At 38.1% G+C, this 144179-nt stretch overlaps 4 protein-coding genes and 1 long non-coding RNA gene across 8 annotated transcripts; 3 read left to right on the forward strand and 2 right to left on the reverse strand.

The window, feature by feature from the left end:
* The first annotated feature begins 14847 nt into the window (after positions 1–14847).
* On the forward strand, positions 14848–22773 carry LOC128615087 (uncharacterized). Its single transcript, XR_008387148.1, has 3 exons — positions 14848–17075; positions 19601–19692; positions 21953–22773. It is a non-coding gene; the product is annotated as an uncharacterized LOC128615087 (long non-coding RNA).
* A 1683-nt stretch (positions 22774–24456) lies between these two features.
* aldh1l1 (aldehyde dehydrogenase 1 family, member L1) lies at positions 24457–43144 on the forward strand. The gene is made up of 23 exons (XM_053636337.1): positions 24457–24584; positions 27784–27929; positions 28803–29037; positions 29164–29329; positions 30490–30591; positions 30733–30822; positions 31053–31190; positions 31817–31942; positions 33042–33133; positions 33275–33422; positions 33540–33659; positions 34217–34344; positions 34531–34681; positions 36014–36084; positions 36226–36331; positions 36501–36588; positions 39208–39301; positions 39529–39628; positions 39779–39877; positions 41131–41296; positions 42149–42254; positions 42345–42544; positions 42678–43144. Exons 2-23 carry the CDS (start codon positions 27803–27805, stop codon positions 42731–42733), a joined length of 2709 nt encoding a protein of 902 aa, XP_053492312.1. The 5' UTR covers positions 24457–24584; positions 27784–27802; the 3' UTR covers positions 42734–43144.
* A 4766-nt stretch (positions 43145–47910) lies between these two features.
* On the forward strand, positions 47911–57783 carry LOC128614748 (solute carrier family 41 member 1-like). Its single transcript, XM_053636338.1, has 10 exons — positions 47911–48946; positions 49080–49187; positions 49743–49814; positions 49954–50098; positions 50615–50761; positions 51900–52044; positions 53213–53292; positions 55712–55846; positions 55970–56118; positions 56665–57783. The coding sequence occupies exons 1-10, from the start codon at positions 48716–48718 to the stop codon at positions 56812–56814; spliced, it is 1362 nt and encodes a 453-aa protein (XP_053492313.1). The 5' UTR covers positions 47911–48715; the 3' UTR covers positions 56815–57783.
* A 2051-nt stretch (positions 57784–59834) lies between these two features.
* Positions 59835–81314, reverse strand: LOC128614992 (carbohydrate sulfotransferase 11-like). 4 transcript variants are annotated; one of them, XM_053636777.1, is made up of 3 exons: positions 79669–81314; positions 66800–66876; positions 59835–61759 (listed from the first exon to the last, which is right to left on the reverse strand). In XM_053636777.1, exons 1-3 carry the CDS (start codon positions 79760–79762, stop codon positions 60917–60919), a joined length of 1014 nt encoding a protein of 337 aa, XP_053492752.1. In that variant the 5' UTR covers positions 79763–81314; the 3' UTR covers positions 59835–60916. The 4 variants fall into 4 exon arrangements, with proteins under 4 accessions (XP_053492752.1, XP_053492755.1, XP_053492756.1 ...); XM_053636780.1 differs by lacking the exon at positions 79669–81314 and adding an exon at positions 65541–65566 and having other exon boundaries at positions 66800–66862; XM_053636781.1 differs by lacking the exon at positions 66800–66876 and having other exon boundaries at positions 79669–79730.
* Positions 81315–88211: 6897 nt separating this feature from the next.
* txnrd3 (thioredoxin reductase 3) lies at positions 88212–104642 on the reverse strand. The gene is made up of 16 exons (XM_053636358.1): positions 104249–104642; positions 102902–102962; positions 98151–98260; positions 96819–96926; positions 96147–96219; positions 95924–96043; positions 95277–95419; positions 94947–95062; positions 93143–93368; positions 92865–92957; positions 92683–92759; positions 91429–91585; positions 90738–90845; positions 90562–90657; positions 89926–90060; positions 88212–89808 (listed from the first exon to the last, which is right to left on the reverse strand). The coding sequence occupies exons 1-16, from the start codon at positions 104357–104359 to the stop codon at positions 89746–89748; spliced, it is 1797 nt and encodes a 598-aa protein (XP_053492333.1). The 5' UTR covers positions 104360–104642; the 3' UTR covers positions 88212–89745.
* Positions 104643–144179: the final 39537 nt, after the last annotated feature.

Here is a 144179-nt window from a genome sequence, read left to right on the forward strand (position 1 = left end):
ACCTCCAGCCCTCCTCTCTGTGTAGTAGATAGTGACCGGCCAAATGCATTAGGCCAACATGCAGGGTATTCCTGCCTCATCAAATTGTTCTGGGGAAATTAAACCAGTGCCACTGGAACACCCTTTTCAGATGGCTCACAAACGAAACTGTGTTCTCTAGGCTTGGGTCTTCCATGGCGATCAGGATCTCTGCCCATTGGCATGCTTGGCCAGTGAGCGAAGACAACATGAACCTCAGCCACTACCTCTCTTCAGGCTTAGAGTCCAACAAGCCTTCAAAATATATTGGGAACTACAGCAGGTAGCCTTCTGGAGGGAATTTAGTGCTGTTAAAAGGGCTTGGGGCATATATATGAGTCCACTGGGGAAAATGCACCCATTCCTGCTGCATCCATGGTGACGGCAAAGTATTCTGTCATGGAATGAAGGCTGAGATGGATGCAAGTTCTGTATTTTATTCGAATGGCAGGCAGACAAATTCAAAATGTGAATCAAAATATGGAATTAGTACACAGGCAGAGATCAGGCAACAGCAATGGTAGGGATAATCTAAAATACACAAACTAGAGAAAAGAACGAGATTGAGAAATGGAGAATAACAACACAGAACAGAACGTCTCGGAACAGACAGGCAGGTAAACACTGAACAATACTTTGTCCTGAACATTGAAACATGAGAGTTTAAATACAGAAACTAATCAAGGGGCAAACTGAAAGCAGGTGGGAGTAATCAGGAAACACGCTGGAGACAACCAATGACAGGACATGGGAGGAGACAAAACATGAATCAAAACAAAACACACGTGGCAACATAAACAAACCCATGATAGCTAGGGAGAATGCGTCGCAGTGCTGTGAGCTGTTACACGTGCCGTGCAGCGTTCAGCGGCAGGAGGAAATATGTGACAGGTGGCAGCATTGTGCTCTGGGGATGCTTTTCATCCTCAGAACCTGGGCTGATTGCCAAAGTTGAAAGGAGAATGGATGAAGCAAAATGCAAGAGAATATTATAGAACCTCTATAGAACCTGCCTCAGTCTGCTATAAAAAACTAAAGTTTGGGAGAAAGTTCACCTATCAGCAGTACAATAATCCCAAACACAAGGCCAAAGCAACATAGCAGTGGTTAAAAACAAAAGGCAGAATTTTCTACAGTGGCCAAGTCAAAATATAGATCTGTCTTATATATATATATATATATATATATATATATATATATATATATATATATATATACTCCGCAAAAAAAGAAACATTCTCTCACATTCTACTGCTTTTATTTCCAGCAAATTTCTTAACATGTAATATTGTATTAACGTGTAAATATTTGTATTAACATATTAAGATTCAACAACTGAGACATAAACTGAACAAGTTTCACACACAATTGACGAACAGTCAATATCAAAAGTAACAGTCAATATGTGGTGTCCACCAGCTGCTTTAAGTAGTACAGTGCATCTCATCCTCATGGACTGCCCCAGATTTGTCAGTTTTTGCTGTGAGATGTTACTCCACTCTTCCACCAAGGCATTTGCAAGTTCTCCATCACGTCTGGGGGGGACACATGGTTACATGTAATTTTCCACTGCAAGGACAATCAGCTGTCCTTCCTGTCTCCCTGTAGCACTGTCTTAGGCGTCTTACATTACAGACATTGCAGTTTACTGCTCTGGCCACATCTACAGTCCTCATGTCTCCCTGCAGCAGGTCTATGGCATGTTCACGCAGGTGAGCAGGAACCTTAGGCATCTTTCTTCTGGTGTTTTTCAGAGTCAGTAGAAAGGTCTCTTTAGTGTCCTAAGTTATTGTAACTGTGACTTTAATTGCCTACCGACTGTAAACTCTTAGTGTCTTAAGGACTGTTCCACAGGTACAGTAATTTTTATGGTTCATTGAATAAGCATGAAAAACGTTATTTAAACCCTTTCCAATAAAGATCTGTAAAGCTTATTTGGATTTTACAAAATAATCTTTAAAATACAGTGTCCTGAAAAAGGAATGTTTCTTTTTTTGCTGAGTAGAAGTGTGTGTGTGTGTGTGTGTGTGTGTGTGTGTGTGTGTGTGTGTGTGTGTGTGTGTAAGACAGGCAGTCTAACATTTTGTCTTGTGTAAGTAAGGAGAACAACACTAGTTCAGTTTCTGTTTCTCTGGAATCATTGGCCTCATTTTGGTTGAACTTTTCCATCCAATTTAGTGTTACTCTGTTTTGACTTATAGCACAAACTGCTGCTTACTCAGGACTTAATCAGATAAATAGGGCATAATGTGATATATCTGGCCATGTGGTTTCACGTACAAAAACAACCAGTCAGTTCTAAAAATGAATTAAACAGGGAGCTTTCAGATTTCTGTTCAAGTTGCACTGTGTTGTTTGTTTTTTTTTTTTTACCACACCAGGAAGGGAGGTCTAATAACAGACCATTAGCTAAACTGAGGATTGATGCAGGATTGTTCCATCAGGCAGGATGGTAGAGTTCAAGGTCTCTTTCGATATATATGAGAAAAGTTCTTTCACCTCATCGAGTAGCTATAACTCACCAGCCTTTATTCTGCTGTCATTTTTGCTGGACTTTCAGGAACAGTGACAGGAATGTACTGAAATGAGAGAGAGAGAGTGAGATGAGAAAAAAACAGAGTGTGCCCATATATTCTAGTACAGATGTTTTAGATGCTTAGGGCTCATTTAATCACACTTTACTTGTCTTTCTGACCCATCCACAGCAGTTGCTCTGTTCTGTTCCAGCCCTAATTTAAACAAACACCCACACCAATTCCAATGTTATACTGCATTACAACCTGACTCTTTTTACTCAAAAAGCTTATACACACTCACAAACACATGACACAGATGGCTTCTTGTGAAAGCAGTGGTCCATTCCTCCATCAGCTGTCTGATTGTGTGTTAGTTCTGCTGGCTGATGAATAGATTCTTTAAACCCCACTCAGTGCACGGCTGTTTATGTTTGGCTTTCCATGGAAACGCAGGATTCTGCATTTTGATTGGGAAGGAAGCTGCCATGTCTGGCATCACTAAGATATGTGTGAGGTCACATGTTTGAATTAGCATGTTCTCTCTATAAAACTGGAACTGCGAGCTGTCTGTGGGAGCAAATATATGTGTGCGTGTGTGTCTTTAAAGCACATTTACAAGCCCAATTAAGGGCATCTTGAAAGTATTTAACAGCTTTCCTTTGAGTTAATGAACAAGGTTTAAAACTATTCAAGATAAAAATGTTAAAAATACATATTTTAATTAATAATGAAACTATTTCGATAGTTTCGTGTTAAATTCACAAATTTAAGTAATTTTGATTTTTTTGTGTTAAATTCAAAACAGGCCAATGTGATGTAAAAATCATGGACTAAAAATGGTTATTAAAAGGCTGAAAATAGTAAAGCTGCAGGATGTAAGATTTGGGAATCTCTCTACTTGAATCATGCCATTGCGACCAACTTGTGGGAGAATATTTCATAATGTGGGTTCTCCACCGCATGGATTAATCTCAGAACTGTGAATGCCAACATACTGCAAAGTCAACTCACTTTCATACAGGATTCAAGACTACATGTCACGATGTGCATTAAGTAGTATGCCTAAATAGTAATGGCATCACTGGCATACTGACAAACTGTTTAGTATGGTAGTACATGATTTGACATGCGGCCCAGTTATTCACAGCTCTGAGGATATAATTATCTGCTGCTTTCTCAATATTACAGAAGCATTATAAGGAGAAAAAAAAAACATTTACTGTGCACATCAAGGTGTCTCTGCCAAAGTACCAGGTAAAAGAGCAAAACCTCCCAGACGCTATTGTCTTCCAGTACATGTGTAGACTTGTGGACGTACATACAATAAACAAAGCAAAAAAAAAAAAAAAAAGGTTTTCAGTTGACTCACTATTGTATTTTATTACTCAAGCCATATTCTTCATGGATTTTATTATCTAATCTGTGTATTTTGTTTTCCAGCATGTCAAACACAGTAGGCATGAAGCAGTTTTACCAAGGGCTAGCAGGCAGCTTGAATAACTCACTGTCGCCGGATATAACTGAGTAGGAAATACAAAAACAAACACGCCACGCTAGTCACTAGCTAAACGACTTCACAACTGGATAACAATTCCGCAACAAGGATGACAGCCATGTCATTCAATAGCTTCCCACCACATTAAAGTATATGTAAATGTCTTACCAAAACTCCATTAGTCCTGAAACATTTTCAGTCTCATGTGATAATATCAGACTCACTCTTGTTTGTTTCCTCTGTCATGCTATTACACTCTGTCTCCTGATTGGTTGGTGGCTCAATCTGTCACTGTGTATTCAGACTTATTTTGTGTCTAGAGTTAGGACTTTTAATGTATCTGAGCTGGCAGATAATGATGTGTGTAGGGTTATCACGAAACCCAGTAGCATCAGCATACCACACAATTTTGTGTTAATTCATAATTCAAATCTACAATTCAAACCAAATGCACAGAAATACCCAGATATAAATGAAAACAGACAAACCAAATGTTCCTCTGAATACTTCATTAATGAGAATGAATAACTGGCTGTTGGAAAAACTCAAGAACAATCATACAATTGGCAAGCAACTAATTCAATGTGCTACTTATTTCATCTATTGTTCCCTAGAGCAATGAAATCATGCAACTGGATATTGTCCTCAGAGTACTAAGAATGAACACAGCATTAGGAATCAATAACTGAATTTGAAAACAAACTCCAAAACAATCATAAACTTGGGAACATTAGCTCGCTTGCTACCAATCGCGGATAATTTTAGTATTTACACACAGCGGTTAGCACAATGCTAGCTTGCTTACTAGCAAACAGGAAATAAAGATTAAGATAAAGAATTTAGGTTAAATGAAGTGTCACTAACCTTTGTGTATTCTGCGAACGCAGTGAGATGTGTCATTTTAGAGAAAATAGTTGTAATTGCCACACATGCAACTTTACTTACAGTACTACCGTATTGATGATACTACCGTTTAAAAGATACAGTGGCATCTGCGGTATTTTGAAGCTTTAGTATCGCAATACTACTGTAGTACCGGTACACAGTGCAACCCTAGATGCACTATATGTGTACAAATTTCCCATAATTTTCATCTGACACACACACTGTGAATTGTTATTACAGGATGTCAGGGCAACACACAGCATCACAGGAACATTATATTATACTGTACTTTTTGTCCCCTGACTAAATTGAGAAAGCCCTTTTTTTGTCATGTAACACAATGTAACACAAAATCACTGTGCAAAAGAAATGAAATGAAAACCATTTATATTTATTTCAGATAAAGCAATAATTAATAATTGTGCTTTCACATGTATCTAGAGTGCATGAAAAATATATTACTGATCAGTACATCATTTTTCATTATTTCATAATTAACTCCTGCAATCTGGTGAAAATTTTATTTAAAAAAACAAAGAATTCAATATAAACCTAAAGATTATCTTAATATATAACACATGCATTTTAAACCATTTACTTAAAGTTTTTTCACCCTTTTAAAATTCTTTTTCTAATTGACTCATGTGCGTTCTGGTCTCCCTGGCTGCAGATGCTGCAGGCTCTCGCACATGTCAAACTGGATATCAGTATGATCTAATGGAGAAAGCATGCAGATACACATGAGAGAGCCAGAAGCAGCAACTTTCAGTTCATCTACTAAGCCTTTACACATTCAGGAATGTCAGAATTAGTTTACTGTGAACTAGTCTGAAAATGTCATATTTTTTCATGGAACGCCTTTTCCAGTGCAGAAAATCTGGAGAAGGCTTGGATTTGATGCCAGTGTCATCAGGCACCTGACTGGAGGCATAAAACCGTTTGCACTTCTGTTTAAAGTCGTTTAGTTTGGATCTTTATCATATAAATAAAAGCATTCTTGAAAACTCTATGTGGGGACCAGTCACAAAAAATCTCCTCACAACATGTGTCACATTAGTACTTGCAAAGAGCTAAAAGCCTGCATGCACACACACACACACACAAGCACACACGCACGCATGTGCACACACACACACACACACACAGTAACCTTTGAGAGTGCTAAACAAACTCAATTATATGTTAGGATAGTAAGTGCTTTGTGGGTTACTTTGTGCATGCGTGTGTGTATGTGTGTGTGTGTGTGTGTGTGTGTGTGTTTTGCAATGTTTTTACATCTTGGTGAAGACTAAATGTTCCAATGGATAGGAATAGCTGACAGTTTTGACCTTGTAGAGACATTTGCACAGTATGTTTGTCAAAGATTTGTCTGAAGGGCAGAAGGTCACTTAGCAAAACATATACTTTTTCAGGAAAATTGAAAACAACTAGACTTTCATGTGAACTTAATAAAATCAACATTTAGCATGCATGAAATCTAATAGGAGATATATATATATATATATATATATATATATATATATATATATATATATATATATATATACTACTGCAAGTGAAGTATATTAGAAGTATAACTGAAGTATATTATTATACAATGAAAGTTACTTGTGAAAGCAGTGTGCTCACTTCTAGTTTATTTACAAATTAAATAAACAAATTACAAAATAACACTATAAGATTTACATTTACATTTTAGCCAGGATAAGTACACAACACAATTAACTTTAGAATTTAATACAAATTTTGCACAATAGTTGTTCCTTTATAACACACTTTGAATGTATTCATTGTTAGTGTAGCTGGATGTACACTAACGTGTGCTGTAGCATAATATTAGTTCATAAAAGTTCAGTGTAGCTTTACTGAACTTTTTTCCACTAAAGTAGCAGACCATCAAGACAAGACAAAGACACAGACTAGGACTTTCTACACATCTTGACAACAGAGCATTTAACTTTACTGAGAAATTATTACCCCATGAAAAAGCAGCATTGACCACCGTGGTCTTGTCACAGATGATCAAAACATCAAAACTAAAACCACTTGTGCTGTGGCCAAGACCCAGAAAAAGGCCATGTTTATATGGTTATGCCCAGTTTCAAAACCAGTGCCATGTATGCGCCTGTATGTACAAATTTGAGACTAAATCAACAGAAACGAGTTAGTTCTGCACAAACCATTTCTGCAAATTCTTAGAATACTCTTCTTTCTTTTGCAGATGTTGTCTGGCCAAATAATGCAGTAGAAGGACTCCAGAAATGACAGTGTAAGAAACTATGTGTCTGTTTAAATGACTTCAACTGAAATATTGGGTACATGCAAAGCAGACTCTTGCCATCACACTTTCCTTACTCCCTTCCTGTTTTTCACACACACACACACACACACAAACTGAAGCAGATTGCTTCCTATTGAGGTTGGATGTAAATCTTGCCTCTGGGTCTCTCAGACAGCCCAACAGGAGGAAACGAAATTGAACACAAACATTAAGCTCCTCTTTTTGCTTCTTAAATGCTTCCTGAGCAAGTGAGCTAGAGAGCGAGGGAGAGAGAGAGAGATAGATAGAGAGAGAGAGAGAGAGAGAGAGAGAGACAGAGAGAGAGAGAGGGAGAGATTTTATGTTACAGCTGGGGTGTGATGTGGTTAGTGTCAGTTATCAATTGTTCTTATATTTTATATCTGTGTCTTATGTAGAATCAGTCAATTTGCTAGTGTGTGTGTGCGTGTCTGTGTGTTCCCATTAGGGATGTTACGTGAACCAATACTTCGGTACCAAGTTAGTACCAACAGTCTTAAAACGTGACTGTACTTGTTTTTTTGCAGTAGAATAGGTACCGTTGGTAATGAAGTTACCAAGGTTGCAATTCCTCTGGAACTGATGGGGGCAGCAAATACGCACAAGTGTTTTAGTCGATCCACAAGTGGTGAAGAAGAAGAAGAACGCCTACAAACACACGGGAAAAACTACAGAAGATGGCGACAGGTTTAGCTCCGCCCCGACTCATTGAGAGGAAAGGTGGTAGGAGTCGAATATGGAAATACTTCGCATTTGAGGCGGATAACAACAAACATATAATTGAGGCTCTGAAGCCGGTGTGCAACCGATGCTATCGTTCATTTCAAACAAAGCGAGGAAATACCTCGAATTTGGCGAAGCACCTGAAACACAGGTCCTATATTATGTTTGTTTGAGGCAGCTGGCATTGTGGCCGTGAATCCAGCTAACGTTATGCTCCATGTAATGTTTGCGATAGCCAGTTATTTGTTAATGACACTAACACATTCCAGTGTTATAAACTACCTCCTAATGGGCACCATGCATCACCATTCAGCCCGTGTCCTGTCAGCAAAATGTAGCCTTATGTCACAAATAATTATTCAAATGTTCATGCTTTTAATAAATCTTTTTGGCCTGCCACCATATCAGTGAATTTAAACTAATGCTTGCATTCAGAGTATAAGGTGCACACACGCTTTTAGGAGTGCACCTTATAGCTTGTAGCCTCCACTGTTTTATTAGTCATTGTCAGACAGTGTTTGATAAAATATGCCCCCCTCTCTCTTTTTTGCCAGTATTAGCCAGTCCTCCAGGAGAGTTTTAAATTTTATTTTATATATATATATATATATATATATATATATATATATATATATATATATATATATATAAACCACACCGTGGTATCGACTTTGGTATCGAGTATCGTGTACTTTTGGTTGTATCGGTACCGACTACTAGATTTTTGGTATCGTGAAATCCCTAGTTCCCACAAGTATAATATAACCCCAATTCTGAAAAAGTTGGGACAGCATGGAAAATGCAGAAAAAAACAAGCAAAAAGAGTCATTTGAAAATTCAGTTCACACTGTACTATATAACACATTATTAATACATTATTTGATGTCTTACTTTTGTGAATTGAATTTATTTTTGAAAATATACACTCATTTCAAATCTGATGACTGTTGACTGTTTACCACTGTGTAACACCACCTTTTCTTTTAATAACACTTATTAAGAGTTTCGGTGCTGAAGACACCAGTTGGTTAAGTTTAGCAAGTGGAAGTTTCCTCCATTCATCCATTATGCATTTCTCAGCTACGCAACTGTACAGGGCCACACATTGCCTTATTTTACGCTTCATAATGCGCCACACATTCTCAATCAGAGACAGGTCAGGACTGCAGGCAGGCCATGCTAGCACCCGCACTCTCTGCTTATGTGACCATGCGTTTGTAATCCGGGCAGAATGTGGTTTGGCGCTGTTCTGCTGGAAAATACAGGAATGTCCCTGAAAAAGACGACATCTGGATGGCAGCATATGTTGCTCCAAAATGTGTACATATCTTTCTGCATTAATGGAGCCCTCACAGATGTGCAAGTTACCTATGCCATGAATACTGACACCCCCCCCCCCCCCATACCATGACAGATGCTGGCTTTTGGACCTAACACTAGCTTGGATGGTCCTTTTACTCTTTGGCCTGGAGAACACCATGGCTGTTTTGTCCCAAAACTATTTGAAATGTTGACTCGATTCCACTGTGCTACTGTCCATCTCAGATGAGACCGAGCCCAGAGAAATTGGCATCGCTTCTGGACAGTGTTGATGTATGGCTTCTGCTTTGTATATTAAAGCCTGAACGTGCATCTGTGGATGCAGCGGCGAATGGTGTTGACTTACAAAGGTTTACCAAAGTATTCCCGAGCCCATGTCAGGATATCCATTACAGACTCATGACAGTTTTTAAGACAGTGATGTCAGGGAGATCACGCACATTCAGAAGTGGTTTTTGGCCTTGCCCTTTACGCACCGAGATTTGACCAGATTCCTTGAATCTTTTAATTACATTGTGCACTGCAGAAGGTGAAATGTCCAAAATCCTACCAATGTGTCTTTGGGGAATGTTGTTCTCAAAGTGTTGAATTATTCATTGACGCAACCGTTAGTAGATTGGCGAGCCTCGACCCATCCTTGCTCTTGAAGGACCAGGCCTTTTTGAAAGGCTCCTTATACTCTATGATTAGACAATTGCCTCACCTTTTTCATATCACCTTCTTATTTCAAGTTGATGCATCCCTATTAGTCCTAAATTGCCCCTGTCCCAACTTTTTTGGAATGTGTTGCATGCATCAATTTCAAATTAAACGTTTACTTTAAAAAAACAAACAAACTATGCAGTGGATTAGATAAAACATCAAATACATTGTCTTTATACTTTTTTTTGTTTAAATACAAGTCAAAGTACATCCTCTTTGTTTTTATTAACATTTTCCATACTGTCCCAACTTTTTCGGAATTGGGGTTGTATATAAAACAAATATCCTTTTTTTTTTTTTTGCAGCTGAGCAGGAACAGGATAAAACTGGCTTACATCCAACAAAATTAGCAACAAACCGTTATACCAATAAATGCACCACCATGCATGCACCTGTTAGGAAATATAGCCCATAATGTCTGATAGAACAGGCCAGGGGTTCTCACAATTTTCATGAGGAAATATTACAATGAGGAAGTAAACAAGAAAAACTAACTCTGTGGACCAAGAGAAATACAGACAGACAAAAAGAGACAAAAAAAAATCAACACAGCTCTGTGTGTGTGTCTGTGTGTGTGTGTGTGTGTGTGTGTGTGTGTGAGAGAGAGAGAGAGAGAGAGAGAGAGAGAGAGAGAGAGAGAGACTTTGTGTGTTTCGGGAACAAATGAGGCTCATATGTTAAGGATTTAGGGCCCAAGAGTGAAGGGTGTGTTATGCTTGTTGCTAGGCAAAGAAACACAGCCAGTGAATTTACACCAGCAGAACATGAGCCAGGAGTATTCCTTTTCTTTCAGATGAGAGTGAGAGAGATTGAGATATCTAGAGAGTGCGAGAGAGCGAGAGAGTGAGAGAGAGAGATAGAGACAGACTTGACTTTGACAGTCCTTTATTTTAATCATTCCTGATGTGTCCACCATTTTTCCATCAAATAAATAGCATTTTCAGATACCCACTTCAATAAAGAAATAGATAAAGGTAGATAAATACAGAAATATGAGATGAAAAGAACACCATAATATTTTTGTTTAAAAAGTCAATTAAAACCTTATTTGTACAATAAGTTTCTTAGAAAGGCATACTGTAAATATTGCCTAAAAAGCATTACGTTAAATAGTAAGTGCTTCTGTTAAAAGCTTAAGATTAATGATTCATTTTCAACACAACATAAAACCTCACCCAGCCCCCAAACCTTGCAGACATCCTGCAGTCTGTGTGTCATTTTAGAGTAAGCAAATTCAATTCTGAGTCTGGCCTTCAAAAGGGTGTTTAGCATCAGTTTCGAGTTCAGTGTTCCACAGCCTTTCATTTTCTTTTTCTGTGTGAGGCAGGTAGCTAGTTTGGCCTGGCCTGTTAAAAAATTGAGCACGCAGATCGTTTCTTTCTGTGCAATTGAGTATTTAGGACCACATCAGGTTCTCTGTAGTAGAGAGCGAGAGAGAGAGAGAGAGAGAGAGAGAGAGAGAGAGAGAGAAAGAGATTCTTATTTAGTGTTCTGTGGTACAGTGCCCTCCACTAATATTGGCTCCCTTGGTAAATATGAGCAAAGAAAGATGTGAAAAATTGTCTATATTGTTTAACCTTTTGATCTTTTGTTTAAAAAAGCACAAAATACTCTGTTAATTATCGGTGTGCAACAATTACTGACACCCTTTTAGTCAATACTTTGTGCTACCTCCCTTTGACAAGATAACAGCTCTGTGTCTTCTCCTATAATGCCTGATGAGGTTGGAGAATGAGGGACTAGGATGGCCATGGCAGGACCTTGATTTTGTGATCAGTAAACTATTTTTGTGTTGATTTTGATGTATGTTTTGGATCATTGTCCTGCTGGAAGATCCAACTATGACCCATTTTAAGGTTCCTGGAAGAGGCAGTCAGGTTTTCATTTAATATCTGTTGATATTTGATAGAGTCCATGATGCCATGTATCCTAACAAAAAGTCCAGGTGCTCTGGCAGAAAAACAGTCCCAAAACATTAAAGAGCCACCACCATATTTAACCGTGGGCATGAGGTACTTTTCCATATGGCTACCTCTCTGTGTGTGCCAAAACCACCTCTGGTGTTTATTGCCAAAAAGCTCTATTTGGTTTCATCTGACCATAGAACCCAATCCCATTTGAATTTCCAGTAGTGTCTGGCAAACTTGAAACTGATAGAAAACCTGTGGGGTGAACTGAAGAGGAGAGTCCACCAGCGTGGACCTCGAAATTTGAAAGATTTGGAGAGATTCTGTATGGAGGAATGGTCTCAGATCCCTTGCCATGTATTCTCCAACCTCATCAGGCATTATAGGAGAAGACTCAGATCTGTTATCTTGGCAAAGGGAGGTAGCACAAAGTATTGATTAAATGTTGTGCCAATATATTTAATGGTGCACACATATATTTAACAAAGATATATTTTTTTTGATAAACTTGTTGTGTTTGAATTGTATGATATCTATGAGAGCAGAGTATTTTTGTGAATTTTCTTAAGAAAATATTAAAAGTTTAAACAATAAAGACAATATTTTACAGCCTTCTTTGATCCTATATTAGTGCCAATATTAGTGGAGGACACTGTGTGTGTGTGTGTGTGTGTGTGTGTGTATGTGTCTGTGTGATGTGAACTATGTCCCCAAATGTAGACTCAGGTTATTAGAAAAGGCAAAATGGTTACATCAGCTATTCTGACTTTTTAAAGCGTAACCATCCTGTGTTCTGTTTCTCGCACTCTGAAACATACAGTCTTTTCCCTATGGCACAACCAGCATTTGGCAACCTGAATGACTCAGCATTGTGTATATAAGGGACTGGCTGTCTAAGAGAAATTGGGGACTAACAAGGAAGCTGTCCAGTTTCATATTATTACCAAAAAAATAAAGAAGAAATTCATGTCCATAATCATCTGACATCTCAGCACATTTTTTCTGCTCATAACCTGACACCTTGTGCTAGTTAAGGAAGAGAAAGTGTATGAAGAGCAAAAAAAAAATGTGCTACAAAATATTCACATTGAAGAAATTTTCACATTCTTTCTGCTTTATCACATTGATTATAATTCAGTTTGACACATACAGGAATCTAAATAATGATTTAAAACAAAGAAACAAAATTACAAATAAGATAATTAATAAATTGTAAAAGGTTCTATTACACCACGGCTGATGTCTCGCTCATATTAGTGATGAGTGTTGAATGGATCCCTGATACAAAACCCACAGCTGATCACAGGTCTGAAACTAATTCATTCTGAAGCTTCTTTTAAACACTTTAATAATTTTCTTTCACACTGAAGAGACGTATAAGTAACTAAAAAAGACTGACTGCTGTTAGATTATCTGTGAAATATTTTTATATCTTGTGGGAACATGTGGGATGGTGGCGTTAGTGCAGTGAAGGCAGAGAAATGCGCTTTTGATTCTGAGCATAGTGACTCCGGTCTTGCACAGTGCAGCTGATTATTCAGAATGAACACACCAATTTTGGAGCCCCTGTAGCCTTTACAGCCACAAAGGGTGTCTAAGATATTTTTTTGCTTGTTTGTTAAAATGTTTGTACAGTATAATGCAACTCATAATGCTTTCTTATCCGGATTCATTGACTAAATCAGAACTATCCAAAACAACACCCAAAGCTCACAGGAAGGTTTTCATAAGCTAGAGATAGTACAATTACTGAAATGACTTGTTATTTACAACCTGAATGTAAATGACATGCAAATATCCATGTGAAAATAGAAAACAGCTGTGTCTCAGTTGCATGTGTGTTTTAAGATTGAAACTTAACACTCCAGGATGATATGTGACATGACAGAAGTGCTTCATCACAGGGGAAAGGGGATGGAGAATCTTTAAATATAGCACTGACATCTGTGTGCGATTAGATTCATGCTCAAACACAGCACTCAAGCAGAGTTGAGAGTCACACCTTTTGTAGGGACAAATAAAATCGAATAATTATCTTGTCAAATTCAGACAGTAGCAGAGTAGGCAGAGAAACATGCCAAATGACAGCTAATACTGTAAATATAATACACGTTACATGTTAGTTTCGTTTTCAGTTATAAAGACCTCTACAGTGTTAATTTATGTTATGTGAATGTATGTGGTAAATGATATGCTGTTAAACCCAAAACCACACTCCATACAATGTCCAAATTTACTGTATGTCAAAATACTTTGCTGCCTCTATTTTTTTTTTACTTTGCTATTTAGTATGGTAATATGCAGTTCTTGGACATAGTCAGTCAAAACACAAAACATGAAAGAATTTAAGGGAACGAACACTTTTATAGCCTGTCTGTGGGCAGAGGTGGACAGACATTGACCAGAAGACTCTAAATAGACCTAGTGTGCTTGGTCCCCTCAGGGTATGAGTAATACTTGTAGACTGTGTTAAAGTTGGTGTTACAAAGATGTCCTTGCAGCTTCCCAGAATGATGCATTTTGCATTTATTCAAACAAACATCTAGGTCCAGACTGAACCACACTATGTTCAGCTCATCTTAATCTTGGCAATGAAATCTTAAGCTGACCAGAGAACAGGCCTGTTCAGTTTGTTGTGAAACACAGGGTTTTAATGTCATAACGGGTTTCAAACACTACTGTCAGCCAGATGGAATGAGGAAGCTACAAAACAGTGCTTGTGTAACACAACAAAACAGTATGCTAGATTAGAAATATGTAAAAAATTAGACATTAGAAAGAAAAAAGTGTTTAGAAGACAGTACATTTTTGAAATTCTTCAGCCTCACACACCAAATAGTTGAAATTAACCAACACATACAAGCAGGCACATGTTGGTCTTAATATCCCTGTGAGGACCTTCCATTGACATAATTATTAATGCAGGTAATTAATGTTAATGCTACACCTAAATCTAACCGTAATGTTATTTTTCTTCATGGGGACCAGGCAAATGTCCCCACAAGGCCAGAACTCCTATATTCCTATACTTATGAGGAAGTTTGGTCCCTGCCAAGATGTAAAAACATGCCCACACACATGCACACTTGTGTGCGTGTGCACACACGCTCACACGCTCACACACACACACACACACACACACACACACACACACACACACACACATACACACAAGCACACTGAGAGCAGAATGAGGCAGAATAAACTGGTTCTGTGGCTGAACATGTGGTGGAGTAACGATGGGTTTTATTTCAGTCTGTAGACGAGAGGCATCCAGAAGGTTACAGACATACTGGGAAGCACACTCAGAGGTTTGTGTAGAGAGTGTGTATGACTGTCCTGCTTTGGTCTTCCAAACCCTTTATGATTATAACCATCAAGCAGGAGTTACATTCTTTAATTCAACATGTATTTAAATTCCTTTAATTTTATTCACTAATGTTTATTTTGTTTTGTTGTTTCAATTCAGCCTTCACTAATATTCTCTCTCGCTCCTCTTTTCCTTTTCCCCTATAATTGATGTTAACCCTCTTACATAAGCCAGTTTGTTTGGTTTTGCTTCCAGGCTCTGATCTCAGATCGCTCCTAATGACTGTGGGTATTATTTTTATACCAGTAAAGACGTCAGGCTGCACCGCTGCCCCTGCCAACAGTGGGCCCTGTATCGGGTGATGCCTTACCGGCACCAACCAGTCATGGAAGGCACGGAGAGGAATCGAGTGTCAGGATGGAAACGTGCACTTAGTTTCCCTGTGCTCTATTTTTGGATTTTTGAACATTTTTAAAAAATGTTTTATGGAACCTGTGGAGTGACTTAGTATTTTTATCACTCAGCTGTGTGTAATAGGGAGGTGTGTGTGTGTGTGTGTGTGTGTGTATGTGTTAGCAGCAGACTACAAAGTGAAACCTTCTTATACAAGATAAATACTACATCACTGACATCATTAAAAACATATGACTTTACTAGATATTTCACTTAGCAACAGATACTCACATGAGACCTAGCAGGGTTAACATAAGGTGGAAATTACATAGTTTGTGTGTGTGTGTGTGTGTGTGTGTGTGTGTGTGTGCGTGCGTGCGTGCATGTGCGTGCGTGTGTGTGTGTGTGTCTTTCCTGGCATTGCTTTGAAAGATTCTTTCAAGTCAGAACCTCAATACTTCATAGCTGAATTCTGGTTTGGACGGCAGAAGGTTGGACCACAGTCAGCTGGTTGCTGATCGGATGTATCAGATTTGAGCTCCCAGTCAGATTTGAACTCTCTAGTTCAAACCAGATGCAGAAAGGCTGATAGTTATGAATGAGCATTTAGTATTTATGCATGAATTTAGAATTGAAACTTTTTTCCTTTCAGTTAACAAATAACCATTATAGCATGTATATGAACTTACAGTATTCTCTAGTCTTTCAGGTTACAAATCCTGAAATATGATTCTCTTCGTACTTTATATCTCTGCATGTTTAGCTTTCTGCACCTTCTTCAACTCCTTATGTATATGAGGGTCTGATAATATAAATGTAAATTAAGTAACATTATACTGAGTCCGAGTTGAATGGCTTCCTCACAGTCCACTAATCTCACACTTTGAGTAGTGTGGGAGGAGTGTGAGAGACTTAGTGCTGTTTGTATACCGGTAGCACCAGCATGTGGTCAGAAAGAGTAATACATACTTTCTCCCATACTTTCCTTCACCAGTGATAAGCTAATAGAACAACAACATTATGGATGTTCTCTCCTGCCATATTCAGGGCTGGATTGATAATGTTCAGATCTACAGCCCGTTACATATTACTTTTCTTTCTTTTCTTTCTTAACCATTTGCTTACCTAGTACTAACTCTGAGGGATGAACCATTTCATATATTGCTTCTTAGTCTAGAAATCCCAAATCCCATGAAACAGATGTAAATTAGGCGGCGTAAGTTAGTTTTAATATGTTTGTCTGCTGATGGTCAGCTGATATCAGAGCTGTCAATCAGTAACTCTTGGCAAGTTCAGAGCTATGGAAACCTGCCTCTAATATTTAGGACAGACACTGGGGAAATCAGTGCAAATTGTGACACAGATCTTTTTTTATTTATTCATTGCAATAATCAATTACACATTCCAAAGTTTGGTGAAGCTATGCCAAAATGGCTGGATTCTGATATGGACTTAGTGAGATAGTAAAGATGATGTGCGTCTCCAAACGATTAGCCCAATTACTGAGGTAAGCTTTTGCAATATGCTGTGCTACGTGGTTAATCTTTCTCTAGTCAGTGAAGGGTATAGATGCAGGGTAAAGTCCTTCAGAAATATTTGAATTAAAATGTCAAAGTCAATCAAAATACATTTCCTCACAGAAATATTGAATATGAGACACTACTAACACAAGGAATATGATTTCTGTTATATGACTTACTAAATAATATGCAGTAAGAAAGGGCCGCCTTAGTGTGGAGTGTATTTATACCTCTTTTTCAAAGAAAAAAAAATTAATTGTTGTTTCTCTTTACTTCTTTTAAGCGACAGAGATGGGATTGTTTTTTCTTTGCATTGAGACTATGAATAAGACAGTCAATTAAACAATGTACCTTTATTAATGTATCTTTATTAATGTACCTATTTAATGTAACTTTATTTTACAATGTTGTACAAAACGGACCCTCAATGAATTCCATAATGTCTTAAAAAAGAAAAGAAAGAAAGAAAGGAAGAAATTTTGGGTTTAACCTGCAATAAGACAACAATAGAAAAGAAGTGTAAGAAATATAGCAGAGATATTACAGATATGTCTAAATAAATGGCCAATTATTTGCCGAGCTATCTGGAAGCATGAGAACATATATGCCAGATAAAATATGCATTTGATTGGGATCAAATATTACAACTGAATGGATCCAAAAGCTGCTCAGAGAATATGAAAGAATTGTCAGGAGTTTTTAAGCAAAAGGGTGAGTAAAGTTTATTAAAGAATATTTATATCATATTCAGAAAGGGAAATGCAATGCATTTTAACATATGCTATTGCATCATTTTCTGTGCTTGTGACTACATTTGGTAGCTATTTCCCTGACCTATTTACCTGACCATCACCTCAAGTATGTACTATTTCCTAGTACATACTGTCCTGACAGACAGAAACACTAAATGTCTTGTTGCCCTAAATTGGTTTATTTTTTTTAATCGTTTTTCATTTGTCCTAGTGTAAAAGAGATCTATCTAAATATTACATGGGTGATTTAGTTTATACTGATATATATATATATATATATATATATATATATATATATATATATATATATATATATATATACACACACACACACACACACACACACACACTGTATGTACATACGTGTGTGTGTGTTTCACAGTGCATCATGAACCAGTTCTTGGGAACTATATTTTGACTCTCTCCCACAGCCCAGCACACACACACATACACATATCATGTATTCACGGTTTTAGGTGTGTTTGGAGCTAAAAAAAAAAATAAAAATCTGAATAGTCAAGACCCTGAGGACCAGTTTGGAAGATACTGACTTAGGGCTGTTTATGGTCATCAGAGGGGAAAAAACATTAAGTATTCTTTCTTCCTTATTATATGTGTGTTAACAGAGCAGGTTCATGACCTTTGTGCAGTTAGCACGTTCTCTCTCCCAAAACATTAACTGCATTATCTCTGATCCTAAACCTGGTTTATGATGGCAGTAATGGCAGTACCATCAAGCACTGGATAAATTTATTCAGGTCACCCTGGTGCACTGGCACAAAGATCTGTGTTGAGCAACTCAGTATAATTTTCTTCAAATATTATGCAATATCAGAATTTGTTCTGGATCTTCTCTTCTGTTATCACCAGAGCAAAGCAAATCCTGCAGCATTTTTACCTGTCTGACTTGAGCTATTGAGCAACTTACTGCAGATCACTCACCCTGACCCTGGAGTCACTGCATTCACTACATCGTCTGAGATTTGCTTATATTACACTTATAAGAACTCATATTTAAAATACAAAATATGTATGGAAAATTAACAAGGTAAGGAATAAAACACAATGGAGGATGCTGTTAAAGAGTACTAATGAACAATGGCATGGTGTGATGCCATTACAACCCCAAAGTTAATTATTTAACCCATAATGGTATCAACTCACATAAAACCTCACAATAACAACAATTCCCCGCATTTAAAATCTGTCTATGTGAACTAGCTGCTACTATAGAATTACTAGAATGGGAATGTTAATATAAATCTGTGATTTGAATTACAGCTAGAACTATTGTCAGAGCTGCTGAAAATTAATCAACACTTTCTGACCAATCAGTATTGAGAATCCAACAGCGTTATAAGTGGTGTAAGTGACAATATAAATGGTTACTATTGTCATAGTTTTATCATTACTGACATACCATCTAACAAAAGTACAACAGTAAAACTATTGTATTGTATTGTTTTGTCATGTTATACAGGACTGTAACAATAGATACCATAAAGGAGCAAAGTAAACATACTGTATATAGCTTCATAGTTAAATTCCCCATGAAATGGCTTATTAGCTGTGATTTGATTCTACAGTATATGGTGAAGTATTTCCTTCTGAAAGAGGAACTGCTTGTCTGGCTCACACACATCTTGACTGAGATACACCACAACTGGAGAATCTAAACAGGGCTGACAGTAGCTTAGCAGACTAGCTAAATATGGGGAAAAAAGAAGAGATTAATGAAAGCCTTTTATTTACCCTTACAGATGGAGATGTCCCAATGATGTATAAAGACGAAACATTATTCTTGCTCAGTCTAAAGAAGCAACATATTCCAGCACTGAACAGCCCCAAGTTGGTAAAACACTCCTCCAAGAAATGCCTGTCACATAATTGGAACCTCATGCAAATTCTTCCCTCTTCAAAATGAATAAACTCCAACCATTCTTTTCTCAACCAATTCATGGTGCAAAAAGGGAACAATGTGCAGGAAGGTACACAGCCAAAATGGCACAGACAAACCATATTTACTGCTAATGAGCTACTACTGCAGCTAATGCCTACTGCTGTAGATCAAAACCCATCTCCTGTTCTAGAGAGCATTTAATTGGAGGAACACAAGGTTTAGATTTGAATCATGAAAAACTTTAGCTTGTTTTCCTGGATGTGATGAACTATAAAATTAAAACAAGAATATCTCCAAAATATTTCAGCAAAATCATATTGGTGTTCACACCACCAGGGTTGAGGGTTTGATTCCTTCGATTTATGGCCTGCGTGTGAGGAGTTTGCATGTTCTCCCCATGCTTCAGGGGTTCCCTTTGGGTTCTCCAGTTTCCTCCCCAGTCTAAAAACATGTGTTGTAGGCTGATTGGCATCCGTATTGTGTGTATGGGTGTGTAAATTTGTGTGTGATTGTCCCCTACGATGGGATGGCACCTCATCCAAGGTGCCCCGAGTCCCCCTGTGTAAGATAAGCAGTACAGAAAATGGATGGAATGGTGTCCATAAAACTAAGGACAGGTTAAAAAAAAAAAAAGCTCTGAAATACCAACGTTAATTTCAGTGGCACTTTAAGATTTCAAGGTCTACTAACCCTATTTACATAAAGTACCACAGTAATACAGAAGTGTAACACAACAATTTTTATGAGGGACAGCAGCTAATAACTGGTCTAACAACCCTACAGAAAAATCTAGCTTGGTCTGACTAGCTACCAGCTACCAAACCACAGGTTGAGCAGGACAAGCTAGTAGACCATCTTTTCCAGCTGTTAAGTTATTCCCTCTTCCATCTTCCATGCTATCTGACTAAATTCATCAGTATTTGAGATTGACTTATCATTACATGTTAATAAAAATATTGTAAAACTTTACAGTGTAGCATTAGTAGGCTAGTGGTTTCCAGCTGACAGTGGTCTACAGGCTGAGTTAGACTAAGATGGATTATTATTAGGGATTTCCATTTCACTATAAAAATATACTAGCTCAACTGTAAATTGCCCAATCTGTCAACACATGCTCTGGCCCAGGAGAAGTAAGAGACATTGGAGTAGTAGAACTCAATGTCGACAAGGATGCCTGCTCCACCAAGTCTTGTCCCCCTTGTTACTAATGTGTATGCCTCAAGTACTCTTAAAATACACTTTGACCATGTTTGGATCAATGCCAAAATATCAGCAGTTTATTTGGTGGTAGCAAGGATATGTCCATCCAAATCCAACATTGAGCCACTTATTTTTGACATATTGCACTAACATGAATTTTCTACTGACAGACTGGCAAAAATCTTAGCCAGATCATAGCCAGAAACTAGGCCTTAAGTTCCTGAACATGAATCAGGGGTGTAACCTGGCCTGGGCACTCAGGGCTGTAGTATGGAATTAAATTTGTGCCAAAAGTATTGAACGTAACATTTCAAGAAAAGAACAAAAATATACAACGAGAAAGAAGAAAAACACTGAAACCGAAAACAGTGAACTCAGTGACAAAAATTTAACATGGTCTTCAAATAAACAGCATTGTTTGTTAACCATTTTCTAAGCTTTGTTTCACTAATCATAGTTTATGAATGCGCTGCCAGAGTTTTCTTTTGTACTTTCAAACTTGTTATTTACACGCAGCAAGTTTACATTCACCATTCTGGCAGAAACTTTTTGTGTGGGCGGGGCTTAACAGCAATTTACTCTCATTGGGTAGTGAGATTTGGATCGACAGCTCCCTGACCAGGAGTACCAGGAAGATACCAGGAAAACCAGGAAGACATTCTATCATGGATATCCCAGAGGCTACTCTGGACTATAGCTCCCATTACATTTACCTCTAATTATATCATTATTGGTGTTTGTTAACATACAAAATATATATTCAGTGATTAGATTTGTAGTTAAATTTAGACTGTATTAGTTTTAGCTCTCTGACCCTAATAAACTGGCAGTTGGAATTGCAGCCCAACTTTGATTAGACTGATAAAACATTTACATGTGTACATAAAGATTTTGTTGAGTGCAAACTCAAGAGAACATTACAGTGTGCTTATTGGACCAACATCACTTAAGTATATGGATGACATTTAATTTTACATTATCTTAAGATAGCACCTTTTTCTCTCTCTTTTAGGAGGTGATAGAGAAGTCTAAAGCAAGAGCTACCCCTTTATTCACTGATGCAGTAAATCTCAAGTTCCAGCTGTTGAACAGATGGGATATTCTTATTAGTTCATTCTTTTATTTATTTAACACAGGCAAATAATACAACCTAATCACACACACCTCTACACACATCAGACTGGTCTGTTATTATAAGCAGGTATTCTGCTGTTTATGAAGAGCATTAAAATTAATGGGGCTCATTAATACATTCCTTTTTTTTTCTTTCTTTTTTTTTTGCATCCAAATGCTGCACAGCCAACCATTGATCTACCTTGATGTATAAAAGTTATTTATGTATTTATTTATTTTATAACATTAACATTATACTTATTGGTTTTTGGCATCGAAAGAGCATAGTCATACATACAATAACATTTATAAACATTTATAAACACCACCCCACCCCACCCTCAATATTGAACATTCAGGGGAAAAATAAATAAATAATAAAAATAATTATATATAAGAGGTACATTATTTTTTTTTATAGGCGCTGTCATTTTATTTATCAATTTCACTCATTAATTTCAGCCTCATCACTTTTCAGGAATTGCATAAAAGTGCCCATCTTTCTGTCCCTGTAGGGGGTCGAATGAGTTTCTATGAAGATTGCCCATTCGAGGAAAAACTTATCTAGCCTCTTCCTGGATATATCCATCCATCCATCCATCCATCCATCCATCCATCTACTACCGCTTACTCCTTTTCAGGGTCACGGGGAACCTGGAGCCTATCCCATCTTCCTGGATATATCATATAATAAAATGCTTTGCTGAATGCAATTGTTTGCCTTGTTTATTTTACATTATTGTCCAAACTTCTTTCTTTGGATAAATTTAGCAGTTGCTTGCACTCATTGATATTCACTTGTTGTGCATGCTTATGTGAATGTCTTAACATAAGATGACATTAAGATGTGAGTAATTATGACCGTAGAAGCAAGAGAAAAATATTAATTAATACATACTGTAAATGTATTCTGTGTTATGGGAGCAATCCCCTTTTCCTTTAAAAGTGAACACAAAAAAAACTGATTAATGCTGTCTCTTCATCACTCCCCAGAAAAAAAATGCTGTTGTAAATGTAGTCAATGTAGTAATCAAAGCAAATAATGTGTTAATATTTACTGAAAGTTAATATTTGCTGCAAATATAGTCTCTGCTGCTGTCTGTCCCGCTTCATTCAATCAGGTTTGACAGACAGTGTAGATTTGTTTGGAACTACTGAGAGCTACATGAACCACGTGACTGCATTGCGGCGAGATCAAAGCATATCGCAACTCTCTTTTTCAATGGCGCTGACAGAAAAACGCACACACACAACAACAACAATAATAATAATAATAATAATAATAATAATAATTTAAATCTTAAATATAAATGACTGTCCAAACAAGAGAATGCCATTTAGGCATTTAATTAAACTAGGCATTTAATTAAACTTGCTGTGAAAGCTAGAATTAGCAGGTACATCTGACTAAGGATTGAGCAATAGAACATCTGAAAACAATACATTCTATATTTTAAAGCCTGCATTTAATTGCAAATGATCTGTTTTTCCTCTTTGGAACACCTGTGACATCCAACCCCCAGTACAACGCGTACATGTCAAATGGAGTATACTTTGAATTGCTATGCGTACGACGGTGCGTAAAAAACGAAGTATACCAGAGGCTTTACACTTAAAACGGCCTAAGGATACACGCAAATAATGACCCATTTGGCTTTCCATATAAAACGGCGTAACGATGCACGTGAATATTGACCCATCTGGCTTTCCATAACATACTGCTTATGGTGGCATACTTTATTCAAATCTTGTCAGTAGAGTTAGTGCGGGGGTTTAGTAGTGTCGTTCATGAACGATTCGTTCATTTTGAGCGAATCTTTAATATGAGTGATTCGTTCATTTTGGACCGCGCATGCGCAGCAACATACCCATAGTTTCTGTACAGGAAACAGAAATGATTAGTTCACCTCTTGAGTCTTCTGGTCTGAGTCGTTCGTTCATAACGTCACTGCCCCACTGCATTCAGCCTATGGGACGGTCACGTGATGACCGAACGACTTGAACCCGAAGACTCGAGAGGTGAACTAATCATTTCTGTTTCCGAGGAACAGACGTGACAAATGTGACGTGACAAAAGAAACAAGCCTCGGATCAGGAGGTGAAGTGAACTAACAGACTGCATAGCCTGAAGACTTAATGCCAAGCTATTAATTAATCATTTCTGTTTCTCATAATTCGGCCTTGGTTGCATTAGCCTAGTTTATTTTATAGTTTATTAAATACTCGATGTTTCGTGGACTTTAATACGTAACATTTTAATTATATTCTGATGAAATGAACGAAATGACTCGAAAAAAGATTCGTTCATTTTGCTGAACGAGATTCAAAGATCCGAGTCAGTAAAATGATCCGAACTTCCCATCACTAGTTTTTAGGACGTGGCTCTTCGCTCCGCCTCTCATTGGTCGCTGAGGAATTTACTCTAACCTGATTGGAAGTTCAGGATGTCTGAACAGCCGCAGAAATACATTTCAACCACTCCCATTGGATCGCTGTCTCACACGCGAGGAGGGTCTTCAAGACGTGTAAAGGTATGCACTTTTCTTCTGTAAAGTCAAGTTGTTGTTTTGCATAAAACCCTGCTAGATTCATTTATCCTAATCACCCTAGGGTATACTGCGCTAAATGCATCGTGGGTAACAGCGTTGGAGTTTGCAGGACACTTTATATGGAAACGTGGAGTTTACAATAGCTTTGACAGGTTTTCAAGCGAAACAGTCGATCAGTGATCATCAATAATAATAAAAGGCAGTGAAATTAATCGCCTTTTTCTTTCTTTTTTTTAACATAAGTAGTGCAGGAATTAAGTCCATGCACACAGGCAGTGACAGGCTTACTTACTTCACTCCTAAAATAACTCACTAACTCATTTGACAGTGATTGGGACGCTAATGCCAGACATCCAACCGCTTCATCAGGTCGTTTCCCTCAGAGATTCAGCGTGTAAAGAGCAAGCGTTGTAAAAAAGTCCTTTTAATCAGTCCACAGCGATATTTACATTGTTGCAGACCGCAGTGAAGTTGCTTTTATTCGGCAATAAACATCAGCTTGTTAAAAAATAACTGAAAAAATGTATACACCAGAAAGAAAATAAAAAAAACCTCGACATTATTAACAACATTAGAAGAGGTGTAAAAGTGATCTATCTGCGTTACCGGTGAATAAATGAAAGTCACATGCGACATTTCAACATAAAAGTCACGTAATTCGACTGTTGAAGAACACACAAGGAGAAATACAGTCCATGTCTAATTGTACGTGTGAAACTGTATAAGATTACCTCTAATTTGCGATATATCTTTAAAACAAACGTGACTGAGGCAACTTATTTCTGATTTATGTTGAAGGAAACACGAGCAGAAATATAATTAATGTGTAATTGAACATGTGAAACCTTTACCTCTCACTAATTAGTGAAAGTGGATTATATGGAAGATATGGCCTATAGAATATAGCAACCGCTAAATGTATAAGTCTTTTGCTTGTAATAAAACACACAGTGTTTGCAGGAAGGAAATGTAATTAAAAGCAATACAATGACAAGTCAATGATTTAACAAAGCAGCAAAAATATGACTTTAAATTTGACCGGCATATGTTAAAAAAAGATAATATTTGGTTAAGAAATTCTGACAGTTAAAGTCAGTTCAGTCAGTGTTCAGTTTACAGCTATTGAAACGCTAAACTTCCTGTGTTGCACATTTCTCCACATTCAAGGCGGTGTGTATAATGCTGTACTTTTTACCCTCTGTGTGTGTCTTTCGGTCCTCATTCCTAATCTGTCACTGACAGGTATTTCTTGTGGAACCTGAATCTATACCATGGGGTGAAATAAGGAGCCTCAGTCGCTCCTTTTTCTTTCCTTAAAACTGTACCCATTTGCTCTAGGGCAATAGTGCAAAATATCTTTCCATTCAATCCATTTTGACAAAATTGGTTAACGGTCTCACATGTTCAATTACACATGTATTATATTTCTCTTTATGCCTTCTTCAACAGAGGACTGAAATATATAGTCTCAATCTCTTTATTTGTGTTTCGAAAGCCTAGCCCTTCCTCTATAGGCCAGTAATGCAAAATAGCTCTATTACTGTAATTTGTGTGGCGTTGACATGTGACCTTTATGTAGAAATGTCTTTATAGTGCAAAAGCTCTTGTGGACCAGTAAAGCAGATTTATTATGTTTACACATCTTCTAATGTTGTCAATGATGGAAATCATTGCCTTGAAATTACTTCACAAAATGTAGAGGTTTTGCGATTTTCTTTCAAGAGTGTACATTTGAATAATTTTTTAACAAGCTGAACTTTTATGGCCGAATGTCAAATGCTGAGCGGTTTATGCAGTGTAATGAAACTGCATTCAAGCTGAACGCTAATGCTGCTACTCAGGCTTGCTGCCACTCAGTGGGTGTAACCGCAGAGCCTTCCGCCTACTGTGACGTCGTGTGCATACCCTCTATTGATTTGTATATCGATGCACTTGTAAGGATGGAAGAAAACTACAAAATTATGTCTTTCAGTTAATAAGACAGAGACAGGGTGTGTTATTGAAACTGGGTGGTATTTATGTCAGGGAGACTCAGGCACGGTACCAGTATTTTGTGTACAACCAACTCTGTAGGCGGTTACAACCTTACATTTGAGTGAGGATTTTCAGGATTTGATTTTCAGCTTGTTTGCCTCAAACCTCCTGGGTTCCAGGTTCCCCGTGACCCTGTAGGATATGCGGTATAGAAAATGGATGGATGGATGAATGGAAGATTCGATTTAGGATGTTGATTCCCACTATCCAATGTCACCCGAAAGAAAATTGGTTCCCTTTTGTGTCTGGTTGCTGCCAGTGAGAGATCTAAATCTAAATTTGCCTCCAGATTTCTGTAAAGCTGCTTTGTGTCAATGTATGTTGTTGAAAACACTAAAAAACAATAAAAGTGAAATCAGATCCAGGGTGTCATGACCACACATTTTGACCATGTGCTACTTTTTAAAATATGATATTAATACATTTTTATCCACCAATAACAGCCACATGGATTAAAATATTTCTTTTTGGGCTGTCAGAGGAAATGTAGCCTGTTCAGAATATTTGTGTATTCAAAGATAAAAATAAATCCAAATGTGAATGCTTAAGATCCCATGTTCTACTTTCACTTCCATAATATTAGTCGATTGAGAAATCCTTCTGAATAAATGACCCCTGTGTCACTTGATGTAGGGGGAAACCATTTTTCAGTTAAGAAAACAAAGCATTGCACAAGGCTTTACAAAAGCATGACACAAAAAGAGAATTGCAATGCATCAAATAATTATTTTTCCACATGAAGAGACTGTATACAGACGTAAATTTTATTTTTATTTTTTTATCTCAGTGTTGCAATACCTGTAACTGAAGTTCATATGCTAAGATTTCTATTGCTACAACATTGTGGGTGAGCCAAGAGATTGAACAAGAACTATTTAAGTATTGCTCCATCTCCCCTTTTACTTATTCTTTATAATTGAGAAATAAAGGGGTACTCGACCTAAATAGCTCCAATCTGGACCCCTATTGGTACCTCTGTATCAGCTGCAAATGTGACACTAAAGTGCAAAAAAAAGTGTGTAATTCAGAGCAGCAGTAAATATTTCTATATATCTTCACTGGTTTTTGCTCAATGTCAGCATTTGTGGTGTATAATCTTTGGTGCATAAATATCCTGTTCAGTTCCTGATTCTGTATCTTTACTTAGGGTTGAGTTTGGGTTCAGGATGAAGATCGCTGTAATTGGCCAGAGCCTTTTTGGACAAGAAGTGTATAAAGAGCTGAGGAAGGAGGGCCACACTATTGTTGGGGTGTTTACCATACCTGACAAAGATGGCAAGGCTGACCCACTAGGTGAGGCTTTAATTCCTCTCTATTCTTGTTCTCATGGTGTGTGCAGGAGTTTAAAACCTGTGCATTTGGACCCCCTGCCCTGCACACAGTTGTTTTAACCAGGCAGTTAATTATTAAGCCCTTTAGGAGCTGGAGCAGGTGTGCTGGGAATAGGTAACATTTCAAAATGCAGGACAAAGGGGGCTGCAGAACTGAGAACTGCAGAATTATATAGTATAATTAAGTGGTTTGGAGGACTGAGAACTTTCCTTAACATACAGTTCTGTTGAAGATCCACAGATGCTCAAAGTCCCACTTTGGACATAATCGACAGTGTGACCTTCTCCCAGCACACTTCACTGAAATAAGAAAACACTGTGTGTACTGGGGTTACGCATGTTTTGGAGTGTATCCTAGCATTTCAGTCACATGACAAATATGGTGGTTACCCTCTTTGGGACTGAATTTCTGGCTTCACTACACAATTTTGAAGGACAAATACCCTTTGTCATTAGAGGGAGGGTAAACTGATAACTAAAAATTTAGTTAGCTGTTAACTTTTGCTAATGTTAACAACACTTGCTGCTGAGATAAGCTTCCCAGGTGTCCTATAATGTAGCTAGCTAGCTAAAGTAGCTACGACACAGCATGACAGGGAGGATTCGCAGCACTTCTGCATGTTATACTGCATGTAGTGAAGTGTGTTAGAGCAGCCGATTATGAGTATAAATGAAAATGAACCATCCTCAAAATGGCAAGGATTAATCAGTGTGACGTCACAGTGAAATTAAAGGATATTGTGTTTCTCTCCAATCTGATAGTATACTTCTGCAGTGAAATAAACTTTTCAACCTCATACATGAACTAAAATGGGTTGAATGTGGAATACCTCAGGTGCTGAAGCAGAGAAAGATGGCGTGGCAGTGTTCAAGTTTCCACGCTGGCGGGTAAAGGGCAAAGCCATTGACGAGGTGGTGGCACAGTATAAGGCTGTTGAAGCTGAACTCAACGTACTGCCGTTCTGCTCTCAGTTCATCCCGATGGAGGTGATAGACCACCCAAAGCACGGCTCCATCATCTACCACCCCTCACTGCTGCCCCGCCATAGAGGGGCCTCCGCCATTAACTGGTCTGTGTGTGTGATTAGTTAACATGCTCAGTGGCAAATAGCATTGTAAATTTTATCCTCTATGCTTATTGTACATGTATAGGCCATTTCGTCAATATCCAAAAGTCATTATTGCATTGTCTATAGGACTCTCATCCATGGTGACAAAAAGGGCGGGTTTACAGTGTTTTGGGCTGATGATGGACTAGACACTGGGCCAATCCTTTTGCAGAAAGAGTGTGATGTAGAGCCTGATGACACAGTGAATACCATCTATAAGCGCTTCCTGTTTCCAGAGGGAGTCAAAGGGACGGTGAGGATCAGTGCTGGAAATTACTGCAACTATAGTGCCTTTGAATAATATTGGCACCCTTGGTAAATATGAGCTGTGAAAAATTGTCTTTATTGTAAAAAAAAAAAAAAAAAACTCATGAAACTTAATGTTTTGGGGCTGTTTTTCTGCTAGATGACCTGTACATTTTGTTAGGATACATGGCATCATGGACTCTATAAAATATAAACAGATATTAAATGAAAACCTGACTGCCTCTGCCAGAAAGCTTAAAATGGGCCATGGTTGGATCTTCCAGCAGGACAATGATCCAAAACATACATCAAAATCAACACAAAAATGGTTTACTGACCACAAAATCAAGGTCTTGTCATGGCCATCCCAGTCTCCTGACTTGAAACCCATAGAAAACCTGTGGGATGGACTGAAGAGGAGAGTCCACCAGCGTGGACCTCGAAATTTGAAGGATCTGGAAAGATCCTGTATGGAAGAATGATCTCAGATCCCTTGCCATGTATTCTCCAACCTCATCAGGCATTATAGGAGAAGACTCAGAGCTGTTATCTTGACAAAAGGAGGTAGCACAAAGTATTGACTAAAAAGGGTGTTTAATAATTGTTGCACACCTATATTTAACAAGCAAGTGTTTGATATCCATGAGAGCAGAGTATTGTTAATTTTTTTTAACAAAAAGTTACACAATAGACAGTTTTTTCACAGCCTTCTTTGCTCATATTTACGAAGGGTGGCAATATTATTGGAGGGCAGTGTTCATTTTAAATCATGAACTCAATATGGGTGGATGATTAAATGTCTTAGTGATATTCATAATGTCTTCCTAATTTAAGACATGTATCACAGTGTATAGTTTTGCCAAGCTTTCGCTAGCAGTATGGCTACAAAGTAGTGAAGCCAGAAGAATACTTTTATGAGGAAAACAAGCCAAATAAGACGATGATAAATTCACTGACTACTTAATGTATATCCTCCTATCAGTAACATACTTTATTATGCTCATCCATACCACTCACTCTTGATGTGTCCTAATAGAATGTGCCCTCAAATGCTGTCTGTCCTAGCACCAGACATTTGCACTGACATATGTTCTTGCTCTTGTGTTCCTCTTCGTTTGTGCCGATGATACCTTTTTGTGACTGAGATTCTGTGTGTGTATGTTTAAGGTGGAGGCAGTGAAGTTAATTGCAGAAGGTAAAGCTCCTAAAATTAAACAACCAGAGGAAGGAGCTACATATGAGTGCATTCAGAAAAAGGACAATGCAAAGGTGGGCAATCATAGTTATGTTTGGTGTCAGTTTTAGTTTCTTTTTAAAAGATTCAGAACATATTTAGTACCCACAACTCAACAGTTACACTAATTCAGAGTGCTTGTGTTGAACAAAGGTGTACTGTGCATTTGTGTGTAGATTGACTGGAACCAGCCTGCAGAAGCCATTCATAACTGGATCAGAGGAAATGATAAGGTTCCTGGAGCCTGGGCAGAGGTTGATGGAAAGGTTTGTTATGTCACACACATTTTATGCTTTTATTAAGCCACACTTTAGTAGTAATATACCAGAAACGTCTTTGAGCATGGCTTTGTCCGCCATGTGTAAAATAAAAAATACAGCATGATAGAAAATGCTGTTAAATAAACATACCACCCACACACTGCCAAAAAATCTAATATTTGCATTCTGTTAAAATATGCTGTGTAATGTCTCTACTCTCTTCCCTCCCCTTACAGAACGTGACGTTCTATGGTTCAACATTAGTGGATAATGGTTCCACAGCTAAAGGGCAACATTTAGAGATCCCCGGAGCGAGTCGGCCAGGTCTGGTCAGCAAGAACGGCTTGATTCTGTTTGGCAACGATGGCAAGGCGGTGAGAACACACTGAGTAATGCAAGGAGAATTTAAAGTAGTATAGTCTGTTCATAATGATTAAAAGCATAGCTATTCACACTTTTAATGCATTCATCTATGAAGACTATTTTCTTTTTCTTTTTTTTTTTTTTTATAAAGGCAATTTGCACAAAAGGAAATGTTTGGAAAATCAAACACAAGTATGTTTCAGTTATACAAGTATCCAAGCCTTTGCATGCAACCTCAGCCAAAAAAGGACAACATGCTCATTTTTCATAAAGCAGTGCTGAATGCAGTTATCTCAGCTCACCAATTCGTAATAAATACACACTCAGCTCCTCTTGACCATATTGGCTGACCGCAGGGAATCACTAAATGAGCTGGACTTTATTCCGGCTTCAGCTGAAAAAGCTGTTTGTTTTTAGCTCACAATCACCCAGTGAGGGAGAGAGAATGAATAGTTGGAAAACAGGAGACGAGGACAAAGAGAGAAATAAAGGAACAATTGAATGAGAGAGTGAGGGGCAGTACAGAAGATGGAGTTAAAGCACATGCGTTACGCATTACACATTAAGTGCTACCCCAAGGTTTGCATAGTTGAGCACACAGTATGTATGTGGTTGTGTGTATTTGTGTGTTTTATAGTTACTGGTGAAGAACCTGCAGTTTGATGATGGGAAGATGATTGCAGCTGCTCAGTATTTCAAGGCTGCATCCAGCAGTGCAGTGGAGCTCACAGAGGAGGAGAAGAGCTTTGCTGAGCAGATGAGGGTGAGACACTGAAGCACCGTTCACTACTCAGACGTTCACTCTGCAGCTAATGAATTAGAAGCCTCATGTTTCATCTGTGCAAAGCAAAAAGACTGGCATTTCAGTCTGAAGAGCTGATTAAATAGATTGTGCTACTGTATACAATGCTGTGAAAAAGTATTTGCTCCCATCATGATTTCTTCTGTTTTTGCATATATATTATACTAAATCGTTTTCGATCTTCTAGCGAGATACAACATAAAACAAAGGCAACCTGAGTAAACACTAAAACAATAGGGTTTTTATTTATTTATTTTACTGAAGCAAAATAAGTTATCCAACATCTATCACCAATGTGAAAAGCTAATTGCCCCTTAAACTTAAAATCTGGTTGTGCCACCTTTAGCAGCAATAACTGCAACCAAATGCTTCTGATAACTGGAGATCAGTCTTTCACTTACTTCTAGGACTAGGACTTACTCCTATGCTTTGGATCATTGTCTTGCTGCGCCAGAGTTTCAACTTATGGATTGAAGACTGGACATTCTCCTTTAGGATTTTCTGGTAGAGAGCAGAATTGATGTCTCCCTCAATTATTGCAAGTTACCCAGGCCCTGAAGCAGCAAAGCATCCCCACACCATTACACCCCCACCACCATGCTTGGTGTTTTGTTTTGTTTTTTTTGTTTTTTGCTTCAATAAATTACATTTATCATTTAAAAACTGTATTTTGTGTTTACTCAGGATGCCTTTGTTTTATCTTAGATTTTGTTTTAGTTTCTGAAACAATTTAATATGAGACACAAAAACAGAAGCAATCAAATACTTTTACACAGAACTGTATGCTAACATCAGCTTCATGTATTGTCATCAGTGATACACTATCTCTTTACACTTTTATTTTAACATGAACTTTAATCAGTAATCTGTGTTATCTGTTCTCGTATCAGAATAGATATATGATAGAGGTATGATACCTTGCTGCTACTTGGATAAAATATATCCTCATTAACCAACATGGGCCTGCAACACACAGTTTGTAGTGAAGTACAGTTGTGATTATATAAGAGGGTGGAGCAAAAAGTCTGTGTGTGTGTGTGGGGTATGTTTTTTCATCCAGGTGGTCTGGAAGAGCATTTTGACTAATGTTGAGATGATTGATGACTCCACTGACTTCTTTAAGTCTGGTGCTGCCTCAATGGATGTTGTCAGGTAAACACATTTTGGGGCTTGTTTAAGTGGAGCATGCAAATTCTGACACAAATTGTTGTTGTTGTTCTCTAATATCTTCTTGTCCATTTTCTCCGTATAAACTCTTTTCTATCTGTATATTTATCTGTTATTCTCCTGCAGACTGGTGGAGGAGGTGAAGTTGAGGGCGAGCCAGCTGCAGCTACAGAACGAGGATGTTTACATGGCCACAACCTTTCAGGAGTTCATCCAGATGTGCGTGAGGAAGCTGAGAGGAGAGGATGCTGAGGAAGAACTAGCTGTAGACTATGTGAGGGTTTAACATCACTGTAGAGTTTAAACACTTAAAAGCAATTCTTCCCATTTCATGCAAGATTTCCATGAAAGCCACACTCTAAACACTTCTATTTCAACTATTATGTTGCAGGTGGAGATGAATATCAACAACATGACTATCCGAATGCCCCACCAACTCTTTATAAATGGAGAGTTTGTGGAGGCTGAAGGAGGAAAAACCTATAAGACCATTAATCCTACAACTGCAGAGGTAGTGTGAAGATGTTCTGTGGGTTATTAAAGGTCCATAGCAGAAGAGATGAGCGAGCTGCTATGTAGTTTGTGCACCGCTCTATTACCTGTGAATAGGACTTCTTCATAAAAGCTCTATTGGGATTATTCATAATGCTCAATATTCAAGTCTTACTTTTTTGTAATAAGTGGCCTTTCAGCCGCCGTTTAGCTCTTTTTAAATTGATATGATGTGGATGGATATGAAACATCTCAATCCCCTGTACTCCCATTTAGCACATCCTTTATTTCTCTTAAATCTGGTTCTTATTAGAATTTTTCAATCTTCACTACCGACTCCTTCTTCCGACACATTGTCAAAGCACATATTTAATAACCGCTCTCTCTCTCTCTCTCTTATTCTCTGTTTCTCTCTCTCTCTCTCTCTCTTTTTCTCTCTCTCTCTATTATTCTCTGTTTCTCTCTCTCTCTTATTCTCTGTCTGTCTGTCTCTCTCTCTCTCTTATTCTCTGTCTGTCTGTCTGTCTCTCTCTCTCTCTCTCTTATTCTGTCTCTCTCCTGCTTTATTCTCTGTAGCCGATCTGCGATGTATCTCTAGCTCAGATCTCAGATGTGGAGAAAGCTGTGGCAGCCGCTAAAGAGGCATTTGAGAATGGCGAGTGGGGCAAAATGAACCCAAGAGACAGGGGCAGACTCATCTACAAGTGAGAGAATACACAATTTAAATGAGGCTTTCTCTCTAGATCTAAAAATTCACAAATGCATCTCAATCTCAGTGTTAACTGCAAGCAATATGTTAGTTAATGTGAGCAAATACTGAAAGAGAGGATCAGCTTTTAATTTGTGTGTGTGTGTGTGTGTGTGTGTGTGTGTGTTATATTTTACTCCAGATTGGCAGATCTGATGGAACAGCATCAGGAGGAGTTGGCCACAATCGAAGCCATAGACTCAGGAGCTGTTTACACACTGGCCCTCAAAACCCACGTTGGAATGTCCATTCAGACGTTCAGATACTTTGCCGGCTGGTGTGACAAGATCCAGGTGTGTGTGTGTGTGTGTGTGTGTGTGTGTGTGTGTGTAAGAGCGTAACCATTTAAATCTTCTTGACTAAACAAAAAGTCAGTGGTTAAGACACTGCATTACTTATCGGAAGGTTGTGAGTTCAAATCCCAGCACTCCTAAGCTGTCACTGCTGGGCCTTTGAGCAAGCACTCTAAGACTTTTTAACCCTCAACTGCTCAGTTGTAAACAGGATAAATGTAAGTTGCTCTGGATAAGGGCGTCTGCCAAAATCCGTAAATGTAAATGCGTATGCAGAAAATAAATATTTCTTCATTTGGCAGCAGCTTACATATGAGACCGGATACAATCACACAGCTGAGCAGTAGACAGTTAAGTATGTTGCTTTCTGATAATATGTTCAGAAACTTAATCACTGAACCACTCCTGTAAGGCATTTCAGAAAAGACTCTGTTTATCTCCATAATTGCCTATAAGCAGAGAGTGTATTGTTATGTCAGTGTTTAATATCTAAAAATGTGTTATTTTGTTAAAACAGTAGCTCTGCCACTAGTACTGGCTGTAATCGAAATCAGTTTTATATTAATGTGCTTGTTCTAATACGTTATTGTTCCTATAGTAACTCAGTCATTCACAGGGACTTGTATGGTGGACGTTTCATATAATGTAAGACTAATAATAAACAGGATAACAAATGAAATGCTTAATCATCAATTATAATGCTTTCTGTAAGAATACCTTTTATTTAACATGTAAAGATCGAGTGCTATTAAGGGGGGCGGGGGGGTATTAAGTTCTGGGGTTTTTCGATAACCTGACAATCTGCATTTTCTTTTTCTGTTTCATTAATTGTAAGAGAAACTGAAGAAGCAGTTATATATGGCTGTTCTAACCTGAGTGATAACAGAAACTAACTTGTTTTGCAGATGTTCCACAGCATTAAATGTAAACTAATAAAAAGTACAATGTCATTCTTTAATGAATAACAAAAATGGTAATCATTGGTAAGTTGCTGTGGTTTAAGGGGGGATCACTTCAGGAAGTGTTGTTATAGGAAAACGACTATAACTACGGTACAAAAAACTCTGCTTCAACACCACCACATTGTTGATTACTGTCCTACAACAGCACTACCTATTGTGTTTCATTTCCTACTTAAACAGTCAGCTGTTTACATACAGTATCTTATCATTTATGCTGTGAGCATAGAGTTGTCCTGTGTGCCAACAGGTTGGTGACTTTGTGTTACAGTTCTTGTTTCTCTCTGTACCTGCTGTGATTTTCTTGTTCGCAAATTTGACAGCTCTGTATAACACGTTAATGTGTGTAAACGTCTTGCTTATTCCTCTGTAGGGCTCGACAATTCCAATCAATCAAGCTCGACCCAATCGCAACCTCACCTTTACTAAGAAAGAGCCAATTGGGTAAAGCCTCTAACTCACTATTCCACATATGTGCTAATTTTGCTGCACTGAATGTAAAACATTATGGGAACCCATTTAGGAAGTACTTTAGCAATTCGATAGCTAAATAGTATGTCTGTATGTGTGTCTATGTGTGTTTAGTGTGTGTGGCATTGTAATTCCATGGAACTATCCTCTGATGATGCTGGCCTGGAAAACTGCAGCGTGTCTGGCAGCTGGAAACACTGTGGTGCTAAAACCTGCACAGGTGAGGAGATCGTGATGGCTGGCCTGTTGAATCAAACCTCTTTGAAGTCAGTTTCTTTAATTGTTCATAACAGCTGACGTATTACAAGACTGGTTAAAGCTGGGTCTTGCTTACTAGATGTGTGTGTGTGTGTGTGTGTGTGTGTGTGTGTGTGTGTGTTAAACACTAGGTGACCCCATTGACTGCTGTGAAGTTTGCAGAATTGACCGCAAGGGCAGGCTTCCCTAAAGGAGTCATCAACATCCTGCCTGGATCAGGTATGCTTTACGGTTGTCCTAGTCAGGGAGTGAATTTACATTATTCATTTGATATGCTCATATAAGAAAACACAGCCCAGGTCAAATAAATTGACACCCTAGAAATGAAACTATTCAAAACTGAAACTATTGAAATGTTTTTTTATGGCGTTCAGATTTCAAAAAGACACGCCTCATCATTGGCTCATAAAAAAACTAAACCAACGTCAATGCTGCTTCTGCCCTTGGGAATTTACAGCCTTGGGCAAAGACACCTGGTTGAGCTAAAGGATTTTATAAGCATCTTTAAATCATAAGCTGTTACATAATACAACTTTTATCCTGATTATATCCACTATTCATAATTATATCCACTGACTCAAACTCTTTCCTGCAGACCTAATTTCAGGCCAGTTGGAGTGAGTTTATCAGTATATCAGGCATGTTTGATTTTATTTGACCAAACTGTGGGAAGTACCTGGTGATTAATGCTGGTCTATGAGATTTTATATTTATATATATATGTGTGTGTGTGTTACTGTGCATCTGGAAAGTATTCACAGCGCTTCACTTTTTCCACATTTTGTTATGTTACAGCCTTATTCCAAAATTGATTAAATTCATTATTTTCTTCAAAATTCTTGGCAAATTTATTGAAAATAAAAAACAAAAAAAAGCACATGTACATCAGTATTCACAGCCTTTGCCATGACACTCAAAATTGAGCTCAGGTGCATCCTGTTTCCTCTGATCATCCTTGAGATGTTTCTACAACTTGATTGGAGTCCACCTGTGGTAAATTCAGTCGATTGGGCATGATTTGGAAAGGCATACACCTGTCTATGTAAGGTCCCACAGTTAACAATGCATGTCAGAGCACAAACAAAGCCACGAAGTCCAAGGAACTGTCTGGAGACCTCCGAGACAGGATTGTATCTAGGCACAGATGTGGGGAAGGGTACAGAAACATTTCTGCAGCATTGAAGGTCCCAATGAGCGCAGTGGCCTCCATCATCCGTAAATGGAAGAAGTTTGGAAGCTGCAGGACTCTTCCTAGGGCTGGCTGCATGGCCAAACTGAGCGATCGGGGGAGAAAGGCCTTAGTCAGGGAGGTGACCAAAAACCCGATAGTCACTCTGACAGAGCTCCAGCGTGTCTCTGTGGAGAGAGGAGAACGTTCCAGAAGAACAACCATCTCTGCAGCACTCCACCAATCAGGCCTGTATGGTAGAGTGGCCAGATGGAAGCCACTCCTCATTAATAGGCACATGACAGCCCACCTGGAGTTTGCCAAAAGGCACCTGAAGGACTCTCAGACCATGATCAAACAAAGATTGAACTCTTTGGCCTGAATGGCAAGCATCATGTCTGGAGGAAACCAGGCACCACTCATCACCTGGCCAATGCCATCCCTACAGTGAAGCATGGTGGTGGCAGCATTATGCTGTGGGGATGTTTTTTTGTTTGACAGGAACTGGGAGACTAGTCAGGATCGAGGGAAAGATGAACGCAGCAATGTACAGAGACATCCTTAATGAAAACCTGCTCCAGAGTGCTCTGGACCTCAGACTGGGGCGAAGGTTCATCTTCCAACAGGACAACGACCCTAAGCACACAGCCAAGATAACAAAGGAGTGACTACAGGACAACTCTGTGAAAGTCCTTGAGTGACCCAGCCAGAGCCCAGACTTAAACCGATTGAACATCTCTGGAGAGATCTGAAAATGGCTGTGCACTGACGCTCCCCACCCCACCTGATGGAGCTTGAGAGGTCCTGCAAAGAAGAATGGGAGAAACTGCCCAAAAATAGGTGTGCCAAGCTTGTAGCATCATACTCAAAAGACTTGAGGCTGTAATTGGTGCCAAAGGTGCTTCAACAAAGTATTGAGCAAAGGCTGTGAATACTTATGTACATGTGCTTTTTTTGTTTTTTATTTTTAATAAATTTGCAAAGATTTCAAACAAACTTCTTTCACATTGTCATTATGGGGTATTGTTTATACAATTTTGAGGAAAATATTGAATGTAATCCATTTTGGAATAAGGCTGTAACATAACAAAATGTGCAAAAAGTGAAGCGCTGTGAATACTTTCCAGATGCACTTTATATATATATATATATATATATATAATAATATAGTGGACAAGCATTCATGGCAACAGAGTAACTCCTCAATGGATGACATATTAACTGAGGAGGCAGGAGTTTGAGTGCCTGTACTGTGCACATCTGTGCAACGCCTCACCCCACCCACAACCTCACCCACATGATTTGATTATTTCTTTTTTGCAAGTCATGTTTGTTTTTGCTATCACTGAGCAGTGCTCATGTTTTTCATAAGCACAGTGTGCTTAGTTTGGTAACTTGAGTGTGCTTAAGTTGGGTAATTTATAACCCTTAGTTGTTAGCAGTAGTTTCACAATTTTTCACTCAGTTAAAAAAATTTACATGATGCCCAGTCTTTTCAGAAGTTGTTAAGATTATATAGAAGATTTTACCAAATCTTCATAAGATTAGGATTCTATGTTAGAGACGATTGGGTGCCCCTGTTTTATTGTAGATTGTATGACTTAATGTCTTTCTAAAATTGCTGAATGCAAAGTATATTATCCCTCTCAACATGTGCATGCATGTTTCAGGCGCTCTTGTTGGTCAGCGTTTGTCAGACCACCCTGACGTGCGAAAACTGGGCTTCACCGGTTCCACTGAGATCGGCAAACAGATCATGAAGAGGTCAGTGAACTCCGACCCTCAGCTATAGACAACACAGTTCACAATTCAGAGTTTATGAGTTCATAGTTGCTAAGTGTGTGTGTGTGTGTGTGTGTGTGTGTGTGTGTGTGTGTGTGTGTGTGTGTATATATATATATATATATATATATATATATATATATATATATATATATATATATATATATATATATTGTGTGTGTGTGTGTGTGTATGTGTGTGTGTTGCAGCTGTGCGATCAGTAACGTGAAGAAGGTCTCTCTGGAGCTGGGGGGTAAATCCCCTCTGATCATTTTCAGTGACTGTGACCTGGACAAAGCAGTCAGAATGGTCAGTCAGTGCCTCTCTGCGCACTACACCTATGAAATAAATATTTCTGTGTTATAAAAGTGGTTATAATGAATTATATTATGTGGTGAAGTCCTGTTCAGAATGCACTTTAAGAACAAAAGTTTTAACACTGTCACTTGGACTGTACAGGGGATGAGTTCAGTGTTCTTCAACAAGGGGGAGAACTGCATTGCTGCAGGCAGACTGTTTATAGAAGAATCCCTGCATGATACATTTGTCCAAAGAGTGGTAAGATAGAAGTGAACATTTTCCCTAACATTTAACATGTATTATACAACTGATATTATACCATCAGCTCCAGAATTATTGGCACAATTGGTAAAAATGGCAACCAAAAAAAATGCTACTTTATTTGTATTATATATATATATTATATGTACACACACACTCTCCTGGGCAAAAAAATAATAATGGGCCAAGCTCAAAATGGCAAAATATTAAGCTTTTAATGGTCTTAACAACAAATGCTTGGTCAGAAAATTAGCAAGAATTCCATTCAATTAAATTTTATTTTTATAGCACTTTTTACAATAGACATTGTCTCAAAGCAGCTTTACAGAAATATCAACACGGTATACAGATATTAAAAGTGCGAATTTATCCCAACTGAGCAAGCCGGTGGCGACGGTGGCAAGGAAAAACTCCCTAAGATGTTAAGAGGAAGAAACCTTGAGAGGAACCAGACTCGGAAGGGAACCTATCCTCATCTGGGTAACAACGGATAGTGTGAAAAAGTTCATTATGGATTTAAATAAAGTCTGTTTGGCCTTAGAAGCAGCCATAGTCCCAGCAATCTGGAATTGGAGTAGATGAGAGCTCCATCCAGACGTAGGACAATTAAACAGCTAGAAACGGGGAAATTCACTTATATAATCTTCTTGTAAGCAAAGGTCAAATCATGATAATAATTAAAATGTTTGATTTCTGGGTGTACAAAATTAAATAAAAGTAAAAATACAATAAATAAATAAAAAGCTGTCTGCAAGTTTTCCCTCAAAACTTAAACATTTAAAGAAATCAAAGGAAAAAACTATCCCATACTAAGTTACTTTATCTATTTGTTTAATTCTTGCACATTTTCTAACCAGTGATTTGTTGTTAAGACCATTAAAAGCTGTAACTGATTAGGCATATGTCGCAGAATATTTTATATATAAAATATAAAATATTTATATGTTTTTGGCTGTTGAACAGAATTCAACTCTGATGAGTTGCCCAGGCTGCCAGGCATACTATATTGCCATATATACATTTTGAAGTGTGTTATACATGTTTTATTCATGCTTGAAATCACCTATCAAATTGCCCCTAAAGCTATCAGATTTCCTTTAGGGCTTTGATTTCATTAGCTAAAACAGTATAAATTTGGAGCAGTGCAGAAGTTAAGACTTCTCACTGTCTTATAAGGTCAGTGGTGCATGTTTCATATCGGTGGAAGCTTGTGATGGTTCTGACTGCAGCAGAGTTCTGTATGTTTGTAGGTTGAAGAGGTGAAGAAGATTAAGGTTGGTGACCCTCTGGACCGCTCCACTGATCACGGCCCCCAGAACCACAAAGCTCACTTGGACAAACTGGTGGAGTACTGTGAGAGAGGAGTCAAAGAAGGAGCTACACTTGTGTGTGGGGGGAAACAAGTCAACCGGCCAGGTGAAGACAGTGTCTCTGTGTCTGTGTGACTCAGAATTATACTGATCACAGCCAAGTCAAAAACATATGAGAATTTTCCATTCATCCCAAAACTAGCAGAGTCATAACAAGACAGGGGGAATCTTTGTTTAACTTATATTAATGTGTACTGCATTTTAAATGTAATAGTGTCAGTAGTATGGTGGAACACAGCAGACCCAGGATATGAAAAGAACACGTTTTTATATGGGCTCATGCTATTGGCACGTTGGAAAAAGTCAGTAACTTTTATTTATTTATTTATTTATTTAAGACCGTATTAAAAAAAAATATTAAAAATATATTTGCTGATTTCTGGACTGTGATAAACACAGATAATATAATATCCTATCAGCCCCTGGACCTCTTTCACATCCTTTTTTGGTCTTGGGTCACAGGCAGTCCACAATCATATCTTCTTCAAAATTGAAGCCCAAATCCTGTACGTCCATCTTTTCTGTGTGAGAGCGGCTTGTCTCAAGGACTACAGGACTGCTCTAACATGCTGTGTATACCTCTACCAAGCTGTACTTTCATCTAAATAGCATATATACAGCAGGGTGTTTCATTAGTCATTGAAACATAACTGGCAGCCCAAACAGCCTGAATAGAAGAGTGACATAAGTGATGTACGGAGATTTGTTTCTTGTACATTGGAGAAATCCATAAATTTTATACATATATTCTTATGTCAATTTATGTCCAAGTCCAGCCGAGGTCTTCAGGTCACACAGAAGAGATCAGCTCACACTGGTCTTTAGATTGACTTTGAAAACTACTGCGTGTTTGGCAGTTAAAGGGTAAAGAAATCTTTTGACATTCCTCTTCCCTCAGGGTTTTTCTTTGAGCCCACCATGTTCACTGATGTGAAGGACCATATGTACATCGCTATTGAGGAGTCGTTCGGCCCTGTCATGATCATCTCCAAATTTCAGGATGGGTAAATACTATTCATAAACTTCCATCTTTACACTGCTGCTGACTTGATCTCTACTAAATCATTCTCTCTCTCTCTCTCTCTCTCTCACAGTGATATAGATGGGGTGCTGCAGAGAGCCAATGCTACAGACTATGGTTTGGCATCAGGAGTGTTCACGAGGGACATCAGTAAGGCTCTGTATGTAAGTGAGAAGCTTCAAGCTGGAACCGTGTTTGTCAACACCTACAACAAGACCGATGTGGCAGCTCCTTTCGGTGGTTTCAAGCAGTCTGGTTTCGGCAAAGATCTGGGTAAGATAGACATGTATGTGTGTGTGTGCACGCGTGTGTGCGCTCATGCATTTGTGATAATTAACGAATAAGTATGTCCTTCTAACGGTACAAAATTACAGTTTCTGTGTTTCTGTTTTTTCTTTCCAAACAGGTCAAGAGGCTCTCAATGAATATTTGAAGACGAAAGCTGTGACAATTGAGTACTGATTTGTCTAGATGAAACATCAGTAAATTGTAACAGTGAACTTAGTAAAATTCTAATAATTTTTTGTCAGAAATATGTTTTAAACTAAACAGTGTTTATGATGAGACTTAAGATGAAATACATAGCTATTTAAAGAATATTACACCTTTTGTTTTGAATAAGCCTTTTATATTTTCCCTTTATTTTTCACTCATTGTAATACTGATTGAGACATGATTTAATGTTTTAAAAGATATTCTTAAGAGAACAGTGAAAACACTGGAAGAGAAGGGCATTCACATATTTATATTGCAAGAATTGTTATTCATATTCAATAGATTTTATAATTTATAATTACCATTGCCATTTGTAAATGCATTGATGTTTTTCAGTCATAGGCCAAACAGAAATAAATTGAATCTAATATTTTCTCACTTGAATGTTCATATGGTTATTTTTAAGATCGTTGGTATTACTCGTACAATCAGCCATTTTCACTGTATCATCTACTTGAACAGGTATTTCCTTGGATTGGATTCTACCTCACTCGTGAGACTGCCAAATGATTAAATGTAAATGTACTACAAGAGAAAAAATGGCATCTAAAATGAAAGCAATATTAATAAAACCTCACTCAAACAGTCAACGTCAACATTTTTGGTCTTAAGCAAAATGCAAAAATTTATATAAAAAATAAATAACAAATGTAGTGTTTTGAGCTTATGCATAAGGGATGGCTTTAGCCAATATTAAGTATATAGGGAGTGCAAGAAAGAAAAAAAAAAAAAAGGTTGAGTTTTTAAGTAATGAATCCTCATAACTAACATATTTTTCTGCAAAACGTTTTTATGTTTGTAATAATGAGCATACCCTATAATTAAATTGGTGAACCCTTTCTTAGAGAGAATGTATGGCTCTTAGGAAGGCTTCTTTCATGCAACAAAACAAAAAGCCAAAGATCTTGTGAAAAACTTGTTTAAGTGGTGTCATACTGTAATTCTGAAACTTGAGGATCCTGACAATTAACTATGCAATTCTGAAACGTTGTACCTTTCAACTTCTCATCTTCTTCCTGAATGTGCAATGGAGCAGTATGTGCAGAGTCTAATTTTAACAGTCCTAGATTTTATTTGGTCTTCAATAAAATATGATTTTGGGGGTGCCAATAATTTTGACACAATGTCTTTAAGAGAAAATGACAGTGTTTATTTATTAACTTTATTCCAATATTAATGATTTTATTAGAGGAAGTAGAGGAAGCATAGATTCCTTCTCTAATTGGTTAAAGAACTAATGCAGTGTTGTTTTGAACTTGCACATAAGGGATGGCTTTAGGCTTCTGTCGAGCCACACATGATTTTATGGAGATGCCAGTGGTCCTGACCCTTTCTGCTCTCCGGACCTGCCTGATCCATCTTGTTACCCTACCTCTGGATGGAGCTCTCATCACCTGGAGGCTACATTCTGCCACTGAGGATGACCCCAAGCAGTGCAGCCTGGAGATTTCTAAGGATGGTACCACTTGAAGTACCATGGAAATGGTTTTGTTCCGTTGTTACCCAGATGAGGACGGGTTCCCTTCTGAGTCTGGTTCCTCTCAAGGTTTCTTCCTCACATCATCTTAGGGACTTTTTCCTTGCCACTGTAAAGCTGCTTTGAAACAATGTCCATTGTTAAAAGCACTATACAAATAAAATTGAATTGAAAATTGAATTGAGTAGGGGAAAATACATTAATGTTCTGTAATTTTTAATTTGTAAAAGTATTGCACTAAATGTTATTTTCTCTTGAAGAGTGCCTATAATTCTTGGTGTTATCTTGTTAATAATTGTTTATGTTGATGTCCGTAAGCGCTCGTATATAAATCATGCCAAAAAGATTACTGACCAATGGGTGTGGAAATGGACAGGACATGTGCAAAGTTTTTCCCAGTGCATCACAGGGCTGCTGTCCAATTCACATGGGCAGAACACTCAGGGCACTATTATTGCCCAAACTTCATGAATGGATTATAGGATTCTGACATTACTGAATAAGATATTAGTGGAAGCTAAAGAAAAGCCGTGCAATTCTGTAAGCTATATGATCAAGCTCTGTGCATGGTTCTAAACTTTAGAAGAATCATGGAATGATGGCATCCATCTACCTGAATACTTCAACAACCTGAACTAAGGACACAGCTGGTTTGAAGGCTTTAAGGCTGTTGGCATAGTGGATATGAAAAATATGCTGATGTGAAGATGGGCCTAATGACTGCAGAGTCTTCTTCAGTCATTTTCCAGCAGGTGCTGGTTCCTTTCTTGCTTGCTGGATTAGGAACAGTCACTGCTGGAATGGTGCTGTATGAAATACAGGTTAGTGCTGACATTGTATATGTGCTTATTCATACATGTTTCATTTTTGATAAACTGTTATAACATTCAATGAAATGCATATTTGTGGAAAAAACTGAAAACAATGCTTAGTTTAGCTATGTCAATGTTCAGCAGCACTAGATGTCATGATCACCCTGACATGTGGCCCAGCCTGCTGTTTTGTTTGTTTAGATTACAAAATGTAGGCCAGTTGTCCATCTCTATTAACATTAATTCCATTCATCACAATTGGTCTTTGTTTAAAAAACTGCAGCATATAACTGATAAGACACAATCATGCTCTGCTCATATAGCTGGTCTGACCAGATACCAAAACACAGGCTAACAAGATAGTACATAATCCTGTTTAGCTGGTAACTACTACCAAATTCTATTTTTATGAAAATAACACAACATTACGCCAATTAGGAAATCGTAAACATTTGTTGATCAATTTAGTCAAATAATGAGGAAGCTGGAAAATAACTTACCAGCTAGTAAAGATGGGTTATCAGTTTGACCAACTTGGTCTGTATTTTGGCAGCTGATTTTTTCTGCAGGGTTGGCTTATAGGCATTGGTGCTGAAATGTGGTGTTGAAATTACTTCATTTTTATAGTAAACAGTGAAATATTGGGAATTATTGAAATATTTTTCCCCAGCCATGTAAAACATGCTATAACAGTCATTTCCAAACTGTAGGAATCTAAAACAAACTTTGCTTGAACTAGCTAGCTAATTTAGTCTTTAATTTAAATAGAACTGTGTTAACTGTTTTATGAATTCATTTTCTACTGATGTATTTTAAGTTACATTTATAGAGTAGCTTGAATACATGATGCTAGAAGTTTGCTAACATTATCTGATCAACTGAACTAGCTTGCTAACCAGCTATCTCTAGAATGGTTGATCTGCATGTTTTATGTTATAACTAAACTCTAAACTCCAAATCTTTTTTTTTGTGTGCCAGTTTTCCCCACATTATTCCTAATATTGCCAGAAAGATAGATAGATAGATAGATAGATAGATAGATAGATAGATAGATAGAAAGATCACTTTATTAATCTCAGAGGGAATTTCACCTATTACAGCAACACAGAGAGTTAGAATACGAAATGTAATTTAAATAACACAAAATAAGAATATAAATATATATAAATAAAAATACAGTGCAATGTGGTAGTGCAGTGGGGTGTAATCATTGTAAATATAAGCAGCAGACTGTTGTGGAATTAAAGTGGCAGTACAGTGTAAACACTGTCAACAGTGTAAACGTTGTAAACCGCGATAAACTGTATAGGGATAAACAATATTGTATAGTGTGAATATAAGAAAGGCAAATGAATAGAAGTAAAGTGGCAGTGCTTATGGATATGAATTGTGGATGGTGGTAAAGTTCAACTATTGTCAATTGAGCTTATTCTAAGTCTGGCTCAGTTCAAAATAGTGTCCCAGCACAGTGCTGAGCTGTTTTACAGTGTGATTGCTGTTGGTACAAATGACGTCCTGTACCACTACTTTGTAAAGCGGAGCTGAGTGAGTCTTCTACTAAATGAGCTCTGCTGTTTAACCAGTAGGTCATGGAGGGGATGCTGTTTATTGTCCAGAGTGGCTGTGAGTTTATTGAGTGTCCTCTTTTCCACAACCATCTCAAAACCGTCCAGAGAGAAGCCCAAGACCGAGCCAGCCACCTCCCCAGCATACTGCTGCAAAGAAGACTGCACTGGCTACCACAGACTGGTAGAAGATCTCTAACATCTTGCTGCAAAAATTAAAGGACCTGAGCTTCCTCAGAAAGTAGAGTTTGCTCATCCCATCCATTACTGTAGACAGGAACGTATGAGAGCTAGTTCTCAAGCTGACATCATAACACTTGGTAGTTACACTTTTTATCATTTGTGTTGACTCTATGCCTCAGAATTATGGATAAATCTTAGAAACAGATATTCTGAGGGTTTCTAAAGAATGTGATTATTTTTCAAGACATTATTAACCAATATTTGATTAAAAAAAAAAACAGATCTGGTGCAAATGAATAAAATATTTACAGACACACAAATGAAAAGTGTCACTAGTCTGAATGTATTCATGTGTACAAGACTAAAATATCTGAGATATAAGAAAAACAAATAGCTACTTAGAGTACTGTGTATACTGGAGTAGGGATGGGGGAAAGAATGGCCTACCCAGGTACATCAATGTTGTAATAGGTGTCTTAATACATATAACATCCTGATTATAATAGAATCACTTAAGACAGATTAACTGCAACTGCATTTAGTTTGAATTTTGGAGATACATGCTTTCTCTACAATGAAAAGAAACTGTTTAGACAATCCCTTATCTCAGCATGGGTCATGTCTGCAGAGGGGGAGTTATTGGCCCATATACCTCATACCTCATGACTCAGTCACATATTTGCTGACTCACAGGCTGTCCTCTGGTTGTCCTCTGATTTTAAGAGACAGAGGACAACAATTTGCACAAAATGAAGTCTATTAAATGTGGCCAGGGGAAGTACTGATTAAAGGGCACAGGATACGAAATGAGAATTGAGATAATCATGAATTTGTATGTGCATTTAGTTTTACACATGTATTCAGTGGAAAGAAGAGAAGAGGGAAGGACAAGAAGACAATTAAATTCATTTAAAAGAGAGGAGGGGCAGAGGCTCTTAATAGACTGAGCAGGGAAAAAATGAGAAAGAAGAAAGTGTTATATCAGGCTGGAATTAGCCTGTTTCTCTCCCATTCACTCCTGAGAGAGAGAGAGAGAGAGAGAGAGAGAGAGAGAGAGAGAAAGACGGAGAGGGGGAGAGAGTCACTTGCCTCTGGAGGACCAAACCATCCAGCACTCTTGTACCTGCGTCACTTTAGGACTCATGACTATCCCACAGATCAGACAGCACTGATCAGAGGATACCCACTCTGTAGAGACAAGGACCTTAGATGACTACACTGTGCTTGAGGAGGAGCCTGATTTAAAATCTGCAGGATTGTGAGCTCCCTGCACCTGGTGTCTGTGTGTGAGAGATGATGAGGGGGGACCTGCTGCTGCAGAATGTGACTGCCGAGCAACAGAGAACACAATCGTCAGAGAAGAAGCTGTTTGCCTTCTGGGTCTCTCTTTCTCAGCGCACCAGAATGCTCTTTAGACTTGGACAACGCAGTGGCTTCCACAGGAGTCCGTCTGTAGCGGGGCTGCTAAGGAGTGAAGTGTGAGAGAGAGAGACAGAGTGTGTGTGTGTGTGTGAGAGAGAGAGAGAGCTTTATTTTTAAGTTTAGACCTGTGTATTTGTATGCGTAGAGATGACCCCTCCAGATCAAGACCAAATCTGCCCTTCAAATACAATGACATTGAAACAGGGAGTGATGGAAAATGGCTGAGCACCAGGACAGTAATAAATAAAATAAAAAAGAGTAAAGGACAAGGCATCAACAAGTGGATCTCATCTCATCTTCAGCTTGTAGATTGCTTTCTTTTGAAAATATATTTGTTTTGAGGTCCTCAGTGATCTTGCTGATCATTGAAAATATGCCACCAGCAAAAGACAATGTTTCTTTCTCCTGTTATGACACCACAGCGCTCCATGTTTCATTCGTCTAGAATCTTATCTCCTAAAGCTTGGATTGAATTGAAGGACACAGTATTATGCAATATATACTCTGTGTCAGCCTCGGGAGAAGCTGTGTCTCGGAATTTATAATGGTTTTTGTGCACCTGGAGCTGGACTTGACATTTATAGGACAGAAGCTGCGAGGGTTCCCCTGTAAGCTGACATGTTCAGCCAGTGGCTGCCTTCCAGAGAGTTCCACACGTATCACTGCTCATGTACTGCTGCTGTACCGTCGGGCTGCAGGAATGATCATGAATACAGTACAAGTATATGTGTCTGTGTGTGTGTCTGTGTGTGTGTGTGTGTGTGTGTTTGTGTGTGTGTCCAGGTGCAGAGAGGTGCACGAGTTAACTATACGTTAAAACGTTTTGTTCCTTTTTACGTCTGTGTGTGTTTCAGCACTGGGAAATGCTTCAAGAAATCTCTGAAGTGTTTATCTTGGTTCCTGCACTAGTGGGCTTAAAGGGAAATCTGGAGATGACGTTAGCATCCAGACTATCCACAGCAGTGAGTACAGACACATACACAGCACCAGAAAAATATCACTGGTTTAATAAACATACAAACAAATACAATGCAAAGTGAACTTAGCAAGTGAAACATATCTTGAATATAGTCCAATTTATGTAGTATTTCCTAATAAAAGATTGCAATAAACCTAATGTATGATTATTAAAGCAATTTCTAGACATTTGTACTAATTTCAAAGGAAATTCAAAGCCTGAAATCTGTAACATGTCTAAAAGCTTAAACAATATTATGTTTATTATGATGTCATAATAAATGAAATCATAAAGATATTCAAGATATTTTACTTCCTAAGATATATTTATATATTTTTTGATAAATAAACAAACAAATAAATGCTGTTTTATGCCTTTTATGCTAAAAACAATGGAATTATTTCTGTTTGAGAAATGTTATGTTCTGAAGTCAGTTTACAACCCAAGCTGGAATTCAACACAGATGGGCATGATAAGTATTTTATATTTGATGGTATATGAAAACATTACATAAATGAACTTCTATTTCCTGTTTCATTTTTATTTCCTCTTCATCCAGGCCAACACCGGCCAGCTAGACAGTCCCAGGCAATGGACATTGATGGTGTACACCAATCTAGCTTTAGTCCAGGTCTTTCTCTATGAACACTCATGCATACACAAATACAAACACGTGCTCATTTTCGGACCCTGCCTGTAACTGATATCCCCCATCCTCTCTCTCTCTCTCTCTCTCTCTCTCTCTCTCTCTCTCTCTCTCTCTCTGGCAGGTGCAGGCCACAGTGGTGGGTTTTCTGGCCACGCTGGCTGCAATAGGTTTGGGGGGCCTGATTAAGGGCAGTATAGACCTTCATCAGGCTGCTGTACTGTCTGCTAGCAGTGTGACCACAGCCTTCATCTCTGCGCTCACTCTGGGTCAGCTCATAGCTTGTTTTAATCTTGTTTCATTGCCTCTGTGTAAACAATGTTCAGTTTTCCTTCATGTATCTGGAATAAGAGACAGGTACAGAGATCAGAGTTTTTACTCAGTCAGCTTAGCAGTGACTCGTGTGAAAACCTTGTATGTCATACTTTATATAGAACATTGATTCAGTTAAAGGGGCATGGTGGCTCAGTGGTTAGTGGTTCAATTTCCACCTCTGCTCTGAGTTTGCATGTTCTCCCTGTGCATTTGGGGTTTCCTTTAGCTACTCTGGTTTCCTCCCCCAGTCCAAAGACGTGCTGTAGCCTGATTGGCATATCTGAATTGTCCGTAGTGTGTGAATGAGTGTGTGTGCGATTGTGCCCTGTGATGGGTTGGCACCCTGTCCAGAGTGTCCCCTACCTAGTGCCCTGAGTTCCCTGGGATACGCTCCAGGCTCCCCGTGATCCTGTGAACAATAAGCTTTACAGAAGATGGATGGATCAATTCAGTTACTTTTCTGTGTATAGGGTTGCTGATGGTGGGGGTGATCGTTGGATCTCGAAAGATGGGCATTAACCCTGATAATGTTGCAACCCCCATAGCTGCTAGCCTTGGTGACCTCATCACCCTCTCACTGCTGGCAGGGTTCGGCAGCTTCTTCTTCCAGTTTAGAGGTATCTGCTTACTCACCTATTGTTCTCCAGGGGCATCACTTGGCTGCTGGATCAAAAAGAATATGCATTTCTCCATGTTTTATCTACAATGCATCATAGCATCACTGAGTCATCCATAAAGCAAAATGACCAACGTCCTGATATCTAAGAATGTTATAGACATACCTGCCACACAATCAGGCAGCCAGTGTGGAGAAATGTGTTGCATTGCTAGCAAAGGTCTGTAGCATTGAAAAGCAAACCAGGCTCTTTAAACTAATTTAGCTTACAAAAAAAGGTTATCCCCTCAATCAGTTTACAGTTTCATCTGGTAGCCCAGCCATGTTCCATAACTGCAAGGGTTCATAGTTTCATAGTTTCTGACAAAGCTATTGGTGCTAGTTGTGGTTTTGTTGTCTTACTAATAAATATTAATGCAGGCTTGGATCCTGACTTTGACTCATAATTTGTTTTAGGACTTTAACTGGGCATCTTAGCTTGATTTACATAATAAAACCAACCATGCACATTCAGTTTCCTATAAAAATAGACATCATTGACTGGTGTATGTTTTAAAAATGTGTGGGTATGTAGTGTCAGAATTGATATTATCCAATTTTGCCACACTTGAGTTTTGGTGAATTGTCTTCCCTAAGATATTCAGAAGGTTAAAGCTTTAAAATGCTTTAAAATAACTGAACCCATTATAAACTCCCAGGACCATCCACATGCTCAGATGTGCCTTCCTTGCTGTCTTACTACATATTTTTCTGTTAGTTTGCTATAATTACTGAATAATTAGTAGTAGTGAATAATTAAATAACAGAGTATGACTTCAAGGGATTAAGATGATAAATCTAGAAGTGTTTTACTAACTGTTGCAGTTTTCCTGCTAATTTACCACTAGATGACAGCAGAGGATGACAATAATATTGCAGGTTAGCCTGTATGATCCATTCTATTACAATACACTGTTTAACAGTGAAGTTTTATGGGGTTTTGGAAACTTTCACAACTGTGTTTACATTACAGGGAAGTAGGACAGGGTTACACAGCTTTAGGATTATAAAACCCACTGTATTCCTCTGTATGTTAACTGCCTACTGTATGTCTATGTCTATGTAACTGGCAATATCCTATTCCTGTTCCCGTGTTTCAGAGAAGTGGTATTTACTTCTCCTGATATGCACTGTGTTCCTCTTGCTCATCCCTGTCTGGGTGATCATGGCTTGCCGCAGTCCACCAATCAGAGAGGTTCTGAAGTCAGGCTGGCAACCTGTTATCATTGCTATGCTAATCAGCAGGTAACAATTCAAGAATAATAATCTCTATTTTCCCAACAAAGGGGCTCATTTATCAAGCTGCATACAAATGAATTTATTCATAAATCATTCAAATTACAAGTAAAATTACAAAGAAATTTGACATTCATGAATTTCCGGCTAGTTTGAAAAATTTGTATCCTACCAGAGCTCCTGAATTTGTGCACATTTACGTACTTGTATAAGGAGACTCACTAATGTAAATGTGTATATATACTCACTGGGCACTTTATTAGGAACACTATAATAATAATACCTGGGTTGGGTTCCTCTTTGCTCTAAAAACAGCTTAAATTTTTTGTGGCATGGCTTCCACAAGATGTTGGGTTTCCAACATTCCTTTGAGATTCTGGTCCATGTTGACTTGATTGCATCATGCAATTCTTGCAGATTTTTCAAGTGCACTTTCATGCTGTGAATCTCCTGTTTTACCACATCCCAAACATGTTCTCTTGGATTCAGATCCGGTGAATGGGAAAGCCACTGAAGAACACTGAGCTCATTGTCATGTTCATGAAACAATTTTGAGACGACGTTTGCTTTGTGACATGGTGCATTATCATGCTGGAAGTAGCCATTAGAACATTGGTAATTGTGGCCATAAAGGGATGCACATGGTCAGCAACAATTCTGAAATGGATTGTTGCATACAAGCAGTGAGTGATTGGTATTAACAGGCCCAAAGTTTGCCAAGAAAACATTCCCCACACCATTACACCACCTCCACCAGGCTGGACTGTTGACACAAGGCAGGTTGGGTCCAGGGATTCATGTTGTTGTCGCCAAATTAATCCTATCATCAGCAGAAATCAAGATTCATCCGACCAAGCTGCATTTTCCCAGTCTTCAACTATCCAGTTTTGGTGAGCCTGTGCAGCCTCAGCTTTCTATTCTTGGCTGACAAAAGTGGAACTTGACATGGTCTTCTGCTGTTGTAGCCCATCTGCCTCAAGATTTACCGTGAACATTACATGAACTTTCAGGCCCGTATCTGCATGATTTTATGCATTGATTTCTGCCACACAATTGGCTGATTAGAGAATTGCCTGAATGAGTAAGTATACAGTGTCAGTATGAGAGACTTCTTGCTGAGAGTCACCAAGACAGTTGACAAAACAATAAAACTTCTGGTTCTCTGTTGTGTTCACAGTGCAGGAGGATTGATTCTGGATAAGACTGTAAGTGACCCTCGGTTTGAAGGCATGGCTGTCTTCACACCCATCATTAATGGTAGGTGCACCAGCCCTGGCTATTTTTTCCCATTAGCACTGCTTTGTAAACATCATTATATAGGAAAACAAGTGAAAAGTGCCCAAGCAGAGCCTGGTCAGTGTTAAAGGAAATACATTGATTGCTAACACCTATTATGTACAATACTACATAAAGACAACTATGAAAAACAATGAGGCTAGACTCCAAGTGATGCTTTATCTTTCTTCTTATTTAACTCAAACTGACATATTTTCAAACTGACTGTCCCTCAGTGGTGGAATGAACTTCCACCCTCAATCCGGACCACAAAACTGCTAAAGGCCCACCACTTCCATGAACCAAAAATGAACTGTAAAAGATGATCTGTTTGCTCAATACAGTTTACACTGTGTATACAGAGGCATCCTGAACATTCTGGAAACTTTCACAGGTTCGGGATGATTAGGTTGTTTTCTCTTCTGTTATTGTGTTAGGTTGGAAATCATGGTGACTACCAGTTGATGCTTCAGTGATTCTATCTCGATCATTTATATGATTTTCTCCCTCATTTCTGTTTCTCAGTCTTTACAGCTACAGAAACAATAACTACCATTTCTCCCCTGCACCCTAAACATTAAACCCTGCAAACTATCATACATTCTTTCCTTCTGTACTTCCATTATTACTAGTTTGCAATTGCCCTCACTCTAACAACTTTGAATATATTGCCATAATATTTTGTATTCCACTTAAGTCCATGTCATCTAACTGTCATAGTCTGGACTTTACCCCATTTTTCATTGGTCTGTCATCTCTTTTTCCTTTCAGTTCATTTTCCAACCTTCTCCTACTCATTCACTCAACCAAATACTACCATATTTAGACCACACTCAATTTCTTTTGTCATATTTTATCACTCTTTCCTCCCACTAAATCATGTAATTTCCTAACTAACCATGTTTCATTTTTTTATTTTTACTTTATCTGCTCTGCTTTTGTGATATAAATAATATTATAATAATGGCTCATATAATATAATGATATCTGCATGCATGAGTCTCTTTCTTTATCATCTCTCCACACTGCTTTTTTTTAGCAAGTGAAGATATACGATAAAAAATGATCTAATATTTCTCAATATGAGATTTCAGTCTTAGAATTCTTTTTCTATTGGCAGATAATTTTGCTTCCTTTTAGTAACAAATGTTTAAAAATAGCATCATTATCTGCTATGGGAATAAGACAATTTATGCTTTGTATGAGTACAAATAGCTAGGAATAATCTCAATTATCCTATATTTTAAAAAAAAACAACGGTCTAGTAAAGAGATATATTAGTTGAATTTGCCTATATTCAAACTATTTCTTACTTGCTAAGATATAATTTATTGTACTCCACTGTGCCCACCTCCTTCTCACATTTTTCACCATCTTTCTTCAAACCATTTCCTTTTACTCACTGATCTGGCTCATTGCATTGGCTTGATCCTCTGTCTTTTTTTTCTGGCTCTCACTTTCCATTTCTTTTATTTTACAGTACATTTCTCTTTCTCAATCACACACAGTATTTCTAATTTCTCATGCCAACTGAGGGCTTGTTAATTAGCAGAATAGTTTGATCGGGTATATTGGACCACACTGCAAAACATTACATCTTAGCAAGTGGAAATATCTTGAATATATTCAAATTTCTCTAGTATTTCTTATAGGACTATCCATCCATCCATCCATCCATTTTCTATACCACTTCTCCTACAGGGTCACGGGGAACCTGGGACCTATCCCAGGGAGCATGCGGCACAAGGCGGGGTACACCCTGGACAGGGTGCCAGTCCATCACAGGGCACAATCACATACACATTCATACACCCATTCATGCACTACAGACACTTTGGCATGCCAATCAGCCTACCATGCATGTCTTTGGACTGGGGGAGGAAACCCCGCAGCATGGGGAGAACATGCAAACTCCGCACACACACACAGGGCAGCAGCGGGAATTGAACCCCCAACCCCCAACGAGGTGTGAGGCGAACGTGCTGACCACTAAGCCACCGTGCGCCCCTTATAAGATTAAATCTGTTTCAAGCCATTGAAACTGGCAGATAATTTTGTTCATTTTAAGCATTTATTTCTAGAAAGAAGCAAAATTATATGCCAGTAGAATAAGAAAACTACAAGCTTGTAATGAGTAAAAATGACCGGTAATAGGTTTAATGATCACTTATATGGTTTATTTTTATCTTATAATAAGAAATTCTAGATAAATTTGATTATATTCAAGATATTTTCACTTGCTAAGATGACTTTTTTTTTGCAGTTCAATAAAAACAAATATGTCTTGGAATCAGAAGGATCTAGTGTCAGGTCAGACAACAGTACAGCTACTTTTCTATTCAACCCCTACCTCATTTAGAGTTTGTCTTGCATTAGATAATTATTGTTCCCGCTGTCTTAGGTGTAGGTGGAAACCTGGTGGGCATTCAGGCTAGCCGAATCTCCACCTACCTGCACTGCATCAGTGTTCCTGGAATCACATCCCAACACATTAAAACACACTGCCCTCATCCTGGCATGACTTTCTGCAACCCAGGTCAGAGGCCAATCAAATGCCAAGGGTTTGGAAACCTATAATCTTCTTATTTTCAAGTTATCAATCACAAATCAAAGTCAGGAAAGGGGATTATTAAAGGTGTGTCTCTGGGTCTGTGTTTAGCAGTGAACTCAAGATCTGCTAGAGTTCTTTTGCTGCTGGTGGTTCCAGGTCACCTGCTCTTCCTTTACACAGTCCAGCTGCTCCAGGGTGGACACACTGCCATGACGGCTGCTTTCGTCTGCTGCTACCTTTGTGCTGCACTACTGCAGGTCTGGGGCCACTGGAGCAAACAAACTTTTTTACACACACTCAGTTAAGGGTACCCTTTGATGAAAATTGCAATGGTTATTTGCTTTTCATCATTAAAAGAACAGTTCAATGAAATTTTAAATTTGTCTTCTCCATGATTAGTGTCTGAAGTTTGCTTCTTTTGTTTACACTTTAAGGCTAATGTTGCGAACTAGCTTATAGCTAATTTAGCATTTCAAAACAGCATGTATCAAAAATATTAATAATATTTCAATAATTAGATTTTCCTTTTGGAACAAACGTGGCTTTCAGTCAGATCTTCAAACTCTGAAGGGAGAGTTGAATGTTAGAAATGATTCTGAGGAAAGTGTAGTGTCCCTTTTTGATTTGTAGCCTATATGTAGTACATACTATACACAGTATAGTATCCTTTACCAGGAGTAATTATTATTATTACTGTTATTGTTACTAAGACCGGCTTATACCCAGCTTCAAATCTGAGCCATATACAAAACTTGAGATTTGTAGCACACAGATCTCCTTTGTCTCATTCCCTCTCACTGCAGGTAATAATACTGTTGTACATGGCAGATGTGTTGGTGTGGCTGATCTGGCGACATGGACTGGACCCTGATAATTACTCCATCCCCTACCTGACTGCACTGGGGGATCTGCTGGGCACCAGTCTTCTCGCCCTCACTTTCAGAGTAATCTGAGATCAGATCAGTTCCCTGGTTCTATGATATGTTTAAGTAGAAATTTCTAGGTGCTTCCCCTAAATACACCTAGATGAGTACAAATGGCACATGGCACATATATAGTCCGATGTTATAGGATGTGCGGTTTGTTTATGTATTTCCATACAAAATGAGGTTAAATGGCAGAGGTTAATGGCATTTATTAGGTAAACTATATAGGAATAGCTGCCTATCTGTATTCCCCCAACCCCCTAATAAATATTATTGTACACATTTACATAATATCTATGAAATAAATCTGTACTTAGGGGGTAGGGAATTGATTTTAGGGAATTGATTTTACAGTTAAGAATATCTGGCTGCAAAAAGTTTAAGAAATAATTAAAGCAGAATGTCTGTACTTTAACTTCAATTTCATGGTTTCCTTTAAATCCAGTGAGAAGAACAATCAGCAATGTCCAATTATTTACAGACGGCATTGTACTATTGTCATGTGCTGTGTTTTGTGGAAGCCATTAACTGCAAATGAATCACAAAAGTGACATAGTTCTTTCCCCACAGCAATGAAGGCAATAAATGCATCATATGGTGTTATTAACATGTCTTACACATAAACTAATACTAACAGGCTATGTTGTGAGCAAAATAGATGCTTTATTCCATGTTGTACCAGTTCTTAAATAGAAGATAGCACTATATTATTGTCAGGATGTAGCCTGATATTTTATGATTAAACAGTGAAACATTTTACATTATACAGATAGATATAAATGTTTGTAATGAATGTGGCCTTTAGTATTAATTTTGTGATTAAAAAAAAAAACGAGCTACTTCTGTGCACTATGATGTATTTATTAATTGTGCAAATTAAGTTGCCTGTCATATACTATGCAAAAGAAATTATATTGTTGCATATTTTATACTTAAATGTATTTGTCCTATATGCTGCAATGTCTTCCACAGTCTCAAAAGGCAAAGCCTTTCAGTGTAGCCATCCAATAAAAGCTGTATTAACAGTCTTATGTGTACTGGGATGGTATTCAAACTAATCATGCTTAGCTGGCTTTGTAATATCCTCCTAATCATAGCCAACAGCGGCACTGGTATGTTTTGCATTGCTGAACTTCAATTTTGGAATCTGCCTTGGGTCACAAATAGTTTGTACATAGCTGTATTTACAGTGAAGTCCCTTAAAACTCCTAAAAGATCCCAATTTTGCAATTGATACATTGATATTATCGTCTGTAACAAATACTGGTGGATCTGGAGCCTATTCGGAGAACACAGTATGCAAGGCAGAATACACCCTGTACAGGGCATCACACACTCGCACACCTAGGGTCGATTTAGAGTAGCCAATCCACCTACTGGCCTGTTTTTGGGAGGAGGGAGGAAAATTGAGTACACACATGTAAACGTTACCCAGTCAGTAACCAGAATTCGGGATTGAAACTCAGACCCTGGGACTGTGACGGTGACGCACCAACACTACCTGCTGCAACCTTCTGCATACCACAACCAACTCCTACACTGTGTGTGTGTGTGTGTGTGTGTATATGTGTGTGTATATATTTTATAAATTATATATATAACCCTGTCCAGGATGTACCCCGCCTTGTGCCCAATGCGCCCTGGGATAGGCTCCAGGTTCCCCGTGACCCTGAAAAGGAGTAAGCGCTAGAAGATGGTGGATGGAATATATATATATATATATATATACACACACACACACACACACACACACACACACACACACATATATACACACATATATACACACACAGTGGGGGAAATAAGTATTGGATGCATTGATTTTTTTCAGTAAATATATTTCCAATGAGGCTATTCGACATGAAATTTTCACCAGACATAAGTATTAAATCTGGAAATATAAATAATTCACAACATTAAAGTCCATAAATAAAGTTGTGTGTAATAAAGTGGAACGACAGGAAAAAAGTATTGAACACACTAAGAAGAAGCAGTTCTCCAAGGCAAGGAACCAGCCGAAATCCGTAAATAATTATACCTCTTATCTGTGCAAATTAATATCAGCTGGGTTAGTAAATTGATGGTCTATAAAAAGGGTTTGCGTTACCAAGGTGTCACACAAGAAACATCTCATGATGGGTAAAAGCAAAGAGCTCTCCAAAACCTTCGCAACCTTATTGTTGCGAAACATATTGATGGAATCGGATATGGACGCATTTCTGAACTTCTGAATCTTCCAGTAAGCACCACTGAGGCCATTATCCACAAGCAACATCATGCCGTCATCAACCGGCCATGCACAGGGGCTCCACACAAGATTTCTGACCAGGGAGTCAGAAGAATAGTCAGTAGAGTAGCCCAAGAGCCAAGGACCACTCGGAAAGAGCTCCAGAAACACTTGGAGGCAGTAGGTACCATCGTCACAGAGAAAACAATAGGCAATGCACTCCACTGCTCACGCTCATCCCGCAATACTCCATTACTAAAGAAAAGGAATGTCGAAGCTCGTTTAAAGTTCGCTACAACTCATTTGGACAAGTCTATGAAATACTGGGAGAGTGTAGTCTGGTCAGACGTGAAAAAAATTTAACTTTTTCGTTGTCATACTATACACCATGTTCGGAGAAGAAATGGCACTGCACATCACCCTAAAAACACTATAGGTGGACGCATCATGGTGTGGGGCTGTTTTTCATCACATGGTACTGGCAGACTTCCTATAATTGAAGGAACAATGGATGGAGCCCTTTACCAGAACATTCTTGCGAAGAATCTGCTGCCATCCACCAGGATGATGAGCATGAGACGTGGGTGGACCTTCCAGCGGGACAACGATCCAAAGCATACAGCAAAGGAAACTCTCAATTGGTTTCAGAGAAAAAAAAATCAAGGTGTTAGAATGGCCCAGTCAGTCACCTGACTCGAATCCCATTGAACAAGATTTAAAGACAATAATAATAATAATAATAATAATAATAATAATAATAATACCCGCAACCCTGGAAAGGAGTAAGTGGTTGAAGATGGATGGATGGATGGAATAATAATAATAATAATAATAATGTTTAGAAGATTCCCGCGGCTCTGCGTGTGCGGAGTTTGCATGTTCTCCCCGTGCTGCGGGGGTTTCCTCTGGGTACTCCGGTTTCCTCCCCCAGTCCAAAGACATGCATGGTAGGCTGATTGGCGTGTCTAAAGTGTCCGTAGTGTATGAATGTGTGTGTGATTGTGTGCCCTGCGATGGACTGGCACCCTGTCCGGGGTGTACCCTGCCTTGTGCCCGATGCTGCCTGGGATAGGCTCCAGGTATATATATATGTGTGTGTGTGTACATGATTACTGTTTACTGAACTAGAAATAATCTGCATAAAATATGTCTAAGTTTTTGATATGTAATATTTTTAGAAAGCACAGATATACACACACAAAAGGTTCAGTTCCAATAGAGGGCAAAGAGAGGTCAGATTTTCTGCTTTATTTGAGTTTATCTGTAATAACAGAGGTGTTGAATGTTGAGTCAAAACTATCTGAAGTGGAGGGATTCATAATAAATAACTGTCACTTTCATGCTTTGTATCATTGTAAATATGACATGTTTTTAATACTGTTCTGTCAAACAGTTACTGTTCTGCCTCACAGTTTCTGATTCTTTACAATCCTCATCCTCAAGGCACAAGCAGAAAGCAGTACGCTTTGTCCATGATGGCTAAGAGGGGTAACATGTTGAAGAATGCACACCTCCATCTCAAATGGTATGTTTCCATCAAGTTCTTCACTCTTCTCCACAGAGGACAGATACCTGGGAAGGAAAAGTCAGTATTCACTAGTTAATCAGAAGGAAAAGAGCAGGGGCTTCTCTGAGACATCCTCCTGATAGATGCCCAACATGAATTCCTTTTTATCTGCAACTCAAATGGCAGTTAAATTGAAAGACAAAAAAGGCTGAGCGAGAACTTCCAGATCGTCAAACTGAGATGTTCTTCGTGCAAATTGTTAATTGCAGTTCCACTGCATTCAGTGATAATAGTACCGTACAATAACCACTGAAACAGTTTCAATACTCACAGATGAACTTGTGCAGACAAAAATTAAAAACTTGTCTCAGAATATTAATAAAAGGCACCAGGCCTTATGTGAACTTCAGGTAGGCAGGCATAGAATAGTTAAAAAGCAGAAAGTCCATCTTGTACAGGTTGTACAGCTTTTTCTGATAGGCTGAGCTGATATCCTTAAAGTAGCTAGCCACCATGTCTGCCGTGGTGTGTGTGCTTGTGGCCGAGCTGGGAAACGTCACCTCGCTGTCTACACCGGCCAGTTTGAGCACATAGCTGGAGTCCTGCTGCAGCGTCTCGTACTTGCCTAGAATGTTGTAGTGTATGAGGCAGGGGTGACAGAGAGAGTGCACACGCTCCCAGTGCTCGTTGAAGGGCTCTTCATGCTGCGTGCCAGGGTCCACCAGGTAGCGCACAAACTCTGAGAATGAGACATCATCTCCACGCTCCAGTGCCTCGGGACTTGCCTCAGCACGGTGCCGCTGGATTATCTTGGTGCCGTAGCGCTTGTGAAAGGCTGTGTTGTAGCTGCGCGTGAACTTGTTGCGGTACGCTGACACAAGCCGCTCAAAGGGTTCACGCACAAACACAAACTTTAGGTAGGTGCGTAGACGCTGGTTGATTTCAGAGGTAGAGTACTCGGACAGAGTGCGCAGGGTGCCTGGGATGTGCGCCTCATTGGCGGGAATCTGAAGGGGGTCTCTCTGCGAATCACCTGTCAGGACCATCAGGACACGCTTCCAATTTGTGCAAGCGACTTTGGGGACGTAGCAGTAAAGCAGGCCATGGTGATCATCCACGATCAGGTGCTTGAGGTCCTCTGGGATCAGGACACGACGTTTGTTAGTATAAGAGTGGCACACATCCTCCAGGAGGTCACGCCGACTTTGATGCATCAGCTGAAGTGGAGACAATTCTGTCTGCAAGAGAGAGGGATAGATAATGTCTCCATAATCATGTCTGTAAAGATTTTTAGACATCCATGGAATTTGGAAAGCAATACCCTTGAAATAAATCTTGCCACCCCAGTAGTTCTAAAATCAAATCAAACACTATATGGCCAAAACTATGTGGACACTGGATCATTACACCCATATGTGGTTCTTCCCCTAACTGTTGCCACAAAGTTGGAAGCACAAAATTGTACAGGATGTCTTATTATGCAGTAGCTTTACAATTTCCCTACACTAAGTGAATGGGCCCAAACTGGTTCCACCATGACAGTGCCCCTGTGCACAAGGCAAGGTCCATAAAGACATGGTTTGCCAAGGTTGGTGTGGATGAACTCAAGTAGCCTGCACAAAGCCCTAACCTCATCCCCACTGAACACCTTTGGGATGAACTGGAATGCCAACTGCACCCCAGGCCTCATCACCCGACATCAGTGTCTGACCTCACTAATGATCTTGTGGCTGAAGGGGCAAATCTCCACATCCACGCTCTAAAATCTAGTGGAAAGCCTTCACAGAAGAGTGGAAATTATTATAACAGCAAAGGGGACTAAATCTGCAATGAGATGTTCAACAAGGACATATAGGTGCGGTGGTCAAGTGTCCACAAACTTTTGGGCATAGTGTATTTGTTATTACTAGTCTATAACTATAGAAACTATTACTCCTTTGCAACTTATGCACATTTAATTAATCATATGCCACTCATGGTGAGGTAAATCATTCAATGTATTTTGACCAAATCCTCTGAACATCAAAAACTATAAAGCAACAATGAATCCATACAGTAATGTCATTAAGTGGTCAGAAATATTAAAATAATGTATTTTAGGATAATATTAATAGTGAACAAAGCATCAAATTATTATCAGTTTAAATATGTGTATTTACCTTTCTGACAGTCATAATAAATATTGAATTTATAACTAGCTATAATCAGAGGTGGGTAGTAACACGCTACATTTACCTGAGTAACTTTTTGGAAAAAATAAAATGTACAGGTTTAACAGGCCATATTTATACGCTTACTCAAGTTCATTTTTAATCAAAAGAAATGTACTTTTACTTTGCTACATTCAGTGGCATTCATCTGTTACTGTTAAATATTAATGAATATATGTAGTTTTAATAATTAGCTTGTATCACGTATAATGAGGTCGCGAGTCTCACGATACGCTGCAGTGGTCTGAATGCGGACGCATCAACTGCTCAGATTTTTAGCAGCTCAGTCCTGGAAGATAATGGCCAAAGAGGGGGAAGAAGTGACTGAGGAAGAGCAGGAGGTGGTAGAGCTGGGTGTCCATTAATCGTAGGGCTGGCGGTTCGATTCCCGGCCCAAATGCCTACATATGCTGAAGTGTCCTTGGGCAAGACACTGAACCCCAAGTTGCTCCCAACGGGAGGCTAGCGCCTTGAATGGTAGCTCTGCTGTCATTGGTGTGTGTGTGTGTGTGTGTGTGTGTGTGTGTGTGTGCGAATGGGTGACTGAGAACCAGCGTAAAGTGCTTTGTAGAACCGCTAAGGTTAAAAGGCGCTATATAAGTGCGATTACACGCACACACACATTCAGTTGTTGGGGAAATGTTTGTTTTTTGGGGTGTGTGTGAGATTTGTGTTAAAAATGACAGATTCTGTGTTATTGTACCCATCAGAGGACTGGGACATGCTGCTTCATTTTGAACCCAGGTTTTACATCATAGAAACAGAACAGACAGACCTTCAAGGAGAGGTGTGACTTCCAGTTCTCCATGTAGTCTGAGATTCAGGATTTTCCCTTCATTTAAATCAGATCCGAAGTAACTAGTAACTTGCCACTGGAGTATTCTTCTCATTGTATACTGTACTTTATTACTCTTACTCATGTAATTGTTAACATCATTATTTTTACTGTTACTTGAGTAATTATAAGTAGTTTTACTTGTACTTAAGTAAAATTTTTGGCTGCTCTACCCACCTCTGCTTATAATTGAGATAATGTCCATTGTAAAAAGCGCTAGACAAATAAAATTGAATTGAATAATAAGAGTTTCTTCAGCTTTTTGGGCTTCAGCTATAATATTCATACCCCTGTAACCTCAACCGCATTTGTGTATTTCATCATTTCTCCATGACATCTCTTCAATCTGTGCTAAATCTCTTGCCAAATCATTCACAGTCAGTTTGATCATTTTGCATAGTATGACACACTTGTCAGGGGAATTTATGTGCATTGAGTGTTTGTATCAGATTGTTTAGCTCTAAATCTGTAGTAGCTCAGACGGCAGAGAAAGCCCTCTCTCTTTCAACATTGTGTCACAGTACTGGGCACCAATGTCTTCAAATTAAAGTCATGCGCTGAGTAATTTTCCGTGTTCCCGCCGAGTCAGATGTGTTTTTCCTTAGTACCAGATGTACACTAGGAGCACGTATTTACCTGTCTGTCCTAAGCAAAGACAGGAAAACTATCCTGAGGCTGTTATTTACTGTGCAGCTGTCTGTGTTGCAGTAAAGTGAAAACATTTCATAAGCTGAAATGTGGTGACAGCCTTAATTACTGGGAAATTCCTAGGTTAACAGCAAGCTCAACTTTTACCCAGTTATAACTTCACCACAGGTCTTTCTGTAGGAGACCAATCTATAAATTATACAAAATAACAGCAACAAAGTCAACCATGTGTATCATTATATCTGAGATATGCTTAATCGTTTAAAGTGGATGTATCCCCCCCCCCTCCCCACGAAGTTGATGAGTTTAAGGTCAAAACCGGTCATGTTTTCTCTTTTTCACTCTCACGCTCTTTCTTCCTGGTTATTTGGACCCTTACACACATATGCTATTTCAGTGACCCTTGCACACATCCATGCGTCTATTTTTTTTAGCCTCTCAACAGTGTGTGCTGTGATGTGAAAGAACCGTTCATTCCCGACATGAAGGTGGAGGGGAAAAAAAGTGGCTACGTGGAAAAAGCATTTCCCTCACGCGCCTTCTGGCCTGAACATACAGATGAGCTCGCTGTTGAAGGATGTTTATTAGCCATTAGTGAGAAACCTGAGAATGCAGCACAGCTCCCACCCAAATGAAGCGGTCCAGATAAAGAGAGAGGAGAGGAAGGAGCCAAGCGTTAGGAATTACATTAAAAACCAGAAAATTCATTGGCATGGTAGTTGGTTAATGAATGTTACTGATATAAAAATAACTTGCACTGAGGAAGAGGTTTTTTTCAGGTTTAGCGCAACGTATTATAAAGATGGCAAGCATGATAAAGGCTGAAATTAAAGCTGATTAAATCACTGAGTACAAAGGTTAGCACCCCTAATTTTATAATTTATGTATCAAAATATAGAATTCCAAAATACTTAAAATGAAATGTGAGCATATCCTAAACTTATAAACATATAAAACAACAGAAAATTTCTATTAAATATATGAAAAGAAAAGAAGGGACATGCTTAATGTCTCATTGCTATGAACTACACTTCTTTGTCGTTTTCAGTCCCTATAACTGGCATTACATTTACATTTGTAGCATTTAGCAGACGCCCTTATCCAGAGCGACTTACATTTATATATCTGAGCAGTTGAGGGTTAAGGGCCCTGCTCAAGGGCCCAACAGTGGTGGCTTGGCGGTGGGGTTTGCACTCATGACCTTCCGATCAGTAAAGTCATCTTAACCACTTAACCACAACATCTTAACCACTGAGCTACCACTGCCTATATGGCAAAACAAAAAGCACTTTAAGGGCAATAAGAACTCTTACACTGTTAACTGACCTTTTTAAGTTTTTTCCCCCTGGAAGCTAAACAAACAAACAAACAAACAAACAAAACAAAACAAAAAAATCATGTATTATGTCTGGCTTCCCTGTTACTAATAGGAAATTTAAATCAATTTCCTGAGCTGATTTTTTTTTTAACAGTCCATTTCAATGAATCAAACATCTGATTTGATGAATTCAATTTTGTCTGGAGCAATATAAAACCTCTATGTTTTGTTGAACATAATTCTTGCCCATGTATTTGTGTGTAAACTCATTCGTAGTGTGTACATATCATTTTAAGGGATTTGTTTACTCAACATTCTACCTGAACAGCATCCGAAGCTAAAAGTACATCCTTATCATTTTTACTGTGTATCTTTAGCGCACACACAAAAAAACTTTCCCACTTTGATCCATATTCATGAATTCACGATGCAAACTTTTATGATAAACAACAAAAAGAAGTGTGTGTTTACACATAGTCTACATTTTTAAACTGTCATTGGCTACAATAGCCTATTAGTCTTGCACGATTATAAACAAATTCTCGTAGTAACTTAACATTACAGTACTTTATAGAACTGGCCCTTGAGTTTGTGTTATTCAGAGGATTTCACGTAAAACATGACAGAAAATGTGTCGAACTAGTCAGCTTCTTTGTGATGACGTTTTTGGATCTTGGAATTGCCACATTTACTGATAGTTTCTCTAGACTCTATAGTTAAACATGGCAGATGAAATAAATAATTGACATTTAGTTTACTGACTAACTGTCTGTTCAACCTGTCCTGTGTGCATTTTTGGCTTATTTTGAAGTGGCTAGTCAACGCTTAGCCATCAAGTAGGCTGGCATGTACGTAGCACAAAAAGGAAGCCAAGCAGGTAGGCTAAAATTCAGGTAGAAATTTTAAGCAAATTACAAAAAAAATTTTTTTAAATGTTATGTTCTGTGTTACAAATTTTTTTGGGATTAAATTTTTATCATTCTTAAATGGATAACACTGAAATTACATGGACGTCCCAGAAAGTTTGGTTCGACTGATTCATTGAAAAGAATCAGTTCAAAATAACGATCCATCCCTGAGATGGACATTACTATTCCCTGTCTCTCTGTGTCTTTTGAATTAGTAAAGTGAATACATTTTCACTGACCCAATTTAGATAGCAGTACATTTAATGGCTTTGTTTTATTTCTCTTGGATTTAATAAGGCTCTCTCTGGAGGATGATAAAGCACCATGTCAGACAGCTTTGTTCTGTGATTGATACGCACAGGGTCAGTAGTATAAAGGGCTTGGAGTGGACTCCTCACAGACTTCCTGGGTCCTCTGGCCTGCCCACTGTCCTGTGCTGATGGCAAAGAAAGACAGAAAAACAAGACTTTATAAACAAATAGTACTGGTGCTAAAATAGACCAGACAGCAGAAGAAAGTAATGGTAGGAAAGGAAAGACTGAAACAAAAAGGAACCCACCCTCATTTAAAAGCGTTCATCCACAGAACAAATGAAAGGCTTACAAATGATATTAAGTTCTCTTCATCAAAAGCGATTCTGTTTCTCTCTTCGCACACTACAGACAATAACTGACTCTGTTTGAATGTGTCCTTGGTGAGTAATTCCACAGACTGACCATAGATCACTCAATCTCTGACCATCTGTGTGTGTCTCTCACAACTACAACCACACAGAAACACACATACGTACACACACACACGCTCACACACACACACACACACACACACACACACACACACACACACACACTGAAATGGTGAGATACCTCATAACACCTTGATGATGGAGAGAATGGAGTAATGGAAACACAAATACAGCTGTATGCAAAGGAGCAAAGTCTTATTCAAACAGATCTTGCAAACAAAATTTCTTTTTTATCATCTTAGCTGCCGAGAAAGGTTGACCCCTTTCACAACTTCCCCTTGTGACAGATATCACGATCAGCCATATCAGTCACACCTAACACACGCATTTGTATTACTGAAGAGAATGAGTTTGGGTCTGATATATTTGCTTTCTCTGGGTTCATTTGTGAACATGTGCAACAGCCCATAAATATTTGTACCTTGCATTTACAATGCCACAACTTTCCTATGCACCACAATCCAACTTTAACAATGAGTTTATGGAAAGCAGATGGTTTTAACCTTGAGGATCCGGTTACATCCTTTCTCAACTAAAATCCTGTAGCATATCTACAAAAATGAACCAATTAATGTGTCCATGTTGATTGATGTTGAGCAGCCATGTTTACATGATGTCATCATGCTGAGCTCTGAGTAGGAATACCAAGTTTTTTGTTGTAGTTTTCCTGGTTGGAGACTGGAAATGATGAGTTATGAGCTTTAGTTGAATACAGAATTAGACCCTGACCTACTGAACTAGCATGAGGATATGTTTTTTGATGGAGACTACAAAGCACTTCAGTAAGTCGCTCAGGATAAGGGCATCTGCTAAATTCTATAAATATAAATGTATTTGTAATTAAAAACCCAAGAATGGTTGGTAAAAACCTTTAAGTATCCAGTGCAAATATTCAGTTACATACAGTTTAGTTATAGTATACAGACAAATATTTTATCGTTACAAACGCCAAAGGTCCCCCCCCCCAGAAATTCTCATGTTAAAATAATTGAATACGAGGTCACTTTCCTACAATACATTTAATACAAGTGTCCATGAGGACTGATGCTGATTTGATTTGAAAATGATCCAATATTACATATCTGTGAGTGGCAAAAGTATGTGAACTTTTGCTTTCAGTATCTGGTGTGACCTTCTTGTGCAGCAATAACTGCAACTAAACATTTCCGGTAAGAGTTGATCAGTTCTGCACATCAGCTTGGAGGAATTTAAGCCCATTCCTCAGTACAGAACAGCTACAACTGTGGGATGTTGGTGGATTTCCTCACATGAACTGCTTGCTTCAGGTCCTTCCACAACATTTCTATTGAATTATGGTCAGGACTTCCAAAACATTAACTTTATTCTTCTTTAACCATTCTTTGGTAGCACGACTTGTGTTTTTAGGGTCATTGTCTTGCTGCATGACTCACTTTCTCTTGAGATTCACTTCATGGACAGATATCCTGACCTTTTCTTTTAGAATTTGCTGGTATAGTATCATTGTTCCATCAAATATGGCAAGTCATTCTGGCCCAGATGCAGCAAAACAGGCCAAACCCACGATATTACTACTAGCGTGTTTCATAAATGGGATAAAGTTCTCATGCTGGAATGCACTGTTTTCCTTTCTCCAAACATAACACTTCTCATTTAAACCAAAAAGTTCTATTTTGGTCTCATCCGTCCACAAAACATTTCTCCAAGCTTCTGGCTCATCCACATGATATTTAGCAAACTTCAGACAGGCAACAATGTTTTTTTTGGAGAACAGTGACCTTCTCCTTGCAACACTGCCATGCACACCATTGTTGTTCAGTGTTCTCCTGATGGTGGACTCATGAACCTGAACATTAACAACGTTTCAGGCTATATTTATGCAGATATATAGAAAATTCTAAAGAAAATTCACAACTTTCAAGCACCACTGTATTAAAGTTTTGATAGTAGCTGTTAACAGACTATTGTGAGTCATCATTTTTGCTAAAAACAAGGTGATTAGGAATTTTCAGGGGTTACTGTATAAGATTTACCTACACATACATGATTTACAGGCATCATTCAGTAGCTCTAAGTGTTTTAGAATGAGGCTATTAAGACCAAATAGGGAACTGAGGATAGATAAGAGACAAAAACAAGGTCTGTATTCATACAGACATCCAGGTGCTGACCTAATATTAGGGTTCTCATAGTTCAGAGACTTTAATCATACAGACCCAGTGTGACCTCAAGCAAAATCCTGACAGAAACAATATGTACTCTGGGAAAGTATGGCTTGCCTGGCCGCTGACTGTCTAGCATTTACTTTCAACTAGCGGCTTTTCAAAATGAAACACTGCCTACATTCCTTCCATACCAGCCTGTATTTGTGTCTGTGCCAGGTACTGTATGCTTACAGGGAGTATTTTATGGTGCAGAGAGTAGATTGAATTTTGATGGATTGAAGGGCAAATGGATTCCTTTCTATGCTTGGCACTGCCTCGACCCTGAATTCACCGCACTCACACTGAGCACACATACTACACTCATGAACTCAGCCGGAGGTCTCAGAGGCTAAAATGTTCATCACTGTCTTAGAAAAACTTTGCTGTGCTCAGTCAAATCTATGACAAAGTTTGACAAAACTGTACAATTAAAGGAAAAACCTGTCTTTAATCTTTTTAACTAACAGTTAATCTTTAGAATTATCGTAATCTTTAGAAGCTCTTTCTCTCTTGTGTTTAAGATCTTACAGCAAAACCTGACAGCTGTTCCTTATGTTGAAGAACACTGATTTTTTTTCCTCCTATTTAATGCCATTGTAACTTCACTAACAATGTCCACATATTTATAATGTTGAATGCTGTCTCTGAAATGTAAACAAAGTAATCGAATGTCAGTGAACCAAAAAAGCACAAGTTTCACGACAAAAATTCATTCGATGTAAGGTTTGTAGTAGAACGTTTGAAGTTTGTCGGATGAATAGACTGAAACTAGAGGGTATTGCAGCACCTACAGAGACTGCTCCTCAGTTCTTTACCACACATTTACCAGTCACATAAAACAGATTTTAAAAAAAAACAACTTCAGAGCATCTATTCTTTCAATAACATTCAATAAGGTTTCACAATTTGTCATTTTATCTTAATCAATCTAAATGAAACTCGCCATGTTGCAATATTTATAAGAATCTATGTATTTAAATTTATCTATGTATCTAAGCCTACGAGATCTACATTACTCCAATACCATGTATTTTTGTGTGTGTGGGAACACAGATGGTTTTAGATGTTTTTAAATATAAACATAAATAAATAATTTAAAAAAAGGTTTTAAAAACCACTAACCAATTTATCATCATCAAAAAAGATTGTGTGTCTATTAATTATGATCATGAATGAGTTCAGGCTTTCACAGAAAATGTTTTTCCCCTCATTTTTCTAAACGCTTTTTCAAAAATGTATTCGTGTACTCGTTGCTATATAAATCAGTTTACAGTACATGTAAGTACTGAATAATTCAAGGTAATGAATGAGTTTCTGGAAACTGGGTGAGTGTGAGAAAATGTGAAGCGGCCAAGAGAATGTCAAAGTTAGGAAAGTTGCTTAGGAGAAAAGTGGTCTCTCTTTGGTTCGTTCTCTCTCTCTCTCTCTCTGGTTCGTTCTCGTTCTCTCCCTCTCTCTCTCTCTCTGCTTATGTATGTGTCCACGCTCCAGTGAGACTTGGCAAAGTAGTACCGCACTTGTCTGTGAATACTGAACCCACTCACCCTGTCCACACCAATGATGGCCTGAAACACACAACGAGAAAAACTCTCAAGGTGTCATTTAAAAACTGCATTCACAGCTACAAATCAAAACACCACACCTTCTTATGTGACATAGCACCTGCACATACACTCACCTATATTGCAGACATAAAGGGATGCATGTGGTGAGCAATAATATGGATGTAGACTGACATTCAAACAATGCTCAATGGTTTTAAGAGGCCTAATCTGTGCCAAGAAAACATAACCCCTCACCATTACACCACTAGCAGCAGCATGAACTGTTGACACAAGGCAAGCTGGGTCCATGGATTCATGCCAAATACTGACCCTACTATCTGCAATGTTGTAGCAAAAATCGAGATTAATCAGACAATGCATTTTTACAATATTCAAGTGTTGATAGTGAGTCTGTGCCCACTGCAGCCTCAGATTCCTGTTCTTGGCTGACAGGAGTGGAACCCAGTCTCTTCTGCCCATCATGGTTGTAAAGAGTGGTTTTTTTTTTTCTTTTCTTTTTTTTTAAGTTACCATAGCTTTCTTGTCAGGTGAAACCAGTCTGGTCATTGTAATCTGACCTTTCTCATCCACAAGGCATCTCATCAATCGCAGAACTGCCACTCACTGGATGTTTTTGTTTCTTGCACCATTCTGTGTAAACCCTAGAGACTGTTGTGTGTGAAAATCCCAGATCAGCAGTTTCTGATCTGTTTATGATATACTCAAACCAGTCTGTCTGGGCAAAACCCATGCCACGATCAAAGTCACTGAGATCACGTTTTTCCCCATTCTGATGTTTGATGTGGACATAAACTGAAGCTCTTGTCTTGTGTATGATTCTATGCATTGAGCTGCTGCAACATGATTGACGTATTGGATAATTACATGAATGTGCAAGTATACAAATTTTCCTAATAGAGTGGCTGGTGAGTGTTAAGGGCTGATCCTTTTTATGTGATGTACACAGTCTGAAACAGTCTGAAAAAGCAGGCTCCACCCAAACATGTCTGAACATCTGGAAAGCATTATGATATCCTCATCAACAATCAAAGAGCACTACATTGCACAAAGCATAATTATAAAGGACCTAAAAGCTCATAATCAGAGCCTCTGAGTTTTGAGTTACAGACTAAGTTAAAGATTTCATCCATTAAAGCTTACAATACTGCACATGGTCTGATCTAATAGATTAAGAAAGAATAAGACGGAAAAATGGTGAGAGTGTTACATATACAGTTGAAATAAAAAGTCTACACACCCCTGTTAAAATGGCAGGTTTTTGTGATGTAAAAAAAAATTAAACCAACATAAATCATGTCAGAAATGTTTTCACCCTAAATGTGAAATTAAAGCGTGTAAACATTAAGTCAAAGATCATCAGAAACATAAGGGGTAAAAAACTTACAATAACCCGGTTGCATAAGTGTGCACACCCTTTATAACTGGGGATGTGGCCATGTTCAGAATGAACCAATCACGTTCAATCTCATGTTCAAAAGTAATTATCATACAGCTGTCATTAATTAAATTATTCTGATTAGCCCCAAATAAAGACCAGCTGTTTCTGTAGGATTTTCTTGACATCTGCTTGGTTTCATCTGACTGCTGAAGCCATGGTTTGCAAAGAGCTTATAAAGCATGTACGATATCTCACCTGTCAAAAGGTATCGATCAGGAGAGGGATATAAAAGAATATCAAAAACACTAGATGTACCATGGAACACCTTGAAGATCATCATCTGCAAATGGGGAAAATGGGGTACCACAGTGACATCACTAAGAACAGGAAGTCCCTCCAAAACTTACAAAAGAACAAGACAAAAGCTTACCAGGGAGGCTGGCAAGAGACCTACAGCAATATTAGTGCAGCTGCAGGAATATCTGACAAGTACTGATTACTCTTCACATACTGATTGTATTCTTCACATGTCTGGGCTTTGGGGCAGAGTGGCTAGACGGAAGCCCTTTCTCATAAAAACACACGCTCAACTACAGTGCCCTGCACTAATATCGGCACCCTTTGTAAATATGAGCAAAGAACGCTGTGAATAATTGTCTTTATTGTTTAACCTTTTGATCTTTTGTTAAAAAAAAAAAAATCACAAAAATACTCTGTTCTCATGGATATCAAACAAAACTCAGGTTTGTCAAAAAAAATATTTGATAAATATAGGAGTGCAACAATTATTGCCACCCTTATGAATTCATATGAGGAAAAATACAGTTGAAGTATATTCCCATTGATATTTTACATTCTTTAGTACACCTGGGTAACTAGGAACAGGAAATTGGCCAAAAAATCTCCAAGGATCACTGCTGGAGAATTGCAGAAGTTAGTTGCATCTTGGGGTCAAAAAGTCTTCAAAACTACAATCTGAAGTCACCTACATCACCACAAGTTGTTTGGAAGGGTTTCAAGAAAAAAGCCTCTACTCTCATCAAAAAACAAACTCAAGTGTCTTCAGCTTGCCAGACACTACTGGAACTTCAAATGGGATCGGGTTCTATGGTATAGCCAGAGTCCAGACCTGAATCCAATTAAAAATCTGTGGGATGACCTGAAGAACACTGTGCACAGGAGATGCCCTCACATTGTGATGGATCTAGAATGTTTTTGCACGAAGGAATGGAAAAATATTGCCAAATCAAGATGTGCCACGCTGATATACTCTTACTAAAAAAAGACATGGTGTAATAAAATATTTGTTTAGGGGCAATGAGGTTATTGTAAGTTTTTTATTCCTTTTTTCACTTTGTATACTCTGCAACTTCACATTAAAAGTAGGAAAATATTGGACATGATTTATCATGTCACAAAAACCTGACATTTTAACAGAGGTGTGTAGACTTTTTATATCCAGTGTACACCTCATTACTGCTGTGTTTACACTGCGGGTTAAAATATCAAAAATCCTTCATGGAACAGAGCAGAGTAGTGCACTTGGTCGGTCATTCATGAGGCGTGATATACCTGCAAATAGCATGTATAGCAGCACTGTATGACATTTCTGGGCTCAAGGCAATATAAAAGAGGAACAGGTCAGATGTGACTGAAATGAAAATGAGAAATAAAAAGCAAAACGCAGAAAAAAGAGGATGTAAAACCATAGACTTAACAACAGCCAATGTGAAATCAGTGAATGACAGAATAGCAACAGTGATGAATCCAAGATTAATGTTATTTTTAAATCCATCATACCTAATGAGTGAAGTAATCTCTATGTGGTTGATTATGGATGCAGGTTGGCTTGGAAAACGGATATAATTTGCAGATATGAGACTATTATAGCGTGGCTTTATGCCACATGAGAACAACAAAGTGTCTCTAGCCCATCACATTCTAACCATAATGTCAAATGAGGTAAAAGAGCAAATATGTGAACTCTTACTCAGAACAGGTCACTGTGTTAACACGCAACATCTACTCATAACCAGCTCACCATATTAGAGCATTTCAGTCTGTCACCTAAATCCATCACAGGCTTATACACCTTTCTGCACCACGCTTTTGACCGGTGACACTTTCTTGGGATCAGATCATTTGACTCTTTGGTGCCAAGTCGTCTGTGTCACTGTGAACCTTCACTGTGTACTGTTTTTCTCACACAAAGTGGAAGTTGCACATAACATCCATCTCTGAATCCTTTCACAAGTAGATTTTATACATCAGTGTCAGCCCTATATATAAATTTCCTGATCAAGCAGTATTCAGCGCTGCGGCAGAGGAACAAACTAGAACTTCTGACTCTGAATGGCAGCAGTGTGTGTACGAGACAGAACTGCTGCAGCATTATTTCCCTTGAGAATTTCACTTTAGCTGAAATAACATTCCTCTACATCTGTACATGGCAATTGATATAGGTTCATGTTTTAGTTGTTGTTAGAAATCTCTGCCATGTTCACTGAGCCCCAGCTTATTCACAGAGACAGAATTCTAGATTCAGCTTCACTGTGGCCTCACCCCCAACAACATCCTGCCTTGCCCTTGCCTCCCCCCCTTTACTTCTCTCTCTTGCTCACTCTCACTCTCTTCAGGGAGTTTGAGGAGGATAATATGGGTCCCTGTGCTAGCTATGAAGGGCGTTCTGTATGGAGACCTTGAAGGAATGAAGGACCTCTGCAGACGTGTACAGCTAGTGGAGGCCTGAGTGCTGCTCTATATCCAGTATGGGATACCAGGGAATTGTAAAAAAAAAAAAATCTCTGTATGTTAGTTTAATGTCCATTGCCAACAAAAAAACAAAGAAACGTAGTTTAAAAACATGCTTTATTTTCCTGTCTGATTCTAAAAATTCAGTCAAAGTCTCTTAAATGTATTTTACTGCCTTATATATAAAACCTGCATCCAAAAAAATGACATAATGCTGAAATAAAAAATAAATAAATAAATAAATAAATAAAAAGAGTTTTGTCAACATCTAACTAAAACACCAAGGAACAGTTCACAAGAAACAAAGAACAAATATTAAATCCATCTAAACAAAAGGTCTTTAGCACAACAGGAGTTGCATTAAAGCATTAGACATCACGAACTAATAATAACATTCCCCACCACACAGTGCCCTAGTTCAGTGAAAGGGGGAGGATGAAAAGGCCAGTCATGCTGGGACGGAGTTCAGCTCAGAAGCACTGAGATTACTCAAAGGTGCCTAAAAGCTGATGTGTATAGCCAGCATTTTATATTTCACAGAATGCATCATGCTATACATGTTATTATAAAAAATATTTTTATGCTAATTTCAGACGTTAGTCCAATTTATAATTTAATGGAGACAGGAAATAAGACCTACAGGGTAAAAAAAAAAAAAGAAGCCATATTAGCAAGTCAAACTACTGAATATAGTGAAATTTATCTAGTATTTCCTAGGATCAGATTGTAACAAACCAATTAGAACATTATTAAACCTATTTCTATACATTTTTACTAATTTCAATTTTTCCTCATTCTACTAGCAGATAATTTTTGCTTCTTTCTAGAAATTAGCAAAATTATCTAAACATGTTTAATAAACATATAGTTGGTTTATTTTAAGCTTATAACAGGAAATACTAGCTAAATTTGATCTATTCAAGATACAGTCCCTTGCTAACATGATATTTTATTTCTTCTTGCTAATGTGTACATTTTTTGCAGAATAGTTCATGCTTTACAAATTCCCAAAATCTCTCTCTCTCTCTCTCTCTCTCCATACTAGTGATGGAGTTTCCACACTAACCACCTTCCTGCATCCTCCCTACTATTCAACTCCCACCTAACAGTCTTCAGTGGGAGGCCTGGCTTTATAGCACAAAACAGAAGTTCTCATAGTTCTCTCCCATTACAGCTCCACAGTCAATCTTCATGTCATTTAGTTGAAGGTGTAGTCAGCTTGTGACAGTCTCAGTGCAATCTCTGACAGTGTAACCTGGTTAGATGAGGATTACCTCAAAAATGATGAAGACCAAATGGTGTAGTTGTATTATGAATTTTATTACTGACATGCTTAAAAAAACAAACAAACAAACAAACAAAACGGTTCGCCATTAACTGTCACCAATTTTAGTCAGTCATCTCCACCACTATGGAAACAGTGGGTTCAATAGTAGTGCAATGATAAAAAGTTTGAATTCCAACAATGCCACTGCAACAGTGGAGGCAATGGAAACAAAGAGAACTAGCTCTCATTCAAGCATGTTGAAGCGGTGCACAGGCAGACATTTAAAAAAGTGAGACAGCTTTGTGCATCTTGGGGGTAGCACATGTTGGCCTTTGCCCTCCCTGGCAGATGGATGTGGGGGGACAGAGGAGAATCAGCTACGGAGAAAACACTGTTGCTGTTGGCTATCTGCTGTCTATCTGATTACATTTTAGGGGAAGTACACCCACTTCCTTTGGAGTTTTGCTTAATTGTGGGAATGGTTTTTGAAAATTAATTTTAACCCATGTCTGTTAACCATGAGCCTCCATGCGTACATTGTAAAAATTCTAAACACTAAACTGTGGAATAGACAATCATTGAGGGTCTTTACATATACACTAATAATACAATCATTATTTGATTTTGGTTGCTCCAAAAATAATACAGTTATGTAATGGTCATGTTAACAGTTAAATGTTTTCATATGTAGCCATATATAGAGCATGACACCAATAAATTAAAAACATCATAATTGTAGCCCAATAAACAGGTTGTTCAGTGCATATATCCCGTTAATCTGATATCTTTTTTTTTCCACATCTGCAAGAAGAGTTGAATGGTGTACACTTGATTTAACAGTACACTCATGAATTTTTAACAAAGCAGATATTTCCCCAAAAAACTAACGAAATAAATATTTGCTTGTAACACAATATGGAAAAAAGAAAGAACTCAAAAACTTACATTCAGGTAAATATGAAATTAAAGGAAGAAATGGTTCCTCTGTTGTTCTTTCAGAGGCATTTCGTTTGCTGTCATGGTTTGGGTCCACTTGTCCCTTTAGAGGGAAGCGTCACTGCAATTAAATATAGCTATACTTTCTGATCACTGTTATCCTATGAGGAAAAATTTCTATCCTGATGGAAATGGTCTCTTCAAGGATTACAATGCCCCCATAGATATGACATGAGGGCTCACTGAATGGTTTGATAAGCATGAAAATTATATATAAAATACAGCTCGACCTGACTCAACTTATCAGCTGCTAAACTACCGGCCAAGCTGACAGGTGTTGGTTGACAAGATTGGCCAAGATGTTTGGGCCAAGTTAGAGCTGGAAGATCAGTTGGTGCTGGTTGCTTACGTGTGATTTATTTGATTTACTCACATACACTAGATCTAAGGATCCTGTATGTATTTTCTAGATCCTGTATTACTATACTAATAAAAAAAAACCTGAAAAAAAACCTGCCTTCGAAGTTGCCTTGGTAGTTCGTAATTCATAAACTATTTCCTGTTTATATATACACTATTTATCTACCAGTTTGATCAGCTCAGTCTGTCTTTCGGAAGCTCGTAGATAGTACTGTTTTGCAGACTGCAAATGCTCTTAGCTCAGATTTGCAATATATCTCTACTTTTATATTCCCCTTTCTAATCCTTTGGAGCTAAACCTCTGTTATGAAGAAATGTTATTGAAGACCACTACTAAAAGCAGATTTATCATACCCAACACCTTCACTCCTTCTTTCAGGCCCAGCCGGTCACATAGTGTCATGAGGTGTATGGGCTTGCCAAGTGGCTCAAAACATGGCATTAATAACAATAAAATTTCCATTGTGACACATAGGACATCAGAGATAAAGAAGTCCAATTGGGATGGAAAAGGTTTAGCAAAAAAAAAAAAGACGATTGACACTACAAAAAAGTCCAACAGCACATGAGCAACCTCCCAGATGTTCATCCCGGGTTGCGTTAATGACAGTACATGAATAAATTTGTCTTAAAATAGAAGGGTGGAGTGGCGAAAGAAAAACTCACAGGCCTTTTTGGATTTACAAAAGCAAGCAACAAGTGTTGAAGTGTCTGGCACCAGAACCATCAATTCACTGACAGCCAAGGTGGATCAAGATCAGGCTCAGTGATGGCAAAATCAAATCAATATTACAAATCTTCAATCCTGACAATGCAAATGGGTTAAATCCAGAAACTATTACAAACTATTTCAATTCATATTTAATGAAAGCATCTTAAAACCCCTCTGTCAGCTGGATCATAATGTTGACTCTACATGCACAACTGTCCTGCTGGCAAATCTGAACATTTTTAGCCGTCTGAAAGGTCTCATTGTGAGAAAGATGACTGTAGAAGGGTGAGGTTTGAGAGGAGGAAAACAGAGAAGAGTTGAGAGAGTTCGTACTTAAATAGAAGAATTACATTATATATTACATATATATGTATTAATGGGCGTATCAGTTAGCTCACATTCACAGAGCTTATCACACACACACACACACACACACACACACACACACACACACACACACACACATACACAAGCAAAACCAGGCTCATTAAACAGAGCTCCCGACCTCAGGAGTTTCCACATGGGAAATGTTCCACTGATGTGTTGGCAGTGTCTAGTTTTAATTCAGTCTATTTCATTCCATTGATCAGGGGAGAAAATGAATCTATACAACATATAACTCTGTGTATCTCAGATATGCAGCAACGTGCCAATAATGTGAGTAGAAGAAAAAAAAATCCAATAAATGTCCCGTTGGAGAAACAATAACTTTCCATGTTCTTACACTATTCTATATGAATTTTAATCTTAAGAATAATCATAATAAACATCCAGAATTTGGGGTACACAAGACACCGTCCACTCAACCAGAGTCTAATGCAAAAACAATGGCATCTTTAGTGAGAACTTGGATCATTTGGCCTCAGTATAATCGTGGCATCAACAGCTTCACTCAGGATATCATGAAGGTTTTAGTTGCTTTGTAAAGTTATTTTGTAAACCAAGTTAAATAAGAAAAGAAAAGAAAACCCTGCTGAAAAAAAAAACATCACAGATGTTTTGCACTACAAATACCATTAAAACCATTACCGTTATTAGTCCTTAATGGTATCCACTAGACATAACATGACACCAATAGAAGGCAGCAAATTACTAGTAGAGACCCATAGGGCCCATTATAGTTTCTATTAAAACCAATACAATTCCCATTATAACCATTAAAATCCATTACAAATTCTGTTAATGTTTCTATAGTTTTTTCAGCAGGGAAGAAAAGAAAACAGAACAGAAGAGACATTTAAGAGAGCAGATCAGCTCGGAAAAGCACTCACCTGGTTTCAAGTGACTCTGGAAATAAAATATGAGCATAATGAAGGACCCCAGGCACATCGCAAGCACCATGCGGTTGATTTTGGGTTTTCTCATGTTGTGATGTGTCTGGGACTTTGCGCTTGTCTCAGTGCGCCGCTGAGCTCCGCGAGTCGCACAGCAAACCCACACGGCTCTCCAGGAAAACCAACAGTCTCTTTTCACTCCAACAGTTCTTCATCACGGTGTGTGTTCATGTGTGTGTGTGTGTGTGTGTGTCCCGAACCGGTCTGGAGCAGTAACGGTCCGACTGTGAAAGCGCTGGAGGCAGGACAGCCGCTTCTCACTAAGCAGTTGAGAGCTAATCAGCTGTATTCTCTGAGGAAAGGGAAAAGTAGGAGTTGGCTAAAAGCTGACATGGCAGCCGGCGAGCTTCCGCTGGTCGCGTGCTCTAGTCGATTCATTTATTGCTTTTAGCTTTACATCAGTGTATTGAAGTCAGTGAGAAAATATGGCCGCCAGGCACCAGTGAGTGCTCAGATGTAAAGAGCACACAAAAGAGAGATAATGCATTTCCATTAGTATGCTACGCTCTATATAGGCTTAAGGAGTCTTGGTAGTGTATGAATTGTTAGGTTTATTGTACTCAGATAGTAATTGTGTACACATTTTATAGTCTAAAAGTCCACCTCGAAATCTTGTGGTAGCTTTTACTGGCTAGCAGCCTAGCCTTACCTACAACTCCATTTCAGTGACTGGAGTATGGACTGATTCTGCTATTAACGAACCTTTTGTGTGCCGCTGATACATTTACTTAGGCGGGGCCTCGGGCTTGCTTGGAGGCGGGGTCTCCATAACCGTCACATCACTATTAGTGATGGGAAGTTCGGATCATTTTACTGATGAGCGAATCTTTTGTCGAGTCATTTCGTTCGTTTCAGCAGAATATAATTAAATTGTTACATGTTAAATTCCCCAACACATCTAGTACTTAATAAACTATAAAATAAAATGTAGGCTAATGCAGCCAAGGCCGAATGATAAGAAACAGAAATGATTAATTAATAGCTTAGCATTAGGTCTTCAGGTTATGCAGTCTGTTAGTTCACCTCACCTCCAGATCTGAGTCCTTCACGTCACATTTGTCACGTCTGTTCAGCTCTCGAGTCTTCGAGAGAAATTAAGTCTTAAATGCAACTTTTCTGCAGATTTTAGGAAAAGAACTTCAGTAACTTATGATGGTGCAGAAAAACAAAACAAAACAAACAAACAAACAAACAAACAAAAAAAACAGACAAAAAACCTAAGACACTTAAAGTAATTTTTGGCCTGCCTCAGCCCACTACTAAACTTTACTTTGGAATATAATCATAAATACTTCAGAAAGCTTGTTATTTTTGAGTGAACTCATGTAACATCTCGTTCTAGAAATATAGTTTCGTATGATTCATCCATTATAGGTTATGAAAATGTTCACTCAACCCTTTTATGTGAATAAGTATTAAACCCCTAATAAATCATTTGGAATATTTCACAAGTCACAACAGGAAGTTGTAAAATAGCAGGGCAGGTGTAGTTTTGGGGTTCCACAGGCTTTGGTGATCCATAAGTGTGCCACAGAAGGGCATGAAATCAGCTATATAAAGAGCGTGCCATATAGACTTTTTATTTATTTTTATTTTTACATGGCTCACTTTTGGTAAAGATATAAGCTATGTTGTTGCTCTGGCTGTACAGATGTGAGCCATATGAAATGTTTTGATTTGGCTGGTATTTTCTGATTTGACTCCTGGTAGAGCTATGTGGCTCTTGACGTTCACATGTGGACCAGATTTGGGCCGTCATTCATTCCCGCATGTAGGCCAGAGGACATTTTAATCACAGTTTTCAACTGTTGTTACTATTAACAAGATAATTCTATCTTGTTCAGTATTTTTATTTAAGATTTGCCCCTTCCTCTTTTAGAATGGTAAATGGTCTGCACTCATATAGCACCTTTTAACCTTAGCAGTTCTACAAAGCGCTTTACACTGTTTCTAACCCATCCACACACTTTCACACTAAGGACAGGTGCTTGCCTGCCATCGGGAGCAACTTGGGGTTCAGTGTCTTACTCATGGACACTTCCGTACGTGGAGGCATGTGGGCTGAGGATCGAACCGCCAACCCTGCGTTTAGTGGATAACCCACTCTACGACCTGAGCCACAGCTGCCCCAAAGAAACCTTCCTTCATTAAAAAAAAAAATCATTTATAGTTAATTATTGACAACTGCAGATCACAGTCTGAACTAATTTATTAAGTTTTAACAAATTTATAACAAAAATGAAAATATGAAGGCTAAAGCAGAACCTCAAGTTCATTATGGAGTGGTATTTTGTGTGTAGGTTCTGTGTGTGTGTTTGTTTATTTCTAACATTTGCCCACTTCTGGTTCCAGGAGATTAGATCACCAAACCCAGCTGCCTCCTCCCTTTTCCTGGATCTCTTCAAACACAGCTTTCCCCCTCTCCCCTGTTTTCTCACACACACTCTAGATGCTGTAAATCTCAAGCTTATTTGGTCTAGTTACTTTTCTCTCTTACTCCAGTTCACACCACATGCTGATCATTCTACTCTCAAAGCCTTCCCAGTAGGACTTGTAGCTATGTAGTCATATCACAGTACTTGCGCCTTTAGAACCGTAAAAAAATAAAATAAATAAAGCTCTTCTGCCACCTAGTGGCAACCGAGAAACACGAGAATAACAACAAAAAGCTGAACGCACTAATATTATCCAATTTTAAAATGTACTGCACATTCTTGCTGTGTATGGGATTGTGCCCTGCGATGGACTGGCACCCTGTCAAGGGTGTACCCCGCCTTGTGCCCGATGCTCCCTGGGATAGGCTCCAGGTTCCCCGTGACCCTGAAAAGGAGTAAGTGGTAGAAGATGGATGGATGGATGGATGGTAATACAGGATGAAATGTTTGCTGAAGATGAATGAATAGAATGAATAGAAGGTGAATAGAATGAATAGAATATACCGTCATCCCTCTTCCCCACAAAATGCTTTTGGAAGAGAAACAGCAGTTTCCCAAATGAAACTTGAGTTCAATATCCAAAACCTGTCATGACAGTTGGAGTTAAAGAGAAGAAACAAGTTCACATAACTTAATGGGGCTAAAATGTTTTACAGTGTGTGCAGAAGATATCCCATTTTCGTCATGTGTCCATGTGGGTTTCATTCAGGCTCTCCAATTTCCTCCCAAACCCCCAAAACAGATGGATTCACAACTCTAAATAACCACAATTCCTTGTGCCCAGTGTTCCCAGGATAGGTTTAGGATCCACCACGAACATGACCAGAATAAGACACTGAAGATGAATGAAACCTTGCCGAATCTATTGTTTCCAAAATAGTTAAAGCCAGTCCTGCATGGATTGATGTAAATCTTGAGCATTTTACATGCTGAAAGTTGTACTGAAAGATTGAAGTCATACAGTGGGAATATAGTGGAAAACATATACATACAGGGGGCATGAGAGCAGGGCAGACCAATGTAAGAAACTAGTCTTTTTTTATGTTAGAATTTTATTAATTTTTTTAATGTATGCATATACAGTATGATTATGAATGCGATTTTGTCCCTCCTGAATAACTGTACTTTTCTCATGAGAAATTTATATGAATAATTACTAATGCTGAATACATAATATGTCAGGTGTATATAGTATATTATTTGGTAACATCAACATGCCCCAGAACAATGGTACTTTCTCTCAAAACAGGAATGATTCAAAGCAGACAGAAATCGGCCTATCAGATTTCTTGAATTAACTGGCACAATACTGTAACTGAAGCCTTTGTGTGTGTGTGTGTGTGTGTGTGTGTGTGTGTGTGTGTGTGTGTGTGTGTTTACACCAGCCAGAGTGCAAACAGGTAAGATTTCCAGTATCTAGTGAGATGTGAGTCACAGACATGTATGAAACATTATCAGACTTCCCTATTAGACTTCCTTACTGGATGACAGTGCTGTTCTGTTTCTTCTTCTTTCTTTTTTCTTTCTTTTTTTTTTTTTTAAAGGAACACTGTACTTGTAAATGTCTTATTGACTCATTGTCTAAATCCCTTCTAAAGGCTAATAAAACTGATAAAGGGCTGATAATAAAACACAATGAATGTTTTGTAATTTCATAGTTACTTGTAATTTGCAGAGACACTGCCAGTCTATATCAGCAGGTGGAGACAGATGATCAGACATGCTGCACTGGATGAGGATTGAGTGAAGGTTGTGGAAATCTGAGCCAACTCAAACCCTGTGAAAAAAAAAAAGTCAAATCTGTTCTATAGAGATGCAATATTGGGTAATAATATCACTCTGACTACTAATCAGTCTTTCATCACACATCCTGTTTAACATTCAAACTGCATTGTCATCTTTCAAATTCTCCAAATTGCAAACGTAAAAAAAAAAAAAAAAAAAAAAAAAAAACACCTCCACACTTTCAGTTGACTTTGGGTTGTGAATGAATAGTCTACTATGATGCCTAAAGCACACATACCAATTATCTTTGTTCAAAAAACAAAAAACCCTACATTGAGAAAATTATTATTATATGATTATTATAAACCCTTTTAGATTTCTTTGAATCTCGGAACTCAAACTGAACTACTCATAATGACAAAGCATACAACACACACACACACACACGAACACTCAGAAGAGTTGAGGGCAGGGCAGTATCAGTGAAGGGAGTTCGATAAGGTATGCATAATAGGAAATGTGACTAAAGCCAGCCAGCCACACAGACTGTGTCTATCAGCTGATTTTTGTGTACATATTTCACAATCAGAAGCTAAAATAACATTGTAAGACCGTTGTGAGACAGAGCTGGAAAGTTCAAATACAAATCAGTATATGTGTGTACGTGTGTACGTGTGTGTGTATGTATGTATGTATGTATGTATGTATGTATACGCACCCAACCGGTCAAAAGTTTAGACACACTCATTCTTTATTTTTATTTTTCCACATTTTAGATTAATAATAAAGTCATCAAAACTCTGGAGTAACACAAATGGAACTGTCTGAATTATGTTATTAAAAAAAACCCCAAAACCCCCAAAAATTATTTTAAAAAAACCCCCCAAAATATATGAAAATAATTGAATATTTTAGCATCTTCTAAGTGGACACCTTTTTTGCCTAGAATTTCCAGAAATGTATTCTTGGCATTTTCTCAACCGATTTCTTGAGGAATCTCCCTGAGATGCTTTTCAAACAGTATTAAAGGAGTTCACACGACGCTGGACTCTTATTGGCTACTTTTCAGAATATTTCGCTCCAAGTCATCCATTAAAAAAAAATGTAAATAAAAATCTTATTTTGTAAATAAAATGTTAGTTTTCTAATGAAAGAAATTAATACATTGGCACAATTATATTTTTGTCTATAACACCGATTTCAAACATTTAATCACACACCTTCAGATCAAAAGATTTTTAAGGTCATGAGAAACATTTCAGTCAAGTGTCTCCAAACTTTTGACTGGTAATGTGTGTGTGTGTATTTTATATATATATATATATATATATATATATATATATATATATATATATATATATATATATAGCATATATATAGCGAGAGAGAGAGAGAGAGAGAGAGAGAGAGAGAGAGAGAGTCATGTGGCAGCAGCACAATGCATAAAATCATGCAGATATAGGCCAAGAATTTCAGTTAATAATCTCATTAAACATCTCTGTGATTCATAAGCTGATGATGATCTCAGACACTGCTATGCTAGAGCTAGCGTGTACAATCTTAGATAGTCGAAAACCTTTCTCTGTTTTCCTCTGTTTGGGAGTGCAGGGTTGGGAGCAAGGGCTGCTGGTATGAATGAACTAGCAGGCTAAGGCCCTTTCAAAGCTAAAAAGACTCATGTGGCTTATAAGTCACAGTCATGCCAGGTGTGAAAAGAGTGAAAAGCTGCCTAGATTTCATGTGTATTTTTGGCTGTTCCAGTCTGCTTCACTGACACATACATAGCATGTCATTAGCAGTGACTGAAAAGGAGCATGTGAAATACAGTCTCGTGTAATGAAACATGAACAAAGTGGATTATTCAAATTCAAATTTTATTTGTCACACAAACACACACACACACACACTATATATATATATATATATATATATACAGTCACATATACATACAGCAAAACATATTGAAATGCTTCTTACAACTGTCCGTGACATAAAATAGAATTTACATAGACGAGAATGTACTTATATACAGTTATAAAAAGGGAAAGCATTTTTTTAAAGTATACAAATATAATGTAAAGATATAAAGATGGGTGACAGCAACAGCCTGACTATAATTGGGATCAAGTGCAGATATGTGCAGTTGTTTGTGCAATATAATGCGGTGCAACATTAAACTGAGGCATTTGTACTGAAATTGCCCACATCTATAATAAATATTTATAAATACAGGATAATACAGCCTGAAATGCTTGCAGATGATGAATGAATAGAAGATATATTGAGTGAATAGAATGAATAGAAGGTGTGTTATATACTGTCATATACTGTTATTCCCCACAAAATGCTTTTGGAAGAGAAACTAAAAGTAGATATTAGATAGAATAAAAGAAACCCAAAAAAGAACAGATGACAGAACTGTAAGCTTAGTTTTTCAGTTTTACCAAAAGGGTTTAATATGGAATATAGAGTATTATGGAAGTATTATGTAAAAAAAAACAAAAAAACAAAAACAAGAAACAAAAAAAACTAAACAAAACATCATAATAAAAATCATGAATGCTTCTGCCTAACTGCCTTTAAGTGTGTGTGCATGCGTGTAAGTAATAGTAAGCCCAGATCTTTATTATTATTATGCCATCGATGAGACCTTATGATATAATGCATCACTCAGCCTTAGTAGTTAAACTGTCAAGCAATTTGATAGATATTAGATTTTAGCCTCCCTTCTACTAATACACCCACCTTTACTGATAGGCAGGGATAAAATTGAGACCAGTAAAGCATCCTCACAAAGTCAAGGTTCCTCCATGTTCTTGTCCATGTGGGAATATTTAATGACCACACAGATGTAAAAAACAAAAAAAGAAAAAAAAAACAACCAAAAAAAAAACAAAAAACAAACAAACAAAAAAACAGAACACAAACACACAGACACACAAAAGCTTCACACCAGTCAAACCACGTCTGATCTTCAAGCCTGTAAGTACCCTCACAATTAACCCACTGAATAAGAGCAGATTAAAAGGAGGCAATATATTATTAGACTGCCAGGTCTTCTCTGATGTTTATCAATGAACACAGAAAATACTTCACAGGGACAGGTGTGGGCTGCTTTGTCACTGTCCTGGAATTGAAGTGTTTGGGATCTGTTAGTATAATTGGAGGTACATTAATATTCATTCACAGTACAAAAGGCTGTGCTGATGACGAGCATGCTTCCGTTAACAAAAGCCTGTAGGTCAGGGGTATTCAACTAAAAATTTGTAAAGTTTCAGCTACATAAAATTCCAGTTACATTTAATGGATATTGATGATTAGTTCATGGCTATAAATAAAAAACGTCAGTTTGAGGCGATTATGTTTTGTTTCACAGTAACGCTTCATGTTACTACATTTAACTAGTACCATGGACTATTAACTGACGAGGCACTCACTCTGAACTTGAAAATTTCTGGTGGAAATAAAATAAAAATAAAAATAAAATCTGGTCTTTGACAAGATGTCCTGCGATGCTGATCGTCAACTGCTAGTCGAGAAAGCTCGAATCAGCTTGGAGAATATTGTTTTCCATTAGTGAAGTCCATGCCTCAAAGAATTCAGGTCATAATAAAAGCCTGAGGGGGAGCAACAAAGTACTAATTATGATTTTTTTTGTTGTTGTTGATTACATAATTATTTCCCTCTTCATCTTCTTGGGGGGGGGGGGGGGGAATGCACCCTTAATTAAGATCATTTAATTTGTTTGAGGCATGTTTCATGAAGCCAGAATGTTCAGCTATTAAACAAAAATTGCTCAGAGTCATATCTGTGATTTGTTTATTTGCTATGAAGTGAAAGTTTAAAAATAAAATAAAAAATAAAAAAAAAGCTTGGTGAACATCCTCCAAGTGTGGGGAATTCCATCATTTACCTCCAGGGCTTGTATTTAAATATTTAAATCAATCACAAAGAATGTGAATCAGACCACAATTAGCCCCAAGTAAGTTCAGGTTTATTCAAGAGAGGAAGAATTGAGCTCTTATTTTAAAAAGACCTCAACACTGGTAGAAGCAGGAAGATTTCATAATTAACAGTTTGCCTGCTTCTGCTTTGCTGTGTAGAAACACAAATTTCCCAAGCCTATTTGCCTTCTGTTTCTCTTTTCTTCCAGCAGTGACACATTAGTAATTTCATATTAATAATTTTTGACAAGGTTTAAAAATAAATAAATAAATGTTAAAAATGGGACACTCCAAATGTCTGCCAGACCAGGACAGCTGGTTATGTTGGTTATACAATGTTAATGTGCTTTAAAAATAAAAGGTCAACGAAATCAAATAAGGTTCAGTGTACATAGCTTTATTAAAGTTCTTTCGATTATTCTGAAAACAATGATAACATGAAAAACACTGGTTTGTATATTTACCAGGCATTGTTGCTAGGTAACACATCAACAGGGTTCAATAAACATTTAATAAAGTCCACAGCAACCAGGGGGTCTATATATCAAAAACAGTGAGATCAAACTGATTAAAAAAAAAAGAAAAGAAAAAAAAAGGCATTTGGTTATGATCTGAACATCTTTTAAATAGAAAATGAATTAAATTCAGAAATTTAAGTGCATTTAAATCAAAACCAGGGATGAGAAATTAATGTACACAAATATTTTCATTTAATTATGTTTAATGGACACCTGATTAGTTTTGGCAAACTATATGCCGGTTTTGTTTTGAGACCAATTTGTTCGCTCACGACTGGCTGTTTAGTAAAAAGCTTCCAACTAGATATTGGACAGACATAAAAGGAAAAAGAACAAACCAACTAACTGTTAAACGATCGATGGACGGAATGTTGGTAATGATACAAGAACAAAATGTCCAAAAAAAAAAAAAAAAGATGACAATGTCCAACTTTAAAGTAAACAAAAATAATCATCTGGCCCTAGCTCCCAAAAATGTTGCAATGTTTAACAAACATGTTTAGCATTAATGGATATTAATGTCCTAAGCTATAGTGGATTAAATCATTAGAGTAATTCTCTCTGGCTTTTACATGTATTCATCACGTGTCCAGAGAGCCCGTTCTAACAGTCATGATTGTGCAGCACTGCAGTATTTTTGGGTAATCGATGGCTCCAAGTCCTACTTGTGAGCCTGGAGCTGAGGTTGCTGGACTAGAGTGTTTGTACAAGAAAGTGTGTTTACCTCTTAAATCTAAGCACAGACCATTATCAGTCTTAGCCCACCTGAGAATTCAGGTTAAGGGCCAAAACGTCACACAGCACTTGAGAGTGTGAGAGCAAAAGCGTGCGCCCTCCCCCTGAGTGCAATTCTGACTTAGGTTTGGAGGATTTGGAGCAGCAGAGTAACCCCGCTGTTTAACAGGCTGTCCTACAAGATTTTAGCTTCTCCAGCTTCTGTCCTCTGCAACAGGTTAAGCTCAGTCCTGAAAGACCACAGTCTGAGGACTTCCTTAAATGCAACCACTGAAAAAACACTCACTCCTAAGGAGGAACCCTAGACGCTCCAAGTGGTATCCAGCTGTTAAATTTAAAGAGTCACTACAAACCTAGACCCCCAAGGCCACAGTTAACCCATGTTTCTTTACTACAATTAAACCTGAGTGCACTCTAAGCTAGCTTGCACTTTTATACAATTCCATCTTTTATTGCTCTGTGGTGGACTGTCTATTTGGAGATTTGGTTTAACCTTGAGTGGAGCTCAAAAATCTACAAATCTAGTGGAAATGCTTGTTTTGAATGCAGAGGAGAAAAGCTGAGAAACTGCTTAAAGGATGGATTAGGCCAGTATAAACTAGTCTGAACCAGTTCATATGGTTTTAGGACAGCCTATTAAACGAGCAGGGTTTAACCTCAGCAACCAGACTGTTTGATGTCACCACCTGACCTCTTAGTCACTTCCATTGTGGTGAATATCTGGAAGAGAGAGGAGACGGTCATTAATACACAGTTTAATCTTAAAGGCCACATCACTGGGAGACGAAAGAAGCTGAAGCTATTAGATTTGAGCTTTATCATCAAACATGTACACACCTCAGCACAGGTAGGGTGTATTCCAATGGTGCTGTCTAACTGCTCCTTTGTGACTCCACACTTCATGGCAGCACCAAAGCCCTGAGTCACCTCTCCAGCGTTAGGGCCCAGGTAGTGAAAACCAATGACACGGTCCTACACACATGCATACATACAAAATCAGCACTTCTGCTGGTGCTTTATGGGCTCAAACTCAAACCGACAAACCTCAGAGGTTGTTGTTTTTTTGTTGTTTTTTTTTTGCATCTTACTTCCTACAAACAAACATCAGGGCAACTGATTTCACCATGGGTGTAGGAAGGCAGGAAATGAGTACAAGACCTGACATTTCTTTAAAATATAAAAACTGTATCCCTGTTTGACAAAAACAACAACAATAATAATAATAATAATAATAATAATAATAAAAAGCAAAAAACCCCGAGTAATAAGCAGAAAATAAGCTTAAGTAACTCCTTTTCTAAGCTGGATACAGTTGTGGTTTTCATTTGAACAGAGCCATGACATTTTTAGATCAAGAGCCTGCTTCAACCACACATGCCATGGTTTCACTGGCATCCCACTGAAAACTACTACTGCATGCATGAAAAAACAGAACAAAAAGGTCTAGGTGAAAAGGAAAACGTTACCACTCACATTGTCCAACTTGTTGCAAATGATCTTGGCATAGCACCTGTTGTTGTCCCTGCCAGGTATGGTGAACTCCAGAGGCCAAAACAGACTGTGAAAAATCTACACATGACAGAACATACTTTTAGTCACTTATATACTGTTTATAGTGAACAGTTTCCTTAATTTAAAAACACTCATACCTCCAGGTTTTCCTCTCCATGATGCTCTATGGCCTTTTCTTCAGAAAGACCACAACTGCCATACTCCAGAGGTGTGAACACAGTAGTAGGGACATTCACATAGTCACACTGCAAATATTTATAAAAAAAAAAAAAAAAAAAAAAAAAAAAAAAAAAAAAAACACAACAAAACCACACATTCATAAGTCCAAGTCATCCTATGAGAACATGCACTATTTAAAAAAAACAAACAAAAAAAACATGGAGAACATTTTTATACAAATACAGTTGGATAGTTAATCAGAATTTAAACAAAGTGTTTCATATTTAATGGAACATAATCAGCTATGAGATGTACACTTGGATAAAGTTCACTTTTTGGCCAAGGTTGTTTATTGACTGCTGCATTATATAACATTATAGCATTCATTTGGCTTATAGATTTATTTAGCATCTAATTATATGTATATTTAATAAGTAATAGTCCTGATCTCATTCAAGATTTCCATGCGAACAAATATACGCTTATAACATACTGTGAATTTAAAATAAAAACTCTTACTCTTAAAGTGATGCTAAAATAAAACTACTTTGTTCCTAAACTGACTGAACACTTTGATTTCAGTAATAGAACTGTGATCGACAATAAGGCATGCACAACATTAAATTACAAGTATCTTAATGCTCATAACAGACACGTGTGTATAAGCACCTTCACAGAGGAACCTGCAAACAGTCTACGAGCCAGCAGTTTTCCAGCCTGAATGGCCACAGGAGTCAGCTCCCACTTGCCCTCCAGGATGTCCCCGATAGCGTAGATGTGTGGAATGTTGGTCTGCTCTTCGTCATTCACTGGGATCTTCCCATTCCTAAAGAGATCACAGTCCCACCCCGCACAATGAGTTTCCAAAAGAAACACAGCACAGAACAGTGACTGTGCTGGAATTACTCACTAATCACATGGACACTGCTACACTGCTAATATCCAACAATATGATTAGAGAGAGAAAATAATATCAAGCTTCAAACTGCTAGTGGAACAAGTGTTGGGTGATTACTGCATCATAACGGAGTGTGTGAGTGTGTGCGCGCACGCATGAGGTGGTCAAAGACTACGTTCACGCACATCAAATTTCGTTTAAGGTTTACATTCAGGTTGCAGCAATATTCCGAATACAATGTTTATATCTGTACAGGCATTGGAATATTCTTGTATACACAGTTGTTGCAAGCATGCCCGAGTTTCCATTCCTAACACCTAGCTTACAGCTAAGAATCTGTTAGCACCCACAATTTCTTGCATGCTGAGCATGTGCATATATCTCCCATCAACTGATTTTCTGAATAAAGGTGTTTACATGCAACAAATTTCAGGATGAAACCAGGCATATTCCAGGGGTGTTAATCAACATTTTTGGATCGCAGCGTTTACACGACTCAATATTAATTCAAATATTCCAAAGTTCAGATTAATATCTTAATACTGATGTGCATTGTAAATGCAGTCATAGATTTTCAGAGTCATATGGCCTCATGTGCTACTCTAATCACCATGTTATGGAGTCACAGTGGGCTCCTTGTTGAAAGGAAAGACTATGTGTACGAGTCAGACACCTTCTGCTTTATAACTTGGACATCAAAGTGATTCCCATAACGTGTTTAATGACATGTGTGCATGATTAACCTTTCAGGAAATGGTGCATATTGTTAATCCCTGCCCAGTTTCAACAACCCTGCTTAGTCAGAACTTTTGTTCACATGCCTGGCAGGCTTTGCTCTCACATACCCAGCCAAAGTAGTAATACTGCTGAATCACGCTGACTGCTGCCAGAGTCAAGTGACCCACTTCTAAATGTTTTCCACAACCCACAAAGAACCAAGTAAACAAATCCTTGAATGAAAGGAGCGACCATAAGGACAAAGCATTTATGAGAAGGAAAGTCAGATAAACGAGGGAGGGACATACTTTGAGTTGACCTTCACCCCAGCCTTGTCTAGACCTATAGATCCTGTACAAGCATCACGACCCACAGCTATCAGTACCTAAGACAAAAGACAAGACTTTTTTAAATTTTCATAAACAGCAAAAAAAAGAAAAGAAAAAAAAAAGCAAATAGCAGTAAAGCAAGCGGCAGGATTCACACTCACAGTGTTGTACTCTCCTTCAATGATCTCATCAGTTTCTGTAGACTTGGCAGTCACTTTCAATCTGCCTGGAGTACCAGCCTCAATCTGCTCTACCTGACACACACACACACACACACCTTTATTTTAAACAGAAAGGGAAACAGAAATCCACACTCATACATAATCAGCTCATAAGAGCATGATGACAAAACATTTGCCTCGGTTCATTACATAATCATAGTGTTCACAATAACACGTTCCACCCATCCTGTTTTATTTCTTCACACACAAAAATATACCTTAATCGGGACAAACTGCCTGAGAAATTTGACCCCGTGTGTCTCCATGTGATCCCCTGCACGGTTGGCCATGTCCTGGTCAAAGCCTCTCAGCAGAATGGAGCGCACCATTATGGTGACATCAAGCCCCAGACCTGCCAGGAATCCTCCGCACTCCAGAGCCACGTACGATGCTCCGATCACCAGCGTTTTACCAGGACAGTAGGACAAGTAGAACAGATCATCACTGCAAGAGAGATTTATGCACAATCATACGAGTGAGTGAGCAAACGGGCACCCTGGGAATGAACACTACATACTACAGTTGGTCATTCATTATTAATAAATCATTAACTAATTAATGATCAGCAAGCTTCCTGCTTTGAAAAAGAACAGTATCCGCTAAACAGGAGCTTATGCAACATGAGCGGACATTCATTTTCTAAAATGACTAGCATGTCCATGAGAAATCACTACACTCTTAATACAGGCTTGAGTGATCTGCACAGAACCCTGACCTCAATCCCATTGAATATTTTTGGGATGAACCGGAATGCTGACTGTGCCGTGGGTTTCCTCACCCTTCATCAGTACCCAACCTCACTAATGTTCTTGTGGCTGAATGGACAAATCCTCACAGCCACATACAAAAATCAAGTGGAAAACATGCCCAGAAGACTGGAGATTATTATAATGGTAAAGGGGGGCTAAATGTACAATGGGATGTCTGAAAAGCACACACATGCACCATACACACACAGTCAAAAGTTTGGAGACACTTGACTGAAATGTTTCTCATGAGCTTAAAAACTATGATTAAATATTTGAAATCAGTGTTGTAGACAACAATATAATTGTGCCAACATAGTTTTGTAATGAAAGAAGTTAATGACATTTTATTTACAAAAAAAAGTTGTATGATTTGGAGCAAAATATTAGAGAAGCAGCCAATAAGTGTGCAGCGTAGGTGTGAACTCCTTTAATACTGTTCAAAAAGCACCTCAGGGAGATTCCTCAAGAAATCAGTTGAGAAAACGCCAAGAATACATTTCTGGAAATTCTAAGCAAAAAGGGCGTCTGCTTTGAAGATATTCAATTATTTTGGGGTTTTTTTTTTTAAATCACAACATAATTCCCATAGCTCCATTTGTGTTCTCCAGAGTTTTGATGTTTCTTATTAATCTAAAATGTGGAAAAATAAAAGTAAATAATGATTGTCTAAACTTTTGACTGGTTGGGTGTGTAATATTTTATATTACATTATAGTATACTACACACACACAGTTGTAATATCAGGTGTCCACATACTTTTTGCCCATATAGTGCATGTTAAACATTTACACTGGTTTCATTTCGCCAGCTGAAACTTGAATTCACAAGGTTCCAGACTGTTTGTGAGAGGCAACCATTCATTTCCTAGGTCAGTTCCAGTGACAACAAGAAACATGGTACACGTTATTGGAATTTAGATTTTAATTTCAACCAAAACATTAATAACATGGTATAGCAACAAATCCAAAAGATTAAGTCAGTAAACTTCACAGCTGTAGCTTGTGGTAACAACTTACTTATTACTAGTGAGAACGCAGTGTGAGAAGTCGATGTACATGTCCATACATAAAATGAATGAACATGAGCCAAGCACATTCCCTGACCACCGGCAAAAAGACTAAAGCTCCCGTATCCATCCCCCCTTCGAGGCCAGTGCAGTTTAACCAAGCTCCATGTTGAGATGTTTTGCATTAAGCTAGGCTCTCATGAGACAACAGCTTATGTGCGTGTGAGATCTTTCCTGTGCGTTTCTGGTCTTCAATAACACACTCACCTGGTGATGCAGTATTCTTTGTCTCCAGGGATGCCCAGGTAGCGCGGCCGCTCTCCTGTTGCCAGCACAAACTTGGCTGCAGTGTAGAACGTCTCTTTGCCTCGCTTGTTTGTGGCCTGAAGGGAAAGATCAGAGCTTCATGAACGTCATGAAAAAGCTGCCGTTATTAGTAAAAGTCTTAATTCTTAAGCAAAACCTACAACAGGAGGCCACTAGCCAGTTTACATAGTACAGAAGCAGGACAGAATTAGTCCGATCGATTTAACACAATCACTGTTTTAGCAGCTACGTTAGAAACACATCTGAGAATTTAATCAACAAGACACCAACCTTGATTTTGTGTGGCTCCACAAACTCTGCATAAGCATTCGTATATTCAACGCTCTTGTCACGTAAAGACACTCTGTAGCCCCAGTTCAAAGAGCCGATGTAGTTATTCACGGCAGTCTTCATCGTTTCCCAGTTATGACTTACTGCATGGAAGAAAGGGACAGATTTATCGACCACTAAATTAATTCAGCACGTTTTATTCAAGGCAGTAAAACTCCAACAAAAGGTGCTCAAGACAAAATCTAAGCCCAAACATGAGTCAAGACAATGCAGAAATCATTACAGCATAAACCCACATAACTAGCACAGTTCCTATTTACAGAGGACATTTCATCACAACTGACCACTTTGGAAACTACAGCTGAGCATTCGGCTTGTAAACAGCACAACACAACAGAATGTACTTCACCAATTTGAACAAAATACTACAGATACTGTAAAATAATTCATTTTAAGTTTAATAAATGTAATCAACATTTTAATGCTATGATCCTAGTTTGTTCATCCCTAAGCCTTCCCACAACAGTGATCAGTTATGCACTGAGGGGGATGACCAGAAAAAAAATAAATCTATTCGTACTTCGTCCCTGTTCTGAGAAAAACGTAGCTAAGCCACGTAGCACACAGCGTACAACAGCGGTTCTCACCTGCCTCACTGAACTCCCAACCAAATTTTCGGGCATCCTCCAGAGCAGTGTGCAGCAGGGCAGTCTGATGCATCAGCTTCTTAGGAATACAACCCACGTTCACACATGTGCCACCCAAACCTAGACACGATAGTCAGGCACTGTTATGCTTAAAGCCAAAAAATACTACATGTTATGTTTAGTATTTTGTCCCTCATATCATACAATATCCAGCATTACTTACCCCAAGTCGTGCCCAAAGGTGTGGGAACAACATAATCTAAAACCATGACCCTCTTCCCCAAGGCAGCTGCTTCCTATAGAACACAACAGAAGGAGACCAAATTACGATGTGAACGTATATTAGTAGGGTATACATGATAATAGGTTTGTTTAGTTTATACTTTATTGTACTTAAGAAAGGAAATTCATCAGTTTTTCTTTAACCTCACTTCTCATTACCAATCAGGTAAAATGCTGTAAACCTCTGGCCACCAAAAACGTTTGAGATTACACTAAAACCAAAGTGAATCTGGCACACGTGTCTAAATGTAGGTTAGAAGTGACTCAAACTCACAGCACGGTGAGAGATGAAGTTAGTGTGGAGCGGCGTTTACTGCGAACCGAGTCGCTCTAAAAGACTAATCAGTCACACAGCTTTACCGTCCCAAAAGCAACGAGCCAAAATAAAATCTAAATCTTTAGTGTCGGTTGGGTTGCATTTTTAAAACCTCTGAAACATGAATATAAGACATTTTATTAAGGCCTTATTTTTACATGAAGGAATTTAAGACATTGAGACTTAAGGACCTGCAGAAACCCTGATATTTACAGCTACTTCTTGCTCTTTAAAATATTAATAGACACTGCTCACTCTGCATTGTCATAATCAAAAATGATCATTTGTATCAGTCACCTTTGAGCAAGCCAGACCTCCAGAGCCACCCCCTATCACAATGAGGTCATAGTCATACGCCGTGCTCTCCGCTCCCAGCAGCTGCTGTAGGTGGCCATCTTTATATGCCTGTTACCATGATACAGAGAAATAATTATCATAGGCACAAAAAACAGTGATAAGAGGTAATCACAATAAGGGTACTCATCCATCATTCATTTCAATTACAAAGGACTTTTGTTCCCCATTACTTTAAAGCATCATATTGAAAGGGCACATATCTGCACTGTTGGCTGATTAAGCTGTTGGACCTACGACCAAGATAACAGGGAAAAAAAGGGGAGGGGGGGGGGGGAGTACCGTCTTGTCAGATTTGTAGATATTAATGACTACTACTGTCTACTGCCTGCCCAAGTCCTACTAAATGCACTGAGGTTATTTTACAATCTAATCTTTTTATCTGGAGTCCATTTAAAACCAAGTTATTCAACCTTCAACCCAGACTTTCACACTGAATACAAAAAGGGTTGCTACTGAACATGGTTAAGTGAACAGTGACAAATGAGGCTGCATAATTTAACTAACTGATGCACAGTTACAATTTATGAATGATAAAGTTGAGGTTTGGCTCTCTGTTGGGAAGCAGTCAGTTTAATTATGCACAACTTGCGAGTTAATTTGGAACTTTGGAAAGCTTCAAAAGTTGTGTTAAAGCTTCAAAAAGAGGTATTCCCTGCACCGTCGGATTCTGGGGTCTTCAACTGGCATTTTAAGTCTGGATGTGGACTCAGTAAAGCATTTCAGCAGATCAAACCTGGTGCTTGGAAAATACTGTAGCAGGGACAATTAATGTATGAACAACTGAACCGTCGTGGATTCCATATCTTGGCTTGATGTGGCCAATCATGCACATTTATGCCAATCATGTACCAAAAAGCAGTTTGAAAAAGCAAAGTTTTCACAGACTTTCATAATGGCTTTGAAAAATATATTTTTACATTTAATTTACCCTCTCTAGTCAGATTACTGAAGTGTCTTGCTAAAACAGAATGCTCGAGATGTTTCACATTCAAAACAGATGCCATATATTTTATATTTTTATATATATATATATATATATATATATATATATATATATATATATATATATATATACACACACATATACACACACACACCGAGCCAGAACACTCAATTTTCAGTTGAATTCCCTTGAGATCATATGCAATAAAAGCATAACTCATTCCTGATAAAAAGCAACAGAGAACTTGTGCATTACATCCTACAGAACCAGCACAAAATAACCATAGCAGCACTCCAGGGTAAGTGTTGGTTTTTGTTAGGAGCGATTACCTGCATGGTCTTGTCGCAGCCTCCTACATGTGTCTTGTTGACAAAGACATTGGGGACCGTTTTCTGTCCAGTCATCTCAGTCAGCACACCCTGGTAGCTGGAGCCATTCTCTGAAAAACATGCCAGTGCAGTGTAATACAGCTGCTCTTGTTTCACATGGAACATGAAGCGCTATTGTAACGTGCCAACTCTGGGTAAAGCTTCTAGTGACCGCATGTTTCATCTTCCCTTTATCTTCCCTTGTTGTTTGATAAAAACCTGTCTCATATGCAAGAGATCTTTTATTTGCACCCCTCGGGAAGGATGAGGTTGAGATAGGAAAAAGACACTGCTGAACAATAGGCTGACAGCTTAATAAGCTGCAAGTTTACACAATGCAAACAAGGAGCCTTGGGTGAATCGTACATTATTATACTCTTAGTTTCGCAGGTTTGTGAAGTCAGAAACACACAAAATCATCAGTGTGATTTTAAGCTGGTAAATAACCAATTAAATAGTAAAAATATATATAGCATATGAGGCCAACTATTTCATTGACACTACCTTGCTTGAATGATATTTACACTGCATCACATGCCTTTGTGTGGGAATATAAAGGAAAAGCACGGATGAATAAGACACGCAAGAACTGAAAACAGGATCACAGAAAGACAGTAGTCAGGAGGGGAGAAAGAGTAATAAATGATTTGAGAGTTTAAAGGCTCAAGGAGAGACAGGAACAGATAAGCACCGCCAGGCAGAGCAGTGGTGAATGACTCAGCAAGTTTTGCAAGGTGGCTGTAGTAGCTATTCTCAGATCTGACACTCCTTTATGTCACACTAGCACTGGAATTACAAACTGTAGTACATTGATAAAAACTGCTGTCAGGTTTGTGGACTACTGAGCACCAACTACACAAACCATATTTAAACATCTGCAGTGTTAGATTTCAATACAAACCTTAATGTGAGCACATGGTGTTACATAAGAGGAACACATCCCTTTGCTGCAGTGAAAGGGTTTCCAAATAACGTACAAAATACCACACACACGTCAGCAGAAGAGGAAAAAGCAAGAAATCAATTACAAGAGGGAGCCAAACAAACTTGACACAATAATTACATCCATTACCGAAATGGAAGTAGAAAGCAGCCTAAAATCACATTAGAACAAAGCTAAACAACGTTAGGAAGAGTAAACAGCACAAGGCAGTTTCCTGTGATGGCCTCATACGCAGAAATAAGACCAGCATATTTAGTAATCTTATTTAATGCACAGCAGTGCACAGGAGGCCATCCACCAAAAACCAGTGACTGGGTAGGAAAAAAAACAGTCACCGAAGCAACCAAGAGGCTGAGCATAACTCTGAAGGACGTAGAGATATCATATTATATGGGAAAAGCTGTTCAGGACAGCCATAGCCCAGACACTCTACTAGATTAGAAGATTAGAGAGAATTAAGGAGAAAAAAAAAAAAAAAAAACCCATATGAAATCAGACACATCCAAGGTTCTCTGGTCTGATTAGACTAAAACTGAACTTGGTAGAATCAGATTGTGGGAATACCATTCTTCAGCAGGGACTGGGAAACGGTTCCTCTCTCACTTGAGACTTAAGCCGCGTTTCCACAGCAGGAACTTTCCCCAGGAACTAGGGACTTTGAGGTACTCTCTTTCCACCGCCGGGACCAGGGTCTAAATTAAGTTCCGGGTAAAATATTTCCCCCTCAGAAAGTCCCTACTTGAGAGGTGGTACTTTTTCAAAAGATCAGGACCTGGGGGGGGACTTGGGCGCTGAACATGCTGATAGGTTGAATGCACGCAGCATTTTTTCCCCCAACCACCATTTTTAAAAGTCTGGTGCGGTGCATAAAGTAACACTTTATTGCGATTCGAATCAACACAATGGAATTTCTTAAAAAAAATATAGGACTGACAGACCGAGGACAAGGTTCAGGCCTTATTAAGTATTTGTGCCGAGGATGAAATACAGCGGGAACTGGAAACGGCGACCCGCAATGACAAAGTATACTTAAAAATATCAAGCATGTTAAGCAAGCTGGGTGTTGTTCACACAGGATAACAGTGCGGAGAGAAGCTCTTGCACACGTTCGTCTCAGTCAGCTCAGCAATAGCTGATAAAATCTGTTTGCTTACTTTAAATGTAGCATTATGAACTCTCTTCACTACCACTGCTCGTCTCTTTTCCAGCATTTTCTCAATGACCACATTAGCAAAGCAATACGTCATAATCAACAGCAGCACAGCTTGAATCTCCTCCATGCTTGTTGTTGCTGCAGTGTCGTTATCAGATTTCAAAAAATAGACTGTTTTAAAAACAAAACTTTATCCAAAGATATCAGAGCCTGCTACATGTTATGAGCTGAGCAAACATTTTACATTATTACATGATTAAAATCAGCTTATTTTGTGTCAGTTTGATTGTAGCATACTTTGAGGCATCATTTCCTCACCAAGGGCTTGTCGCACGCAGTCATACGTCACCAGACTAATTTGCCTAATCTTCATGGTACTTTAGACCACAATGGAAACATAGAAAACAAAAGGTCTGGAGGAGTCAAACGGTCCCTTGAAAAAAAGAAAAAAAAAAGTTCTTGGGACTAATTGTTCTGGGTAATTTAGGTGGAAACGTGGCTTATGGTGGAGATTCAGGGTTGAACACGACAATGACCCTAATCGTATTACAAAAGCTACACTGAAGTTGTTTAAACAACTAAAGTTGTTTTTTTGCCAAGATGAATGCATCCAGATATGTACAGCTGATAAAGACACATCCCAGAAGACACGCAGAACCACCCTTGGCTTCCACTGTGGCTACAATTATTGACTGGAAGTGCTGGATTCTTATGCAAATCAACAAATGTTAGATATACTGTGCAAATCAAATGGTTAAAAAACGTGAAAAATTTCCCTGTTTTATTGCTTAATATAGCCAGCAATAACCATTTGTAAAGATCTTCCATATTTACCACAAACTGAAACTTTGTGATATGTCTGACAACATATTTGTTCCTCTACCCGCATTTCATAAAAAAGAAAAATCTTATCTCCTGCATTATATAGTTGGTATGCCGTTCTTACTCACAAGTGATGCACCCTCAACAACTGTATGACATTTCATTCCTTCCAGGATTTCACAATTGCAGAAATTAATGCAAAATCTGCAATATTCAGAGGAGCTTACAATTTGTACAAAAATTTACTGCAGATTTTCCACACATTTGGGCCAAGACAAGTCACTTGACATCACCATAATGTGTATTCAGCCAAATCCCTCTTAGATTCACATGCGTTGAACATGATTACAGCTAAAAGGTGAAGACCATGCAAAACAACTTCATGCAGTTGCAATTTTGCAAATTTAAGTAACTTTCCACAAAAACAACAGACAGAAATGACACAATGACAGGCTGAGGCTGGGACTATGCTGTGCTACAGAATACTATGCATTACATATCGCTAGTTTAACTCCAGAAACCTCTTCAGCATTCGGCAATACGCGTACATGTCGACGTTGAAAGCTGTAATTATCTTAAATGAAATACTGTCTAGGCGTGATATCTTCTAGGCATTTTACAGATGCAGCAGCATAAGATTCGCCATGATTAGGACAAAACCACAACTCCACGGAAGCAGATTTCAAAACGATCCGTCTAGATCTGACTGTGGAAAACAGTATTGAGTTGTGTCTGAGTATACAATACAACATGACAATGCCTTGTCAAAGCTGTCACTGACTGATTAATTGAACAAGATGCACCTCAGCACAGTCATAAAAAACCTGACAAGTCAGACAAAGTCTGTCTCTCCCACCCCACAAGAAGTTTTAGCTAATGTAACGCAGCATGTATGACAAAGCTAGTTAACTGCAATAATACAGACTAAGTAACCAATAGCTGAATGATCATTATCCTCTAGGAAAGTTTCTAATATAGCACATAGTCTTGCACCCTTTACAAAAAGTCAAGTCATTGGTGAACATTCAGCTACAGGTTTAGAGTTCTGTCCTTGCATTACCCGCAAGAGATATTCAACTGTGTGTCGTAAACAGGAGAGTTGCAGGCCATCTTTGCGCTAGACTTTATTTTTGCTCGGTTTTGTCAGAGTTTCCACATATCTGATTCAGGAAAGACAATCGGTCACGCATACACAATAATTAACCTGCCTAGTAAAATTAGATCATTCCTTAGCTGATCCGATGTGTGTTGTGCAGCAGGCGTCTGGATTGGGAAGTGTGTGCTATAGGTACAGCGTCAAGGTGTGTCACACCACCGTGAAGTGCATTACATGTAAACATACATGCCAAATGAAAACTTGTTTTAAGGAGAAAGTAAAAAAATAAAATAAAAATAATAATTAAAAAATCAATAAGGTATAAAGCTTTTTTCTCTCCTTTCCTTTGTTTAATTGCAGAATGTATTTTCTAGTTGTTGAATGTATTGCAACTAGAATATAAAACGAATAGCCCAAACACGAAATCATGTCTTGGGCACCCGGGCTACTGTTAGGCTATTTGCCCACTCCTTGTTAAAATACATGCTGTGTGGTTTATAAAAATAAAACCTGTCAGCAGTTAAGCCCTGTGTACGCTGTGTTCGCAGACAATGTAATAGGAAGATCTTATCTTTTCCATTTGCCTTTATTATCTGGTGTTCCTCCAAAGTCATTTGTTTGCGATTGCGTTCGTATGCTATTTAATGTTGCAATACATATTGCGCCAGGCAATTCTGAGAAAGTAGAGTCATGCTTACCAATCAGATCCAGCTCCAAGACTTCACATGTCACATTCAGCTCCTCAAAGAGCGCCTTCACCTGAAGTAAACCGAAACGACACAGTCAACCCCTATCAGAATCAGCCAAAGGTTTATACAGGTCACTAACCTAGCTCTGGAGAGGTATGGCCATAATCAGTCAAAAGAATGATCTAAAGTGCTAAAGAAGTTGTATTAGTTGTTGTAAGCACTGCGGTAAAAATTCTCTCTCTAATAAATAAAAAACGGCACATGCTGACTTAACGGTTAGCAAGTTTGCCTCACACCACCAGGGTTGGGGGTTTGATTCCCAACCATGCCCTGTGTGTGTTTGCATGTTCTCCCCATGCTGTGGGGGTTTCCTCCGGGTACACCGGTTTCCTCCCCCAGTCCAAAGACACGCATGTTAGGCTGATTGTCTGTAGTGCATGGATATGTCTGTGAGTGTGCCCTGCGATGGATTAGCACCCTGTTCCAGGTATACCCCACCCTGTACCCCATGCTCCCTGGGACAGGCTCCAGGTTCACCACGACCCTGTAGAATAAGCGGCATGGAAAATGATTCACAAGAAGGGGGTGGGGGGTAGGGGTTGGACAGTGAATAGTGCAGGGTTTTAATTAAACTCAGTCAGGTGTTTACCTTGCAAAACAATATGATCACCTCAAACAATGGCAAACCAGTTATCATGTTATGAAATATTAATATTGGCACACGACTGATAAGGACATTTCCAAACCGAGTTTAGACACAAACATAAATGAAGACAGACAGATGGGGTGGATCAGGGAGTCTTTACAGGTAGACTGCAACCACCACGACCTCTACACTACTAATAATGGAGCTCAGTTTACACACTGCTTTATACTACTGTAATACCATTGATCACAGCTATCGAGGATTTATAACTGCAGTACCACATGAAAGGAGACTGGGTTACAGAAGCAGCAGACCCGTCATTTAGACTCAAACACATTTCCGGGTACAGGGTCACTTTAAACCATGTCCACACACACACAAACTATAGGATCCTAAAGCCTGCTACCTAACTACACTACTATTTTCAACGCTTTATTAAATAAGTAAGAACGATTAATAACAGGTATGAAATGGGTAAACTAGCGGCATTTTTACATGACAAGCTAGCTAATACGCCGTGGAGTTGAACTCGAACTTTCTGTATCCCTCCACTGCTGCGGCGCCATTTCTTATTCTTACAAGCTAATTAGTGTCAGTTAGCCGGGCCAAGCTAGCGGCACGAGCTCTTCTCAGACAGCGAGCTAACACGCTAACACTAACTAACTAACTAACTAACTAACTAACTAACTAACTAACTCACACACACTTACCTTTTTACAGAAGGGACAGTAGCTTTTGCTGAAAATCACAACGCGATTGGTGTCGACGAGCTCCTGTATCCGGGCTTTAATCTGCCCGTGCTCGGTCTCTACCGGCGGCATGATTAGACTGGAACAGAGTCAGACTGATTACTATCTGGGAAAGTGGCTAACGAAGTTCTTACCGAACTCTTCCGACTCAAACTGGAGCGATACTGAGAGAAAACAAGCTCAAGTCAACAAAACACGACTAACAGAAGAACAAACGACAATGTGCACGCATTATTTCCCGCACAGATCTTCACGGGCCATCTTCCTATAGGTCTGTACGCCTCGAACTTGCCGGTGTGTATATATAAACCCCGGGAACGCGAGAGCTGCGCCAGCCCTGCCGAATCAAGCGGGGCGATGACGTCACCGTGACTGGCTGATCGTGTTTGAAGCCGTCCATGAGGCACACGTTTCTGAACATATATTAATAAATTACTAATCCGATTTCATATAGAATGTTTGAATTTCGATTACTGAAACGAAGCGAAATTAAATCGAATGAAATATAAAAAGAACAGAAGTTGAATTAAACAATTTTTTTAAAGGCCCATCAGGCAATGTCTGAAGACAACTAAATATTTTTTTGTGGCGCAACGCTGCCACCTGGTGGTAGAAAAATGCTTTCGCAAAATGAGCAATGAGCTGTTGTATCCCTTTTAATGTAGCTTTGCGTGAGCGGTTTAAATATACTCACTGAGCACTTTATCAGGAGCATAAAGGTTTATTGTAGTCAAAAAAAAAAAAGAATAGAATGTGAAACAAAATCAGGGCTGGAAAATACTTGAGAAATTCTGCTTCATTAGTATAAAGTAATATCTATCTATCTATCTATCTATCTATCTAGACAGACAGACAGACAGACAGACAGACAGATAGATAGATAGATAGATGTAGGCTTGCCTTCTTCTCATAGTGCAGCCTGGTGCCAGCTCTTCCCCAGGTAACCAGCGCACACACAGCCAGCTGTCCTCATGATGCAAAAGAAAACATGATTCTTCAGACCAGGTCACCTTCTTCCATTGCTCCATGGTCCAGTTCTGATGCTCATGTGTTAGTTAGTTACAGTTACATTTATATAGATTTTACATTGTATGGGGGAAATCTCCTCAACCATCACTAGTGTGTAGCATCCACCTGGATGATGCGACGGCAGCCATAGTGCACCAGAACCTCCAACACACACCAGCTATTAGTGGAGAGGAGAGTGATGTAGCCAATTCAGAGAAGGAGATTATTACAGGGCCATGATAGAGAAGGGCAAATGGGGGAATTTCACCAGGACACCAGGGTTATATTCCTACTCTTTACAAGAAGTGTCCTGGAACCACAGAGAGTCAGAACCTTGGTTTAACATCTCATCTGAAGAAAAGTGCTGTTTTTACAGTATAGTGTCCCCATCACTATTCTGAGGCATTAGACCCCACACTGACCACAGGGTGAGCAGCCCCTGCTGGCCTCACTAATACCACTTCCAGCAGCAACCTTAGTTTTCCCCATTAGCTCTCTCATCCAGGTACTGGCCAGACTCAACCCTGCTTAGCTTCAGTGGGAAACCAGGCAAGAGCTGCAGGGTGATATGACTCTGGCAATCACGTGCCCTTTGTAGGTGCTTTCGGCTGTGGACAGGGGTCAGCATAGACACTCTGATAAGTATGCTGACTCCACAGCTCCATACGCAAATGCCTTGTGTATTCTGACACCTTTCTATCATAGCCAGCATGAACTTTTTCAGCGATAGGTGCGACAGTAGTTCTTCTGTGGGATCAGACCAGATGGGCTAGCCTTCGCTCCCCCTGTGCATAAGTGAGCTTTGGGCACCCATGACCCTGTCACTGGTTCACCGGTTGTTCTTCCTTGGACCACTTTTGTTAGGTACTAACCACTGCTTACCAGGAACACCCCATAAGACCTGCCATTTTGGAGATACTCTGACCCAGTCATCTAGCTATCCAAAAAATTGGCCCTTGTCAAATTTGCTCAGATCCTTACACTTGCCCATTTTCTATCTATCTATCTATCTATCTATCTGATATCTGATATCTATTCTCAAAATACTTGAGAAATTGTGCTTCATTAGTATAAAGTAATATACAGTATATCTATATCTATCTATCTATCTATCTATCTAGACAGACAGACAGACAGACAGATAGATAGATAGATAGATAGATGTAGGCTTGCCTTCTTCATAACTGTTGCATAACTGTTGGGACCAGTATCTATCTATCTATCTATCTATCTAAAACACTTTTTGCTGGCTTGAAATGTTCCATTTTAGTCAAAATTAATTAAACCACAAAAAGTCAGATTTATTTAATTTGTTAAATCATTCATTCTTCCTCACCTAAAACAAGCCTGTCTTGGTTAAAAATAAAGTGGAATATTAATCACTGTAGCTATTTTGGAACAGTACCCCCTTGGCTACAATATGAAATAAAGCATCAGTGGGTGGGTGGGAAGAGCTCTAATTAAACGGCATGAAGAAGCAGTCAGTGAGGGGTGCTTGTTTGTAAACTCCCCTCTGCTGACTTGAAGCTCTGCTGGGCGGAACTGTGGATGCTTATGTGCATTCTGACAGTAATGATGACACTATAAGCTATCATCAGACAGCACTGTCTATTCTCCTGCTTCTCTCTACACAGTAATAGGTGAGCGGATGTACCAGGGTACATCCAGGGTTTTCCAGGTTTGCAGGCCAAAATGAGCCAACAGTTCCATGGTAATTAAAATTAGTCCATTTCCAAACGCAAAATAAAACCCATCCCAACAGCTCTAGGAGGAGTTCCGACTGACCCTGCACACTCTTTCAGATGTTCTTTACCAATCCTACTCACTCCCAGAGAAACTCTTGACCAATCCCACACATTCCCTCAGACTCTCTTAACCAATCCTACCTGCTCCTACAGACAGTCTGGACCACAGGCTCCTGCAGAAATTTTTACCAATCCCACCCACTTAAACAGAAAGTTTAATCAGTCCTACCCACTCCCACAGCCACTCTTGAACAATCCCACCCACTACCACGGCTACTCTTGACTAATCCCACCCACTACCATAGCCACTCTTGACTAATCCCACCCACTACCACAGCCACTCTTGACTAATCCCACCTGCTCTTGCATTTGCTGTATTATGTTATTATTTGCACCATCCTGCAAATTTTCTAACAAATGTAGTTGGCTCTATTTTCCAAAATATAAACAAATTAGTAATGTTTTTTATATGATTGCCCACATGAAAGTAAAAACAGCCTGGTCCAATGACTTTTTTGTCTAATCTCTCTCTCTCTCTCTCTCTCTCTCTCTCTCGCTCGCTCACTCGCTCTCTCTCTCATTATATACATATGAAGAGATAGAGAGAGATGTGTTAGGTAATATTTATACAGTATATAAAGTATAGAAAATTCTAAATGGCTCACACACTTTCATTCATATATATATATATATATATATATATATATATATATATATATATATATATATATATATATATATGATGGTACAGTTGATGGTAATCTCCAGCACCATTGTATAATAATTTAAAGTATCAGAACAGTAGTCACCCCTGGTAGACCCCTGGTTACACTCCAGTATTCCTTTGAGTATTCTTAGGATCACTGGATATTAGCAGCACAATGGCACAAAATTGTGCCATCCAAATGGATTTTCTATCTCATTAGAACCCAGAGCTATCGAGCGGATGTTCCTGAATACTGCTAAATCCACTGTTTGTTTGCAGTTAATCATATTTACACAGAAGATAACCTATAAGGCCTGCTAGGACATTTCTGGGAACGAAAGAAATTGCATGTCTATCCTTATTCGCACCACTCTAGCTAATGGTAGCTAATTAACTAAACATTTTCCAGCTGTCCCCCCCCCCTTTTAATTCAAAATTGTTGCTAATATTAGGTAATCTGGTTGTGTTGTTATTGACCTGATTGCAGGGAGAAATGTCAACTTGAATGTTATTATCTCAGTAGAATAAGTGTCAGCTGGACAGACGGGTCTAACTCACTCCCAGGAAGCTGACAGAAATGTCTGACTCTCAGACAACCATCTGAATTTATAGAGGTCTAAGCCAGCTACAAGAACAGCAGAATGCATAACTGTTGGGACGTTAAACCTCTGTCATTGGTAATGTGTCTCTAACTGTCTCCTACGCTGTATAATATTTTTGAATGACTATCATGATAACTGAAAGACAGCTACTGATATGATAGGTAATGTAAAATATCTCTGACAGCTATTCAACAAAATTAACAGGTGGAGGAGCTAAAGACTTTTTTTTTTTTTTTTTTTTAAAGCAGTGGATAAGCTTGGAAAATTGTTTTCCAAGCTCTAACTTCTCTAACTTTAAGTTAATTGTAATTAATATTACAGACAACAAGGTGTGAATAAATACGGCAGAATATATACTCAGACAGCCCTGTAATAATTCATTCATTAATTTGTCTTCATTAACTGCTTTTTTCTAACCAGGGTATCAGTGGAATAATAATAATAATAATAATAATAATAATAATAATAATAATAATAAGTTTATTTGTATACATCTATCATATCAAAGTGTATAAACACCTAATAAACACCTAATAATAATATAAATATATAAACACCTAATAATAATAAATTGTATAAAGATATATACAGGGCCCACCATTAATATTGGCACCCTTGGTAAATATGAGCAAGAAGGCTGTGAAAATTGTCTTTATTGTTTAATCATTTGATCTTTTTTTTTTTTTTTTTTTTAAAAACCCACAAAAATACTCTGCTCTCATGGATATCAAACAATTGCAAACACAACAGAGGTTTATCAAAAAAAAATATCTTTGTTAAATATAGGTGTGCAACAATTATTGGCACCCTTATGAATTCATATGAGAAAAAATATATTTGAAGTATATTCCCACTGATATTTTACATTTGTTTTTGTACACCTGGGTGACTAAGATAAGGAAATTGTTCAACCATAACTTCCTGTTTCACAGGTTATAAATATGAGGCCAAATCCTCTTAGTCATACATAACAATGGGTAAGACCAAGGAATATAGCTGTGATGTGTGGCAAAAGGTTGTTGAGCTTCACAAAATGGGAAATGTCTATAAGAAAATAGCACAAGCATTGAAAATGCCCATTTCCACCATCAGGGCAATAATTAAGAAGCTCCAGTCAACTGGAAATGTTAGGAATCAATCTGGAATTGGACGTGTGTATATATTGTTTCAACGCACTGTGAAGAGGATGGTTCGAGTGGCCAAAAAATATCCAAGGACCACAGCTGGAGAATTGCAGAAGTTAGTTGTGGCTTGGGGTCAGAAAGTTGTTTGGAAGGGTTTCAACAAAAAAGCCTCTACTCTCATCCAAAAAGAAACTCAAGGGTCTTCAGTTTGCCAGACACTACTGGAACTTCAAATGGGATCGGGTTCTAGGTTCAGATGAAACCAAAATAGAGCTTTTTGGCAATAAACACCAGAGGTGGTTTTGGTGCACGCAGAGAGGTAGCAATACGGAAACGTACTTCATGGCCATGTTTAAAAATGATGGTGGCTCTTTAATGTTTTTGGGCTGTTTTTTTGCAAGAGGACCAGGACATTTTGTTAAGATACATGGCATCATGGACTCTATCAAATTCATATTAAATGAAAGCCTCTGCCAAAAAGCTTAAAATGGGCCATGGTTGGTTCTTCCAGCAGGACCATGATCCAAAACATACATCAAAATCAACACAAAAATGGTTTACTGACCACAAAATCAAGGTCCTGCCATGGCCATCCCAGTCCCCTGACTTGAAACCCATAGAAAACCTATGTGGTGAACTGAAGAGGAGAGTCCACCAGAGTGGACTTCAAAATTTGAAGGATCTGGAGAGATTCTGTATGGAGGAATGGTCTCAGATCCCTTGCCATGTATTCTCCAACCTCATCAGGCATTATAGGAGAAGACTCAGAGCTGTTATCTTGGCAAAGAGAGGTAGCACAAAGTATTGACTAAAAGGGTGCCAATAATTGTAGCACTCATATTTAACAAAGATTCTTTTTTGATAAACCTGTGTTGTGTTTGCAATTGTTTGATATCCATGAGAGCAGAATATTTTTGTAAATTTTTTAAACAAAAGATCAAAAGGTTAAATAATAAATAATTTTTTTCACAGCCTTCTTTGCTCATATTTACAAAGGGTGCTGTCATGTAATGAATAATCAGACAGAAACAAGTGCAGTTTCAGCTTTTTATTAAAGAGTGGCCGGCAGACAAATCCAAATCGATGGGCAAAGAACATGGTCTCAAAACAGGCGAGGGGGTCAGGCGATCAGCAAACGGGCATTAACTGGACTTAAATGAGAACCAGAAACACGAGGACAAAACAGGATCAAAACCATAAAACCAGAACAATAAATAAGGCTTTGTAATGCACTGGTGGCAAAACACAGAAACAATACTTCGAACAAAGACACACGAGGGGTTTAAATACTAAACGTAATCAAGGGGATAACACAAAACAGCGGAGACATTAGTAAATAACCAATAACATAATAAGGGTGGAGACAGGACAGAAACCAAAACAAAACACATGTGTCATGTTAAGCAGTGACAACCAGGAAGTGTGCGCTCTTGCACTACAGGCTGTTGAGGGGAAATCGTGACAACTGCCAATATTAGTGGAGGGCACTGTACATTAAAAGTAAGTGCAAATAAAAAAAAAATTACTAACACAGAAGAAGTAGTTTTAGTTGCTTACAATATATTTTTAAAGACTGTACGAGACTACCTAATAAACAATATTACCAAGGTCTATAGTTACAATGCAAAAGAACCCTTTCAGCATTTTACAGAAGGTATTTCTAGAAGGACTTTAGTAAATCCTCTCTTTAGCAGATAATGTCTTGGGACCCAGATCGATAAGAAGTAAAAACTTTCATTGGTGGTCTTTTGAATGTGCCTATCTTATTGTTTCCCCCTACACATAGGATGCTCTAAAAACAAACTATTCATAACATGTATAATTGCATATTCATGTAAAATGCAGTTTTGTTAACCGAGCAGAAACAGCAAAAAAAAAAAAAAAAAAAAAATGAATGGCAGCATGAGTTATGGTGATTGGATAACACTCTCGGGACGCCCCTTCCAGGCAAAAGCTGCCCAGTCATTTGTGAGGATTTTAAAACTAGGACTGTTGAATTCTTTATATGAATTCACATTTTAATGCAATTATATTTATGCAACTCACACAAATTAAGGTGGACACACCAATCAGTTAGAAGTATTTGAGGCCAGCTTATAAGCATGAATCATACATTTTCCCCTCTGCAGAATGTAGTGACCTTTTAAATCATGGGCAGGTCACAGGATAGTATCAGATATTTGGAACCGAATATAGTGCAGACAAGTGCATTGATTTCTTTTTGGAAGGGGTAAAATGTTTAATGCAATTAGGCCCGTTGTGGCTGGTTTGGTGTTGAGTCCTTTTTGGCTGAATGGCCACTCTATGAAGCCTGTAATTAAGAATAAAGAGCCAGAGCCTTGATCAGCTATATAATTCAAGTACTGTCTGAGAAATAAATAATGGAATACACTACAAAAGGCTCAGTAGCTTTACAAATGAAGCAATTTTCTACAGTAACAATGGGTTGATGAAAAATCTGAAAGAGAGTGTTTGCACAACAAACTAAACAAACTATGTGAATAGTTTTATTCAAGACCAACCCAACCAGTGTAATAACAAGCCGCATGTGTGAAAACAGGCTGGTAGAAAAAGGCAGGTTTATGTATCCATAGTGTTCTTGCTTCATTTCATCCATACATAGCAAATGGTAGAACACATCCTCGTGTCGAGTTACAGTGTAGTCTTGATGACTGAGGATCCATGTTTATTCCCATAATAAATATTATCATAGACTGCAAACTGTGAACTGGTTTAAAAATATATAAGCCTGTAGGGCAGTGCGGTGACACAGTGTGGTGGGTAACATCTCCACAGTCTCTGGTTTGATGCTGAACTGGGGTTACTGTCTCTGTGGAGGTATACATTTTCACCGAACAAGTGTGTGAATGTGTGTGTGCATGATGCCCTGCTATGAACTAATGTCCCATCATGAGTGTATTCCTGCCTTCTTCCAAGTGTTCCCAGGATAGGCTACCAGGATAGGCACCTCGACCTTGACCAAGATAATGCAGTTACTAAAGATATATGAATGAAAAAAATGGTTGTATGATGATATAAGGTCTAAAGTTAGCTACATAATTAGGTACATTATTACCCTGCACATTCTGTCAGACTTGGTAAAATGTATTGACTTATTTTATTATTTTCTTGCTAATTAGCCAATTACTTAGCACGGTTTTATACAACTAATGAAAAAGCTACAAGAGCACAATATGTGTATTTAAAATGTGTAATTCATGCAAATAAAAGCTTTTCTTTTACACACTACTCTTAGGATACAGAAGTCCTATAAATTATAAATGAATCTAGACATTCTTGGTGTAGATGTTGTGACAGTGGAGCTGAAGCAGGGAAGGTTATTTAGGACTGGAAGTGTGCCATGGGGGTGACAGATTCTCAAAAGATAGCACACAATGCAGTTAATGGTATCACAGGAGTGGAGGATGTATATATATATTCCAGCCTAGTCAGTCTTTTTCTCAAACATTTAGATTTATATCTGCTTGATCATTCCTTAGATTCTGAACTACATATACATAAGAAAATGCTTTTATTACATTACTTCCTACCAGAGCATTAACCAGGATCAAAATATTAGTGAGGTCCACCTTGTTGAAATTTGTCCCATTTCATATTTAATATAGCACAATTCGGACTACACCAATTGCTAATTTATAATCTTGTTTATGTTATCTTCTTGTTTTCCATAAACTCTGACTCAAAATTTTAGTTAAATATTTAGGTTTACAGTTATCTCTTTCTTTCTTTGTGCATGTGCACATCCTTTTCTTTTCCTTCTTCTCACTGATAACTCAAAAAAGCATACATGAAAAATTCAACGTACCCTGCGGCTAATGCAGAGTACATCGGGTACTGTTACTGCAATCAGCTAACTTTACTGCAACTACCCAACTGCAATCTTATCAGTAGTCTGCCTTTTACAAACTACCAATTTCCTTTTTAAACACTCATTTACATATCATATTTCCCACATTAGCTCAAATTGTAGATAGTAGTGTAGCGAGGTGAAAAAAAAAAATCTTCTGAAACTACTGAGGTCCAGACCTCATTGTCCTCATACCTCGTTACAGCCATGCATCCTACTGTAAACCTACCACTAACCTGAAACTATGAGTAGACACCGATGAAGTCTAAACCTAATAATAATATGTTACTTAATGAAGGTCCTCACTGCTCCAGTATGTACTCACTTTGCTTTCCTTATAGGGACATACATATGACCAGTTTAGCACCTTTACATACACTTATCAAGTACAGTATTATAAGGTTTTTTAACTGATAGTAAAAGAACAGTTGATATCCTTGTATACTGTGGAGACAAAAATATTGGGGCAGCTGTGGCTCAGGTGGTAGGGCGGGCGCCTTGCGTGACAACTCTGCTGCCATTGGTGTGTGAGTGTGTGCGTGAATGGGTGAATGAGAAACAGTGTAAAGCGCTTTGTAGAACTGCTAAGGTTAAAAGGTGCTATATAAGTGCAGACCATTTACCATTTGCAAAGCATAATAAATATCCAACAAGGACAAGACATATAGCATGATGTACAGTAATTATAACTTTTCACAGCAGTTGCTGTATTCATTCCATTCCATTCATATTGACAGATCAATGCTTGATTCATCTCTCTAACTTACCTGGCACATGACTGAAATCCAGATGAATTGGTGTGTTGCATTGCAGGTTATCTCTAATAGCAAGTAACATCACTTCATATGATTAAAATTTGCTTTTTCCAATAGGGGCCGACATAAAAGAAAGCCAAAGCAAAGACATTTTTCTCTCACAGTCTCTCTAATGATCTCAGGAAGGAATGCCTGGGCCATTGGTAAACCATTGACTTTTCGTCACGTTTCCCTCCATCCCTCCCTCCTCATCTCTGCATTGAGCTCTTGGCCTAAGAAGGATCCTCCGCTGGGTCGATATCTTGTTACTGCGGCAAAATCAATTACCCCAATAATGCCGAGGGAAATGGAGGCCATGATGACAGAATGCTCCTCCTTCTTCTCCGTGCTGGTGACAGATATTAAACATGAAGCTATGTCTCCACTTCTGCTTTCTTTAGAACTATGAACAAATTTGCTCTTCATGGTCGGTAATTGAGCGCAGTAAATTTTAAGGCTTTCACTCTTGTGGATACAGGGTAAAGGATTTAAACGTCTCATCCATAAGCTCTATGTTCTCCATTGTTCTTTTTTTTCTGTAGAGAGCTATTCCTCTGAGGGCTAAAGACCTAGGACTGCAAAAGGAGAATGAAAAAGAGGTAGAGAAAGGCTGTGTAATGGCCAGGAAGGTAATCCTTCCTGAATATAATATCTGTATTAGAGATAGCACGATTATATAACGCCTATATTATGCATACTGTTAGTATTATAGAAATGAATAGCGATAGACTGGGTCCTATTTCACCACCATCCTTAGAAACACACAGAAAAAGAGAGAGAGAGAAAGAGAGAGCGAGAGAGAGACAATGATTATTGTAATTATTACTTAGAATGTTATATCCACATCTAAGCTTAACCCCAACCTTAACTTCAGTACCCAAAAGGAAATATTTTGGTTCTTTTATCATTTCAAATGAAACACTGTATTTCTGTGAGGACCGGGTGACTGTCAGGACCTTAGAAACTATTCCATCCTATACACAGTTATGCACAGGCAGCATGGCACAGGCAGCATCATTATAAACAGTCTGGCTGTAACAGGATGACCAAGCCTACGGGTAGGCAGAATGGAGAAGGAAATAGTGATAGACAAGACAGCCACAGGTGCATATAAGAATGAGGCCTATTACACTACATGCCTTATATAGAGAAAAAAGTGACAGTTTAATTAAGTTAGATGGTCATTTGGAAAATATTATGGAAGTTAGAAAAGCAATAAACTAGCTGAAGATTGCCTCCCATTGCTCAATTTATACTCCAGAACTACTTGACGACGCCATACTCAGCCTGAAGCAAACCTAAAAATAATTACTCAGCAGTTTCAGGTGATTTCATCACTCCGACAGATTATAATAGAAAATCATAAAGCCACATCAGACACTTAGTACACTGGTGATAGCAGATTTGAGTGCCAGACTGGACAAAATAAATATTTCTAAGGCTATCCAAGTCTATCCATTCATCCATCCATCCATCCATCCATCAATGCATGCATCCATCCATCCATCCATCCATCCATCCATCAATGCATGCATCCATCCATCCATCCATCCATCAATGCAAGCATCCATCCATCCATCAATGCATGCATCCATCCATCCATCAATGCATGCATGCATATATCCATTCATCCATCCATCCATCCATTCATGCATCCATCCGTCTATCCACCCATCCATCAATGCATGCACCCATCCATCCATCTATCCATCCATCCATCCATCCATCTATCCATCCATCCATCCATTTGTCGAACTATATAAATCCCACAACTTTTCTGCACTTATATGATAACCTACGCTATAAGTGTAACAATGATCAACGTCGATACACACTTCTTCCCCCATTGTTTAAAGCACTTAACTGCAGATTGGTATTACAGGCTTTCATGATAGATTTCTAGAGCTTGTAAAGTGCAGTGTGATTTTGTGTCTGTGCCTTTTCTGAGCCCATTTTGTCTGTTTGGTTGTTGTGTTTGGTCTATTCAAGCAGAATAAAGAGGAGTAATGAGGAGAGAGGAAGGTATAATCTTCCCGATGAGCCACCACACTCACGCTGCTTCTTTATGTGAGAGAGACAGCAAGCGTTGCAGACTACTAAACACACACAGCTGTAGCACCATGCTGCTCCCTCTGTCTCTCTGCCTTTCATTCTCTTTCATAAATACAAAGACTGAAACACACACATGCTACTAGTGAACTTATATTTTAAATAAAATTAGTCTGTTTCATTTTCTCCAGAAATTGCTCTGAAAATTTCTAAAAAAATAAAAAAAAAAGAATTCTGTGGAAGGACAAAAAAACGCCTATGTTCCGCATATTTTATCACAGAGACAGAAAAGAGCTGAAGTGGAGGCCATATTTTGTGGCACTTATCTCATGTGAAGGGTCTCTAGAAAAGCATTAAATCAATTTTGGTGAAAAGTCTTCATGCTGAGTATTTAAATAGAAAAATCATCAGAAGTCAGGAAACGCTATTGGACCTTAGAGTGAATACAAAAGCGTTTGAATGTCAGTCCAAAGCCTCTGTCAGGGCAGCCTGAAAAATGTTTTAGAAAGCTGGGAAATGGACAGTCCTGCAATAAATGAAGCTGACAGCCCGTGTTTCCAACCATATTCACAGCTGAAGAGAGTCAAAATGGACGGCCCTCCTACACACATGAATTCCTGCACACTGTATGCTAATTAGCAAGCCAGGCAGGGCACTCAGCATTAGATAAGTCAAGCATTAAGTCTGTTTGCCACACTATCCTTAATGGGATATCACACTCATACACAATGCTCAGTTGACTGTGATCACTTAGGTCCAGCCTACAGCATCCAGGTTTCTCACTTGGTCACCCAGACCTTAACAAAAACAAATACACATGCATACACACGTGCACAAACACAACAGTTACCCTTGATAATTAAAGTTGTTTGGTTGAACACAGTGATATTTAATGGGGTTGTGTGTTTCGTACTGGATCATTTCACTCAGCGTGTTTTTGAAGAAAGAGAAGCAGCTGGGTGGGGATAACCTTCACCCTTCCCTCATGGGTTCCTTCATCTCACTGGATGGCATTACATCATGGAAAATAATTACACACAGTCTGTGAAAGCTAAAAGGGTCAAAAAACAGAAACTATTTAATCCTCCATTAGAGTCTTGACATTCTGCCCTAAAATGACAACCTGAAGCAAATTGATCAGATTTTAGCCAGTGAGTTAATTTCTTGTGCAACTTGTTTTATTGTAGTTCTTAAGTTCTATCCAAAAAAAAAAAAAAAAAAAAAAAAAAAAAAGGCAAAGTATTAGTACCACCAGCCATGTCAGGTTCACAGTACATGCTCCCTGCCCTGCTACAGCACAGTTCATCCACCATAATAGTCAACATAATATTTCCCATGTACTTGGATCCATCCGTGTTTTGTGTATGCATGGGGAGTATGTGCTAAAAATCATGAGCACTTTGAATTGGCCCGAATCACTCTCGGATCAGAGGAGCTGTCGGAGAGGCCAGTCAATTACTGCTAAAGTGGAAAGGTGCTATTGGCGCTCCACGAGCTCACAGCACAAAGAGGAAATATGAGGGAATGTTTATATGTAGGTCAGTGGGGGTGTTAATGAGAGAGAAAAGAGAAGTGGGGGGAGAGGAGAGAAGAGAGAATAAAAGCACGGCTTTCCTGTAGACCTGATGCATTAGATATGACAGGTTCTCACAGAGTAAGAACATTTATAGTGGCAGGTTGCCTGCCATGCGAATGACAGCCAAACCCTCCCTGATACACACACACACACACACACACACACACACACACACACACACAGAGTGAGAGCCTAGTGACTCGGAGCTGACAGCTCCTCAATGTATTATTTATGGGCTGCTCAAATCTGCTCAAATCATCCATCCTTGACCCTTACGCATAGCTCATGAAATGTCAATCAATTACTATAGCTAATCAATGCCACATTAGACTTGTTCATGTTAAAAGTGCTTCAGAGCAAATTAAAGATCAAATCTTTTATCCTTTCTTATTATGAAACAAAAAAGCATGAAATATATGCCGAAGTGGAGTTTTCAGTAGATATAATAGATGGTTTAACCCCATCATTGTAACCAAAATGATGACAGGTAACATCCAACATAAGTATCTACAATAAAAGGAAAATAAAATGCCAATGCCATAATCATATAGTGCATACATGGTGTTGTTCGCATTATATTATTTGGCCTTTGTGCTCACAGCCTGCAGTGTTCGAGTAGCCTAATTAAACAAGCTAGTTTTTCTTGGTAAAAGTTACACAGCTGACATTGGAGAGTCTAAAAGACATTCTAGTGTTATGTCTAGTTAATCGTGTGTCATTAAAGCTAAATTCCTCCTGCTAACACTAGAGTACACTGTTGCTCTGTAGCCCATTGACAAGCCAAGACAGTAAAGTAAAACCTGGAGAGATTCCCCCACAACTGCCCCATACCAATGCTTCTTACTCACCAACAGCATCCAGAAATAAAAGCCTAAACTCTCAGATAAGTTTTCAAATTAAACATCAGTGTATACTGGATAATGGAGGAGCTTAATAAGGCTCGCTCGCCTGTCTGGACCTCAAGTAGGAATATTACATGAATTGGATGAAATTTAACATGTTCCCATTTCTTTATTATTATGCTGAATTTATTTTTCACCTCATTTCAGTTTCATTCTTGAAACGAAGCTATGCTACGACTGTTCGAAAATAGATGATGCAACTGTATTTAATAGTGGCGAGTAACTAAAGACAAAGCCTTCATGTTGTGTTAAGGAAGACTTGATAAGCAAGGTGCTTTAAAGAAAGTGCAGTTAATTAAAGTCTTTCAAACCCAGCATGCTGGAAAGTTATAGTTGTATTTGCAGGAAAGTTAAACACTGGCAAACAAATGTATATAAATGGAAGGACAGAGAAAGAAAGAGAGAGAGAAAGGATAAGAGGTTACATTTTATCAGAGTGTTTCATCACACTCTTGCAACACTATGTAAGTACTCTCTCTCTCTCTCTCTCTCTCTCTCTCTCTCTCTCCTCAGACCTTAAGTAAATAATACATGAATCAGATAATATTTCACACTGTCATAAATATTTTATAATGCTGAATTAATATGGTGATCACTAACTGGAAGAACAAGTGTAGGTCTTGATATGTGTGTGTGTGTGTGTGTGTGTGTGTGTGTGTGTGTGTGTGTGTGTGTGTGTGTGTTTAAAGGCTCTACAGGAGGAAATTTGAAGTCATTTGAAGTGACTACTCGTCAACTGAATATGTTAGTAGCATTGATAATGGTTATCCAGATCCTTTATATTCCAGTATAATATTATAGTTTTGATATAAAAAGCATTTTAGAAACCCAGGTTTGAATATTTAAACTTATGAAACAGGAGTGAAGAATAAATGAGCCCATGTCATGATGATGCAAAATATGACTTGGAAGGAGAAAGCCATAGTCCTAAAGCTCTATATAGAAATGAATAGTCCAGTATATTTCCAACCTAATGTTAATCCGTGTACGTCTGAGTAGCACAGATGAGAATGCACTGACAAAAGAACAGATTAAAATGTTTGCTCGTAGCTCATTTATAATGGAAATGTAAGGGCTGTTGTTCACTTCTGTCATTAAACATCTAAAAACTATATAACGACTATATAACATTATTTCAAAGTGGCAACCATTACACTCTAACAATAAAGATCTGAGAAAATGCTGTTCTTGTGTCATTTTATTGAACATTTCAGTAATACAGTAGAAAATATTTCTGATTATGTATGGTTTTGTCGTATGCATACTTAATCAGACCCACATAACACATAAGTGCATCCTTCCATCTCTGAAAGGTCAAGCTATACAGATTTAGGGCAGCATTTATACATTTGACTGAGCTATTCTACAAAAATATGTTTCACATAAACTGCCCCATCTACTGCCTTTAAATGTAAAATGTGTCAAAATTATTGTCTATACATACATTAAAGATATGGTATAAAGGTTTCTTCCTCATGTTGTCTCAGGGAGTTTTCCCTTGCTTATGTTGCCTCTATACCTGTGTGTTCATTGTTAAAAGCACTGTGTAAATAAAAATTAAATTGAATTGAATCAAAACTTCAGCCTAAATTTGGCGTCATGAAACATCATGACTTATGTATAACACAAGCCTATAACATACAGTACTTCTTGTGTGCCTGTTTTTGTAACCAGCTTGATGTGGATTCATTTATTAAATTAAAAGTATATTGATAAGCCAAACGAAGCCTTCACCACCAACATTGCAGCACTGCTTAAGATTACATGAAAGCTGTCAGCCACGAACAATGACAAGCACATGAAGAATAGATGTTTCTGTCTTGCCTAATGTCTGTTTGTGCAGGAACACCTCCTGTTTAGGCATGAGTGGGGAGCTGGAAGCATAATACCGATATTTAACACACTTTGCAGTCAGACCTGGATTTGATGAACAGGATATGGGTTTGGAAATAGACTTCCTCCATATAGGAGATGTGTATTTTCACATGAGTATGGATGAAGGAGATTGAGTCACAAAGATATACCATTGAAGAAGAGCAGCACCACTGAAATGGGAGCGAATCGAAGGGAAGAAGACACAAGGCCACTAGGACAGAAATCGACTGAGCTGCCATAACTAGGAGTGCATGTGTATTTATGAAGTATGTTCCAGTCTACTGAGTGCTGTCTAGGATCAGCGTGTAATACTTCCTAATACAGCAGTCATCGCTGTCAGATATGGGCTATGGACCACACTGATGGCGTATAGATGGCTTATTTTATAGTTGGCCTATTTATATAGAGATATTTTACTGTAGCATGAAATTACCATAGCTTGAGGAGCAGGTACCTGCTAACTTTGGATTAGGTTGCAATGTGATATATAGTCAGGTCCATAAGTGACAGTGACACAATTTGTAATTTTGCCCCTGTACACCACCACAACAGATTTGAAATGAAGCAATCAAGGTGTGATTGAAGTGTAGGCTTTCAGTTTTAATTCAAGGGGTTTAAAAATATTGCATTAACTGTTTAGGAATTACAGTCATTTTTTCTATATATATATAAAAAAAAATACTACCACCTCCAGCATGTTCTTGACTTGGCAAGATGTTGTGAAGGGGTTTTTCTTGAACAAAGAAAGAATTCTGCATTCATCCACTTTTGTTGCTGAGCTCATCAGTGCATTCCTTCTTTTAACTGTTGATTTGACCACTCCTGAAGTTTCTGCTATCTCTCTGTTTTGTTTTGTTTTTCAGCCTAATGATGGCCTCCTTTACCTGCACTGACACTTCTTTGGACCGCATATTGAGAGTTCCCTTGAACAGCTACCAAATGCAAAGTCAACACTTGGAATCAACTCCAGACCTTTTATCTTGTTATTCTGTCATGAAATAACCAAGAAACACAGGACAGCTGAAAACAATGGTGACACACATTCAGAAAACAACCAATGACAAAACAGGGGTGGAGACTGAACATAACCATAACAAAAGCACGTGTCCAAAGTAAACAAAGTCAAAGTCATTGAAGAACCAAAATGGTGCGTTCACTAAGAGCTCGGGCTCGTGCCTCGAACTCGCGCAACAGGCTTGCAAAACAAGCTTGTGCTTCGGTTTTCCGAGCACGCTGCAATACTGCAGTGCTAACTCAAGGGGAAATCACATCTTGATTTCTTCATTTCAGATCCATTGTGGTGATGTAACAGAGGCAAAATTACAAAAATTATATCACTGTACAAATACTTATGGACCTGACTGTACATGTTCATACCACAGTGCTGTTCAATTCTCAGTTCTGATTGGACTGATTGGTCAGAAGGTGTTGAGTAATATTCTGTAATCGCAGCTCTTATAGTAATGGTTGTTAGCTGGTTGTAATTCAAATCACTGGTTTATATTAATGCACTACTGATTTTTCGGTAGTAACAGCTAATTTACTGGAACTTATGGTGGATGCCCGCAAATCACACAAAGACTTATAATAAATGGATTAAAAACACACTCTGTCATTTACCAAAGAAAAAATGCATAATTGTTGATATGGTGAAGCTTTCTGTCAGGAGATTTTCAACGTTTATCAAGGTATCTACAGGTTAAAGATCATGAAATTTAAGACGTTTAAGCGTTTGCAAGGCAAAAATCATGAAAAATTAAGCCCAAATTTACAATTTAAAAAAATGGTTTAAAAACTCCACAAATCAAAACTACAAAATCAAGAGCATAAGCCTACTTGGATGCCTCTGGACATGTTTATTTTATTATAATGTACATTTATGTATTTTCTTTTGTAAATACATTTAATACATGTAATACATTTATTGTGGATATAGAACATACACAAAGAACATGTGCTTAAAATGCTACTAATTAAAATGCAGAGCATTGTGTAAACCAACACAGTGAGAGTTAAGATTTAATTAAACTTCATAAGGAACTTTAGGGATAAACCATTTTAAAGAAACAATCCCAATAATAGGACACAGCAAAAATATTGCTTATGTGTGCGAAGTACCATGACTGAACTTGTTTATCTCACCAATACCACATGTGAAGGTCCATTTCCTTGGTCTTGGTTCTTTTGTTTAGACTCTCCTCAAACATGACCTCAAACACACCCTTGTTTACTGCCCTGGCAAACGTTTTTTTTTTAATGAATGGAGCCAAACCAAACCTGGTGATGTGGGCAGACTTGTCATGTCCACATATGAAGGTTGGGGAAACTGAGTTGATATTGTCATTAGAAGTGTATGAGTGATGATTCGCCATTGTCAGTAATCCCCAGATAACCTCAGCTTTCAGTGTTGGCGCAGAGCTGCAGATTGATTGAATGTTGACTGATTGCTGGGTGGAAGTTGATGCTTGTACGCTAACAGTTTCAGTAGTAACACTGAAAGCTGGGTTGTCTACCTGGGAGCAATAGGGAGCAATAGGGAGCAATAGGATTTCGCTGATGAGCCCACACATATTTTTTGTGCTTTTCCCCATGCATGTGCGATTCCACAGCCTTAACATCCACAGAACCAAGTTTAAAGCATTTCTTACAAATGCTACAGTGGGCTTCCGCCGAAGTGGAATAATTTCTCGGTATTGGTTTTAACCAATCCTGGAATTGATTATTTTCAAGCCACTTGCTGTTAAATTTACGATTCCCATTACTTCATGTCTACCTCAGCACATCCGATACTGCTCTAGCAGCTCTGTTAGCATGCAAATCAGTTACCAAAATAAGCATCAACCAATCAAAAATACGTTTGCTGTTTCAAGCATCTCCTCTGTTCGCGCTCCAAATTTTAAGACCTCCACGAATGATTTTTAAGAATCTTCCCCCAGCACTAGTTATGATATTGAAAAAATTTTATGGCCTTAAATTTGTTGAAAGTGAATTTAATGCTTTTCCAGCTTTCAAGGAGCTGTGGGTACCCTGAGTATGGAAGGAGTCTTGGGTATCAGTGCTTTGTTACAGTCAGTACATTATGCACCATGAGACAGTCTTCAGGACAGTGGACTTAGTGCTTTTCTTTTCCTCTGAAACATGACAAGCAACTTTTTTTTCCTCATATTAACTTCAAGAAAGAAGAAAAAAAGAGATGCTGGAAAAAGAAAGGACTGTATATAGCTACAGGAACTAACCTGTATTGTGGATGTTCTATGATGATAATTGTAACTATAAATGGATAAAAAATATGATGTTCAAAACTGTAAAAGTTGGTAAAGCACTACAAGAGGGATAAAACACTTTGTGATGTGGTATTATTGTTATTTGTTATAAAAAATATTTTGGTAATAGTAACTCTGCTTTGCATCATGCTGCCTCATTACTATTCTGTCCTGACATGTTTTATTCCCTCTTAAGGTAATCAAAAGGTGATTAGGCTTTATGCTGTAATAAGGAGGCTGGGATTGAATGCTGTTTTACTCAGCAGTCAATGGTTATTTCTTGGAAACAAAAGCATTACAAAATAGGTAAAACTTTCAATCAGTATTTGTTGAAATGGATATATCAAACAACCCATCTTCATTGAGAAGATGCCAGGGAAAGCTTTAATTCAATATCTGTGTGCAGTTTTGAATGCAATTTCTTTAATAGTCAAATTAGTCTGGTCTCTTATTGTTTTATGGCTGAATATTTTTTCTTCATTTCAATTCATTTTAATTTTTCCTCCTTGAAGCGAAATTGTTAAAGCGAAGCACAAAATGCTCTGACACCATTTCTCATAAAGCGGTTGATGAAATTGCATTTAAAAGAGAAGGGACGCCATAAAGAAAAGGACTGAAACAATGCTGCAGCTGCCTTGTCTCAAAGCAAGAAAGTCTTCAATATTAAAAGAGAGGAGTTTTTATGTTGTGCTACAAAAGCAGACTTGAGAGGAAATATGCTTTATACACTGCTCCAACTAATTAAATACTTTCAATTAACAGTGCTTGAAAGCTTGCAGCAGCAAAATAGAACTTGAAAGCTGACAAACAGCTGTTCACGTACATAAACAAGAAAGAGAAAAGATCCTAATAACTTAAGTTCAATGACGCATCAAAAGCTAGATCTTCAGTAAGGTTTGAACACTTTTGCTATTCAAGCACGCTGAATATGAATTTACTGCATGAGGTTTATCACATGGTTGACCGTGGGTACACTGTCAATCACTCAGACCATCAGGTTATTAAATTAAATTCTTTATGACCACCGGCATAGGCTACTAAGGCAGAAATTACTAGCCCATCACTGTAGGGCTCCTCAACACCCTGAATAACATTTGACTTCTTTCACTGGCTTGTGTGTTTCCAGTTAATCTCACCCTGCACCTTTACTGCTGCGTTGATGACTAACTCTTCCTGATAGGGGCCATCGCACCTCTCCATGTGGGATTTTAATCACGACCTCACTTGAAATGAAAACGTGTTCTCATTCAACAGGATTTGCACACAACCTGTCAAGTGTTGAGAAGTGTAGAAGTGTAGAGAACTGAGGAGTATAGGTTAGTTTAATGCATTAAAATGCATGCTTTTGTCAAGGCACTCATTTGTTCTGTGTTTATTTCAAAAGCAACTTAGCAAGGTTTTTGCTGGCACATGACTCAGTTTCTAATTAACACCTGACATTTCATAGTTTAAAATAGACAAACTGACAGTTACATGTCCGTGTAAGGCTGAAACTTGATAACAAGGGTGTAACTTTTGATCGGAAGGTGCTTTGTGTGTGTATTCCTTGTAGATATGAAAGGGAAATTTAATTATAAGGCTTAAACTATGAGCTACTCCCACTTCAATCAGCTACCATCATAGCTACAGTTACGCTAATATTACAAAAGAAAATAGCTAGTGGGTTACTTCATGGGAAACATAATTATCAGATAGCAACTGGTTTAATGGAATGTTTAATGGAGCTATCTCATTTCAGTGGATCTCAATGAAACAGGTGAAATAGAACAAGTGGGCAAATTACTAGCTTTATTATTACTCTGAATCTCTCTATTGGGGATGTTAACTTGCAAAGAGAAGATAAAAATACCAAATGGGTATTACACTCTTAAGAACATCTTGGTCAACAATTCAACACATACAGTCCACAGATTGATGACATCATTTTGTTGTTTAGGCTCTTAAGTCCAGTGCATTGGATTTAACATGATATGGTGATTACAATCTACAAAGCTTAAATGCAAATATACTGTATGCCCATATTTTGTAAACTATGTAGGAACTACAGCTGTTTTTATTAGTGGTGAGAAGTGTACAACACACTCTGAGTAAAAGTACACCTACTGTAAAAAAATAAAATAAATAATAATAATTCACTTGATTAAAGGTGAAAAAGTGAAGTACTGTTGTCATCAATAAAATGACTCAAATAAGAGTAAATAAGTTGTCGGGTGAAAAACTATTTGAGTAATTACTTTACAAATGACTTTTTAAAAAATGTCTAGCTACGTAGTTAGCTATCAAGCAAACCATACATTGAGGTGAAATCTTTAGTTTAATATAGAGCTTTCATACAATAAAACTTCAAAAGAGCTCACTTAGCTATATGGTTTACCTGTATATGTTTGCACATGTTGGATGTAAAGCTGTGAAATGTCAATATCTTCACAGGTCTTGGCTCATATCATTTGATACCTGATAAATGGAGGGCATGGTGGCTTAGTGGTTAGTATGTTTGCCTCGCACCTCTGGGGTTGGGGATTCAATTCCCACCTCTGCCCTGTGTACGTGGAGCTTGTATGCTCTCTCCATGCTTCAGGGGTTTCAACCAGGTACTTCGGTTTCCTCCCCCAGTACAAAGACATACACTGTAGGCTGATTGGCATCTCTAAATTGTCCATAGTGTGTGAATGTGAATGTGTGCACAATTGTGCCCTGTGATGGGGCACCCCATTTAATTAAAAAAAAAAATGTAATCAAGTAAAAGTAAATGAATAATTACACTCAAAAGGTACCATTACAGTGTTGCATGTAGTCAAGTACTGTAACAGGTGTAAATGTATTTCATTATTTACAGATCTGGTTTTTATATGCTGTACTCCCATATTATAGATCCAATAGTAACTGGATAAATGCTACTCAGTCATTTCTTGGTAAGTTGTGTATCATTAGCATATGATTAGCTCATATCTGAAATATCTTAACAAAGCTTCTTCTAGGTGTCTTATTGCCATTTGCAGCTTGTTGCTGCTGCCTCTACTGATGACTGAAGAAGTATTAATGCCAGATCAGATATGTCCACATCAACTATTTGGCATGACACACAATTAAGAAGGAAAATTTACTGGCATGTTTGCAACACAAGATGAAAGCAGGAAGAGGAAAAAAGCAAAGCTATTAATACCAATAACAAGCAAAACCTTCTTAATCTAAGTCTTATTCTTAAAAATGTCCTAGTCTTACAACAGCAATGTAATTCTATAAGCACTTTAAAAATATAGCAATATCACTATTTAAGAGGTATTTAAGAACTTATGTTAAAAGTTATGTCAATATTTACAGAGGAAACGTTTTCAGAGATGATTTATGCAGCTATTTAAATCGATTCAGATTATGCTAATCACCTGCATGTTTTTTCAGTAGCTTTTGCACGCATTGTCTTGGTATGATTCAATATGAGGTTTTTGATTAGTGTCTAGACCACCACCTTTAAACACAAGCACTTGCCTTTAACCCCTTAGAAAAACAGGGAATGCAGACTGAACAAGGAATTCTTGATGTCACATGTAATAACACTTAATTCAAATTGTCAAATTAATAAAACAATGACAACATTTTCGTTAATTCATTCCATTCTTCTGTAATGAAAACCTGCCAGTGGCTTGAAGGATATGCTAAATGAGCACTTATCTGATACTATTACGTTTATGGAGAGTAGTTCATAATTTTATCCATAGAAATTGGTCCTTGAGATAAACAATGTGTCTGATTAAGATATTCTGTGCAAAAACAACCCTTTTTATGATGATGCTATTAATTAATTGTGTCCTATTTGTGTATTTAATCATGCCTCAAATGGCATTACATAGTTATTTTTGAGCAAATTTACAGGCCAAACCATTCATTTCAGTGTCACATACTGTGACAAACTGATCAAACTGCAAGCCAGTGGTGCTGGGCATAACACTGTTCCTTGCTTGACCCAATATCATGCAAAAAAAAAAAACTAAAAACAGTATAAAGCCAGAATTGTGCATAACTGAGACACACTTCTGTTATAGGCAAACTCCACCCACATGTGTAACTCTTGCACAAATTCTGAATGGTGCTTAAATCTGTAACTATGTATGAGGTCACAATTTGATGCACACAGATGCACACATCTGGGTAATAATCCTCACTGTGCATGTGTAACTCAACATATCTATATATAAATGCAAGCATACAACATACCGTACATGGAAACATACAACATACATGGAAAATTTGACATGCTCATTTTATTATTGCTAGATGATCAGTTAGAAAATTTGACAAAATTACATTTTTGAGCACTTTAGATATACAGTCCCCTCTGAAACTATTGGAACAGCAAGGCCAATTTGCTGTAGACTATTATAAATGCTGAAGACATTTGGGTTTGAGATTAAAAGATCAATTGGAGAAGAGAGTTTATAATTTCAGCTTTTATTTCCTGTTATTCATATGTACAATGCCTTCCACTAATATTGGCACCCTTGGTAAATATGAGCAAAGAAGGCTGTGAAAAATTGACTTTATTGTTTAATGTTTTGATCTTTTGTTTAAAAAAATTCACAAAAATACTCTGCTTTCATAGATATCAAACAATTTCAAACACATTTTGTATCAGTACACCCAATTTGTAGGCAAGAGAAAATATTGGAATATGTGACTGACAGATGTTTCTTGTTATCCAGGTGTGTCCAGTTAGATTGATTGTTTAAACAATAAATAGCTCTGAACATCTACTCTTGGTTTTAGCCTTCAGTTTCACCTGTGAATACTGCATTTGTTGTTAAAAAGGATAAGCCAACATGAAGATCAGAGAGCTGTGTATGGTAGAAATGCAAGCCATTTTAGAAACTGAGAAAAGAGGGAAAATCAATCAGAGGCATTGCACAAACATTGAGCATAGCCAATACAACAATTTGGAATGTCCTAAGAAAAAAAAGAAACCACTGGCATACTGTGGAACAGACACCGAATGGGCTGGCCAAGGAAAACAACAACAGCTGATGACAGAAACATTGTAAGAGCTTTCAAGAAAAACTCAAAAACAACAGGTCAGTGGCATCACCAACAACCTTCACAGGGCAGAGGTGAAGGTATCACAATCCACCTTTCAAAGAAGACTTTGAGAGCAGAAATATAGAAGCCATACCACAAGATGCAAACCACTCATCAGCAGTAAGAACCGGAAAGCCAGATTGGAATTCTCAAAGAAATACAGAGACGAGCCACAAAAGTTTTAGAACTAAGAGTAACCTTTACTTTACATCAAGACTTGTCTGCTCCTATACTTTTGCTCACCAAAAAATTGGGTGGTCTGATACAAAAGGTTATATTTTTAATGTCATTTAACATGTCTAGACGTAAATACCAGTAAATAAAAGCTGAAATCCTAAACTCTTGTCTCGTATCCTTCTTAGCTCTCAAACCTAAATATCTTTGGTGTATAGCACAAAGAAATGAATTGGCCTTGCCGTTCCAATAGTTTCCAGGGGAACTATATATGCAGTCATATAAGGAGCTTGTCTTTTTCACACAAGATGAAAAACACATGAAGCAGAGCACAGGTTGAGGGGAATTCTGCAATTAATCTGTCACACATCGTCATACTCCTGATGCTCTGTTTGACACACAATGAGAAAAGTAAAGCAAATAGGAATTCCCTCATCAACATCACTGATATTTAACCAAATCACTTGGATGACAATTGTATTTAGAAGAAGATGCATAATTTCCTTCCTTTGACTCTAATCCCTGCAGATTAGTTTAAGTGGCAGACAGCTAGCTGTAATGTTAGTTAGAGCTAACAAGGACAAACAGAGTCAAAACACACTGTCTCTGAAAAGTGTGCCAAATTCCCTATTTGATTGAGCTTTAGCTGTTCCAAAATCCCTATATGTTTGATCTATAGCAAGCAAATTATAAGTTAATGACACAGCTAATGGTGAGATAAATACTGCTAACGGTCTGTATATGTAGACATTATCTAAATGTCATCCCTGCCCTAATATATCCATGCATCCAAATGGCTTCCTCATACACCTGCTTCAAATTGTGAAGTCAGTAAGACAAAAAGCCTGCTCTTGCTTGGTCTGTTCTATGGACAGATGAAATTAAGATGAATCTGTATTGGAGTGGTGAAAAGAGGAATGTGGGGAGCAAAAATGGAGCTGCTCATGATTCAAAGCATCCCATATGAGTGGATTGACTCACTCACCTACACCAATAATGTGAATGCCAATGGCAACAGCTTGATGATTTCTGAAACATCATAGCTGCTCAGTTCGAAGAAAAGCTCATTGAATCTTTTAGCAGGAAAATGACCTAAAATGTACTCCTAAATAAATGGAATGGTATTGACTGGTCAAGTTAATGAACCTGTATGAACATGTATGTACTTTGGCTGACAAGACAGAAAGCAAAATGTCCCTGAATTGAAAATGGCTGCATTACAGACCTGGCAGATCATTATCAGAGTAAAAAAAAAAACAAAACAGCTGCTAATGTTTATGTTTACCAGAGTTTACTCAGTCTAGAATGTGTAACCAAATTCTAAAATGGTCATTTTGTTTGATATTTTTTTGTTAATTTGGACCTCATAAATGAGTGAGAATTCCATATAAAAAGGTTGCCGTATCTATAAAATCTGCCCATTATAAATCATACATACCCTTAAAGCTGATATCCTTATAGCAAGTGAGAAATTCAAGTATGAAAATCAGAACCAAAAAAGGATACAGTCCAAAATTGCACTACATTTTCTTCAAAGAACGTTGTTATTTCATCCCACTAAAACAAATCATAAACTTTTCAATTTTGACAACAAAGATAAAGTACTCTGATTACGATTATATGCAAATGAAGCCTAATTATCATTTGGTGCTTAAAATATTTTCTCATTACTTTTAATTCTTTGCAACACCTGCTTTTTTTTTATTAATATGGAATTTTCCACCAGGTGTCTCTGTCAATCATTTAAATCAGTTTCTCCGTGTGCATGTTCACCCTGCACAACTGCCTATTTCTCAGAATAGAAACCATATGCTAAGGTAATTTATCATTCTGTCTAAACAAACAGATATGCTATAACAAAAAACGAGGAGCGAGTTGGAGAGCAGAGTTCAAATAGAAAAATGAAGGGGGGAGGAGAGCATCATTACTGTTAGATTGTATGTTCTTGAGACAAAGACACATTTGCTTTGTGGTCTCTGATACATAGATTATGCAGAAAATGAGAAAGTAAGTACACAGACATACATACAGTGGGGTCTAAAAGTCTGAGCGCACTAGTGAAAATGCTTCTATTTTACATTCTTTTCTAAATGAATACAAGTTTCATTACAAATTATATTACTAACAATAGCTTGAGTACAAATAAGAATCTTTGAAGTATTTACATGAATTTCAGAGTTTCTTAGTATTTGCCATTGTACATTTTTTGCTTTAATGACAGTGTGCACTCAAGCTGGAATGGTCTAAACAAGTTTGTGCAAAAGCTTATGATCCTTTTGTACAAAGCAGTTAACATGGTCAATATTACACATTTGATTACATTTAAATAGACCTAGAAATACCTAGAAATAGTGCAGAATCTTGAATCTTAAATATTCAAGATATTGAACATTTGTTTAAAATTTTTTTTAAATTCTAATACCTTCTGTTTATTTCCAATTCAATATTAAAAAATAAAACCCCAGATTTTCAATGTGGTCTCAGACTTTCGGACCCCACTGTATATGTATAAAGAAGTTGAAGAAGCTAATTCCTGTTTTTAAATACAAAGCTGGAGGAAGCTCGGTGTGGTGAATGTGATGAGACAGACACATTTTCACCGAATTAAGTCATGCTTCTTATTTCATTAGAATGCCATGGAGATGATGTTATAAATGGAATGAAGTGCCATTTTATTTAAAACATGCATGCACACACCATCGCGTCCTCTCTCTCAAAAGAATACTGCATATGCTTATGCTTGAATGAGTGTGTGTAAATATGTGCATAGAGTGTGTATAAGACATACTTTAATTATTCTAATCCTGTCCTCTTTGAGCTCCCTGCTGATTTAAACACGTTTTCAATCCTTTAAACGGGCAACACAAAAGCTAAAGTCTTATCCCACTGTGCACAAAGTGTTCCTCTTAATAAATCAAGCACCAAGCTGCATAGACAGGGAAAATATGACTAACAAGATTTCTGCATCCTATACATAACCACAGAAATTCACGTGGCGGTTGATTGATATTTAGACCCCAAACCCAAAGCTAATGGCTTGTTAGGCATAAACTTAATGTTAGCTCAACATTAATTAAATGTCTTCTTTTCCCTAAGAGCCCTGAGTGAAGTATACTGAATCTATCATTCATCCGAGTTACTCTACCACTCCCTGCACTCAGCCACTAATCTGCTCTAACCAGCCATGCATCTCTCTCTCTCTTTATCTCTCTCTCTCTCTCTCTCTCTCTCTCTCTCTCTCTCCGAGAGTAGTGATTTACAAGGCTTTAAAGCCTTGTTAGCGTGGGCTGGGTTTAATTGGTTTAACCTTGCTGCTGTTACAGTAGCCATTATGCTGGAGTTGGCTGCAGAGAGCACAGGCAGTGGAAATGACAACGCCTGTCACTACTGCTTAGCTTCATATGCATTGTCTTGGTACGATTTTAGCCTGTTAACATTTTTCAAAAATCTTGTTGAAGAATAAAAGTGCTGTATTGCTGTCATTAGAGGTCTACATTGACAGGATGAGCAACACATCCTCAAATTATGGTACTGTCCATGGTACCGATCATATCAGCGATATGCTTTCAAATCATGATGTGATCATTAGAAAGTGTTAAATGCTTCAGGATTTTTCTATTATGGTTTTTGAAACCCCAATTCAATATGTGCTGGTGGTAGTTAGGTCACATCGAAACCACAGATAATCACTAATGTAGCACTATGTAATTTTTCCCTTGATGCATTTGCTACAGAAGATTATACTGATAATGACAAGTAACTAAGATGTTAGTTTCTCAGCAGTTATTTTAAAAAGTGGTACTTTTTAAATTCATATTCATTTTCATAACATACACTATAGATATTTTTATCAATCAAGTTATGTATTTCTTGTTAGTTGCTTGGAAGCACAATTAATTTAAGGTTACTGTCTGCTAATGAATCCACTCTCTTGCCACTGACCTGCACTGATTTTCTTTCCACTGAACAAATTTAATTCATTCATTCATTCATTCATTCATTCACATATCTTCAGTAAACCCTTTATCTTGGTCAGGTAGGGTCACTCCTGGGAACACTGGGAATACATTCTGGAGCGGATGCCATTTCAGTGAAAATAAATTAGTAAAACATAAAACAGATAAGCGTTGTAGGCTGTTTGGCATTTCCAAATTGTCCGTAGTGTGTAAATGTGTGTGCGATTGTGCCCTGTGATGGGTTGGCACCCTGTTCAGGGTGTCCCCTTCCTTCTACCAGGTTCCCCCGTGAGCCCGTGTAGGATAAGCGGCATGGAAAATGGATGGATGGATAAAACAGACGTAAACAGAGCTAAATACAATTATAGAAGATGTATTGCTTTTGCAGGTGAGTTTTATCTATGTGTAAGTGCATGCATATTTTCAGTAAACCAATGACATGGCTGAAATCTGAAAGACTGAAATCCTAAATATTTACAGACTATCCATTTCCACATCAATAAAATGTGGAAACATTTACATTTTTTTGTAAACATGTCTGAATATTTATCAATATAAAAATCTAGTTTTACCTAACCTAAACTAGGTTCTAGTTTTATCTAGGTGTACCCATCTTCATTATCCAGTGATATTATAAGTCCTAAACACTGTGCAGTTTGCTCTTTCATGAAGTTTAATTTGTAACCGACTCCCTACTACAGTAGGCATATAGGCTGAAATATAGCTATTTAGATGAGCATACACTCCAAAGTAAAGTATGAATATTGTATTGCAGTGATTCTAGCTATGAAAAAAAAAAACCCACAAAAAACCTGCTAGTGCCATACACAGGAAGTGACAAATAAAAAAATATAGAATATAAAAATATATTCTGGGTGCATGTCTTTCATGCAGGTTATAAAAGGCCATCTTAAAACAGTGGTCACGCAGGACACAAATACAATCTGTCTGGTGAAAAAGTCTGCTCACCTGAATGGAAGATGTCATGTTACACAAAAAAAGGGATTGTTTCTGCTTTCATCTGGTTAAATGTTGACACCACAAATCTGCTAATCTTGAAAGTATGGGCGAATAAAAAATAAGTACATAGTTGTGGTAATATCTTTCAGAAAGATTCAAATGGTTATTTTTTTTATTATAAAAAGATTTTTTCTGCTATTCAGTCCATATGTCTCTTTATCACTCACAAATCAACAAACTAACTAGCTGGCTAAGAACCACTACATTCCCTCCAAAAACTTGTCAAACCACAAGCCACCCATAATTGCCCGCCAGCTGCAGCTGAGCGTAACCTAATTTGAACATAAATGTGCACTATATTTGAGTTTACTAACTACTATAAATTTTAACTGGTGCACCAGCAGATTCAAGACAACATTAATTTACTGGTAACTCAAAACATTTAAATGAAACTACTCTGTAATTTTGCTCAAAGAAACCAATGCTGGCATGCGCAAGTGAAAAGAACATTTGCAACTATAAATCTGTTTGTATTTTGTTAGGAGGAATTTATTGTGTGGACTGTTACGGTCTATGATCACAGACTATTTTTCTTATATCAGTCAGTATACCAAGAAGAGCGCCCAAGCAATAGAATATATAACAAGTGCATACCAACATAACATACAACAAGAGATGGGTAAATTTGTAAAATTTTGTTCAGTTCTCTACAGTTAAAATATATGTAATTTGAAGTAAATATACAGTAGTGTGCTAATTTTAAACTAACTACTAGCAAGTGATTTAGGATTGACTTTCCACCCTGACAGTCAGCTGATGCAAATGTAACTAGCACTGATTTTGATCCACTCTGGGAAAAAGATGTACAACACGTGAACATTGGAACATATGGAAATCTATGCTGCAACACTGCTTCCACACCTAGTGGAAGTACTGACCTACTGCAGGATATCAAATAAATGCTGGTCTCAAATAAAAGACTGGCAAGCCAAATTAAAACAAGCTAGTGGGCTGTATGTGTAGTTTGTCTATGCACATGTTGTAGATGTAACCAAATACAAATACATTATTCAGAATGTATTTTAAATTATTTTAAACAGATGCAATTTTAAACAGATACAAATACAGATATTAATTGGAACCACACTGTTAACATGAATGTGTGTCAATCCTTAGTAAATCTGGTCAGGGTCACGGTGATTTGAATTAGGCTACTAGTTTGTCTATATTTTGGTAAATAGAGGCAACTTAATTCATTAGAAAATACTATGGGAAGGTATAAACAAAACAATGACCGTGCAAGCAGGATAGAAAACAGTCCTGTGCACAACACTAGGTGAGACTAATTGTGAACTCAAGTGATGTAGCTGAGCTTGAGCAGCAGTCAGAGCCAGAATTCACAGACCCATGCTGATAGTGCTGACATTTCAATCTCTGGGTCTTTTCTGGTGTTTCTGGGGGCATATTGGTAGGATTCAAATTTGATTAAAACAAAAGTCCTTCAGATATAGGCCGTGACCATTGTAGGTTTTAATCTGAATATAGATACCGATACAAATATTTGCAGCATCATGCATATACAAATACAGACTGTTTCTGTGCAGTACACCCCAAGTGTAGTATCTTCTGGATTCTGTAAAATGAAATACAAATATCTGTGCAATTGGCAGTTTTATCTAGGTCTGGGCCAGCAGGATCCTTTCACTCTCTGTATGCCTCTTCACTCTTTGTCATTTCTGGTAGTGTCATCATATTGGGGAAGCTGAGGAAACATTGCGGCAGCACTTTATTTTAAACAGGAGGAGGCAATGTGTGTTTTATGGAAGATAAGTTGATGCAATGGTAGATTTTATACAGATAATATAACTAGCTTAGAAAACAACACTTAGAAAACAACTCTGTTCTAAAGCTACACAACTTTTCAAGTCTGCTAGAAACATGCTGTCAGCATCCAATGCAATAAATGTTTCTGGTCATTCAATATTGAAAGCTGTTTTTAGAAAAAAAAAACCCTCCTGAGACAGTGCAGATGTAGAACAAAGCAGTGTGATATAGAGTTGATGGTTTCAGTGTTGCTTCAAGCCAACAGCTCCCTCCCCACACACTAATCTCTCCCACACACAGTCTGTTTGATGTCCAATTAATGAGACTTCAAGCTGCAAAGGGTCCCATTCAAGCCTATTATCATACAGAACACTTTCCTACTTTCCTTCATCCTGGCTGTTTGCTAGGTGAGAGAGCAGCAGGATCTCTGTGCAGGAAAGGACATTGGTTTACGTTTCTGTCTTGGGCATCACACAAGGTGGCTTGGTGAGAAAGATGAGTGGTATTATATATTTTTTATTATAGACTGCAAACATAAAAATGTTTATGATTGGTTTACTTGTAGACTGTAAAGATTATTATGTAAGGTTTATGACCAAAAATAAACAAAAGCTACTGTTACGTAAGGTTAAATTGTATTATATGGGTCTCACTGCTCTGTCGTCAGCAAAGCAGAAAAATCACCAAAGTCACCAAAGCAGAAGGACTTTTTTGCACTTATTTGCAAGATGGAGAGTCTATAATATTAGAAGTACCACTTTGAAAATGTCTGGGTTTAAACCACAGGAACATTCAACCCAAATTATTATTCATATTTATCATGTTCTTATCTGTTTTATTAGGGTTAGGACTTTTCTTCTTCTTCTTCTTCTTCTTCTTCTTCTTCTTCAGAAAAGAATTCTGCAGACCAAATGATAAGTTATACAGATGTGAAACTGTCAACAGGTAGCGCTCTGTGCCTGTACCCAAGCAAGTGAGATAGGAACAATCACCTTAATGGTGGCTCTATTGTGCAAACATTTTAGTGGTGCACATCTTGAGAACCATAAGTCTGACACTCAAAATTCTTCTTGATGCAAGTTGAATTGATCTATGCCCTCCCCACTGATTTCAACCATGATGGATTTTTTTTTTTTTGTTAATTTGCATAATATACAAAACCTACTTTTGCAAACTTGTCTTGATTTTTGGCTTATCTTCACAATTGTGGTGTCAAACGACTCAGCAGAGTGTGAAACTAAATAATTATCAAAATATGTTGACATTTCTAATGAATATGACCACCACATGTTAATGATTTCTAATGAGGTGGAGCCTAATTTAATTAAACAGCAGTAAAGGGTTGATGTGGTGGCAGGTTTTCATTCCAGTCAAAGGACCACAGCTGAGGTCCATTTTGCAGTCATCATGACTATGCCTTCTCCATAATATATCTTTAGTACAAACATTTCCATCGATTGGTTTGGGATTGTGTAAGTAGACAAGGCTTTCCTGACACTAAGGTTCAATATGTTGAAGGTTATTGTATTTGTATGAATAGCCAGTATTACAATTTCTTTTCATTTTCACTGTGACTGTACCTACGTATTCAGCACACATGTCCACTTTTAAAGTATAATTTCATACAGAAGTTCTACTTTAAAGTAAGTATACACTTTCTGTGGATGGTGAGGCTTAGCATGTGCTTCCTCTAAATCCCCAGGATGGCTAGTGTGTCTGTAATTCAGGATTGGCTAATATCGCTGTAATGCCATCTTTTCCACCCAGAGAGCATGGACAATTATACTCTCTTGGACTCCCTGGCCATGGATGGGTGTAGCATTGTCAGGTGAACACTTTTCTGTTGTGCCACTCAGACGTCCGTACAGCTTGGTTTAGATTTTTGATGGGCTGGAATATCCCAACAAAAATATGGTACAGGAATTAAATAAAAGCTAGAGAAGCCAAAACTAAAACTGACATTTTACAGGTATTTATGACCTCCCATTAAGCAACAATTATAGCAAGTGCAGACACATTTGGGCACATTTTTAGTGAACGAGGAGGTGAAGGGTCTCCATTATGTAATGGGGCAAAGTAGCACATGCACTCTCAACAAAATATAAATAACTTATCCCATATTTCATTAAGTATAGGTATATATTAAGTATATTTGATTAATTTACAAAAGGTAAATATTAGATACTATACATTCGAGAAGGGTTTTTAGCATTGAAGCACAATGGTTTCTGATGACTGTAATTAGCTTGTACTATATATAAATGTTGAAAGCAATGGTTCTAATAACTGTAAGGTGCTGATTTTCCAGGTGTTACAAAAAATGGTCCTAGGGCCCTCAAGAAATTGTTCACTGACTTTTTACTCTAAGAACATGATTTTGAATTAATGACATGCTTCCTTGGAGTTCTAATGAAAATTATAAAGTTCTTTTAGAGGTCTTGGAAATCCCATATAAAGAGCTATATTAAGATTACTTGCCGTTATTGTGTTTATGTTTACTGTATATTGTATGTATATAGTCCACTTGTCTATGTAGATGTGCTTAGACAAAACTCTTGTTTGCCTAGATTTGTTATATTGCCTTTTTTTTTTAAACAGGGCATACTCTCTTGGGTTAAATTGATCCCAAATACAATACCTAGTATATTTTTCATGATTTTATTATGTTTTTGGAAAACGACAAAAATTTAAAGTTTTATGGTCATGTATGGATATTATCACCTTTTTGAAGGGAATATTAAACCTTTTGCTAACTGGTGTTTAACCCTTTCATGCATGAATTATGAAATCCTGCTATTACTCTTCTCAAGGCACAAAAAATTAATTTTAGCTTCATTTTACTTTTACATGTATTTTTCAAAAATTCATTGAAGTGTCCACTTCAGTGGACTGCAGGCATTTAAAAGAAGAATTAGTGTCCACTCTAGTGGCTTTTATGCAGTTAATCCTTGCAATAGCCAGAAAATGGCTTTTGAATAGCTGTCCACTGTAGTGACCACTACACATGAAAGGGTTAATTAAATCAAAAGAAAAAACAAAGGCAATTATTAGGTGAATGTCTTCTTCCACTTTTTCTTTTTCTTCTTCTTCTTCATCTTCTTCTCTTATTTATTATTATCCATCCATCCATTTTCCATATTGCTTATCCTACACAGGGTCGCAGGGAGCCTAGAGCCTATCCTAAGGAACTCTGGCCAGGCGGGGTACACACTGGACAGAGTGCCAACCCATCAAAGGGCACAATCACACACATATTCACACACTACAGACAATTTGGAAATGCCAATCAGCATACAATGCATGTATTTGGATTGGGTAGGAAACTGGAGTACCCAGAGGAAAACCCAGAAGCAAGGGGAGAACATGCAAACTCCATGCACACAGGGCGGAGGAGGGAATCGAATCCCCAACCCAGGGTGTGTGAGGCAAACATGCTAACCAATAAGCCACCGTGTCCCCTTTTATTATTATTATTATTATTATTATTATTATTATTATTATTATTATTATTATTATAGAATTTGTTTTATTGGTATATTTACAGTATTTTCTTTACTCCAGACATGAGAAAATGAAAAGGAAATCTCAGTGAAACATAACCTAGGTTCAACCCTAATTGATTTGCTTTTCTAAGTTACTCTGGACTCTGAGCAACAACAACAAAAAAAGTGATGATTGTATAAGACTGCATTTAAAAATATAATAATAGTTTTATTTATGGAGCTATAAAGATTTGGAAGAAATCAGAGTAATAGAAAATCACTGACTACATTAGAGAGAAGAAGTAGTGTCTCAGAAAGGACTCCTTCATGCAGAATTTGGACACTCTCTCTTTGCACACTGCCTATTATTATGGCTTTCTATGAGGAGCATGTACCGCTCCTGGTGTGGACCAGCGAGCACAGAAGAAAAATGAAGCTTGCCTAAGACTCTCAGCCTACTTATGTGAATCTTTCTCTTTCTTTCTCGCTTAGATGAGACAGTAGTGAGGTAGATAGGGCTGAATGTCACTGGTAATAAGGCCCATTGGGAGTAGTAGAGTACTGCAGCTCAGAGAGAAGATTGCAGGAGAACATGTGTGTGTGTGGGGAGAGAGAAAGAGAGACTGAGTGAGAGAGGAAGATTAACTATTAGTTACTGTGACACAAAGCAAATTGTGACATCTATTTAGCATAACAACATGACTGTTGTCAAACTAAAAAAAAGAGGTCTTTGTGGAATGAACAGATAGGAGTTTATATAAAATAGACAAGATCTTGTAAAGTTTGCATAAGAGTGTATTACTATAATGAAGTACAAACAAATATAAACAGTTCTTTGCAATGGAAGACGTAAAAGGAGACCAGGATCTAACTATGAGAGACTATCACTTCTGTGCTTGTCACAAGTTGTGTGGGTCCCAACCAACCTCCTGAGCACTCAGTGAACATACAGATACATAAAAACACCCACACAAGCTGTTGCCATCCTCTGATCATTTACTTAACCCTTGGCTATGATGAAAACCCCCTGGGTCCTGGAGGTCTGGCTGGGGGTCCCAGGCGGTCACGCTCCAGTAGACCACACATGCTGTGGTGTGCCTGGGATAATTTCACCCTCCACTGGTCTCTAGAGCTCAGCCTTAAATAAGAAGCAGACTCATCCAGCCCTCCTCTGCTCCATGCTTGCCTGAGCTGATAACGCCAAGATTTACAAGAGTATAACTTATGCTACTTTGTGTGTGTGTGTGTGTGTGTGTGTGTGTGTGTGTGTATGTGTGTCTTCGTGTTTAGATCCTAGACACAAAAACGGGAAATTTGCACTCACAGGTATACGTTATTGCTTCAAGAATTACAACATGGAGCTGCAACAGAAAAAGTATGCAACATTTAAACACTTTTTAAAACCAAAGGTTGAAAGGTGATAAGATCTAAGATTTGTCCATCTGTTTGTACTTTCTTTATTTTCTGCTTCTATCTTGATTAAAGTGCTTGCAGGTAGTTGTGGGAGGAGAGTGAGAAAAGACAGACATGCACGCAGTGTGTATGGCTGCACGTGTGTGTCTGTAGATAAAGTATAAATGTCAGATGTAGGTTTACTTGCATAGATAAAAAGCAGGAGTGATATCATGAGGCTCCTCTGATGATCAGGTGAGACTGATAATAGTCCAACATCGTGATAGCAGCTGTCAATCAAATGATACTTTCGCCTCAGCTACCACATGAGCAAGATGATAGAGATACTAGTGTGGCTTCTCTCTCTCTCTCTCTCTCTCTCTCTCTCTTTCAATCTCTCTCTCTCTCTCTCTCTCACTCACTCACTCACTCTTGCGCTCTCTCTCTGTCTCCCTGTCTTTCTGTTCTCCATTTCAATGATTGTCACATTTCATATTGGCACAGTGTAGATAGCTTGGGAATACTTATTGAATTAAACCTCCATATCATCACATTGCTAGTAATCTGATAGCTTTCCTGTGGGGATGTACCACATTCTTTGATGTCAGGGGTCTGAGGTGAGTCCACAAGATATCGATATCTACACAATCCTGGGGAAAAGAAAGAGAGTCTCATTTGTATTTGGATTCAGATATTTTAAAAACCTTTGTCTGTATTAACATTGAACTTTTCACCCCATATCCAGAAACATTTAACATTCAATTCAATTCAATTCAATTCAGTTCAGTTCAGTTCAATTCAATTCATCCATCCATCCATTTTCTGTACCGCTTATTCTACACAGGGTCGTGGGGAGCTTGGAGTCTATCCCAAGGAACTCAGGGCACAAGGCAGGGGACACCCTGGATGGGGTGCCAACCCATCACAGGCACAATCACACACATTCACACACTTTGGACAATTTGGAAATGCCAATCAGCCTATAATGCATGTTTTTGTACTGGGGGAGGAAACAGGAATACCCGGAGGAAAGCCCGGCACACAAGGAGAACATGCAAACTCCGTGCACACAGGGAAGAGGCGGGACTCAAACACCCAACCCTGGAGGTGCAAGGCAAACATACTAACCACTAAGCCACCATGCCCCCATCAGTTCATTTCAGTTCAATTCAGTTCAATTCAATTCATTTAATTTCAATTCAATATGTATAGTTTTGTGACTATACACATTGAATTGAACTGAATACATGTATAGCACTTTAACATTGACTACGTTTACATGGACAGCAGTAATCTAATTATTGACCTTACTCTGAGTAAGATAATAATGTGATTAAGGTGTTTACATGAGTCGCTTTTAGAATACTCCTGCCATGTTCACGTTTCACATGTTTTAGAACATAATTAGATTAACAGCCTGCGTCATTACGTCACCGCGCCACGCCGTCTGACATCCCTCCAGAATTTCACGTATCAACATATAGTTCGTCTTCGTTATGGTACCGTATACAGTTTTGGGTGTTTTTATTTAATTTTTTACGAACGCTTTAAGTGCAGTTAATTATTTGTCATGCTATACGTGCTAATAGACAACTGCTTGAAGCCGTGGGCTGCGTCTCAAACCGCGTACTTAACGTCTATATAGTAGCCTAGACACATGTATTTTTCCCACTACAGGCCTATAGTAGGCAAGTAGCGGTTTGGGACACAGCCGAACTCTCTTGTTTGCCGTAAAACGTAAAAATGCCATGTGTGATCGTGTCCTGTCGCAAAATGCGGTGAAAACTCTCACACGACGTTCACAATGTGATTAAGGTGTTTACATGTCTGTAATACCCGTCCATAATGCGACTAAAACAGGAGTACTCCACCTGTCTTAATTCGATTAGAGCGTAAATCGAGTGTGACCTTAATTAGATTAAGGTAAGTAAAAATTGCTGTTTACATGGTAGTTTCTTAATCAAAGTATGGTCTTAATCGGGTTAAGAGTGGATTATTGTTGTCCATGTAAACGCAGCTATTGTCACAAAGCAGCTTCTCACAAATCCAGGCTGTAGTGTGTTAAACTCCCTAAAACTACATGAGGAAGAAACCTTAAGAGAAACCAGATTCAAAAAGGAGCCCATCCTCTTCTGGGCGACACCAGAAAGTGGGATTATAAATCACTACTCTCCTACAATTGTATATAATAAAGTCAAAGAGTACTAAGTGTGTTGAGAGGATTGAACATACTAAAAATAGGATTCCTGGGATCTACTGAATTAAGGATGAGTGTTGGGTGTAAACTGTGTAAACCTTTAGAGTATCCATGTGTGACCATCTACAACAGCAGAACATGAATCACAAGTACAGAAAGCTCCATGCAGAAGTAGACGGTCTAGCTTCCTACCTTTAACAGAGTGAAGAAATTATATAGCATTTTGCTGGCACACTGAAATGTCCTACACTTTTCATCAATCACTGTTTTTATGGTCATTACATTCAAGTAGCTTTAAGTACACAGTTATGAAGTGAAGTAATGTATTAAAAGAACCTATGCAAAATTTTTAGGCATCCTAAATGTTTTTATTATTATTATTTTTAAATAAATGTGTTCTTAGATGTTTAGTCAATAGATGTTTATATCTTCCACAGATTAGTTTTCCTTTTTATTCCTAGTTGTTTCCTCCTACTGTCAAAAAATTTGCAGGTAGGTGAATTGGCTAGAATGGCTAGAGCCTAGAACTGGCTAGACTAAATTGCCCGTAGGAGTGTGTGATTGTGTGTGATTGTGTGTGCATTGTGCCCTGTGAAGGACTGGTGTTTCATCTGGGGTGAATTCTCCCACCCCGGACTGGCTCCGGATTCACCATGTCCCTGACCAGGATAAAGTAGCTGCTGTAGACGAATGAAATGAATAAATAATATCTATCCATCCATTTTCTGTACCGTGTATCCTACACATGGTCGGGGAGTCCTGGAACCCATCTCAGGGCACAATCACACACTACGGACAATTTGGAAATGCCAACCAGCCCACACCATATGTCTTTGAACAGGTGGAGGAAACCAGAGTACCCAGAGGAAACCCCCGAAGTATGGGGAGAACAAACTAACCCTAACCCTAACCCATGCACCCAGGGTGGAGGTGGGATTGGAACCCCTAACCCCAGAGGTGCGAGGCAAATGTGGTAACTATTAAGCCACCATGCCCCCTCAATAAATAATATATTAATTAATATAAGTAATAGACCACTTTATATATATATATATATATATATATATATATATATATATATATATATATATATATATATAGAAGTCTATCCATCCATCCATCCATCTTCAACCGCTTACTCCTTTTCAGGGTGCAGTCTGGGAAGTGCAGAAACAAAAGCCAAAATGTGAGAGCCAAAATCTGCAGATGTGGCAAGTTTTCCAAGATGCTTAGAACAACCTGTCAGCCAACCTTGTTATAAAACTGCACAACATAGTACCTGTCGTGTAGTTATTTATTTTTTTAAACTGATGCGGTTTTAATGGCAA

This window comes from Ictalurus furcatus, chromosome 11 (assembly GCF_023375685.1).
Source record: "Ictalurus furcatus strain D&B chromosome 11, Billie_1.0, whole genome shotgun sequence".
NCBI classification, from domain to species: domain Eukaryota; kingdom Metazoa; phylum Chordata; class Actinopteri; order Siluriformes; family Ictaluridae; genus Ictalurus; species Ictalurus furcatus.

Excerpts from the sequence above, each read along its gene's own strand:
- aldh1l1 (XM_053636337.1), top strand. The coding sequence starts at position 27,803 with ATGAAGATCGCTGTAATTGGCCAGAGCCTTTTTGGACAAGAAGTGTAT. Across the intron at positions 36,589-39,207 it reads CAACATCCTGCCTGGATCAG|GCGCTCTTGTTGGTCAGCGT; the intron begins GTATGCTTTACG and ends TGCATGTTTCAG. Across the intron at positions 42,255-42,344 it reads ATCTCCAAATTTCAGGATGG|TGATATAGATGGGGTGCTGC; the intron begins GTAAATACTATT and ends TCTCTCTCACAG.
- LOC128614748 (XM_053636338.1), top strand. The coding sequence starts at position 48,716 with ATGCAATATATACTCTGTGTCAGCCTCGGGAGAAGCTGTGTCTCGGAA. Across the intron at positions 48,947-49,079 it reads TGATCATGAATACAGTACAA|CACTGGGAAATGCTTCAAGA; the intron begins GTATATGTGTCT and ends TGTGTGTTTCAG. Across the intron at positions 50,099-50,614 it reads CATCTCTGCGCTCACTCTGG|GGTTGCTGATGGTGGGGGTG; the intron begins GTCAGCTCATAG and ends TTCTGTGTATAG.
- LOC128614992 (XM_053636777.1), bottom strand. The coding sequence starts at position 79,762 with ATGAGAAAACCCAAAATCAACCGCATGGTGCTTGCGATGTGCCTGGGG. Across the intron at positions 66,877-79,668 it reads CCAGAGTCACTTGAAACCAG|CACAGGACAGTGGGCAGGCC; the intron begins GTGAGTGCTTTT and ends CTTTGCCATCAG. Across the intron at positions 61,760-66,799 it reads CCCTTTATACTACTGACCCT|ACAGAATTGTCTCCACTTCA; the intron begins GTGCGTATCAAT and ends TCTCTCTTGCAG.
- txnrd3 (XM_053636358.1), bottom strand. The coding sequence starts at position 104,359 with ATGCCGCCGGTAGAGACCGAGCACGGGCAGATTAAAGCCCGGATACAG. Across the intron at positions 93,369-94,946 it reads AAAGAATACTGCATCACCAG|TGATGATCTGTTCTACTTGT; the intron begins GTGAGTGTGTTA and ends TCTCTCTTGCAG. Across the intron at positions 89,809-89,925 it reads TACACCCTACCTGTGCTGAG|ATATTCACCACAATGGAAGT; the intron begins GTGTGTACATGT and ends TCTCTCTTCCAG.